This window comes from Lepidochelys kempii, chromosome 22 (genome assembly GCF_965140265.1).
Source record: "Lepidochelys kempii isolate rLepKem1 chromosome 22, rLepKem1.hap2, whole genome shotgun sequence".
In the NCBI taxonomy this organism is placed as follows: Eukaryota; Metazoa; Chordata; order Testudines; family Cheloniidae; genus Lepidochelys; species Lepidochelys kempii.
Window position 1 is genome coordinate 3,334,832 of NC_133277.1, and position 144,179 is coordinate 3,479,010.

Sequence of the window (144,179 nt, forward strand, 5' to 3'; positions counted from 1 at the left end):
AGGGATCGGGTCTGGGCTGTACCGCCCCCAGAGAAAGGAGCTGTTTGTCCCACGACCCCTGGGGTCCAAATAATTCACTGGTCCATAAAGAAAATATAGGGGCCAGATGGTTTTCTGTGAATTCCTCAGCAATTTCCCCCAATCCTAGAAGCAGCCGGGCGAATCGACAGGTCCCTTTCCAGGCGGCAGCCCCCCCCCCCCCACGCTGGAGCCCACAGCACGGTGCCCTGGCAACCGCCCTCTGCATTCGGCCAGACCCATCCAGCGGCCTGTTCACGTGGGGAAGTAGCCTGGGCTAGTCCCAGTGTTCAAACTCCCTTCCGGGGAGGCAGGTCTATTGGGCTAACGGCGGAATGGCGATTCCAGTACAGGAGGGGGCATAACCTGTAGCTGGTTAAAGCTCATTTCTGCTGGCATAAGTGAAGCAGTAAAATAGTCACAGCCCTGCCCCACATAGTCAAACCCGTCTAGGGCCCTAGCGCAGACGGACGACGCTGTGGTTTGCATGGGGGCAGTTTATTCTGCTTCCTGGGGTGGGGGGTGAGTCCGGCCTGCACTAGGGTTTGCAGCGGGGACTTGTCACTCAGGTCTGCAAGCCCTACGGTAGCCCAGCTGTAAATGGGAACGAGTCCGGGGCCAAGGAGGGTTGTTGGTACCGGGAAAAGCGCTCAGGCTGCAGCTGGGCGAGTTTCCACTCCGAGCTGCACTCGGGCCGCCAAGGCTGTTCTCCCACTAGGAGAGTCCAACCCCGCGTGACCTCAGTGCCGGGTTTACCATGGCGCCATGGCTCCGTGGAGCCGGGACGATGCGCGGAAGGGGCCCCGGCCTGCTCCGCTTGCCCTGCGCCCCGAGAGCCCGCTGGCTCCCCCCCCCCACCACTTCCTCCTCTCGGCCGGTGTGTGTGGTGGGGAGAACAGTGTGGGGGGCTTGGCTGGGCCCCTCCAGGGAACTGCGTCTGGAGGGACCCCGGCCGGGGCAGGTCCTGGCCCAGCTGAGGGGGCCTCTGGCCACAGGGAGTTGGGGGGTGTTGGACGAGGCGCCGGGGGGGGGGGGGCGCTATGTGGTGTGGCATGGGCCTGCCCCTGAGGGGAAGGGGCAAGCTGGCAGCATAGGGCCAGGCAGGCCACTGTGCGTCTGGCAACTGCCAGTTTGTAAGGAGTGTCCTCGCATGGGGCAGCGCGGGGCTTCCCCTGCCATGCCATGCCCCATTGCCCCTGGCCGGCCCCTCGCTCCAGGCCCACAAAAGGTTAATCCGGCCCTGCTTGACCTCCATTAATTCAGACATGCCACCCCCAGACCCTGCCACTGTGCGTGAGGCAGCCAGAGGCAGCGCGCCCCTCCCACAATGCACCCTCCTGATTCCCCGTCTTCTGCAGGAGCCACGCCAACCCAGCCCTTAGCGGGCAGGGGTGCGGCAGTTCCCAGGTTAATGAAAGCCAGGGGCAGGCAGGGGCTGGAGTGAGCTGACAAGAGGAGAGGGGGAGGCTGGTTGAAGAGTTGTTTGCTCAGCGCATTGTTTGAACAGGTGGGAGAGATGCAAACAGAAGTGCCGACTCCAGCCGATCAAATGTTCCTAATCCACTGGCCGCTGAACACAGGATTTCAGCAGCTACCTTGCCCTAGGAGACATTCCTGCCCTTGTCTCTGGAGCGCCCAAACCGCAGCGCTGTGGGAACCGACTGCCCCAGCAACACCCATCCGGGTCCTGTCTCATCTGCCTGGAATCCCAGGCCGCTGCAGCCCTTGTTAACAACACACAGGCCAGCCTGATAAAACACTGGGAGTATGGACCGGGAACAAAGAGCCCCCTTAGCAAACAAGACCCTTGCCAAAGCCTGGATCTCTATTGTCCGCCAGCTGGGAGATTGGATGGGGGAGGCAGAGTCCTCCCCCAGGAGCAAGGCCTCTGTTTGCCAGCCCTAAGGCTCAGCAGCGATACATTTCCCAGGGCTTTCAGCTGGGAGCCTTTCCTCATCCCCCTGCAGGGAGACGGGCGGCCTGCACAGAACCGGCCTCGGGGATACTTCCACAAAAGCGAGGGGAACCCCAGAGAGGTGGTAATGGTTTCCTGTTCGCTCCTTTCTAATGGACACATTCAGCCAAGCCCTGGGTAAGATGCACACGCTTAGTTTGGAGCCCGGACTGGTGACGCTGGGCTCCCCGGTTTGGCTGGAGGGTCCTGCAGTGGGGTCTGGGCGCTCTCTCAATGAAAATCTAACCCATTAAAAAAAGGACTGGTCTGGCTCCTAGGCTGAAGGCTGGATCTCCAACAGCGGGTGCAGCCGGGACACTTGGCAGCTCAGGGACGGTGCTTCCAATCCAGCCCAGAACCAAGCTGTAACCTCCCTTGCCCAGGCCCTGGAAGCTGCAGGAAGACGCTGGCCTGCCACGAGGCTGTGGGCTGCGGGGAGAGGGCTGCTCGTCCCTTGGCCTCGCTCCTGGAGGAACCACGCCATGGGGCCACACTGAAGCGTCAGACATCAAGGCTCCCGTGCATTGGCAGCTCACTGGCTTCTGCAGGGGAGCCTGCTTCTGAGGGGTGCTCTTTCCTGGTGTCCCACTCCAGGGCTCCACAAGAAGCCAGTGAGCTGCCGACATTCGTAGCGCTGGCCTTGGGGAGTCACCAGCCTGGCTGGGAGGAGACCAAACCTGATCGTGACTTTACGCCCTGGCAAATACTGGCAAACCCTCCTGGTGGGCAGAGCTGCCGTATGAGTGCCTGGGGCGTGCCAGTCACTAATGCCCAATGCTGGCAGCAGCCGCAGGCCGAGTGTCCAAATAAAGCAGAACTGCGAAGTGTGTAAAGACGCTGAGGGGCAAACAATGACAGTGGAACAGGTTGAAACGCCGGCCCAGTGCCCCTGGTTTCGGTGACAGCATTACCTGCAGTTTCACTCCGACTTGGTGTCTCCCTTTTGTTGACATTTATTCATGCCTGACCCCAAAGGACGAGTCACTCCCACGGGGCGGCCAGCAGTGGCGGTGGGACGATTGGGGTATGAACCTGGAGTAACTCTGCAGTGAAGACAGCCCCTGAAGGAAACCCATCCAATGGCACTTGAAATTTCCTGCATGAATACGTTTGGGTCCCACATTTGGCTGAGAGGTTTGGAGCTGAGTCCTTCAGAAAATCGGTCCCTTCAGCTCTCCGTCTCTCCCCAGGCCCCGCCTGAATCACACCGACAGTCTTCCTCGAACAAACTCGTAACCAGACATTAATTGGCTCAGCCTCTGGAGTAGCCATAGGGATTGGAAACTGGCTGAATGACATGAGCGGAGGAGAGATGACTCTGAAGTTCCCCACTAGTCTGGCATCAGGATCAGCCTCTTTCATACTTTCCTTCATGGTTTGGATGGGGGAGTAAACACTTGAATGAAGTTTGAAGCTACTAATTTGGGAGGGGCTGGCATGTGGAGGTCTGAGACAAGGGCAAAGAGCTGCACCGTGTATGGCAGGGCAGAGCTTCGTCAGTGGCGAGGCTGAAGAGACCCAGGGATTATCATGGGCCCACAGGGAAGCAGCAAGTTCATAACATCAGATGCCTTTGGAGAAAAAAAGGGGAATGCAATTTCAGACACCACATCAGCGAGCAGGGAGGCTGCAGCCCCTCTCTGTGCGACGCTGGTTGGACCACACGTGGGGTATTGCACAGTTCCCATCAACAGTCGGGAAGATACTGACACAGAGGAACTTGGTAGAAGGGGGGAAAAAGAACGTCTTAGCTGGGTTAATTCACAAGGAGAGCTCAGAAGCAGGAAATGGGGGCTCAGCAGTGTGAAATGGGCCTAGCTGGGCCAACTAATGACTAAGGAGGCATGTGATGATCCTACAAATACCTACAGGGTGTAAACCTGAAGGAGGAATGAATTGTGATGCATGAGGCAGGGGAGCATGGAGCTAGAATGCACTATAAATCCCGAGGCATGAGAAGTTCCTAAACTATCTTCAGAAATTCTGCAGCCCTGGCCCAGAATCATTTACCTCTGGCAAGCTGGTGGGAGGTGCCCCATTAGATTGCCATTATCGCCCTTTTTATTTTGTACATACATTCTAGAGCCAAATGTTCGAGGGAAAATATGAGCTGTGTACATTTAGTATCTTATATTAATGGAAATGGAACTAACTTGATGATCCATTCATGAGATTGTCTGGTCCAGTGCCTTTCCCACTTGATCTTAGCTCATCCCTTCCCCCCTGGAGATATGCTTAAGAATGATGTGATATAAACTGGATACTCTTTTATTCATAAGGAAAAGTTGATATTCTTGGGGACTGAACTCAGAGTCGTTACAATTTTGTGTTATTTGCCTCCCATTCCTTATTTGCAAGTGTCTGAATTAGGCTTTGCTTTGATTCTTGTAACTCTTCTATGATGCCTTAAAGGACATACATGTTCCCTCATCACAAATATCCTGGCTTGTCATAATGCCAACTCTAGCCACAGTTGACAGATTAGTTGTAAGGGTAGAGGATTGTTGGCAAGTAGCCAAGGAGTACATTCCTTGGGCTGCTTTAATATGCTTAAACATGACTTGAACATTTACAGCCAAGTGGGTTTGTGCCTGGCTTTGCGTCTTTATGACTGATAAAGATGGTTTGGAAGATTTATGTAAAAAGGTGGGGGAAGGGCTTTCTACTTGGTCTACAACAAAAATTCAGGGCTTGTGCACACTGGAAGACTAGGGTGGCTGGTGGACTAGTGAAATGATGATACGAAGGTACAAGAGAGTGAATTTTGAGTAACTGGGAGGGAAGGAATGTGAAGTCAAATGCTTAGAACTCTGCTTTTGTTAAAACCTATCGAACGTCAATACCTAAAGAACACTTGGGAAGAAGTTACAAATTCAGCATGTCCACCCCTTCAATGAAGACAGGCATACTAGCTCACAATACCCAGCGGCTGGCGCTAGGGTTGCCAGGTGTGCGGTTTTCAACTGGCATGCCAGGTCAAAAAGGGACCGTGGCGGCTCCGGTCAGCGCCGTTGACTGGGCCGTTAAAAGTCTGGTCAGCAGCACAGCTGGGCTAAGGCAGGCTCCCTGCTTGCCCTGACTCTGCATGGCTCCCAGAAGTGGCCGGCATGTCCCTGCAGCCCCTAGGCGCAGGTGGGATCAGGAAAGTTCCGTGCGCTGCCTCCACAGCTCCCATTGGCTGGGGACCACGGCCAATGGGAGCTGCGGTGGCGGTGCCTACGGGCACGGGCAGTGCGCACAGGTGCCTGGTCGCGCCTCCACCTAGGAACCGGACATGCTGGCCGCTTCCAGGAGCCAGGGAGTCTGCTTTAGCCCTGCTGCACTGCCGACTGGGAGCTGCCTGAGGTAAGCGTTGCCTGGCTGGAGTCTGAATCCTCACCCACACCCCAATCCTCTGCCCCAGGTCGGAACCCCCTCCTGCATCCAAACTCCCTCCTGGAGCCTGCACCCCAACCCCCTGTCTCAGCCCTGACCCCCCTCCCAGAGTTGCAGTTGCAGTTTTGGTGAATTTTGCATAAAAGATTAGGATTATTTACCCCGAACCCGCACCCCCTCCCACACCTCAACCCCCTGCCCCAGCCCTGAGCCCACTCCCTCACTCCAAACCCCTCAGCCCCAGCCCAGAGCCCCCTTCTGCTCCCCACCCCCCTTCCCCAGGGCTGAGCCCGCTCCTGCACTCCAAATCCCTCACTCCCAGCCCCATCCCAGAGCCTGCACCCCAAGCTGGAATCACCTCCTCCCACACCCCAACTACCCCCTTCCCAGGCCAGAGCCCCCCCCACACACACCCTGAACCCCTCATTTTTGGCCCCACCCAAGCCCTTACCCCCTCTTGCACCTCAGCCCCATGACCCAGCCCAGTGAAAGTGAGTGAGGGTGAGAGTGAGCAATGGAGGGAGGGGCATGGAGTGAGTGGGGACGGGGCTTCAGAGAAGGGGCAGGGCATGGAAGAGGGCAAGGGTGTTCAGTTTCATGCGATTAGAAAGTTGGCAACCCTAGCTGGGACTTCTGTACAAGGCTCCTCCAAGCAAAACTAGGTTCTTGTTATTTCTAGAGTTAAAAAACAAACCAACCCCAGATTAACCCATACTTGTAGGCCCTCTTTACCCATCGGACAGACCCAAACCCACACTCCGAGCCCCCTTTGCCAATCGCCTTTAAGGAGCTAATGCCACATTGAAGCTGTAGACCGAAGCTGAATATTCTTCAGTTTAGAGACCGTATTTTGTATGTTTATAAAGCACCAGCAGATCCTGAGTACTGGTAAATACTCCCCATCTTTTATGCAAAATTCACCCAAACTGCAACTGTGTAGGCCAGAAGCAGCACCGCAAAGACCATGACTGGGAATCCCGCTCTCTCCAAGCCTGGAGGAAGAGAGAGGCACTTTAAGATTCACCTTTGGTGTTAGTGTACTGAATAAAAAAAAGCAATGTCTAATATTTTAAAGTCTGGTTTTTAAAAGCTTCTGTGTTCACGGTTTCAGAGTAGCAGCCGTGTTAGTCTGTATTTGCAAAAAGAACAGGAGGACTCGTGGCACCTTAGAGACTAACCAATTTATTTGAGCATAAGCTTTCGTGAGCTACAGCTCACTCACTGTGTGTCTGAAGGGTAAGAAAACTGAGACATTAGTAACATTAACTTCAGTTTAAATAACCCTGTCCATGAATAAACGAAGGTCCCACTCCCACATTACTGACAAGAAAGGGTTGAAATATTCCCCACTGTGGAACACCACAACCATATATAGTCAAAGCTCTGAGGCTTCCTTATGCTGCATGAAAGAACATAAGAACGGCCAGACTGAGTCAGACCAAAGGTCCACGTAGTCCAGTATCCTGTCTTCTGACACTGGCCAATGCCAGGTGCCCCAGAGGGAATGAACAGAACAGGTGATCATCAAGTGATCCATCCCGTCACCCGTTCCCAGCTTCTGGCAAACAGGCTAGGGACACCATCCCTTCCCATCCTAGCTAATTGCCATTGATGGACCTATCCTCCATGAACTTATCTAGTTCTTTTTTGAATCCTGTTATAGTCTTGGCCTTCACAACATCCTCTGGCAAGGAGTTCCACAGGTTGACTGTGAGTTGTGTGAAGAAATACTTCCTTCTGTTTGTTTTAAACCTGCTGCCTATTCATTTCATTTGGTGACCCCTAGTTCTTGTGTTAGGAGAAAACACTTCCTTATGTACTTTCTCCACACCAGTCATGATTTTATAGAACTCGATCATACCCCCCTTAGTCGTCTCTTTTCCAAGCTGAAAAGTCCCAGTCTTATTAATCTATCCTCATATGGAAGCCGTTCCATACCCCTAATTATTGTTGCCCTTTTCTGAACCTTTCCCAATTCCAACTGAGATGAGGCGACCACATCTGCACGCAGTATTCAAGATGTGGGTGTGCCAGGGATTTATATAGAGGCAATAGGATATTTTCTGTCTTATTATCGATCCCTTTCTTAATGATTCCCAACATTCTGTACGCTTTTTTGATTGTCACTGCACACTGAGTGGATGGTTTCAGAGAACGATCCACAATGACTCCAAGATCTCTTTCTTGAGTGGTAACAGCCAATTTCGACCCCATCATTTTATATGTATAGTTGGGATTATGTTTTCCAATGTGCATTACTTTGCATTTATCAACACTGAATGTCATCTGCCATTTTGTTGCCCAGTCACCCAGTTTTGAGAGATCCCCTTGTAGCTCTTCACAGTCTGTTTGGGACTTAACCATCTTGACTAGTTTTGTATCATCTGCAAATTTTGCCACCTCACTGTTTACCCCTTTTTCCAGATCATTTATGTCTAAGCCATATCAGCGATCCACTCTCTTTTTAAAAAAGGCCATTGGCTTCTTCTAGTCCTTGCCTACGACTTAAAATATTGTTGGCAATTCACTGTTCTTTAGGGTAGGGTAAATTTGGTGAAGCACAATTAAATATGAAAGTAGTAAATAATTTGGCCTATATTAAGTAGTGATATAGCTAGTCTGACCTTTTCTCTAATATCAGTAGCTTTCGGCTAACGAGAATTCACACCACTTGTCGATTCAAGAGCAGACACAATCTAATAAGCATCACTCAAAGCAGCAGCATTCTCTTTAATATTAATCAAACCACCAAAAAAATTCTGCCAAAAACTACATCATTTAAAAATATGTACAATTTCAAAAGAATATTACAACTCTTTTTTTTTTTTTTTTTTTAGGAAAATATAGTATATTTTTCTATATGATACAAAAACCATGCATCTTTAAGTCATTGCTTTCAAAGACCACACAGGTGAAATACAGAAAAACATTTCCCTTGGGCAGTACGACAGCGGAATGACACTCTCAGATACCGGGAGGATCAGGGAGGGTTGGTTTGTTTGTTTTATATCATAGACCCATATTGAGACACACCATTACGTAACTAGAGCACGTACCAAGAGGAAAGGTTTGAAACACGATTTTTAAATGGATTGTTTCTGAGAGATCAAGATTTGGCTAGTAAAACCAGGAAGCTTCAGAGGGCCTCAGTGTTTAAAAAACAGGGTAAAAAAGGGAAATGCACATAGGTCTGATGTCAGTGAACCTTCTTAAAAACAAACAAACCCACCCCTAGGTTATGTAGTGCCCACAGAAGCAAAGAACTTAACACTGGCTAGAGTCAAGCATAACATAGGCAGTTAATATAAAAGTTTCCTCATCACAGCTCTGCCAATGCATCTCATCCCCCTGGTGCCAAAACCCTTGCCAATGAACCCAGGATTCTAGAGTTTGTCTACTTCCCACATCCCCCTAAGCCCCTGTGCCCTCTAGATTTCAAAGGAAAACAACATTAAAAGCACAAAACCAAGCCAGCTTTAAAGAACAAGGCGGGTTTTCAGAGGGGAAAGGCCTTCCAGCATTTCCTGGGGAGCTGATACTAGCTGAAGTCTAAGGATGAGACTGGACTGATGTGCATGAGCTGGGAATCACAGCATCTATGCAGGATTTGTGTAGAGTTTTATAATTATGCACCTATAGTTGGGAGAACACATGACCCCTAAAAAGAAAGGCAAACATATATATATTTTTATAAATAAAATACAATAAAAGAAAAACACTTAAAACAGTGTTAATCATTATAAATAAAGCAGTCCATGATGAGACTCTGCTAACATGGCAGATTACAACAATCTCTTCCTTGAGTAGAAACCCCACCCGCAAAATCTGACTCTTTCAAAGCAGTTTATGTCCCAAGGACTCATACGAACCTGCCTTGGTTTCCTGCTCCAAACTACCAAACTCTTACAGCAGAGTTTCCTGGATCTCTCTGTCAAAGCATTTAATATGCTAGTTCTCCTAACAGGCAACTTTCGTAACCTCACGAGATCGGCCATTGCACTCAATAGATCACACTACGACAGGAGTCTGCCTTCCTCGGACGCTAATTAGGTCTCACAAATATGCAGACTAATCCATTAGCACACGCTGTACACCTGGACATCAGGAATAGAGAACTCGTGTCCACATCTGGTGCGGCCCCCTCTCCCATCCACCGAGCAAAAGCAGCATCAACTAGTTTCCCACTGCAATAAACTCTTGCATAGTGACCTAGATCAAACCCAGGAAGTTCTCATTTAAGGGCTGAATTTACAAAATATATAATATACATCCTATATTATATATAACATTTTCACACACTGTATACACGCAGGCCGCATTTGACATTTGTTGCAATAGTTAGAAAAGTACAGAGTCAGTCTTTATGATACACACATCTTACTCAGTGTGGTACCACAGGACCTCCGAGTTACAAACACCTCAGGAAGGGAGGTTGTTCGAACTCTGAACAAAACATTCTGGTTGTTTTCAAAAGTTTACAACTGAACATTGACTTAATGCAGCTTTGAAGCTTTAGTAGGCGGAAGAAAAATGCTGCTTTCCCCTTACTGTCTTTCAGGAGAGTATGTTTAATGCAGTACGGTGCGGTATTAGCTTTTTGGGGTCCCTGCTGCTGCTGGATTACGTACTTCCGGTTCCAAATGAGGGGTGTGGTTGACCGGTCAGTTCGTAACTTGGGTGTTTGTAACTCTGAGATGCTACTGTACAGTGCACCTGTAGCCACCTCCTGGTTTCTCCTGCAAGGGGTTTGTGATTCAAATAGGGCAGCTTTACCTCTCTCCCGCCCCTCGGGGTGTTTCTCGCTCTAGCTAGGGAAACATTCATTCCATTAAAAGGAGACTGCACACACCTTGCCTGAGGGTGGCAGTAACAGCGAGTGATGTGCCTCATTCCTTGGCTTACAGGCTCTGATTTTTGGATAGGGTGTTTTACAAGGGAAAGTTTGTTTTATTTACTCTGATTAAATTTGGAAAAAAAGAGCAGTTAACATTGCAACACCTACGTCACACTCCAGCTGCTACGTCTCAGATACAGGCCGATTTCTTCGTACCCAGCCATTGTCTGAGCTGTGGTTTGTTGGACACCGTCTACGACGGCACCAGGCTCAATTTTCTAAAGCAACCCCTCCGTGCTCTTATTTAACAGGCGAAGAGAGCCTTATTACACGAATGATACATTTTCCCTTTTTCTCAAACCATGGAGTTAAAATACCATTCAGGCCCTGGGAGATCCATGGCAAAGGACTGAACTTTGCCTTTGTAAGCGCAGCAAGCAAGCCGGGCTAAAGTATCACAAAACGTTCGTTATACTTTAGTTTGAATCATTTGTGATAACGGTGCATCTTGGACGATGATATTTTAGGGATGTGAGCCTCACCACAGATCTGCCTCTGCTAACCAGGGGTACGTTTAGAGACGTGCAACTACCGGCACTGCTGAATATTAGCTTGTGGGGGGATTAGAAAAGTACCAAGCACTGGAGGTTCCACTGTAAATTGAACAGGTCCAATCTGAGGCAATTAAGCTGGAAATTAAGCTAGTGGAATTAGTGGCAAGTATGTACTAATGTGCTGTAGAAACTGAAGCAGTTGGACATTTCAGAGTGAGTTCACTTTGCCCTGCCGGCATTTACTCTTGGTATATCAATCCCACCTGCTCTGAAGGAAAGGTGCGCATGCATGAGCAGGTTTAAGATGTAAACTGAGAAAATTCAACCCGACTTACCTGCAGCGAAATTTAAAACATGCACAAGAATGAAAAACAATCAGCTAGTAAGAGACAGTTACATACTCACTGCCAATAACTCTTCTGAATGTAGCAGCCTTTTTTGGTTGAGAGCCTTTAACAATAACGAATATGTTCAGAGCAATCACTATGTGCTAACGAGCTTGGATAAACAATGCTCAGACTCTAGGCTGTTCACAAATTATTCATGTAGATTATTCCTTATGTATATTATATAGCTGATCCTACAAGTTATATGGAATACTTTCTGTTCCCTATTTAGATGACTAATACTTTTAAAAACAACAAATAGTGACCTTCCAGTAAGAATGTTCAGATAAATCATTCCTGCTAGAAGGCATGACAGTTTTGGGAATTATGAAATTCTCTGAACACTAGGGATTTTCCAATACTTGGAGATAACTCAAAATATGATAAGTAGTATCCAGCTGAATGCTGGGCTCAGGTTCCCAAATCAGATGTAGACCTATTCGACCAGCTGGATCATTCGTATAAACAGATTGGCTGGGGTCCATTATCAAATCTCTTTCCATTAAGAGAGCCTGAAACAGCAGCATTTGAGCATAGTCAGAGAAAATAGCTGTAAAAATATTGCAACAAATGCCAGTGACACGGCAGCTCTATAGGGTGGCTATAATCTGCTATGAACTTCAGAACCACTCGGGTCGGATCCACTCTAATAAGTCTGCATACTAAACATTTATGCTCCTCTGCAGAAGTGCTTCTCATGCTGGCAATATCCATGGAAAACACACTATATATTTCCCATCGTTGTTCTTTATATTATTACAAAACTTTATACATAACCAGGCTAATTCCACAGGGTGTGGAAAAAACAAAGGAATTTCTCAAGGCATAAATAATATAAAAAGGCAACCATTTTAAACAAGATACATTCATGACACTACTACAAAAAAATAAATAGTGACTCTCTCTGTTAGAATTAACACCCCTCTGTCAGTCCTTGTCAGTGACTCTGCTGTGCAGTTACTGGCTTTAAGTGGGAAAATGGCTGCTGCTTCTTCAGCTTTCCTGCATCTGGAGTGGCCGAAGGTCCCCGGAGCTGTTTAAAGTGACACCAGGAGAATTCCATCCTGATTTTTCATTACAGTCCTTTGAAACAGGCTGCAGAATAAGAGGACTCCAGCTCAAAATATGATCTGATGTTTCTGAATGTGCACAGATGTCACCTGCAAACCAAGAGCAGTTTATATTAGCATGAAATCTCTCCTCGCCCCTTCACTATTTCCGCATACTTGCCCCACCAGTCTCCAAATGCAGACTCGTGAACTGGGGAAACCTTTGCTTTCCACTAAAAGTGAAAATTAGTTTGGACGCTGTACAGTGTTAAACCCTAGCAGGAATTGCTAATTTCCTAGGGCATTTCTCATGATACATTTCCCTGTTCTCTAGGCCTTTTAATAATGTACTTCCAGTTATCACTAGATTTAGTGATCAGATTGTGGATAGCGGCTTTGCTTCCTTGGGAGATTATGGGGAAAGCCCTAGTTTCAAACGGCAAGCTGCCTCACTGATCTAATTAAAACATACAAATACATGATGACCCTAAGAACCTCTCAATGCCAAATGGTTCACAGTTGTGTAACAGGAACTCATAAGAGGCCTGACAAACTCATCACTCCTAGCACACCATTTTTATATTTATCCATAAATGAGGTTGTGAGGTTTCTAAGAAAAATATTATGTCATACTGATCCTCATAATCGTTACCTGATGTACGCATGGATATTTAAGGAGCTGTGTACATGTACTGAAAATATAGGTTTTAAAGTCTGTCACCAACCAAAGAGAAAAAAAAATTTCTTCCAGACAGGGAGTAAGATGTGTATCTCTCTGTCAAATGTAAATTAAGTAGTGTTAGGCAACACAATGAAAGATCCATTTGCATACAGGATCAACAGGAAAGAACAGAGGAAAAAAAACAAGTAATGGGGGCGGGGAGGGGAGAGATTCTGCTGTCTCTAAGGTCAGTGACCAATAGGGATGTAACTAGAAGGCAAGGAGACTCCCCTTTATCCTACACCTGAGGAAGTAAAGGGACAGCGTGTTTACATTCATGCAAATGGAATCTCAACCAGGCTTGGCCGAAACACTGCGAAAGACATCTGGGGTCAGACAAACGTTCTTAGACAGAAGGTTAGACTGCTAACCCGCTTTCTAGAGATTAAACTTATCAGTGGTGCGGGAACACTTTGAATAGTGGGGGTGCTGAAAGCCAGCCCCCTTACCTCTGTCCGCTCCTCCTCCCCTGCCCCCAGAGCCAGTAGGCCGGGACCTGGGGATCCAGCAGGCAGGCAGCAGAGCCCCAGCTAAAACCTTGGGGTGCTGCAGCATCCCTCCTCCCCCCTAGGTGCCGCACCTATGCGTGTTATGATTTTGTTTTATATATAACCCTTCTATTACCATTATCCTTACTCACTGTCTCTTACATCTTAATCTTTGATAATAAACTTATGATTGTTTTCACTATAAATATATCTCAGTGCTTTGATGTTACATATGAGCTGATCCTGACTTGAATCATACAAGCTGGTGCATATACCATTCCCATGGGGATAGCTAACCTGATAATTCTGTGAGCATTCAGTGTCTAAGGTACTGAACACTACAGGAGAATGCTTCAAAGGGACTTGGGGACTGGGGTGCACTTACTGTTAACCTGCACAAAAAAGGAAGGGCTGCCATAGCCCAGTGGAGATTGTTTCATAGAAGAAGAAAAGGCAAAATGATGGGGTGGGAAGGAACTGCCAGGACCCTTGATCCCTTGTCTTTACCCCCTCTGAACACCATGTTGATCCAACCTGTCTTTTCAGCTGGGAAGCTCAAAATCTCTCTCTCTTTGGGGCCAGCCAGGAGCTATAAAGGAATGTGTGATGCTTTCAGCTCTTGCCGCCCAAAAGAACAAGACAGTTTATTCCTAAATTCCAGTTTCCCCATTTGGTGCATCCCCTAGCTAACTCTGAATTAACTCCACTTCCTGCAGGTACCTGGGCTTTCCCTAGAGGTCTCATATACGTAATTACCCAGCCTGATTCTTCTTAGAATATGAGATCTGATAAGAGCAACGCCTAAGGTGGTACTGGCCAAGATTATTAAAAAAAATAGCATTCAAAATAAATCAGTCATCACATCATCTGGAGTAGGTGTACTGGGGGGGTTCCATTTAGAACACTCATTATTTAGGGCATGCATCTGGAAGGCATTTTAATATCTTCACTTCCATTGTCTTCAGGGGGAGCTGCAAGCTGATCAACACCTTGCAGAGTCTGGCTTTCCATTTCCGAGACTAATTGCTAGTTTCTGTGTAGTCAGATTAAGCACCCTACAGCTGTTGTACAATAAACACGCAGTTTGGAAGCCAAGATTTATTCTCCCCTAATTTTGGCATACCTTCTGGGTAATCTATGTTAATCTGGTTCATATTTTCCTGACAGCAAGAATGCTGAGTAGATGGCTGCTCCACTTTCTCCTTGCTGTCTTCCTCCATCTCGATGCTGCGTTCCGGGACCGTGGAGGCTAAACACATGGCTACCATCACATGATTCAGCGGTTTCATCTCTAAACTGTCCTGCTGATAAGGTGCTACTAGGGGCACAACAGGTAGCGTGCTGCTGCTAAAAGTGCCGTTGGTTTTGGTGAAACACCTGTGAATTTAAACCAAAATGAAGAATCACTCACGGAGTCCTGATCTCTCCAGATTCTTTGTTCTAGCAACTACAAGGGATTGAAGAAGTTTTTGAATACTTCATCAAGTAAATCTCAATTACTGAATACAGTAAATATAGTAGAGCTGGTGGATTAAATTACAATTATTCTGTCAGATAAATTCAGACTTTTTGGGGGAAAATATACTCACAATTAAATACTTGTTTGCCCAGCTCACCAGATGGCTGAAAAATGTTCAGAGAATTATTTATTTAGCATTTTTTCCATCTATTGTCAATTAAGTGACTTGCGAACACATTCCTTCATTTGGTCAGCTTTGTAATGCAGATTTTAAAAGCCCCGACACAGAGTTTAAGTTACGAATCCAACGAACCAATCGAGCAGCTCATGTTAAAAATAGGCTTTGCTAAGCTAGTTAATGTGAACAGAGGAACTACATACAACCCACTGCAGCACTCTAAGTGTAAAAACTTAGTATTTTTTGTATAAATTGAAAAGTTACTATATCAAAGACACTCATTCTGGACTCTGAAACTGAAGGCAAGGTGGGAAATCAATCTTGACAGCTGAGCTACTTAACCTTTAAACAGAAAGAAGTTTATAGCAAAAGCCCTTTATAGATATATGCCTAGCATTATCTCATTCTAAATAGTGAAAATGCCAAGTATGTTGCAGTTCCTGAAGTCCTGGGCTCAGCAGTGCTAGCAGCTTCATTTGTAACAGCCACGTTAAATGTGAAAGCCCAGGAGAGACCACTCCAGTATGACTCCATAGGTACCAGGAATTTTTACACAGCTCAAACTTTCATATTTAGAACAGTCAGATGAATTGGAATTCTCTGAAACAAGCTGTATGAGCTGTAAGAAGAGTGCAGCCTTTGTTCCCAAATCTAGCATGGAGAGTGACATACAGCAAATCTACCACATTGCAGAAAAATTACAACAATTATTTCACCAGAACCTCACTACCTGTCATTCACTTTCACCACACTCTGGCAGTCAACAGAAACTTACTAATTCTGCAGGATTCACTTATTAAGGACACAAACCCTGGATTGCGACACCACAACTCATCAACAAGCAGCAGGAGCAGGCTGATTACAAAGAAGAGCATATCTGTTTACACACAATTACCTTGGCCATAGCAACGTTTGGAAGTGCTCATGAGAGTCAGACAGGGTTCTCAAATATTACACAGATTATCCAGTGATATGCCAAATGGATACAGCTCAGAACAATTTCTACTGCCAAATCTAAATGCACAACCCTTCCTGCTATATGCACCATGCGCAGAACTATCCCATCTCATTTTAGTTCCTTGTATAGCACCAGTCACCATGCTGATCACACAGCGCCATTCTGAGCTGGCACCAGTCAATAAACACAGTTCCAACAGGATCTGAAACACGTTTATCAGATTTATAGCACAATGTATTTAACACGATAAAATATCCTTTTGCTGATGGAAAGAAATCAATCCGGAAAAAAGTTAAAGAGTACTTATTTCTAAACACGAGAGCATATTTATGCCACCAAAATAAACCACTCATACATATTTGAAAGACCTAGCACATATATGCAAGTGGAAGAGTGCGTTTCGCAATGCTGGACTACCAAATCACATCTGAGCTCAATAAGGAATTGCTGCGATGATAACGCTTTACAAACGAGTGTATGAAATACAATTTGGAGAACCACTAGGCTGTGCTGTGTGAAACCGCGCTCATTCAGTTGCTGTGTTACTTATTTGGTAGCGAAAAAGAAAAAAGAAAAAAAGCTTAGTTTGAGTGCTTCAGACCGAAATCATTTATTTCCACTTGTGTTAAATTAAAAATATAAATAAACTAAGGGCTTAGTGTATTCTGCCACACACAAATCTGAACGGTTTGTGTGAGAACTTACTACAGGTCACTGTGCTCAAAATAACAGAAGAGGCCCATTTTACCACCTGCAAAGCAGGAAAATTACTCAAGGTTTATTCAGGCCGCATTCTAACGAGTGAAGTATTCTTCATGTCCCTCTATGAGGACAAGCTTTTCTGGGTATGCAGAGTCACCATCGTGTAGTGCATTGTATAGGAGAGTGCCATTGGGAGAAGTCAGTATGTTATTTGAAGTCAGAACTGTCTTATTACCAAGTTTCTTTTGGCACTGGGAAATGCAAGATGTTCTCACCCTTTTTCCTTAAATGCCTGTGTCAGCCTGGACAGCTTGCCTGTGAGAACTGGCTACAGGTTTGTGTGTTATTTGGCATTCCATAAACTGCTGAACTTTCAGTATTCAGAGCCGATTGTGTGCATTAGGAAGTTCAATGCCTATTTTGAGACATCTGCATCTCGTTAACAGAACCCATGCTGTTCTAGTTTTTCAAGAGCATGCAATTCAGAAGAGTTAAATGGGTCGGTCACTCCAGCATTTGATTGTTAGACTGCAAGGGAAGATGGAAGACTATTACATAGCTATTTTGGGAGACACTGACAATGACAGCATATCTGCATTCAGAAGCCCCCCCACTGACAGGTAACTAATCCTTTAGCATGAAAGTTAACAGAATTCACCTTCTATTTAAAGGGAAGAAAATATATTCAAATTCATAGTTTCTATGTGAAGAGCTTCTATGCAAGGTAACTGCTAAAGTTGCTCCTATTTAGTTCCCCCAAAGTATTTCGATCAGGTCATTCTGATTAGCACAAAGATCATATTTAAGGGGATTCTATCTAAAACAATTCAGAGATTGAGACTGAGGTTCTAGGGGACTGTAATTCTGGTTTTAAACATGGTCACCTTATGTACAAAACCTCAGAACCATAAACTCGTAGGACTAGAAGGGACCTTGAGAGGGCATCTAGTCCTGTCCCCTGCACTCATGGCAGGACTAAGCATTATCTAGACCAGTGGTCCCCAACCTTTCTGTAGGAATAGCATACTGCCGTAGTGGGTGCCGGACACCCTGCCGCTGAAATGCCGCCGACGAGCGCGGCCGCCTTAGAACCGGATGCCGAAATGCCAAGCATCACCGCCAAAATGGCAACGCTTCTTGGTGGCATTTTGGCGGGTGGTTCTAAGGCGGCCATGCTCCTTGGCAGCATTTCGGCGGCAGGGCGTCTTGTGGGTGCACAAAAATGCCCCAGCGGGCACCATGGCATCCACGGGCACCGCATTGGGGACCACTGATCTAGACCATCCCTGACAGGTGTTTGTCTAACCTGCTCTTAAAAATCTCCAATGATGGAAATTCCACCACCTCCCTGGGCAATTTTTTATTCCAGTGCTTACTCGGGTCTCTCACATGAAACCAAAGCGACGACCAGACTTGCTGGAAAAAAACCAGAATCAAGATAATTAATCTTCCAGGGCCCAAAAACCAAGGAATGTAGCAGTCATGGGGAGATGAAATGGACAATTCGGAGCAGGTCAAAACATGGACTTTGGAGTAAGAATCTATCTGTCCTCGTAGGTATCCCTGGAAGTGGAATGAAGCAGCCCCATGGGATGAACTCCACTCCCAAACGTTCCTATGACAATAGCAACACGAAGTGCCAGGGCACGGCAACTTCCATTTTCTGTCCATCACCTCACATTAAAACAGTCTCCAAATACTTATGATTCCAAGAACAGAAATACCACAAAAGCCACTGCAGAACTCAAATGCAACACATCTGGTCTTCAAACAAATCCATTCATTAGTTGTCATTTCTTTCCACAGAGGTTTTGACTAGAATCCCTTTTTTTTAAAAATAAACAATTCCTTTAGTGAAACCCATTTTAAATGTTTGTTTTTGCATGTTTAGGGGCTCTTCTTTTGAAACACGTGTTCAACATCATTCCTGGTATAATGGCATTGGCTGGAGTGGAGTTTTAGTAAATTAATTTGGCTCATTAAATTTAAATCCAATGGTCCATACTAAAACTCTGATTAAAACTAGTTATTACACCTCCAACACAGAGCACATATGAATGATAGTATAAAATCTGTCCAGTGGAAAATGCATTTCAAATCAAATCTCAATGCTAAAAAGCCAAAACCAACCCATGACCTGATTTATAGACCTGACTTCTTAGTAACTTACATTACAAATTGGCTGAATACTGCTTTGCTGGTCCATTTAGAGTTTATGTGCTGCTAATGAATCTGACCACAAAATACAAATATTGCCCTGGTGTGGGACACAAAGAAGGGTTAGAGAGAAGCAGCCCTACCTGGGTTGAACCTGCAGACAAAATATCTTGCCTACATGTGCTTGCTGTATATAATAGAAATATAGAACATTAAAAAAAAAAGTGTGCCCATTTTAAAAGTACCGGAGAGCCTTTCACTGGGAAAACTGACACAAATTGCAGTCTCATTGGCCTTGTCCACACTAGAAAAATGAGTATTCATAGTTCAACTATCAGCAGTGGTTCGACTGCAGCAGTCGTAGCAGCAGTGTAAGCATTAGTGTAGACAGAAATGCAGGTGTTTTCACCACTGTACCATGAAAGCCTGCTTAGAGAGGGCCATTGCTGGAAATACTGGTACTGATACAGACGTACCACAAGCAACACACTTTGGCACTGATCAAAAAAACAAGCAGAAACTGAACAGCCATTTGGTTAAGTACACAGAAACCCACCAGATAGGAGTACTCGAAGGCACGTGCATCAGGTTCTTTAGTGAAGGAGAAATGCAAATGAACTATAATCCTTACTATAGCATGAAGAATTATGCTTATCTACAGGTGAACAGTGCAGAACAGAGGTCAAATCTGATCCAAGACACAAATTTCAAATCTATTAGTGTGGCTAAGAACCAGTGATGAGCTGCCAAAATCTTAACAACCGGTTCCCTATAAAAAGTTCTGATTTAAGGGGTGTGCCCCAGTATGTATTTTTGGTACTAACAGGGTTAACATACGTCTGTATTTTCCCGGACAGCGATTTAAGAACCAAAAAGCCTGACCTGTCCGGGAAAACACAGATGTGTGGTAACCCTGCCGAAAGTTTTTTTTTAAAAAGATGAGCCTGAGCTAGAAATGAGCTCCGTTTCACATGTGTCCTGATTTTATTAGGGACAGTCCCGATTTGGGAGTCTTTTTCTTATATAGGCTCCTATTACCTCCCACCCCATCCTGATTTTTCACACTTGCTGTCTGGTCACCCTAGGGTGTGCACATGTGTGGGTCCCAGCTGCTCCCTGCCCCCCTCATTGAAGCAGGTGTGCAGGGTTACTGCCCTGGGAACTGCAGGGCACCAGTAAACGTGGGGCCAGCTGCAGACAGGAGTCTGGGGCAGGGCTAGCTGGAGGCAGGGGTTGCAGGGCTGGCTGCGGGCAGGGCAGGGCGTGTGGAGCTGGCTGGAGACAGGAGGGTGTGGGGCTGGCTGGAGGTAGGTGCTGGCTACAGGCAGGGCAGGGCGGTGCAGGGCTGGCTGGAGACAGGGCAGGCTGCGGGCAGGGCAGGCGGTGCGGCAGAGGCTGGCTGCGGGCGGGAGTGGCTGGAGACGGGCTGGCTGTGGGCAGGGCAGGGGGTGCATGTGGCAGGGGTTGGCTGGAGGCAGGGCAGGGGGTGCGGCAGGGGGTGCAGGGGTGGCTGGAGGCAGGGCAGGGGGTGCGGGGGTGGCTGGAGACAGGGGCTGGCTGCGGGCAGGGTGGTGGGTGCTCATGGGGAGAGCAACAGGACGCAGCCCAGGCCCAGCAGAGCGGCCGGGGACCCCCCAGGCAGCAGCGGGAGCCCCAGGGCCAGGGGAGCAGCAGCAGCACCAGGGCTCGTGCCCAGGGCGAGGCAGCAGCCCATGTGGCTCCCGCAGCACAGCGCCCCCGGCGGCCGGAGGAGGAATTACATCACTCCCCGGCCAGAGCCCATCAAAGGCTCAGCGCCCCCTGCAGGGAAGCGGGTTAACAACCGGTTCTAAAACTGCTTCAAAATGTAACAACCGGTTGGTGCGAACCGGCTCCAGCTCACCACTGCTAAGAACCATTCCATATTAGCTGCCTGCCATTAAATATGCTAAATTAATTGTTTTCAACCTGTGGTTCATGGACCTGTGGGGGTCCACAGACTGTTTAAGATTTCCAAAGGGGTCCATACCTCCATTTGAAATTTTTTAGGGGCCTGCAAATCAAAAAAGGTTGAAAACCACTGTGCTAAATAATGAAAAAACATTCATTTATATTTGGTCTGAATTTAAATGCAGAATTTAAACTCATAAGATCTAGAGATGTAAATATCACTTAAAAATACAATTGCAATAGTTTAAATGGGTATCAGTTAACCGTTTAATATTTTACATCCCTAGTTGGTACCCCATCAGAACTCCCTCCTGTGCACTGTCATGGCGACGGGAGGTGGGGTGGGGGGAAGGGAAGGGAGAGACTATCATGTGATCCAGGAGGGTTATGGCAGCAGGGAGAACCTGTCATGGTGACACCAGTCTCCCCATCACGTGACCCAGTCTCCCTTGGTATATCAGGGGACTTTGACTAATTCCGCTCATGTGCCCCTTACTGCTGGCCCTGAGTGGGGAGCAGGATGCTGATAGGGAAGAGGTGGATTTGTTAATGCCCATGGTGTGCTTGGATGTGTAGGTAGGGGCAATCTGTTTTAAACGTTAACTGCAATATATTAATGGTAAGACTAATACTTAGCGGTTAACCGTTTAATATTTACATCCCTACTAAGATTATCAGTAATATCAGCCAAAGTTGGTGGATAAATTCCGGGATCAGCAGCATTGAAGCGATTCACGCAATGAGGCCAGGTACAGCCCAATAGCAATGCAACAGGTAGATTAAGCATTCAAGGTTGAGGTCATCCTTAACCCACATTAATTCCTTTTAAACAAAGTTTTTATAGAGGAAATTTTCTGTGTTTTTCATACAGCTAGTGCTGGAGTGTTTTGGCGGTGCAAGGAAGGCAGCAGGGATGCACCCAACATCCCCTATGGCATGTGGGGATGGAGGGAGCAGGGATGTTTGGAGAAGGAGAGGCAGCAGGAGCTATCAGTCCTGCCTAAAAGTCCAGAAGGACAATGCCTGTATTGATGGGGCAAGGCAGGTCCCATGAAGTGTCACAACTGCTCAGCCAGGCCAGTCACTGCTTCTCAGCATGGAGAACTGGAAGAGCTTTGTCAAACCGAAGAGCTTCAAACAGATGCTAGAGAGCCATAAGCTCCAGTCTCTGGAACTTCTCACCCCAAGAAACCTCCGCCTCTACTCCCTGATTGAATCATGGAATATTAGGGTTGGAAGAGGCTTCAGGAGGTCATCTAGTCCAACCCTCTGCTCAAAGCAGGACCAACCCCAACTAAATCATCCCAGCCAGGGCTTTGTCAAGCCGGGCCTTAAAAAGCTCTAAGCATGGGAGATTCCACCACCTCCCTAGGTAACCCATTCTGGTGCTTCACCACCCTCCTAGTGAAACAGTGTTTCCTAATATCCAACCTACACCTCCCCCACCACAACTTGAGACCATTGCTCCTTGTTCTGTCATCTGCTACCACTGAGAACAGTCTAGAGCCATCCTCTTTGGAACCCCCCTTCAGGTAGTTGAAGGCTGCTATCAAATCCTCCCTCACTCTTCTCTTCTGCAAACTAAATAACCCCAGTTCCCTCAGCCTCTCCTTGTAAGACATGTGCCCCAGCCCCCGAATCATTTTTGTTGCCCTCCGCTGGACTCTCTCCAATTTGTCCACATCCATTCTGTAGTGGGGGGACCAAAACTGGACACAATACTCCAGGTGTGGCCTCACCAGTGCCGAACAGAGGGGAATAATCACGTCCCTTGATTTGCTGGCAATGCTCCTACTAATGCAGCCAATATGCCGTTGGCTGGCTGCCAACTAGACATCGAGCCATTGATCACTACCCCTTGAGCCCGACAATCTAGCCAGCTTTCTCTCTACCATATAGTCCATTCATCCAATCCATACTTCTTTAACTTGCTGGCAAGGATAGTGTGGGAGACTGTATAAAAAGCTTTGCTAAAGGCAAGATATATCACATCCACTGCTTTCCCTGTATCCACAGAGCCAGTTCTCTCATCATAGAAGGCAATCAGGTTGGTCAGGCATGACTTGCCCTTGGTGAATCCATGTTGACCGCTGCCGATCACCTTCTCCTCCTCCAAGTGCTTCAAAATGGATTCCTTGAGGACCTGCTACATGATTTTGCTGGGGACAAGGTTGATGGCAAAAGATCTTTAATCAATTTCTAACCACACAGTCTAAAGGGCAGTTCTCTTTCCTGAGGACAGCTTTTGGCTTTGTGACAGATATGGCAATTTCCTGCAATATCCTTGAAAAAACCTAACTGGATTAAATTTAGGTATCTGTGGAGTCCATAGTATGAAATGAAAACAATACATAGCTGCTATTAGCAAATATCCCCAATAGCCAGAGATGGGACACTAGATGGGGAGGGCTCCGAGTTATTACAGAAAATTCTTTCCCAGGTGTCTGGTGGGGGGGAGGGGAAGGATGGGGTCTTGCCCACATGCTCTGGGTCTAACTGCTCATTTGGGGTTGGAAGGACTTTTCCCCCAGGTAACACTGGCAAAGACCCTGAGGGCTTTGGCTTCCTCTGCAGCATGGGACACAGGTCACTTGCTGGTTTGAGCTAGAGTAAATGGTGGATTCTTCGTAACTTGAAGACTTTAAACCAAGATTTGAGGATGTCAGTATCTCAGCCAGAAGTGATGGGTCTATTACAGGAGTGGGTGGGGGAGGTTCTGTGGCCTGCAGTGCGCAGGACGTTGACTAGATGATCATGGTGGTCCCTTCTGGCCTTAAAGTCTATGCAGTATTGTGGGCCAGAATTTTATGTAACATCTCTCAGGGGGGAAAAGGATGTGAACCCAGGAAGTGTTATGGCAATCATGCTGTTTGTAAGCTTTTGCATTTAAAGCAAAGCACAGACTCTGTCCTGTTTAGGCAGTCTAGCTTGCTGTGGATATCACAATGTTGGCAGAGATCTGTGCAGGCTGGAAAAAACTTCAGTCAGGATGGACAGAGACATAGGTCTCTACCCAAGAGAGGTGACTGTTGAGGAGCTGGGAGGCTAGAGGCGGTGCCTTTCAGGGAACATGGAGAAGGAATACAAGTGGAGATGCCTTGATCTGTGATGGGCTTCAATCCCATTGGAACAAGAACCAAGAGATGACCACCTTTACTAGGGGGTAGCCTCACTTTTCACACGGCAAGCACAGCTCTCAATTGAATTACAACTGAACCAGGCTCTCGGTCTTGGAGAGGGAAGACAGAATCCCATCAAAATACACCTTAGCTTAGCAGTAAGTGCACTGAGCTGGGAACTGAGAAAACCTGAATTTAAATCTCATCTCTTCCACTCCCTGTTGCTTATACACTTCTGCACTTCACAGCCCTTAATACTGAGGAGGCTAGTATTAGCCACGCCATTTTACAAATCAAGGAACAGAAGTTGCACAAAATCACTTGTAGCAGAGCTAGGAACAGAACTGAGATCTCTGATATGGCAGACCCCATCTCAGCCACCCTGCTGCTCAGAAACAACCTGCCCAATCTGATGTACTTGACTATGTGGTCTGTAACTACTAGATAATTTCTTCCATGCCAGAGCCAGGAATACAATTACTAACATCTAATAATTAGAAATGAGGCAATCCCAATTCCTAGCATTTTACTGCTGTCTAGCAAATTGTTGAGTCACCTGCTGGTCAAATGCAGTTCACTTTCCTCTCGAGCAGAAGGTCCACACATGGTTACTCATGTATCTCCCTTACTGAGTGAGGGAGGCAACGTAATGACAGAGGATGTGGAAAAAACTAATGTACTCAGTGCTTTTTTTGCCTCTGTCTTCATGAACAAGGTCAGCTCCCAGACTACTGCCCTGGGCCGCACAGCATGGGGAGGAGGTGACCAGCCCTCTGTGAAGCAAGAAGTGGTTCGGGACTATTTAGAAAAGCTGGACGTGCACAGGTCCATGGGGCCAGATGAGTTGCATCCGAGAGTGCTAAAGGAGTTGGCGGATGTGATTGCAGAGCCATTGGCCATTATCTTTGAAAACTCATGGCGATCAGGGGAAGTCCCAGACGACTGAAAAAAGGCTAATGTAGTGCTCATCTTTAAAAAAGGGAAGAAGGAGGATCCTGGGAACTACAGGCCAGTCAGCCTCACCTCAGTCCCTGGAAAAATCATGGAGCAGGTCCTCAAGGAATCAATTCTGAAGCACTTAGAGGAGAGGAAAGTGACCAGGAACAGTCAGCATGGATTCACCAAGGGCAAGTCGTGCCTGACTAATCTAATTGCCTTTTATGACGAGATAACTGGCTCTGTGGATGGGGGGAAAGCGGTGGACGTGTTGTTCCTTGACTTTAGCAAAGCTTTTGACACAGTCTCCCACAGTATTTTTGCCAGCAAGTTAAAGAAGTATGGGCTGGATAAATGGACTATAAGGTGGATAGAAAGTTGGCTAGATTGTCGGGCTCAACGGGTAGTGATCAATGGCTCCATGTCTAGTTGGCAGCCGGTATCAAGTGGAGTGCCCCAAGGGTCGGTCCTGGGGCCGGTTTTGTTCAATATCTTCATAAATGATCTGGAGGATGGTGTGGATTGCACCCTCAGCAAGTTTGCAGACGACACTAAACTGGGAGGAGAGGTAAATACACTGGAGGGTAGGGATAGGATACAGACGGACCTAGACAAATTAGAGGATTGGGCCAAAAGAAATCTGATGAGGTTCAACAAGGACAAGTGTAGAGTCCTGCACTTACGACGGAAGAATCCCATGCACTGCTACAGACTAGGGACCGAATGGCTAGGCAGCAGTTCTGCAGAAAAGGAGCTAGGGGTTACAGTGGACAAGAAGCTGGATATGAGTCAACAGTGTGCCCTTGTTGCCAAGAAAGCCAATGGCATTTTGCGATATATATGTAGGGGCATTGCCAGCAGATCGATGTGATCATTCCCCTCTATTCAACATTGGTGAGGCCTCATCTGGAGTACTGTGTCCAGTTTTGGGCCCCACACTACAAGAAGGATGTGGAAAAATTGGAAAGAGTCCAGCGGAGGGCAACAAAAATGATTAGGGGACTGGAACACATGACTTACGAGGAGAGGCTGAGGGAACTGGGATTGTTTAGTCTGCGGAAGAGAAGAATGAGGGGGGATTTGATAGCTGCTTTCAACTATCTGAAAGGGGGTTCCAAAGAGGATGGCTCTAGACTGTTCTCAGTGGTAGCAGATGACAGAACAAGGAGTAATGGTCTCAAGTTGCAGTGGGGGAGATTTAGGTTGGATATTAGGAAAAACTTTTTCACTAGGAGGGTGGTGAAACACTGGAATGCGTTACCTAGGGAGGTGGTGCAATCTCCTTCCTTAGAAGTTTTTAAGGTCAGGCTTGACAAAGCCCTGGCTGGGATGATTTAATTGGGGATTGGTCCTGCTTTGAGCAGGGGGTTGGACTACATGACCTCCTGAGGTCCCTTCCAACCCTGATATTCTATGATCTCACAGAGTCACGTATCAGCTAGAGATCTGAAGGCCTAGGGTTCAAATGTTGCTGATAACATGTGAGGTGACCCTTTGGTTACACGACAGAATTCCTAATTTTCTAGTTTTCTTTTTTAAAAATGTGAAAAGAATTCTCACAGTATGAGACAATGTGCTCAAAAGCAAGAAAAAAAAGAATTATTCAATTAAAGTGCCTTGCACAAAAATATGTTCCTCACTATGGCCATCTGTCACATGTCAATGGCTTGTGTCACACCCAGGCAGACTTGAAAGGTAAGAAATTTGATAGCTTTAGGGTATCTCTGCACTGCAGTTGGGAGGTGCAATTCTCAGCTCAGGGAGACGTACATGACTAGATCCCTGCAGCCAGCATGCTAAAAATAGTAGGGTTGCAGTGGTGTGGGCTAATACATACCTAGGATCTTGAATGGGGCTGTATTCAGGTGGCTAGCCTGAGCTGCTGCCTGTCCACCACAGCCACACTTGTGTTTGGAGCACTGTAGCTCGGGCAGAGCTAGCATGTGTATGTCTACCCTAGCTGGGAATTACACCTCAAAGCTGCAGTGCAGATATAGCCTTAGTGAGATGGTAGCATCCTCCTTGAGGAGGATTTATGGCTTCAGTCCAGTTAACAATGGCCAACAGTGGCCATCTTTACGAGGGGAAGGTAGATGGTAATGAGTTTTAAGAATATGGAGAGTTTGAATGACAACAAATCAGGCATTTCCTAGCAGAACGGGTTCAAAAAAGTGAGATACTGAATTCTAAGGTTCCATTTTTAAATTAATTTTAGCAAACTAAATCAAGATTTAGTCAAAAATCCTGAAAACAAATAATCTTTACTCACCAGTGCAAGGTTAGTTTGGAGAAGACACATTCTTCAGAGAAAAAAGGCCAAAATCCCTACTTTAAGTGAAAAACACAACCTAACCTTAATACAGGAGGTATACTGGACCTTGAATTCTATAAACGAATCTCCTTTCTCCAGCTGTGACATGCCCAGAGCATGAGGCTGGCCAAACCTCTACCACGTGCCACAAGAGCCTCAAATTCTGCATTCCATAAAGACGGAATGCTGTGACCCCCAACACACTTGCTCTGGTTTTACAAATGGTCTCAGGGGATTTCAGAAGATGGCAGAAAATCATCATAGAATCATAGAATATCAGGGTTGGAAGAGACCTCAGGAGGTCATCTAGTCCAACCCCCTGCTCAAAGCAGGACCAACCCCAATTAAATCATCCCAGCCAGGGCTTTGTCAAGCCTGACCTTAAAAACTTCTAAGGAAGGAGATTGCACCACCTCCCTAGGTAACGCATTCCAGTGTTTCACCACCCTCCTAGTAAAAAAGTTTTTCCTAATATCCAACCTAAACCTCCCCCACGGCAACTTGAGACCATTACTCCTTGTTCTGTCATCTGCTACCACTGAGAGCAGTCTAGAGCCATCCTCTCTGGAACCCCCTTTCAGGTAGTTGAAAGCAGCTATCAAATCCCCCCTCATTCTTCTCTTCCGCAGACTAAACAATCCCAGTTCCCTCAGCCTCTCCTCATAAGTCATGTGTTCCAGTCCCCTAATCATTTTTGTTGCCCTCCGCTGGACTCTTTCCAATTTTTCCACATCCTTCTTGTAGTGTGGGGCCCAAAACTGGACACAGTACTCCAGATGAGGCCTCACCAATGTCGAATAGAGGGGAACGATCACGTCCCTCGATCTGCTGGCATAATAAATTCATAATACAGAACAGACAGTAAGAACGTGAATGGTAGCTGACAAACTAACCTTTTTATGCTCAATTTAGAATTGTCTATCGCATGAAACTGAAGGAAAGAAACATACAACTGAGACCAAAGGTCAACCCTCTCCATTAACCCCAAACCCAATAAAACCCAGCAAGGGTTAGTTAATGATTTGAGCAACAGCAATTACAGGGCTCTAATACTGGCTTTATTCAATCCTATCTAGGTTCGTATACTTTGTTCATCAGCTGATCACCTTTGAGACTCATCTGTCAAACACATTCACACTGACTTCCACTGTGTCCTTGGCTAAATCACAACCACAGTTGGCTGAAATTGGAAAGTTTGGGGGTTTTGATTGTTTTCATCCAAATTCAGAACAAAAACAAATTTACTAAAATTTTCTGACAAACCAGAGATGCCCAAAAGGTTCATTTCAGAAACACTGAAATGCTGTGCTCTTGAAAGGAAATGTGAAACTGACATCCTGGCAGCTGTGAAACTGACAAGAACATGAATTTCAATAAGTTGTTCCATTGCAGGGAGCCTGCCAGCCACAGAGACATGGCTTCATGAGTAAAATTGACAACCTTCCAGCAGGCTGAGCCCAGCAGCGCTGCCTCCTCACCAACCCCCCAGCTCTGGGAGCCAGAAAGGCACTGTGAGTCCCCCAGAGCTAAGGTTGCCCTGGGACTTTGTCTCTCTGTGCACAAGCAATAGATTGAGGCAGTGTGCTTGCTGATCTGCTTTTCCACACCCTGGAGCTAAAGGAAGCCGAGGAGGCAGAGCGTCAGGGCACACTGCTGTTTCAATGGAAGTTTAGCTAAATATGTAGCAGGTACAGTGAAACATTTCACTCACCAAAGCGACATTTTCTGATGAAACTAAGTTTTGTTGGAAAATTTTCACCAGCTATAGTCACCACCTCTCAGCTTCTGCTTCCAATATGTAAAACGGGATCATCAGCATTTACACTCATAACAGTGCTGCAGAGATTGTGGTTTGTAAAGCTCACTGAAGGTGATACCAAGAAGTAGAGGTGTAACTCTAACTTACCTGTTATTGTTCCGACAGTTCCGGCAATTGATGCACTCCGAGGGGTCGGTCTGAGGCACTGCTGTGTACATTCCACCACCCTGGAGGAAGAAGGGGAAAGAAACAACCCAAAATGAATGGCAACACAGGCATACAAGATGTAGTCTATGATAAATGGGCACAATGTACGTTAACCCCCAGGACTTCTCATTTAATTTTGAATCTTAATCACCTTATCAATCTTCAGATCTGTGTTTTGTAATGTGGCATGGGAATACTGAGCTTCTATTATACAAAGTCTAGCTGAGTTTTCTGCCAGCATTTGTGTCAGAGAAAAGTAAATAACTGTACCTTAGACAAGTATGTAGTAATTTCCCTGGCTTATTTTCAGTCTAATATGTCCAGGTTTAATTTAATAAACACACTGTAAATATGTTTATTTTTAACGCTGATGACAGACATGAAAGCAAATTCCTATTCATTAGAGGACTGTGCCCCGTTTGGGGTGACAGGGTGTTAAATATTCAGGGCTGATGTCACAACATAAACCCATCCCACTTTCCTGTAATTACTCTGATTAGATCAGTTTACTTCACTAAACAGACTTTTGAAACATTTTATATTTTTACAGATGGGGTAATTCCTTCGCCAGCAATGACTCTGGGGTGCGAGGGATTTTGTGTTGTTGGTTTTGGCTGAACAGGCCCATTGCAAACAAGTAAAATGGCCAGATTAACACATACCTCATTGTTAAATACTAGGCGGACACTGATGTGAGTCATTTGAAAATGGTACTGTGCTGTTGTGTTACAATTCTGCATTTTCTTAAGGGGCGCGAGTTTGGGAAAACTAATTCAACCTCTGAGTTTGAGTTAAGTTGCATAATTGCTTCTTTTCCAGTATTTCTTATTTTCGTATGTCTCTGCACCGGGTCTGGTCCTACATTTTGCAGACCTGTGGGACCACTCACACCATGTCTCTCCCCCAGGCCTCTTTTCTTCATTTTCCCCAAACACTGGAGCATTAAGAGGGATGCCAGTAAGAATGGGGATATAAAGTTCCTTTGCTCTGTATTGTGATTATGTAAGTCTCACTTGTTCTGTGCAGGAGTGGTCAGATGCGGACATCCTTGTCTCAACAACCTTCCACACCATTCCAAATGGGGAGATGAAAAGAAAGGCAGGTATTTACAAGGGACAGTCCTCTAGAAACACTACGTCCTGTGGCGCTCTCATGGGCCTACTCCACCCAGAACAGCGCAGGGATCTGAAGATCAGCCCCACATACGTGCACCTGGAACACAGGGTCCTATGTGGTTGTACACCATGTACATAAGCTTAGGGCAAGCCTTGCTCTGTGATTTCTACCTGGAAGAAGGGACCCCAAAATATTAGCCACAGAGTTCATAAGAAAGCCTGTCTGTATAGTATCTACAGTCCATGCAGCATCCAGATATCTGGAGAACCACATCTGTGTGCTTGTCTAAACCAAAATACCAAAGCTTTTGAGGATCCCCATTGCTAATGTTGGTTAGATAGCTTTACAACATAAGAAATCTTTTGGCCATGGTTGTTCTTTTAGGTAAAGGAAAAACTGCACCTTTGGTACTTAAATTGTGGCGCAAAAAGGAGACCATGTGATGAGATGAATAGTCCACGTTCCAACCTGGAGTTATCTGAAGTGGCAACTACTGTGTAAGTGGCAATTTGCTGTTGAATAAAATGAAGTACTTGTGTTCAATTACTAAAGCAAACAATCGTTCCATTTTTTCCCCTTTGGAAACAGCATTCATTACATAGACTTTTTGAACTTTTCCTGGGCAACGTTCACAGTTTTGAGTAGAACCAGTGATAAAAGTGGAGTAAGTCTGAAAGTAACCCACCTGTTTCCACAGACAATAATGAAATCATTATTCTCTCTTGGAAATGGAACACGTTTCAGAAAATTAAATATTTTTCCACAGCACACAAAGGCTGGATCACAGGTTAAGACCAGCTTTTGTTACTTCAAGAAATTAGTCTCAAAAGTTAAAAATAAGGGACTCAGTAAGGCAGACTTATTTATTATGTTGTTGTATTTCAAGACCGGAGGGAATTTTTCTTTTATGAGACCCCAGCTATGTGCATGCTGTGGTAAACTTAATAGCACAGCTTACAAATCACAGATCTGAAACAGGTGTGTGTGTGTTTGTGGGGAACAGTCAATTTGTGAAGCTGAAAACTCAGGAACCATCATTAAATCTGATAGAAAGACTGAGAAATACCATATATACAGTACAGTATCTCAATCCAGCATTGCACGAGTCTTAAAACTCTCAGACTAAAAACAAGGGTAAGAGGAGACTCCCCAGACTAAATACAGTTATTGGTGCCTCTAATCCTAATCTCCACAGGAAAGCCCTGAAGATGAAAGTATGAGAAACACCACGCCCAGCTACTTCCACTGGAACAAAGATGGGGTAACTGGTAGTTGTTAGCTCCAGCACAAAGACTTTAGTATTTCCACAACTGACTTGACTTGCTGGAGCTTCCTTTCACACCGTGAATAAAATTCCAAAGTCAAGATCAGGACCCTTACATCATATGTGAGTCAAAGCACTCTTACATTCACTAAATGATGGGGATGTTCATAATCCATGTGTGTCCTGGATAGAGAGTTGGTGTGCCCTGGGTAAAGGCCAGTCCCTCCAGTCAAGCCACCATTCATGATCCCATTAACTCCATTGGGAACCTTGTGATGGAGGTGTGGACAGCCATTACTGAGACTACCATTGCTGATGAAGTTTCCATGTATGCTGCCATTGACGCGGCTTGTGCCTGGTAAAGTAGCGTATTCGACCATTTGCCCATTGATATCTGCACCTTGGTAGAGGTAACCAGGAGGGTCATACTCTGCAAAGAGAGACCCACAGGGAAAAAATTAGAACACTTTGTTAGCATAATTTTGCTAAGGATTCAATGTATGATTAAAGAGTATTTTATTTTTCATCATACTTCTAAAACCAAAGTCAGATGAGTGTTTCAGAGATACAGAAGTGACTCATCTAACCCTTTTCAGGGTTTTTATAGTAGCCACAAATTGTAACATCTAAGTGCTTAATATGCAAATGTTTTCCATCTCTACAATAGCTATGTCCACACACTAATCCTCTTGGTCTGGAAAGAATTTAGCAGAAGATGTTGCTCTGTAAAAATAGGATTTTAAAACAGGATCATTTGCATGATCAACTCTATGGCAGAGACAATTTAACTTATTTTGGTCCTGCTCAGTTTCAAAGGAAGTTTTGCATAATTTGGGTTTGCTGGTGGGGAGTATGGATCATATTTAAAGCACCACAGACGGTACAGATAAAGCTAATTAAAGTACCAGAAACAGAGGGAGCTATTTAAAATGTCACATAAGATTCAGCTTGCTCAGAGTATTTGCTGGGAATAGAAGCGGATAGCTTTTGTATGGTGCTATAAACTAGTATTCCATAGTACTTCACAGTGCGTTTCTAGTCAGAAACTGGCAGGTTTCTGCTTATTAACAGCTGCTCCACAGCCTGTCGCCAGTACTACAATGAGCCTCAAAAAAAGTGCCACAAGATCTTTCCCTTTATCTGGAAAAATTAGAGCGAAGCAAAAAGAATGTTGGCTTTATACGGCAACCTAGAAAACCACTTACGCACATGCTTAAGTCTAAGCATGGGAGTACTGCCACTGAAGACAAAGGGACTATTAATATGCTTCAAGTTAGGCACATGTCTAAACATGTTGCCAGATCAGGGCCTCAATAACTTATCCAAAGAATGGCATCTTCAACAGTGCAGCAGAACACTGCAGCAATCTATACATGGCTCAATCCTCTAATGGGACTCAATGCAGAGAAACAGACACATTACTACTTTCACAAATTCCTTCATCACGCCATGTTCCTTTAGTAACACGTAAGTGAAGAGTTTCTATGACTAACCAAATACCAGTTTGACCATAACAGAGACTATGCATTTGGAGCATTCAATATAAAGCTCCATATTTATTGTCTAACTTTCATTACCATCATATTTTTTCATATTAAACTTGGACTGGGAGGAGAGGAAACCAAGAATAACTTACTCTGCATGGCGTTTTGCTGGCGATTCTTCCACAGACACATGGCAATGAAAACTATCAGAATAAGGACCATCACTCCAAGGACACAGCCCACAATCAGATATAGCATGTCACTGCTCCGAACAGGGCCATTTGATGGGCCAGCATTGCCTCCACCCCCACGATCAGGAGAATTAGGTGGTGTACTCAGGTCCTTCACTGGATATTCCGATGCTCCAGGTGTGCGTTTCACTGGTTGAAATACAGGAGACACACATGGTCTTGTGAACCCAACTTGGAATGAGAAGTCTGCAGAAATGTTATTCTACATGTGTTTATTTATCTGTTATTCAACTGTACAGTTATGAAGTGGAAATATCTACCATTGAATTTAGTATCCCAATGATTTGTAGACAGAAATTTTCAGCTCAAGATTTTTACATTAGCTGATGAGGTCAACTAACACTGGATGATAACTGTTTGTCTTAGAACATGCCTATTATCTACCTACTCATAACCCATGTATCTAAGCCAGGTTATACTTCAACAAGCAATTGAATGTAAGCATTGCTCGAGACGGCACTAGTTTCCAACCAGAAAGAATACAAATCTTTCCACTTCTGAGGTCAGGAAAAACCACAATATGCATTTCTGTCAACTAACCATTGCCAGACGCCTTACTTCTATCTGATGTGAACCCTGCTAACCTTTACTGTTTTCAAAACTGCATTCTTCAGGAAATGAACAACCAGGTAGAAATCTTACAAAATTCAAGATGACGTCAATATGACACCTGCACTACAGTGAAAGGCACCATTTCAACAATTATATATTTGCTGGCTGCGAAGTAAATACATACTGAATTGTAGCCACTCTGTGCTCCCCAAAACAATGTAAAGAATTATTGGTAATTAATTTTGCAGGACTAAATTTTTCCATCAGTGAATGTTACAACCAAGATTTTAAATGGGGGTTTGTACTGAACATTTTAAATATTGTATTTATAGCATTAGAATTTGTTTTGCTAAAGGTTAGCTCATGCTTAGGGAATCTAATAGAGAACAGTAAGACCAAGTTAGCTTTTGAGTGTTAACTACCTCTTTGAACCGAAATGACCAAAACAAGCCCCATTCAGTGTCTAGAGTCTCGTCAACATTCACCAAAAAGAAGGGGCCCAAAAGGCTGCTTGTGTGGGTGACCCCTTCCAGAGCCAAGTCAAGAAGGATCAAGGCTAGAGCATGGGGGCAGAGGCAATGCTTGCTCTCATTTGGGGTTATTGCTTACAGCCCCAGATTGCCTTGATTTGGTCCTAAAAGAGGTCATAAGAACACAAGAATGGCCATACTGGGTCAGACCAAAGGTCCATCTAGCCCAGTATCCCGTCTTCCCACAGTGGCCAATGCCAGGTGCCCCAGAGGGAACGAACAGAACAGATAATCATCAAGTGATCCATCCTGTCGCCCATTCCCAGCTTCTGGCAAACAGAGGCTAGGGATACTTCAGAGCATGGTTCTGCAATCACTTAAAGGAAATGTCAATATGAATATTTGACAGCAGGTTGTCCCCCCAGTGTAGTCTTAAAATCTTGAGGAATTACAGAGCTGTTGATGACTAAGACAGACTCTGGGTAGGATATATTCCACCAGATGTAGGTGGTCTGAGAGATTGCAGCTCCCAGCCCTGCCCTGTAAGGTAATAGGTATTGCACGGTAAGTTTGACGTGCATGCTTGTAGACTCTTTTCAGAAGTAGTGCATTTGAAGCTGTATTTTACTTTTAGTGTCAGCATATTCCCTCTGCAACATAACTTGATTTTAAAGATTAATTTGCTTAAGAAACCAAAGTGACTGTGATCGTTAATTTCTTTTGCAAATAATTACTCTGACATTTTCAGAGAACAGTATTCCTATCTTCTTGCCAGAGGCAGGTAGAATTGATGTGAGTGGCAGCCAACTTATTCATCATGAATTAAGAATTTGAACAAGTCCTGAAGAGACAGTGTAGGCAGAAGTACGTTATCTCCAGTAACCAACTAAGCTACAGCAAGATGGTGTCCGGCTAAGGAAAGACCACCAACGTCGGATGAACTGGGACTGTCAATACATCCAAAAGGTCTACACATCTTTGCAAACTATCTTTCCTGGAGACAAACACGTTGGTCTCTCCAGTCAGAAAACCTCAGCAATAGTAAATAAAAACAATCCTCCAAACATAATTATAGCAGATGGCATCAATTTTTAAAAATAATTAAATGAGAGGGTCAGCGAGTAATTTTCTTCTCAGGCTTTACATTTGACATTAGCTCTCAGACAAGCAAAAGTGTCCTCACTCACCTTTTGTCTCGCACATCATGACGTTGCTGTACTCACTTTCACCTCCCTCATTATAGCACTGCATTTTAATATCGTAAGAGGTTTCTGGCTGCAGGTGGCTTATCAAGTGCCACTGCTTTGTACCTAGAAAGAAAAATGAAACGAGATTTGTTTTGTTTGATATGAGACAGATGTGAGAGTGTGCGTGGGAGAGAAAATGTCTGAGTCATGGAAGAAAATATAGCGTCATGCCCTTTTCACTACGCAAAAGTACAATGCTGGGGTGTCACAGGCTTGCTTAGTGAGCACAGAAAGCATTATCTTTAAAAGTTATATCTTGTACTTTTAAACAGAGCAGGTGGAAAATCTTCAGGCAACGTTTTTCTGTTGGAAATGTCAGAATCCTTTGGTTTTGTTCTGCTTCTGAATGAAATAAATCTAAAAATCATGGCATTTCCTATGAAATGGAAATTCTGGTTGACACACAAGTCTAATTTTAAAGACAAACTAATCTTGATTTCTTTCACTTGGAATTACTCTTTCCATCCTGAAAGACTCTTAAGCACTTTGCAAGCTACCTACATATACACAGGAATCTCTTCATCCATCATTCACATGCATGCCTTTAGGGTGGAATGTGCCAGCTGTTTAACAACGTACAATGTTCAGGGCAAGTAGTGAGGCAGACTACTGTATCAAACTGAAACAGGAGAAATTTAGGTAGACAGAATGTAATTATTCTCACATTAGAATTTGGCCAGAGTGCTGTGATAATACCCTGACTCTTTCAAGAGTACCATGGGATCTTCAGTGACCACAAATGCAAGGTCCCAGTTAAAATTCAAGTCACCCAATATTTTCACAGGAAGGAGTCATCTAAAGTCGATGTTATGACCTCTCCTATCTCAGTTAGTAGAAGCCACAAATAATTTAATTTATACCTCGTGAAACATACTAGGGAACACTCTCAGATAACAGGCCTGTCTTTCTCACTCTCCCAGTCTCTGGGGGCATGGACTCCAATCCAAGCAAGCTTTCCTAATAGAATGATTTTGTTAACTCTGGCTGCTAGCCAACCTTTCATTTAGACACCCTCCTGAAGTACAGAGCACTTCAGTATAAATCACTCTCCGTTTTTATTTTCACGGACTTGTGACAAATTTTAATAAACAGGGACCCTTTTTTGAGAGTTTAATTAACTGTTTGAGCACTTCTAATCCCTCTTGGAAAATACCACCTTGAACTGTTTCCACTGTTTCTAAGAAACTGTCATACCACCTACTGATTTAAGTATTAATTAAAAAAATAAAGCCCACTTGGCTGGAAGGGCTGTGCCATCAAGATTCCATTCTAACTCAACAGAATTAAAGCTGCAGTCCAATTCCCACTGTGTGGCACTAAAAATACCCTGTAAAGGAGGGTGGTTTTCACTCTACTACATGAGGAAGGCTCTTTTAAACTGCTTTCTTTCAGTGCTCTAAGTGGTGAGCTACTATGAAACACAACTTTCACTTCACACACACTAAAATGAATAGATGCCCCAAATAATAACTTGTATTTAAATATTGGTTGATGCTGGAGTTGGCTTATTCCTAAAGCACATTTTTCCAAAGCTTTTTACTTCTGTCTCCTCTCTCCCTCCACCCCCAAACATTCCTTTCAGTAATTACTGTACCAGGTTTTAGGTTTCTGCTTCAAACCATTAGAGGAACTGGAATCTGTACAGACACTTTAACTGTGCTCTCCCTGCACCATTAGGAAGCGAAAACATTTAAACAAGACATCAGACTACATTTAGGGTTAACATTCAATCTCCAAGATCGAAGCAACGGGGAAAAATTCAGCCCATATAAGCAGGAAAGGGCAGGTTTAATTTTGCTTTTGCTGAAAGATACAAATATTGGAGAGCCATATGATGCAAACACACAAACATTTTTATAAAATTGCTTGTGGCGACTTTTATAGAGGAAAAACCTTCTGTAAGCTTTGGACTCTGTCTCAGAAGACAAGACTTAGCAGGAAATGTTCATGAAAGCTTAAGGCAACTCGTTAACTAACACAACCATCACAACAGCTTTTCCACACTAGTAAAAGAGTCTTTGCAAGATAAAATCTGCTGTCAAAACACTGATTTAAGAGTAACAGAGGGAAGACTGTGATTAGGCCAATGTAGCCATTTGTACGGGTTAACCAAAAGGCCTGGCACCTAAGTTAAGGATCACATGTTTCTCTATACTTCAATGTAAAAAAGAATCCAGTCACATTTGAATTGAAAATAGCTTTCACTATTTTACAGAAACGTGGTAAGAAAGCTTTAATGTTTCAAGTTGCCACCATGTGAATTTCAGTTGCAGGCTCTGGGACAGCTGAGCAGCTGCTAGTGGTTTCAGACTGCCACAAACATTTCAGTATGCATAAACTTGAAAATCAGGAATAAGCAAATTTCACAGCACAGTGGAGGCACACTTAAACAACTGCCCTGTGCGCAACGTTCATAAACACACAAGTTCTGTGTCACAGAAGGCTAAAATATGTTTACAGACAAAGATACTGACTGCATAAGCTTTGAAGCGACCCTCTGAGCACAAAAACTAGATATTTAACAGTCCTACTGTCTGAAAAAGCGTACATCACACCTTACAGTATTGTGCAGGCTATAGTCAAAGAAGGAAGAATTTGCAAAACAAGGGCCCGATCCTGCCTCAACTGAAGTCAATTGCAAAAAAACCCATTACCTTCAATGGGGCAAGATGAGGCCGCTACATTTATTTAGGCCAGATGATTGAGAGGGTGTTAAAAAATGTAAAATGTGACTACTTCTTCCATGAAAATGATGATCTAAAAGTTCCCAGCAAAACAACCCACTGGCTTACAATATCTGTTATCAATGTGTTCAAAAAGCAAAGCGGGAATTACGCTAAACTGTCAAATTAGCTAACATTTACTGAATGTGGCAATATCTTGGGCTCAGAGAAGCTCCCCTATAAACAAAGAGTAAAAAATTAAGCACCTACTAACAAGTAACTGGAGAGGGCTTCCCAATTTGCAACAGCAAATGGTTGTTACTTACTGTAGCTGGAGGTTCTTTGAGATGCATGGTCCCGATCTGTATTCCACACATGGGTGTGCAGGGGTGCCATGCACCGGAGTCCAGAATTTCTTCGAAGCAGTGTCCGTTGATCCAAACATGCGCAGTAACTCTCCTCGTGCTCCTGACCAAGCACGTAAAAGGCACTGCGGGACGACACCTCTCCAGTTCCTCCTCTCGCTGCACTCCAACTGGACCCAGAGCAGAGGGGGTGGGGGGCAGGCAGTGGAACACAGATAGGGACCACATATCTCAAAGAACCCCCAGTTACAGTGCGCAAGCTCCATTTCTTCTTTGAGTGACGGTCCCGACGTGTATTCCACACATGGGTGACTGTCAAGCAGTGTCGACTGGAGGAAGGTGCAAGGAAACTGGTAGCAGAGATGTCTGTAGTGCTGCCGTTCCTACGGCGGCATCTGCCATTGCTGCTTGAGTTAGAGCATAGTGTGATGCGAAAGTAGGGCTGGAACTCCAAGCTACCACTCTGCAGATGTGCTGCAGCGGACTGCCCAATAAGGATGCTGTGCAGGCAGGTTGTGCTCTATGGAGCGAGCTGTGATATGCCCAGGAGACGGAAGCTTTGCTATTTTGTAGCAGTCTAAGATGCTTCCCGAAACCCATTTAGAAATCCTTTGTGAGGATATGGCTTGTCCCCATGACCTTTCTGCCAAGACAAAAGAGAGTCTCAGATTTTCTAACAGGTTTGGTTTTCAGCACGTGGAATGCCAGGGTGCGCCTGATGTCAATGGAGTGAAATCTCTCCTCCTTGGAAGAAGCGTAGGATTTCGGGCAGGAAACATAAGTATCGTTTGACTGATGTGCAACTCGGATACAACCTTGGGGAGGAATTTGGGATGTAACCAAAGGGAAACCTTCTCCATGTGCAATACTGTATAAGGAGGGTCTGCCATCACGGCTCCCAGCTTACTAAACCTTCTTGTCAAAGTAATGGCTATGAAGATGGCTTCATGGACAGATAAGTCATGGCACATGTCACCAGAGGTTAGAAGGGTGGGCCTGTGAATGTTGAAAGGATACGGTTAAGGTATCATTGAGGCGTAGGTTTAATGTCTGGTGAGAAGGTCCTGATCAAGACCTCCATAAATCAAACTGTGGTCAGGTGTGTGAAGATAGACCATCCTTGCACCAGTGGGAGGAAGGCATTAACTGCTGGTAGGTGTACTCGCAGTGAACTGAGGGCTTTAAGAAGAGAAGACAGTCTAGGATAACTGAAATGCCTACAGTATCAAGTGAATGCTGGTGGTGATGTGCCCAGGCCAAAAATCGCTGCCATTTAGCCAGGTATCCGAGCCTAGTAGAATCCTTCCTGCTTTGGGTCAGGATTTCCTGAACAGGGAAGTCTTGGATAGTATTTTGGCCCTCCCTTGGGAATCCCAAAGAACGGAGCCACGAGTCCTTTCGCATGACCAGTCCTGTGGCCAAAGATCTGGATGCTATACCTGTGGCATTTACCGCACCCTGGGAAGCCACCTTTCCTACCAACCTCCCCTTGCCCAGAGAAGACTGGGACTGGGCTTGGTGTTCCATAGGGACTTTATCTTTAAATTCTGTGAGCCAGGTATAGGTGTTAAAATCATATTTGGCTAACAAAGCTTGGTAATTAGCTATACAAAATTGGAGGCCTGCAGAGGAGAAAACCTTCCTACCCAGGAGGTCCAATCTCTTTGACCCTTTATCTGCCGAAATAGATTTTTTGTTAGCGTGGCTGAACTCTCTCTGTAGCTGTCTGTACCACCAATGAATTAGGCGCAGGATGGGAAAACATGAAATCACCACCCTTTGGCTGGCACAGAACATCTTTTGGCTCTTTTTGGCATAGGGGCACAAATTACTGGTGTGTGCTAGACTGCTCTGGCCAGTTCTAATATGGCTTCATTGATTGGAAGGGCCATCCTGGTTGGTTCCTGTGGTTGCAAAAATGTCCAGGAGCCAACGTTAAGGATTCCTGGACCTCGTCTAGCAGGATTTGGAGATCATTAGTGATCCTTTGCCACAACTCCTGATGTTGCTGATAGTCATCTGGCAGAGAGCGCAATGAAGGGGTGCTGGCCTCCTCCAGGGATAATGAGGAGGCCCCCCCATCGGAAGCATTTTTGGTTCTTCCTCCTCATACATTGAGGGGACCGGCTGATGGGAGGCAGAGAAGCGGAATGACTCCTGAGAGGTGTCTAGGGCACCTGCCACAGCGGTCCCTAAATGCATTGGCACCTATGGGAATCAATATCGGGGTCCCTTGGAGGGGGAGGGGTCATAACTGGAGGGATAATAATGCCTCAGCTGCGTCAGGTCTCCCGTACCCTCACAGAGATACTGGTGCAGCTATATCCTCTGACTCCTTCGATTTCAAGCATGGTTCTGTTGGTCTCTGATGGTACCATCAATACCGATGTGCTCCTGCCCGATGGATGGAGATGGGACCTCTCCTGAGACAATGGTAACGGCTCCTCCACCGGGATAAGGATATCTGTCAGGAGGGCAGGGCCCGAAAGGAGTGGAGATTGTGGTCAGGGGAGGAAGATATCCTCCAGTGTTAAAAGTCTCCGTACGGCCCAGAGTCCGAGGAGTTCCAGTACAAGACACCTGAAGGACCCATTTAATCTGATGCAGCCAGATGGTCTTTGGATAGACAAGGCGGTAGCAACGACGAATCTGGGACTTGAACTCACAGACGGGACTGGAGAGTGATTATCTTTCCACCCCCGCTACTGCTGTCACTGCCAGATCACTCTTTTTCTGCACCTTACTCTCCAACCTGTGGGTTGAGCTGGTTCCGTGGGTTCCATATGCAACACTTCTCCTGACCTTGACCAGTTCGGGGAGGAAACACATTTTTTCTGGACAGTCTGCTGCAGGGATCTATCCTTATGCCCATGCGAGTGTCTCTTACTCTCACGGGGAGCCCTGTGTGACGAGTCCTTGGGCTTCGATGTTAAGGGCTCTGCTCCGAGGGTCATGTTTGGAGGGCCTTTGCTGGTTGGTGGAGGCCAATGTATAGTGGGGGCTCCTGGGCCCAGGTCGGAGTGGAGCCTCATAACTTCTTCCAGCAAGAACATTTTCAGTCAGAGCTTATGGGGCTCTCTAGGTCTGGGTAGGAAGGATTTACAGATACTGCACTTCGCAGAAACATGCATCATCCAGGCAGTGCAGGCCAGTGATACTCATCGCTGATGGAGAAGGAGCGAGGGCAGAAGATGCCGTTCTTGAATCCATGGACCCTGCACCTAGTCCCGTAACCAGGGCGGGGTGGCAGGGGAGTATTCTATTCTATACGAAACACTAAATAGAATTTCTAAGCTAAGAGATAAACTATTTATAACTAAATTTTTACAGGTTCTGCAACAGCAAAGGAGGACACGATTCTGACTCGGGCCATGCAGTGGTAAGGAGGAACTGGAGAGGCATTCACCTGCATTGCCAATTATACCCTCGGTCGGGAGCACAAAGAGAGTTACTGGGCACATGCAGGCCAACGGGCACTGCTTTGAAGGAATTCCAGACTTGGGTGCAAGGTGTGCATACGCACCCACATGTGAAATACACATCGGGACCATCATTCGAAGAAGAACTGCGGGTTTATTTATCTTAGAAAACTTGCACCAGTGAAACTAAATCTAAAATCCATTTAATTACACGAGTGAAAACCCCTAACTGTTAGATGCATGTAAACTGGTTTAAAATCTCATTTTTGCCAGTTTATTTTATTTTAGTAAATTAGTGGATTAAGATAAACTGGTTTAAACGCATCTGCATTTAGGGCTTGCAATGATGCAGCCGGAACAATTTAAAAGTGGAATTTAAATTTATTAAGTTTGAACTATGGATGGAAGAAACAAGTTCATGCGGGAGCAGAATTTGGAGCTAAAAAGTTAAGATCTCTACTGCTGGTGAATATATTATTTAGAAAAAAGAAAAGGAGGACTTGTGGCACCTTAGAGACTAACCAATTTATTTGAGCATAAGCTTTCGTGAGCTACAGCTCACTTCACTGGATCCAATGAAGTGAGCTGTAGCTCACGAAAGCTCATGCTCAAATAAATTTGTTAGTCTCTAAGGTGCCACAAGTCCTCCTTTTCTTTTTGCGAATACAGACTAACACGGCTGCTACTCTGAAACCTGATATTATTTAGACTGAATTCGTTTCAGTAAAGTAGTTCAGATTTGTGTAAACACAGCCATTACGGTTACATAATGGTCTTCCCCAACAAATATCTGGCATACTGCCTCTGATAATGCATACGCCACATCATACCTTCCACAATCTCTCTCTTGTAATCACTATCATTGTCACTGTCAGTTGGCCGGTAATAGATATAAAATCCTTGGATGGGGGTATTATTGTTGCTTGAAGTAATATACTGGAAAAGAGAATACAAATAATACATTAAAGGATAAATCCATTTAAAATTAAAATATTTGATTACGTTTCAAGTCATGACAGAAATAAATTTACTTCATTCAGGAAGAGACCAGAAGTATTTTCAAGAAAGAGTGGTCTTAAATAAGATAGAAGTAGAAGAAACCACTGTAGTTCAGATGATGTAACAGTTTCCATTCTAATCCCGTGCGGTCAGTCACCAGTTGCTGTCTGAAACTTCCATTTTGGCTGAGAATTTTTGAATGGTGGTCTCTGCACAAAGGCGAAGTTCTTAGTGTTTTTGACCTAGCGGTTCACAAGGAGAATGAAAAATACACACCCTTCCCATTGAAGAAAGAAGAGAAAAAAAAAACTTGCAATCTTTTTCTGAACGGCCAAATCCTTGGCATGCTGGACGTGCTGGGGGGTAGGAGCTGATTGGCGGGGACCACCGGTAGGCGGGAGGCACTGGGTGATCAGTGGGGGCTGCCAGTGGTGCTGAGCACCCTCTTTTTTTTTCCCCCCTGTGAGTGCTCCAGCCCAAGAGCACCCATGGAGTTGGCACCTATGCTTAAGAAAATTATATTTGATTTGACAAAGCAATAAGCCTTTCAAAATCAAACTGAGTGGCACAGATTTTTTTAATCAGGTTTCATGGTGAGAACTGAAGGATCTACTTTGCATGTATATGGAGCTAAATTAACGGCACTGTGAAAAATCTAGTCAAACATACTGCGGTGAATGCAGACATGGGACTGGGGAAAGCCCCGCTGAAGGGCTGAGGACGGACTCCTGCAGTTCTGAAGAGCCCAGAAGGGGTCCACAGCAGGGAGCTCTGGACACCTTCCTAGTCCCATTTTGAAAAAGGGATATTACTCTCATTTGAAGATTTTATTTTAAGTCAAAGATATACTGGACCATTATGACCAAAAAAAGAAAAAAGAAAAACAATTACAAGAATTATATAATTTCAGACATAGTATGTAGTCATGCAGCTGAAGGCTGCTGTAAGGCACAGGGGGCAGAGTTAAGGTTGTCTATGCAACTTTAACTTGGGTTAAATTGACTGGCTTGGGCTACGCTTAAAACTGGTATCAGCATAGCTACGTCAATCAGAGGTGTGAAAAAACCCACGTCCAACCAGCATGGCTATGGTGACAAAAACCCCAGTGCAGATGCAGCTATGGCAATAAAAGAGTGCTTCTGTCGACATAGCTAATGTTGTTCCTATACCAGCAGAAAAACTCCTTCTATCGTGTAGGCTGCCTCTACACTAGGAAGCTATGCCGGCACTGATCCTGTAGTGCAGATGCAGTTGGTATTTCCTAACCTTTGAGTTCAAACTTACTCTTATGTAGTCCTAAGACATTTTAGACTAAGTTTCTTCAGTTTATTACTGATATTTTCCTCTTTCAAGGTTGAATTGTTCAGGCAAATTGCAGAACTGGGAATTCTGTGGTGTTTAGAAATTACCCTCATGGTGCACCACGATTGCATACATAAGTGTGCAAAAGCAAAAAACTAATGATACAGTGGATTTCAATAAGGACTTCAAAGTATTTGCTTATGAAAGACAGAGTTACAGGGGAAAGGAGGGGAATGTTTCTGCAATATGGAATTTTTATTGGATACACTTCCTCTTCAGATGCAGCCTATTGAAAATTCTCAACAGAGAATATGATTTTGAGGCTTGGTTAAGACTTTTTAGCGTGTGAATAATACAACAGTGGATTCTTTTCAAGGACTCATGTAAACTAAAACAGGATTTATTATCAAATAACACTTTTGAGCTGTTCGGAGGAGTTAAAGTTGCTGTTATTCAACATCCACTACAAGACAGTACCAGAAGTACAGCAACAATTCAGGTTTCTAGATTTTAAATATTACAATACAGGAAAAGAATTAGTAGATTGATATGGTTCATGGGATATCAACCATGAATCTCTTAAGAATACCACTCACTACTGAGGAAAACAACTACATTGCTAACTTGAGTGTGTTGTTCTTGATCCTTCACTTTTAAAAGATTTCTAACTGCCAAATCAGTAAGAATTAGTCTATAGAAGGGGAAGAGAGCAGAAAAGTGTACTCACAGTCCATTTTAACATGATCTGAGTGTCGCTGACTGCCTCAGTGTAGGCAATGTGAGGTCCTGTGATCGGACGGTTGGAAAAACGGTTGGTAAAGCCAGCAACTTGATATGGTCGAGATGGTGAGCTTCGTGGACTATCCCCGTAATTGTTAACAGCAATCACACGGAATTTGTATGTTGCTCCTTTCAAAGGCAAAAGATAAAATTAGGGATTAAGATAAAAATACCCAAGCACTAGAAAAAGGGCTCAAATAATTAAAAAAAAATCTGAGATAAGACACTGTCATAGTGGAATTAGTTCTAAATTGATTTCTTGAGATTCAAAAAGAAAATCACTTGCAATGAAAGATGTCTCTCTAGTGGTTTTAGATGCTTAACTGTGACAGAACCTGCTCATACAATGGTGAAAAGCTAGTCAAATAATTGGGCTGGAAAGAAATTTTCATCCATGGGAAAGGCAAGGAAATGCTATTTTTCCCCTCCTAGAGCAAGGATGTCCAATTAAGATTATGAGATTGTATCCCACAAGACCAGCTGCATGCATTTCTAGAAATCATGGACAATGGTCCTCCTTTGTCTATTTCTGAAGTTCCCCTGAACTTCTGTCTCAGAGTAATTGGTTGATGTTAGTATATTTGTTCTCTTGTTTCCCAGCCCAATAATACTAACCAATGAAAAACAAATGGAATGGCTGCAGAGAAGCACATAACAATTGTAACCTAGATTTGGTATTTACCAGAAATGACAATTAAGTAGGGAGAGGTTGAAAGAAAACGTGCACAAAACTAACAAACATCAATAAAAATTGAACTTGGGAGGGCAGGGGGGACTGTTTCATTCTTAGACAGCTAAAAGCCAACTTCAATGAAAGAAACAAATTCCTAACCCGAGACAAACTACAGATAAAATGGGCCTTTTTAATCATGTTTAGTATTCTTAATGAATCTGTAATTATTTTATCTTCTGAAGTGCATGACCAGAAATAAATACTTCTCCTCACAAGAAAGTGGTCATCTAAAAGAAAAAGGATTTAGAACTAAAACTCCTAAGGGCAGTGAAAGAGTTTTAATACCTGGCTCTAAGTTGCGAACTTCCACTGACAGTTTAGAAGGAGAGATGCTATCGGCTGCAATTAGCCAGTCGCTGTTTCGGCTCATGCGCTTGTACTCTACTTTAAAGGCAGTGATGGGGGAGCCGCCATTTGCACGTGGGATCCATGTGACATAGACAGAGGTCTCTGAAGCTGTTGAGATAGCAGGGCGATCTGGAGCCTCTGGAACTGAAATGGGAAATTGAGGAAGATGAACATAGGAGTTAGATGAGAAACATGGAACTCCGTTCTCTACAGAGCACACCTATGATTAGTTTAATCAATTAAGTTAGACCAAATGTTTCAAACATGGAGATTCTTAAATCCTCCTCCCACAGGCACTCCAGTATATAAAATGAGAGGTACTTTTAGAAGTTTTCCTTTTATCCTTCAGAGTTGGGAAGAGCCCTAGTACTAAAAAGTCTTAAACTGTGTATGAAAACTTAGTTGTGGATGTGAACATTGCGCTGCATCAGACCAATGCAACTAAATTATGGGAGCGCAAAAGTGTTCTTAAACAACAAGCAACACACTACGAGAAAACAGTGGAGCTACATACTTTATTCAACAGAACTGAAAGAGACATGCTAATACACTAAACTCTATCTCTTCCTTGGCACTACACAAAGGGAGCACGTACAAAAGCAGCAGGTTGGTTTGGTGAGAATAAAAAATTTGAACTGAAATTCCCAGAACCATGAAAAAAATGGATCCGTAAATACTACTAAGCACTGAATCGCTTAAGCATAATTTAGAAGAAACAAGAGCAAACCAAGCATGTAACAAATGATATCAATACTTACTGAACTCACTTGACGTTACAGACAGCAGTGGGAACAGAGGAAATGGAAAGAGGTGGTGTTAGCAATCTGGTTATAAGAAGTCTCATCAGTCAGAATGGTTAAGTCTTCACTGCACTGGTTTATACACATTGTTAAACCACAAATGCCATAGAGGGAGGAAGGTATTTAATAAGGAACAGAAAGGCAATAGGTTATCTGGCACTAATTGGATTTTAAATTCTTAAACTCATTTTCAGTCTATTTGGGTAACATTTTCAAAAGCGCTGACGGGAATTAGGAGGCTAAATCCCATTTACAAAATTGACATATGCACTTAGGAGCTTTAGTCACTTTTGAAAATTGGACATGGGTGCCTTTGAAAATTTTACCTTTTTTGCTCATGTTATTTACCCTGACTTTGACAGTGATCTCTGCAATCAAGACTTCGTGTACTTCAGGAAGACTGACACATATTTAGCCGTAAGATATTTAAAGGGACATTTTCAACTTAAAAATCACACCTGTTTGAAAATGAATTACTTATTGTTACAATATCCAATTTGACTATCAGTGATAAACTACGGAAAAAAGACACTGACTTTATGCATCTGATAGCACTTTGCATATTGTCACCTTCAGTTTCCTCTCCTGTTCTTGCGGGTCTTTCACAAAGTCAGAGAGGAGAGAAACCACAAACATAAGAAAAAGTCCTTGTAAATTATCAAAATTGGCAGTGAGATTAGGGGTCAAGTGTGGCAAACTACTTAACTCATTATTAGAAACTGACTACATTTCAAAGTAAGTGTCCCTTTAAATATCAGATTCACTGGATGAGAAATCTATTTGATGACAACTACACTCTAATGCAAGATAGGCACTGCATTTTGAGGATTCATAAATAATTATTGCAAGTCACAACAAATGACGGGATGAATCAAAGTGGTTACTTAATACACTGCCTCACTGACTGGGATGAACTAACCTTTTAATTAACACTCTTAAAAGCATGAACAATCTGATCATTTTCTCTAAAAATGCATGCAAGCATAGAAAATCTACTAGTTTGAAGTCACTTATATCTGAGCCTTGCTAACAGATCATTCACAAGAGAAAGAGACCTGCAACAGAAAGACAGACCTAAGGAATAAACAGGGAATAAAAATGGACACAAGACATAGAAATACAAATAATTATAAGCACTTGAGAAATTAGCTTAAATGCATCTCATCTCATACGCAAATCGGAGACAATCCATTCACCTACCTCCACTGTGTCGAGACAGGTCTGGAAGGATCACCCCAAAGTTATTTGTCCCTTCTTGAATGATAGGATGTTTAGGAATGCCAAGTGGGGGAAATGGGGCCTGAGTATTTTTTGAGGATGATGTTCTTTCTAAAAAAAGTTTGAGATATGATAAATAAACTCAGTGACTGAGAAGACATTGCCGGAAAAAGATCTGTTCACTGCATCCTTACAGTACATCCCCTCCCGCTGCTTTTACACAAGATAGCAGCTTTAACTGTGGTGCAATTGGCACTAAACCTGGCTCCAATTCCCAGCCAGGCTTGCTGTGCACTAGGGAGTTCCCCAGGGGCTGAAGGAGAAGAGAATTCTCCATGTCAATCCGCAGAATCACTGCACAAAAGTCTCAGGCTGGAGTAACCTCCATAATAACTGCACATCTATACAGCATGATATGCACTAGTCCCACCCTAGATTTCTGCTGTGAGTTTAACACCTGTTACATTCCCCCAAATCATGCCCCTCAGTACACTGAAACCACCAACACTGGTAAAGGAATCATGATGAAAGCACCCTAGCAACAATGTGGCAATAGGTCTAATGAAGCCCCCAAACTGGCAATTAAAAACGCATACCAGTTTTCATAGCATATGGCTGCCTCCTCCTGGAAATAAATCACTAGCATGTCTAATGATTTTTAATACAGCTGGTTCCTGTATTAGATGACCAATTGTTGAATTCTTTGCATTAATAACATTTTAAGCAGAGTGGCTAATATATGGTAATTAAACCGTTTAATGATCTAGTCGCTCAGTTTAAACCTGAATTCAAAAAAATCACTTAAGTTGGAAATGAGAACTGGGTTAGCGCTCTCAATACAGTGTGCACTACAAAACTAACATAACAATGTGCACCGGAAGTTTCTGCACAGGAAAGGCCAAGACCCTTTTACACAGGTCAAGACTGAAGAAGCTTTATTCATTTGTGCGAGGACACTCAGAATGGAAGGACCAGTCAAGCTTGAACTTCTTTTTAAGTGTAACGTGGAAAAGGCTGACCAGGACCTGGCTGCCTTCTGACTTTAGCTTGGCTACTTTCAGTAAGGGCCTCTATGCACTACCACTTACGCTGGTAGAAGTTATGTTGCTCAGGGGTGTGAATAAGCCACCCCCCGAACAACGTAAATTACTCCTACCTAAACACCTGTATGGACAGTGTTGTGTCCGCAGGAGAGCGTCTCAGGCTGACATTGCCACCTCTGTGAGCGACAGTAGCTATGGGAGAGCTCTCTCCCAGCAGCACAGAGTGTCTTCACCAGATGCGCTACAGTCCATACATAGCGCAGGTACCTCTCAGCGTACTACTATGGCAATGCACCATCAGAATCTGACTTACAGCTATGCTGGATCCCATTTACCAACAGCCTTAGTTGTGAAAGGCGCTTCCTTTGATACTACACTAAACAACTGTTTCCACAAATAGCTGTAGAGACAAGCCACGGTCAACTTAAATTACAGGAATGTTTTGGCGATAACTTTGCATATAGGAAACACTGCACCTACCTTTGCTGGTGCGAAACGTAAGCATGGCAGGCTGGCCTTCACCAGCAGCACTCCTTGCTACCATCAGAACCTCATAGAGGCTGGAGGGCTCCAGTTCTGTGAGATGAAGCTCATTTTCACTTCCAGGAACACGGACCGTATGCCAGCTTCCCATGACATTGATGCCATCGTCCAGCTGTACAAGAGGGAAATCACAAGATGCTAAGAGGGAAATCACAAGATGCTAAGAGCAAGACAAACCATGACTTCAACTTTACATGTGGGAAAATATCAATACTTCTCCAGCTGAGCTGGTCTTCCGGACATTTTATTGTATAAAAATGCCAAAATGTCTAATTATGTTCAATTAGTTTTACTCAGGGCCAGTGACAGCCCTGGAAATCCAAGTCTTTTATCCACACAGCAGGTAAAGCACAAGTGGCAGCTCTGTGAGCTTCTACACAATGTTCCTGCAATAGATCTGAACCCTGACCTACAGGATCCCCCATATCAAGGTTTGAGAGACTTCTGTCTCCATATTAAGTTGGCCCCTGGCCACTCAGCTGAGACAGCTAACAATGCTAATTGGTACATATTACAATGGATATTTACTGCGAGTGCTTATGTCTGAGGAACTAGAATGAGGACAAACGATTTCAAGCAGAATACCTAGCTGCCATTAGATGGTGGTGTGCATGTCTGGATTAAAGCAGAACCCAAGAGGAGAAAGGGGACAGTCAATTACCCTAACCTATCCCAGCCTTCCATGAATTTAAGCTTCTTTACATGTTTATTAGTTAAAATGAGTAACACAAAAAAGAGAGCGTGTGTGTGTGTTTTATCTGCTTGGTTACCTCCAGAGACTGGAAAACATCAGCAGGAAGATTGGAGATTTGTTTTTATTAGAGTACATATTTCCCTTTTTACAATTTTTCATTGTTGTTGTTGTTTTTCTGTTTTGCAGTGAATTCACCAGTTCCATTAGGCAAAGGAAAGATTTCTCTTAATATCTGACCTTTGAGAAAAGCATTACCCCAAATCCCAAAGGAAAAGGCAGAGACTCTACCAAAAATAAAGTACTAAACAACATAAGACTTTAATAAAAACATGGAAGGCAGCTCCAAATGCTATGGATTACTAAAGTTTATACTGATGGCCTTGATTCAAATTCTTTCTTCAAAAAAGAGACATTTCTTTCTAATGCTTTATAAAAAGAAATCTTGGAAGAGGAGGAAATCAATTAAATAATTTTTATGATAGAAGAGATAGATGCTTTTAAAACCACGATAAACTGTCTACTAAAATTACATAAACAAACAAGCATTTAATACTGAAAATATAATTGCTAGTGATGGACTAATTTGAAGGTCCAGATAAGCACCAAAAGTTTTGAATACTTATCTGAACCAAGTATCTTTGGTTCATAAATTAAACAGGCTCTGTCATTAGATTTCCTGGATTTGGCTGGTCAAAATATCTTGCGGTATTTCTGCTTCAGGTTGGGATAAGACCAGGATGAACAAGGCTTTCAACTTATAAAAATATGAACTGAGTAACTTAGTCCTTCAGAGAAAAAGTCTGATTTAAGATTTAGTCTTATGTGATGCCTGGTTCTAATTCTAATCAAAGACGTTCACGGCTTGCAAAAGTTCTATTCAAACTACACAGTGCGAGTGAGATCAGAACCAGACATACTGACTGTAAACGCATTGTTTTGATTACTAATGTTGTATGAATAATGCTCACCAGAGTCCAATTCCACACATACAATAATGGTACTACAATGGAAATAAAAACTTGAGTTCTGTTGAACCAGGCCCAGTTAAACCCAGAAAAAACAGCAACTAATTTCAATCATCCCTAAACAGACTGCCTGTGCGTCCACAGCAAAACTGGGCTGATACCATAGCTCTTGTTAACACCCACGTTGCTGTAACAAAGATAGGTTCCTTGAGAAGCCTAAGACTATCTGTTGTGGAGTTATTCCTATCTCCTGCAAAGAAGCAGTACCTTGCGATATTTCACGAAGTAAGCATTGATGGGCAAGCCGCCATCCTTTCCAGAGCGCCACACTAGGTTATACATATCTGGCTTGAGTGTCTGTGGAGGGCTGAGGATGATTGGGGCTTCGGGCGGCAAAGCACCATTGAGTGTCTTTTCTGTAGCAACTGCATCAAGATGCAACTTCGTTGGAGACAAATTTGAGAACCCCACTTCTGTATCGTAATCTCCATCTCCTTCATCGCTTTGGGCAACCTCTGTAGGAGTGACTTCTTCAATTTTTGTACTAGACTCAAAAGGAACTGCAGAAGAAAAATTCTGGTTATATCTACAAGACAAAGCCTATTTGCTTCATGCGCTAGAAACAATTAATGAACTACTGTCCTTCTCTCCTAGAGTCTACTGATCTTCTATGCAGTAACAAGAGCACGGCAACATCTCATTGGAACGCATGCATTGTAAAGGTGTAGTACCTGGCAGATCGGCAGCAGAGGGTGTGTTATAATTGATGTATCAGGTACATTAGGTAGCAGCAATGTACTTACATTGAAAAGTAAAGAACTACATTTCTACCAGCATAAACAGAGTAATTTGAAGTGACTCAAAGGCATTAAACCATGTCTGTACAATTACAATTTACTGTATGTACAAAATTACATTAAGGGCATTTTCTTAGCTCACTTTGTGAAGTTTTAGCTGTGAGTAATTTCTGCTAATATTGAACACTATATAGCTGAAACCCAGCCAACTCATTTGAAAATATATTGCTAAGAATGAGGTAAGCTTAGAGTCAGATCTAAAGTGCTATTGGTGATATTAACATCTATTTCTGAAAGCCCTCTATGTGCCTCCTCCTTCCATCCCGCAGCTTTAACTGCAATGAGGTCAGTAGTACTGGAAAGCATAACAGACAAAAATACACTTAGGGAATCCTGGAATTGATACACAGCTTGTCAACATTCCAGGCAGCAATGGGCTGGCAGGTTGGACATCTGAGGTTTAGCATCAAGACAAGCATCAAACTTCAATATTTAAAGTGAGAACTCTGAGGGAAATGACGCAGCTCCTGAGGTTGCACACTGAAATGTTAGACTGCCAGATGTTCTTAGTCCTGCCCATTCTTTCATAGATCTGTGTAGGTTTCCGTTATATGTTGGGGTCCAGAAAGTGGAGGGGAATAAGGGGAACTTAGTTTACAAAATAAACAGACATTCCTTGGTAATGTAAAGCGTAAGCTGTGTTGGCCTGGCCACCTCAGATTCCGTCAAACCTCCATTAAAATACCAACAACAAGTGTGGCTGCTATTTTTGGCCACTTCTTGGAAGCTGGAGGGGAAGGGAAAGGTGGTTGGTTTTTTTTTGTTTTTTTTTTTCAAACAGAAGCCCATGTTCTCAGCAAGCATTGGTTTATTTAGGAATGCTGCAGGGTTTGGGGATGGGAGTCATAAGCAATACAAAGAGGAAGTCTTCAAGGCCAAACATCAGCTTGTTCAAGGCAACAGAAGAAATGCCTGATAATGTTCTCACCCTTAAAGTGTATCTAGTACACTAAATTAACCCATGAGAAAGTGATACATGCTGCATATTAGCATTAAAACCCAACATTCTGTCTGAAGAGTTGGAACGCGTACTTTCCTGTGATGGCCTAGTAAGGATTTCTGGATGTACACAATATGACTCGGTGACTGCTGGAGCAGGGAACTGGACTGCAGTATGCAGGGAATGAGCTGTGGTTTTGGTTGGTGTGGGTAGACCTACTGGCATTATTGCTTTTACTAGCCCTGAAGGCTAGTAAACTATTGGCAAACAATTTGTATTTAACTTATAGACAGACACCACAGGACAGTAATGTTTATTAAGGCTGTTCAGATTTATGTACCTACACCAGAGGATTTGTCAAGGTTTCTGTATCCTTTATTTCAGTATGTAATGTGGGGTACTTCCGCTACCTCCCTATTCAGATTAACTATTCCCCCTCAGCTTCATAGTCACTGCACCCTTTGAAAAAATTCCTTAGCAATCCCACAAAATAGGCTAGTGTTTAATGGAAGTTAGCAGGGAGATTTGTGGTCAGTGTTCTACAACATACCCAATGACAGCCTCCTACAACCAGCACTGCAAGACGGGAGTTACTACTCAAGACGGGTAACCTTTTCCAAAGCATCTAAATGACTTAAGACACTAAGTGCCACGGAGTTAGATTCCTAAATCACTCAGGTGCTTCCGAAAACTTTACCTGACATATTCACTTGAACCTACTGTAGACTGAACTGACTGCAGAGCTACATCGGTTTGATACTTCTGCTATTAGAACCGGTTTATTGAAGTCGTATGGGATATAAATATCTTTTGGCATTTAAGTTAATAGTCCTTTGAATCCTGATGGCTCTCAGATAGCCAGCTTCCAAACCCATTTAAAGATTTACAGATCAACCCCAGTGCCTTTACTGTCATTTGAATGCCAATCAGAAGCCAGTGCAACAAATTGGAAACTGATAAAAGCAAATATGACATTTAACTTGTAGAACTCACGGCCACCAGGTTGAGACATGGCACCAGGATTTTTATTCCAATTCAGGTTGAGTTCTGGGAATTGTGTTTGATTTTGGTTTTATGAGGTCCATTAATGAAGTTAATGTGAGTTTTTTAATATTAAAAGTACACAGATCATTTTCTCAGCAATTTTTTTTTTTATTATTAAAGAAAATCTTTTTGCCCCATTTAGAGGTATATATTTATTTCAAGGGGGGAACAAATTTACTTAAGTCTAAATGGAAAAATTTAGAAAAAAAAATCTCAGTTTATATTATATATTTGATAGCATTTTGAGTGTAGTCAATTTTTATATAGTACCCTATACAGTCAGTTTCTCCCTTGCTAAACAGAACCTTCTAAACATCAAGATGGAAGTAGAAAAATATCTTTAAAAAAAGAATTTTAATGCATTTCAGAACATATTTACCAGTGTTGTATCAGAAGCCAGAATATTTAAAAATTAGACAATTAAAAAAATAAAATTAATGTTTTTTTGTGTGAATTGTGCATTCAATATATTTTCTATCTTTATTTTTTGGGGAAAAAAATTAGGTATAGAGTTTAACTTGCTTTCTGGCTCAGCACATTTTAATGAGGTCTCCTGTTTTCCCTAGGACGTATTTTGACGATTATACAGCAAGACTAAGTGTAAATTTTTCAAAACCACCTACAGGATTTAGGCTCTTCAGTCCCATGTTAAAAGGCACTTAGAAGGCTAAATCCCACTGATTTTTAATAAAACTTCGGCTCCTAAATGCAAGTCTCTTTTGAAAATGAGCATAAGCCTAAATCATTTGGGTGCTTTTTAAAATTTTGCCCTTGTTCTTGTTAGGGTAACTTTTTAAAAATTATTTTTAATATTTCTGGGATCGTGGACAGAACATAAAATAATAAAAATAAAGACGATTTCTTTTTATAACGTGCCTTCAGCTTAAGAACAATCTGTTTCTAGTAGCAACCTCAGAGAATAGTGAACAGTCCGTATTTTCTTTGCAAGATCAAGCCTTTTATATTGTCTATTTATGTTTACATTTCTCATCTACCCACGGTGGTGGTGGTGATGATGGCGGCGGTGTACGCGCGCGTTACGGAGAACAGTTGAGGATTCCCCTGCTTTACTTCACTCTTCAAAGACTGGTTTTGCTGTGCACCAATTCCTCAGTAACTTTGGAAGCACCGCTGAACCATAGTTTTTACGGCTGAAAGCCGGGCTGCAACCACACAATGCTTTAGCAGGTGATTCTAAACACGCTTTTTATTCTTTTCTTTTCTTTTTTTTTTTTTAAAGCCTGTAGAGATTTTAACCTGAATTTAGTGCTTGTCAAAAGTTCCTTATTGGATCAGACTGGAGAACTAAATTCTCTAACTCCAAAATGGGGCTTCCCCACATGGCCATCTCCCTTCCCAAAGATGTGCCAGGTGAGACCCTGGTACAAGCTTTAGCCCCAGGTGAGATGGCCAAAAACTACAAGGTGAATATCTGCTCACTAGGAACCTGGCCAACTCATTTCAATGCATCATGAAATAGCCACTTAATTTCTAATTCAGATTTTGCTAAACTGACCCTCTTGACACTAAATAGATGTTTCACCACATAAGGCGCATGCCAGATTACTTAAAATGTTAAAAAGGCTCACAGCAACGCTGATTCTAGCTTACCAACTGTAAGAAATGCTTCTGACAGTGCTGAGCCGTGTTCATTTGTTGCTTCGCAAGAGTATTTCCCAGCATGCTCTGGAGTAACTGCCTGAATGTATAGGGAGCTTGATCCAGCTCGAGACATGGTTAAGTAGATGGGCTCTAAAATGGCGTTGCCTCTCCTTGTTTGTGGAGATTTTCGTGGTTTTGAATGTAGGACCTGAGAAGGGTGGCTGGTAATAAGTCCACGGCTGCTGTACCAACGGATTACAGGAATAGGCAGTCCAGTGGCATTGCACGACAATGTAACATCTCCACCATCTACCACATTGGCACTGGCTGGTGAAGAAACTATAACTGGCTTGGAACCTTTGCCTATTAAAAAAAACCACAATTCATACATAAAATTAATTCACTGTACTATGGAATCTATTGTCTAATGCACAGATGAGCTGTTAATATGGTACAAAAATGAACACATTCAAATATTTTTCATTTATACCGTTCTCTAGTTTTCTGGTTGTTAGTAATTCCCAAATTCACTACCTTACTGAACAAGTTTCAGAGGAACAGCCGTGTTAGTCTGTATTCGCAAAAAGAAAAGGAGGACTTGTGGCACCTTAGAGACTAACCAATTTATTGTTACTGAACAAGGGACTGAAAACCATTAACACTACTGAAACTTTTGTTTGGAGCAGGCAGATGCAATATTAAACTTCAATCTGCACTTGGGGTGCACAAGAACAAAAATCTCAAACTTTAAGTCTGGAATTCGTCAGTTACAAAGACAAATTCCAATAGAACCTGAAACCAGTTCAACTCATCTGAGTCAATCATGAGACTCAGAAGAGGTTTCGTTACAGTTGGATTTAACCCTGAAATTTAGGTTTAAAAGTTTAAGAATCAATACAACTGAGTCACCAAATACCTCCAGCTCTCCAAACACTCCTCCTATCAAAACACGGCTAAAATGTCATAAAAGCCAACACTGTCTAGGAGAGAAACATGCAAAACTATATTTGAGGCAAGATATTTTTTGCCTTCTTTTAAATTCTGGATCCTTGAAATAAAGCAGCTGGGTTATATCTCCCACTCCCCCATGAAATACTTCAACAAGCGATGGAAAAATCATACAATTTGCTGCTTACCGTGGTCAGAAATGGACTTAGTCGATACATAAACCAAATCTTTTGGCAAGAAAACTAAAATGTGTCAGAAAAAGCAAAGGTTTTAGTTTAAGTTCTTGGATAGTTAAAAATGTTCCTATACCTGTCTGGACTTGAAGTCTCCCAGTGGATTGCATAAAACCAATCCCATTGTTTGCCACACACTGATACAACCCAGAATCCTCCTTGGTGATGCCACTGATTCTCAACCTGTTTCCTGTGACCAGATGTCGTGGAGAGAGATGGATGGAAGCTGTATTATGGAACCAGGTAAGATTAGGAGCAGGGTTTCCATGAATGTCACATGAGAAATGTATAGTTGCACCCACAGCCACTGTTTGATCCTGCAGTCCTTTAGAAATTGAGGCAGATTCTATAAAGCAAATAAATAGAATGTGAAACCCTGCAGGCTGCTCTTTCAGGAATCATGTAGAAACTAATTACTAGACCACACGTTTAACAACAATATGAAATTGTACAAACTTATCACACATATGGAGGCTGAGCTTAGTCATGTCTTAAGCTCAGTGAAAGATGAATACTTGCTTCTAAGGCATTTGCTCAACACTCATTATAATGGCTTTTTCCTTCAGTGCAGAAAAGTCACGCTTACTCTACAAAAGTAAAAGATTCCTTTATTGGAAAACTTTTTTTGACAAAACTATTTCCTGTTTCAGCATCTCTACTTTATGAAACAAACTTTTTTTTAACCATTCAGACTCTTTGGCCAGAATACACACATATCTGAGCCCTACCATATTTACCCCGATCAGTGGTAAAGCCCCCATTGACATAAATGGGAGCAGACAGGCAATCACTGTGGTTTTGAAAATCCCACACAGAACTAGCATGGAGAAACAAAAATTAATATTTTTATTTACAAATTAATGTCTCTGACAAACAGCCAGAGGACTTGCAGCCAGAGGTACACTGTTCATTAACCACACGCAAGTAAGCCCAGACTCTAGCTTTTTGCTAGAATTCTATTTCACTCTCAAGAGGTACAGGAAAGTTGCTAATCTCCAGGAGATGAGCGTTGGGATCATCCTCAGCTACTTTCTATTTTAGGTAACAGTAAGAATGTTGGGGGTGAAAAAGATGAAAGGGTGATTCCTTCAATGTGATTTAAGGATGCTGCAAGACTGATTCTACCTTAAAGTTATGCAGTGCCCAGAAAGAATTGCTACAAAAGAAAAGTGGAATAGCAATGAAATAGAGAGGTACAGCAGTAGCCAGCTACATACTGATGGGGGGAAAAATACCTTTTTAGTATGCTCACCCCTTGCAGCAAACTTTTTGTTTAGTTACTACCATGAATGGGGAAAGGAGAAGCATCCTACTTTGGCACATGATTCATCCAGTACTAGGAGGCGTGCATGGCCTTTTTGCAGACAAACAAGGCTACTAGTTTTGTCCTGAGGAGTTTACAAACCAAAATAGATGAACACAATAAAGGAGGACAAAGGATTTGGAGAGAGGATAATGAGTCATAACAGATGCAAGCAGGGAGAGATCATGATATACTTATTAAGTACATATCTTAATTCTTTGATGATGTAAAATTAATTTTAAAATGCATCAGCCCTTGTCTGGGTTAAAAGAGCATGAGGAAACTTAGGGTCAAGAGCTACTATACACCAAAAACAGAAATGGTCTTCAACAAATAAAAAACAATTCAGTTCCTTCCCCTATTTCTTACCAAGTATAGTTACTGTGTAATTTATATATTTCACTACTCCAGACTCATTTGCCACCACACAGGAGTAGTTTCCAGCATCCAATGTATCAAGTCTGTCTGTCACAAGATGGGAGTGCAGTAGTCTCCACCTGCTTCCAGTCAGTGCATCCTGACCATCCTTAAACCAGTGGACATGAGATGCAGGCAGCCCGCTAACAACACACTCTAGAGTTAGGGGACTGTGCTGAGGTACCGCCAAAGCCTGAGAAACGGTGGGGTGAAGAATGCGAAAACCTTCTGCAGAAGTGCCTGGAAGTAGAGTAAAGGGATATGCAAAAGATAAAACTCCTTAACAATCCAATTTTTAAATTGGATTATTAAATACTTTTTCCTCTAGCGGCTCCCTCTCATTTCTATCAAAGCCCTGAGGTTCTGTGTGTAACCAAATTTACTCACTCACATGGCGGACAAATTTTCACTATGGCTGAGCACAGCGTAATGGACTCTTGCATTGGCACCCCCTCAAAATCAGCTGGAGTGGTGGTTATTGGACACGGGGCATTCCCCTTCCAGCAGCTAAGTGCAGAGTCTTTTTGGCATTTGAGCCTACATCTCCCACACAGCGGTGCACACCCACCATGCCACTACTATCAACTCTGCATTACTCTTGCAGGAGTTCATTACCCCTCCATCAATGTTCCCTTCACTGCCATTTATGCCAATAAGAGAACAAACCGTAAGTAGAAATAAATTACTCCTTTTGCAAAAAGAGCAGGAAGTGAGCATTTCACCACAGATCACATACTTGATAACTCATGTTAAAAGGGAGCATGAAATTGATAATATAGGTGACTATTTCTATAAAATGGAGCTATCACATACCGTACTAATGAAATACATTAAAACACACACGCAAAACAGGAACGACTTTGCAGACCCAGATATTTTTAGACTACTTGATATTCATGCTAGGAATCTTTTCAGGTTGATTTTTTCATAAAGTCACAAAATCAAAGTCAGTTACAGCAGATGAAAAGTATTCTGCAGACATTTGCTAGCTAGATCACATATTGTATAGGACCAGAGTTTCACCCATCAGAATAGTGAGACATTAAAATCTAGCAGAGTTTATTAAAAATACTAATTTAAGGTGGATCAATTTAGTTCAAAGCTTTTATCCTTTCAAGCCACCCTCCTAGATATATTAAATACTCACGGCTGACTACGAGCTTATGTCCAGTGGGTTCTAATTTGAGATCATGAGTGACTGGGTTGTATGCTGCACATTTATAGGAGCCTTTATCCTCTAAAGAGACATTCAAAATCTGCAGATTTCCAGATGGAAGAATTAGGTAGTTATCTGAGGAAGGGAAAAAGGCTTGTTTAAAATTAGTTTCAGATAAACAGTTTTAAAAATTTCTTTAGTCAATTTATCTAGCACCCTGTTCTATTAAGTGAACTAATAACTCTGCCAACAAAAATTCATTCCTGTAATGGATGTCTTTACTAAGATAGATGTATCTAAAATGAATTGCATAATAAGTTTTCGACTTTTTAGGATATCACTCAGTTCTGATTTCAACCAGTATTTTTGCAGCAGGTCATTTATATTAGTTACTAGTGTAATAAAATCTCTCACCTGTTGATTGTTCCAACCATTTTCCCCGTACTCGAAAGCGAACTTGTGCTTTAGGGTTACTTTCTGGTACCTTACAGCCAATGAAAGCCGCACTTCCTTCTTCTGCTGTAACTATGTGTTTCACCGAAGTATCAAAATCATCAAGATCTGGAAGATAGTTTACAAAGGTAAGGGAAATTGTAGATTTTGGAGGAGGTGGGGTTAAACAGTAATTCCTGACTGCAAATACAGCAGGTTTTGATCCAAATGAATGCTGTTTTTGACAGCCTCTCTGAACTCCTCTGTAAAGAAGTGACATTTCATGTAGGGCTGTCAAACGATTACAAAAAATTAATCACAATAAATCGCATGATTAAAAAAAATTAATCACGATTTAAATAAATGGTATTCCATTATTCTTTAATATTATTGGATGTTTTCTACATTTTCAAATATATTGACTTTAAATTACCACACAGAATACAAAGTGTACAGTGCTCATTCTATTATTTTTTATTGCAAATATTTGCACAGTAAAAAACAAAAGAGTATTTTTCAATTCACCTCATACAAATAATGTAGTGCAGGGGTTCTCAAACTGTGGGTCGGGACCCGATTTTAATGGGGTCCCCAAGGCTGGTGTTGGCCCTGGGCCCCAGCAAGTCTGAAGCCCACGCCCAAGCCTCACTGTCCCGGGCTAAGGTTACATGCCCCCCTCCCAAGGCAGAAGCCCTTGGGCTTCAGCTTTGGCCCCCCCGCCCAGGGTGACAGGACTCAGGCGGGCTCAGTCTTTGGTCCCCCACTCCTGGGGTAATGTAGTAATTTTTGTTGTCAGAAGGGGTCACGGTGTAATGAAGTTTGAGAACCACTGATGTAGCGCAATCTTTTTATCATGAAAGTTGAACTTACAAATGTAGAAAGAAAAGGAGTACTTGTGGCACCTTAGAGACTAACCAATTTATTTGAGCATGAGCTTTCGTGAGCTACAGCTCACTTCATCAGATGTTTACCGTGGAAACTGCAGCAGACTTTATATACACACAGAAATCATGAAACAATACCTCCTCCCACCCCACTGATTACCAGCAGGACAGTGGGGTGGGAGGAGGTATTGTTTCATGATTTCTGTGTGTATATAAAGTCTGCTGCAGTTTCCACGGTAAACATCTGATGAAGTGAGCTGTAGCTCACGAAAGCTCATGCTCAAATAAATTGGTTAGTCTCTAAGGTGCCACAAGTACTCCTTTTCTTTTTGCGAATACAGACTAACACGGCTGTTCCTCTGTTACAAATGTAGAATTCGCAAAAAGAACAGGAGGACTTGTGGCACCTGAGAGACTAACCAATTTATTTGAGCATAAGCTTTCACGATGTAGCTCAAGAAAGCTTATGCTCAAATAAATTGGTTAGTCTCTCAGGTGCCACAAGTCCTCCTGTTCTTTTTGCGAATACAGACGAACACGGCTGTTACTCTGAAATGTAGAATTATGTACAAAAAAACCTGCATTCAAAAATAAAACAGTGTAAAACTTTAGAGCCTACAAGTCCACTCAGTCCTACTTTTTGTTCAGTCAATAGCTCAGACAAGTTCGTTTACATTTGCAGGCGATAATGCTGCCCGCGTCTTATTTACAATGTCACCTGAAAGCGACAACAGACATTCTCATGGCATTGTTGTAGCCAGCGTCACAAGATATTTATGTGCCAGATGTACTAAAGATTCATCTGTCCCTTCATGCTTCAAGCACCATTCCAGAGGACATGCATCCATATTGATGACGGTTTCTGCTCGATAACGATCCAAACCAGTGCGGACCTACGCACATTCATTTTCATCATCTGAGTCAGATGCCACCAGCTGCAGCTTGATTTTCTTTTTTGGTGGTTGGATGCTATAGTTTCCGCATCGGAGTGTTGCTCTTTTAAGACTTCTGAAAGCATGCTCCACACCTCGTCCCTCTCAGATTTTGGAAGGCACTTCAGATTCTTAAACCTTGGGTCAAGTGCTATAGCTATCTTTAGAAATCTCACATTTGTATATTCTTTGCATTTTGTCAAATCTGCAGTGAACGTGTTCTTAAAACGAACAACATGTACTGGGTCATCATCCGAGACTGCTATAACATGAAATATATGGCAGAACACACGTAAAATACAGAGCAGGAGACCTACAATTCTCCCCCAAGGAGTTCAATCACAATTTAATTGACACACTTTTTTTTTTAAACGAGAGTCATCAGCATGGAAGTATGTCCTCTGGAATGGTGGCCGAAGCATGAAGGGGCATACAAATGTTTAGCATATCTGGCACGTAAATACCCTGCAATACCAGCTACAAAAGTGCCGTGCAAACACCTTTTCTCATTTTCAAGTAAAAATGTGAATAAGAAGTGGGCAGCATTATGTCCCGTAAATGTAAACAGACTTATTTGTCTTAGCGATTGGCTGAACAAGAAGTAGGACTGAGTAGACTTGTAGGTTCCAAAGTTTTACATTGTTTTGGTTTTTGAGCACAGTTATGCAACAAAACAAAAAAAACCTGACATTTGTGAATTGCACTTTCACAATAAAGAGATTGAATTCAGTACTTATATGAGGAGAATTGAAAAATACTATTTTTTTCTTTATCATTTTTACAGCGCAAATATTTGTAATCAATAATAATATAAAGCGAGCACTGTACATTTTGTATTCTGTGTCGTAATTGAAATCAATATATTTGAAAATGTAGAAAAACCATCAAAAATAGTTAATAAATTGCAGTTGGTTTTCTATTGTTTAACAGTGCAATTAATCGCAATTAACTCACATGATTAACTCAAAAAAAATAATCGCGTTAGTTAACTGTGATTAACCGACAGTGCTAACTTCATGTAGTTCTCAATACCAGAGCTAGGATATAGATATCTGAACTTCTGCTGCATGAAAAGACAGAGTTTTCACTTGAAGGATGGAAAAAACTGAAAATGTAGCCCTCTTTTAAGTTCCACAGAACTACTTCATGAAAAATAAGGGAACAGAGAGGCTCTCAACCCCGGAACTAAGTGTGTCAATAACCAGTTTTGAACTTAATGCAGGAGGCAATTTATAGTATATGGACAACAGGTATGTTGTAAACTCTATGCATACAAAAAGGAGTTAATTACTCTGGGAGAAACATAACTTGACAGTGAATACATCAGTGAGGAATGCAGCATCTGCCATTCACTGCCTGTACAATAGGAGTCAAATATAAAACCTCAACCTACAAGTTCCAGCATCTCCCAACTTTGTTTTTAATGCTGCTAAAAACCCAGAAACAGGTTGTCTTAGGCCTGGTCTACACCTAAAGAGTAAGTCAAACTAGCTATTGCTTATGGGGTGTGAAAAATTCACAATCCTAAGAGGCTTAATTAAGACTACTTAAGTCCCTGTGTAGGCACCGCTAGGTTGACAGAACAATTCTTCTATTGAGCTCACTACCACCTCTCGAGCGTGTGGATTTACTACGGCAATGGGAAAACCCCTTCTATTGCTGTAGCAAGTGTCTACACCACAGTGGCAGCTGTAGAGCTTGTAATGCGGCCATTCCCTACGTCCCTCATGTAGTGCAGTACAGTATGCAAGTTGCTCTTTTCCTGCTAGCTTCCATGTTCAAAGCTTACAGCCTGTAAAGTTTGTCTATGCTGATTACCCTACAGGTCTCTTGAGGGGGTTCTGCTATGGGTCAGCACTTTACCAAAACACTTAGTCTTCTCAGTTACGAGAAACTCTCCTCTCACAGGGATTCTGGACATGCTCCATAGATGGGGCATCCTTAAGAAGAGGTTACTCATATCTTGGCTGACAAAGGCCCAATTCAGACATAACTCTGATGCAGGACAGCCAAATCATACTCAGAGGAAACTGTCTTCAACGGTACATAATCTTTTTCTTATGAACTTGGCCCATGACCCCTCTACTTCATGTTTCTTTTTTAATTTTCAAGCAATTTACAGAACAACCACCAAGGCACAGATGGATTAGATGACAGAAAGTAAGAGAAAAGAAGAAAAACAACCAAGAAAAAAGGAATTTAAAACACAGAGAGATGATTTTGACCAAACTAAATTGATAAAAAATGGAAAGGACTTTTTTTGGGGGCGGGGGGGGGGGGGGAAATCATGAATTCGTCTTCTTTCTTCCCCTCCCTCCTAGTTTTCCAATCAGTTCTAATGTCCAAGTACTTAAGAAAAAAAATCCCATTTAATACAGCAAAAGGATTTCAAAGAACTGACAAACCACATTTGGGAACTTCATTTGTATTTACTGCTGGCAGTTGCTGTGTTTAAGGCAAATATTGCTGTGAATTGTTCAAAATAGAGAGAGATTGCAAAGGGCTTTTTGTTAGCGCTTGATAAAACACGTCTCAATGCAGAAAATTCGAAAGCAAGAAGTGCAGCCAGGAGCGTACGGTTTTGTAATGACATGGCAGATCAACAAGAGAGTTTACACTAGAAAATTCTTTTGCCTGGAGGAGAAGCTTGTGGGATCCTTGTATTATAAAAGCTGTAACTAGAAACAGAAACATTTCTAGGTCTCAGTGTGGCTACATATAGTAGGAACCACTATTAGTACGAGTTAGAGTATCTGTTTATTCCTTATCCGGTAAACAGCTTACAGAAAGAAGATTCGCAAGATATTAACTCTCTGCTTTACTGAGAGTGACAGAAAAAAAAAAGGCAAAAGGATTTTTGCTTCTAGAAATTAAGACTATAGTTGCAGAAAGCAATCTATGAGCATGTTTCCCTTTTCCTCTAAGCACACAGTCAGATTTTGTATGTGTTTTCAAATACTTTCGGAAATGGAACACTTATTTCCCATTAACACTGTGGTTTTAAAATTCATCCTCAGAACTTCGGAAGGTTTACCTTTAATAAAAATCAAAGAGAGTTTGGGAGGAAGGCAATGGTCAGCATGTGAACAAAAGCCCTTCTATGGTTCCAGGGACATATGGGGCATTAGTTGCATTAGGAAGGGTACGGGGGCTTTTTTGAGAGTAGCAAAAAGAGGGAGCCAGAGAGTCACCGATGTCCCTGCCAAGAGTGTGACTGTTTTCAGGAAATCGCTCAGGGCATGTGGATTTTGGGTATTTTTCTCCAACATTCTGGCTATCAATCTAGCTCTGATCTGGCTAGCAGCTGTAGTTCTGTTTAATGCTAACTACTGTGAAGCTGTCATTTTTGTTCTTAAAATGTTACAAACAGTACCCTCCCTCATTGTTGTGTGAGGCACTTCGTAAGTTATTAGCCTAAGCGATATCATTTTGGCACCTCTGTTACCTTCTTTCGCCTTTTCTCTCTTCAACACTACTGCATCTGGGGGCACTAACTTGTGGCATGGGGAGTTTGCTAGAGTTCCCTCCTTTGCGTTTGCTAACTGGAAGCTTTACTGAGAAAGGAGACAGGAAGAGCACACTCTTTCTGGAAAGATGGTATCCTTTGCTGTTTCCCATTAGAAAAGCCTGCAAAGTAAGGTGTGATCTCTTAGCCAGAAAGTAAGGCCTTAGATAACTCTATCCCTCTCTGTCTGACCTAGCCATAGCATTATTCCCAACACTCTCAATGCCTTGCTAACAAAGCCATCTTTAATTTCAACCTCTTCAGAATGCTGCTGCTAAAGTCATCTTCTTTGCACATCACTCTGACCATATCAACCCCACCTTGAAGTCCCTCAGCTAATTCCTTCTTCACCTCTGGAGCAAATACAAACTTTGTCTTTGCTTAGAAGGCCATTCATAAAACTTAGCCCCAGGCTCGGTGGCTGATTAGTAACCTAGCACATTGACCTCCACCGTTCCCAGCCTTTACCACCCACATCAGTCAACTTCTCCTTTAAACACCGGGATGCTTCCTCCCACGATGCTCCTCACACATGGGAAAAGCTCTTTGGATAAAACCTGAACAGCCATGAACCTTATCTTCCTTCAGATCCCACTTAAGACTCACCTCTGCCATGATGTCTACAGAACCCCGCCTGCTGATCATGGTTATATGCAACTATTCCTCGTCCCCTTCTTTCCTTTGCCTCCCTGCCTCATCCCCTCCCAATTAAAAACCTCCACAAACTACACTGCACATAAACCAACAAAGTAGTGTCAATTCTTCACTATATTTTTTGCTTCTAAGTTGTATCCTCTACTCGTGTGTGTGTGTTTAACCTGTAAGATCTTCAACGGCAGGCACTGTCTATCCGTACAGCGCCCAGGGGGCCAATCCCTTTGGGACGACCATAATATAAATATTTACTATTTACTACTAGCCCACCCATTAATTGCCTCCCACAAGCATGTCTGTCCCTTTTTCATACCATGTAAAGGGTCATAGGCCATTGGGATATGCTGCCTTCTATGCATGGAATGGTCTTCAAACTACTACACTCTCCTCATTTCAATCTAATTTTTGTAATGTTTTTCACCACAGCAAAAAGTATCATTCCCTCCTGAAAACTCAGGGATACCTTAAACAAGAGTCATTCATAGTCACCGCCTACCCTATTTTTTATATAAATAAAAACCCCACTGGATCACCAAACTGTGCTCATACCCCACCTGAGAAATTGCATGATTTTATCGCTAACCCCTTTCTCGCCCCACGCGGTTTGCTATCCTCACTTATTACAATTTGAACTAGTAGCTGAAAGCTTGTGCTGGTGTACAGGTGTAATTCGTAAAGTCGTGTTTGTAAAAAAAAACCTGAAACTGGCTGCCACCTTACAAATTAGATGGTAACAGATCATGTATCCCAGTGACGACTGAGGCTGGTGATATTCTAAACAAAAAGAACTCTCAAAATTCTCGGCTTCAGAGTGACATTTAAAGTTATTGTGTATGCTGATTGTGGTGTTGTGTAGGTGACTGTGTTGATTTGTGCAGGTAGCGAATAAGGGCTGAGTGCTGCCATGAGGGGTTGTGTGTGTTTGGGGTTATTGTGTATGCCATGCAGTCTCCCACATACAACCAATGAAACTGTTGCATGCAAATTGGCTGTAGAGTGAGGGTGGTAATGAATATAGTGGTCTAGGATTTGTCACCTGGCATAGATACATGCCTTACTGTAGCTGTACACCGCACAGATGTAATTTGTAAAGTGAAAATGGCTGAGAACTTAAAATTGGACAGCAACAGATGACAAAACCCAGCGATGCTTCAATCTTGTGATATTTTGAACAAAAAGAGCCTTCAACCCATCTCAGACATTTTAGGTTTTAGAGTGACACAAAGAGCGACTTTCCTGTAATCTTATTACATCATCAATTTTAAATTATACACAAGGTCTTTGGGGCAGAGGCTATCTTTCTGCATCTCTAAAGCACTAATGGGTGCTATATTAAATACATATAAAGTGATTTTAACAAGCACTGTTTTCCAATAAAGTTCTAGAGTGTTTTTCTTTGAAAACTCAAAATATTTTCAAAAAAGTTGCAATATACATTTTCTGAAAGTCAAAATGTGTCAGGTTTCTTTCATCTCTACCATGGAGGAAACAACATTTCATACAACTAGTTGATGGCCACTATGTTTGGTCATGGAGTTAGGAATAAAAGTAGAAAACAACTTACGGCCTATGGATACTATAGCAGGCCTGCTCACAATTGCACCAGCACTGTAATTGGCAATGCACTGATAGTGACCCGAATTTGAGGGGCTGAGAGAGAAGATTGTCAAAGATCCTGGCTGCACCTCCACTTGCTCCTCCCTGCTGTCCAACCTCTGTCCGTTAAACAACCAAGAAATGCGAGCTGTGGAGGGATCAGCAGAGCAATGAAGGTTTACAGGCCCACCAGGCTTCTGGATAGTAGATACGGGCTCAGAAATAAAATGAGGAATCAAATCTAAAAGGAAAGAAAAAAAGACATTAAATGGCTGAACAATACTTAGCAGTACGACATTTGAATGCTCGCTGAAATCTTTCTGTCTAGATCAGTTATACTTTGACTTGTACGGAAGAATAGACCAGATTTATTTATTAGTGTGCAAACATAAAAAGTATTTCCCTACAACTGTTCTCCAAAAACATATCTTGGCAAATGATTACCCCTAGAGTTTCGGGCCATTGTACACAGATGTGGCAAAAATTCTCTTACATCAAAGTCCTGCGTGATAGGTCCCAGCAGAGGGTGGACAGTTTCTTTCACAGCAGGAGTATGAGTATTGGCAAAATAATAAAGGGCAGGACAATGCAACATTAAACTATTTCCCAGAACCTCCAAATTCTTTGAGGAGATGGTGCGTCAGTGGTAATCTGTCAAAACGGAAATCTTTGGCGAACAGGCAATTATCTCTTTTTAAAAGATATTCATCTTGACAGATTTCCACTACTAGAGACTAACATGTCACTGGGAGGTCATTATAACAAAAGCAGATAGCCTGGAACAGGCAACAATAAACTAATTGAACCCATCTTAATATTAATGAAGGGATAAGATACATCCAAAATTATACCAGTGAGAAGAGAGTCTTCTCCAAAATAAGATTACCATGGACAGGAGAGTCTGGGTGTCCAGAAAGATTTTGTTACAATGACAGAATAAATCTAAACTTGGTGTCCTGATAAGACCACTCTCACCTTGTAAGCACATGTCCAGAAGACCACATGGCTCCTTTGCAAATCTTCTGACGGGATACAGAATGGTAATTTGAAGATGTAGCTAATTTGCCCTGTATAAAATGTACTATGACATGACTTTCAAAGTTCTAGACCTACTATGCTGTCAAAGTAGCCTCAATCAGCCTGCTATTTAGGCATATTTATCTACGAGACTGTGGAACTTATTAAATTAGGATGAAATAAAACGTTAAAGTCTATCTAAGTTATATGTAGTGTAGCTGTGTCAGTCCCAAGATATTAGAGAGACATGGTGGGTGAGGTAACATCTTTTATTGGACTAACTTCTGCTGGTGAGAGAGACACACTTTTAAGCCAAAGAAAGCTCTTCAAGTCACCTTGTCTTTCTAAAGTTTACTTAAGATTTTCACGTGCTCCAAACAATTGGACTACACCAGGTAGAGCCTGATGAAGATGGAACTGCATCATCACATTTGTAAGGCTGTGAGGAGCCAAAACAGCACTGTGAAGCTGTCTGTATCAGCTCACCATTCACATTTCAAAAAATACCTTCACCACCATAAGGGATAAAAACTTTATTTGGTAAATTAAAACTTGAGTTCTGCTCAACTTGGGTTATGCAAGTCCTTCACCAGGGCAAATTTCATGCTCATCAGACATCAGGGTTTTTCCAGCCCTACCCACTGAAACACTGCAGAAAGCAGTTGGAAACAATTTCCGCAGTTGTGCACATTCCTGCTAATAACAGAAACTGGTGCACAGAGGCAGCAAACAAAAGGCAATCCGGGCGACTTCTGTTATGTTAGAAACAGAAAGGGGCGGGGGAGAAAATCCGTGTTTGTCAAATGGAAAAAAATGGTAGTGGAAAAGCCGTTTCTAGTTTGTGAATATGTTGTAAACACAAATATTTTTTTTTAAAAAATAGATAGTGTGTGTTTCACAGCGATCTATGAAGTTTCCTGTGAATGGTTCTGCTCAATTAATATTTTCTTCTAAAATCAGTCCACTCTTCCACTAGTTACACTGATCAGTTTCAGATGCGGGATTGTTTAACGATTTTTAACTGAGCCATAAAAAACATGCACAAACAGAAAAAACCCTGGAAATTAAAGTGTGGTTCTACTCAGAAAAATCAACTCCATAAAAATGGAATCCTGGGGTTTCATAAAGATGCCAGATCTATTTTTTTCAGCTTTGATACTTTTTTGATGCTAGTGCTACAAACGTGAACTGGGATCTCAGAGAAAAGCAGTGGTCTTTCTAGTTTGTACATCAGCATCAGTAAAACTAGTGGCACTAGTTACATCTTTGTCACTCCACGGTCTTCAAATTCTGCCCTCGGCTATAATTGCGAAACCACATTGTTTTCAGTGTGGACGCACAGGGTATACTGTGGGCAAAAAGTGACCCTGAACATGGAATTTACTTAATGAGTTTTAGGATGATTGAAGAACAAGATTCATCTCACTCTCCTGCATTGCCTGGGGAGGGCTAACACTAGTAAAAGCTTTTGGCTAAATTAAGACAAGCTCACAGCACTCATGGAGGAGCTCTGCTATTAAAACCAGGCTATTTTTACATAAGACCTTTTCAGATTAGAGCCAGGCTTTAAGGCTTTAATTTGTTCTTCTACCTATGTCTTTTTGCATACTTTAAACCATCCCTAAAACAGCACTTTCCATGAGCAGGAGGTAAGACCCGAACTGTACACACAGTGCCATGACAGTTTAGTTCGAATTCTTTACATTTTTCAAAGAAAATAAGTAAACATGATACTTAATGTGAAATATTCACTCAGTCCTCCATTTTCAGAAGTGACTAGTGATTTAGGTGCTCAACTTAAACCTTACAAACAACACTTGATTTTCAGTGAGCGCTCAATACTTTCTGAAACTCAGACACCTTTAAGATGTCCCTAACTGGGTGCCCCAAAATTGAAGCACCTGTAATCCTTAGTCATTTTGAAAATATAGGCTTCCAATACCCAAGCAAGTTACCTAGGTCAAGATGAAGCCTTACCTGAACTTGCAGCGGAGAAGAGAACTGTAGCAGTGATGAAAAGCAGTGCCTGTAAGGGTCTGGGATCCGGATGCATAGCGCCAGATTACAGAAATTGAAAGAGTTCCAGACTAAGACAAGGTACTGAAAAAACTATAAACAAGAAAAAAAAAGTCTAGAGTAAATTTCAGATACTCTTTCCTTCTTTGCATACCATTGGCAGAAATGCAGTCTGACATTTGATTCAAGGAAATTCAAACCTTTAAAAACTAGAGATTTTCCATATCTAAATGTGACACTTCCCTCTTGGCCAACACACCAGAGACTGAATCATAGACCCTCAGAGCTAAGAACATGAGTGGCTACATCTTGGGTTAATTCGCCAGTGGTCTGTGGGTTATATAAGCACATGACAATACTCCAGATGAAGTAGAGACAAATCAGAAGTTTGTAGATGTTTTAAAAATTGTATCTGCCAAAGATTGAGAAATTATAGATCCAGAGGAAAAAATCATGGTTCTTGTACTGATTTATCAATCAGCCAGCATTGTTATTTTATCACAGATATGTGAGAGCACTTATGAATTCTGACATACTAGAATACTAGATACAGATACAAAATATGTATTATGCATAGAAATCCAATCTGGATTTGACTTTAATGGGATTCTTCTCAGACATAAAAGGTCTCCCTGGATGGAGCAACTTGCAGATTATGGGCCTGTGTTTATCGAGCACCAGCCATTATTTACCCACTACTTACCTCAATTTTACATTCACTGATCTAAACCTCAAAGTGCTCAGATTCTGGAATTTCAGATTTTTTGAATTTATCAAGTGCACATAAGAAGAGTCCTAATTTACCAAATATTTTGTGTCCCTTTGTGCTCTGTAAAACTCCATTCTAAATAAATGGGGGTGGGGGAGGATTAATATTTCAGACCTTACTGGCACTGAAAGGATTTTAAAAAATAATAATGGTTAGCTCTTATATAGCGTTTTTCAGAGTACATCTCAAAGAGCTTTGAGTGGAATTTGATTAAAAATCAGAATTGACCATCTTAAACTTTTCCTTCCAACCCAGAATGTCAAAACCAAAGCTCATTATTGAAGCCTTCACCTTGGAAAGAAGAGGCACTCTCAAAGCAACCAATATCCTTCACAAAGCAGAAACCGTCTGAGGAAACCCCTCGTTCCAAAATAAATTAAAGATTTAACTTCTATGTCTCCCTATATATTTTAGGCTAGAGTTTAGGCCAGAGGTCCCCAAAGTGTGGGGCCCGGCATGGAGGACCATTCAGGTGCCCGGCAGGGCCCAGTCCATCCCCCATGGGGACAGGGAGGGAGCGTCACCCAGCCTCTACCCACCCCCAGTTCTGCTCTGCTCCCACCCTAGCAGCATCCCCGGCTTCTGTCCCTAGCCTAGGCCACTGGCAAGCCCAGAAGTGGAGCCGCGCCTGGTTGCAATCCTGGCTGCCTGTGGCCCCAGCCCCAGCCTTGCCCCCCTGTCCATGTCCTCTTCCTTCCCCTGCACCTCCCCCAAGCTGCAGTCCCGCTCCTGGCCTCGGGGGCGGCGGGTGGGAGCAGGAGGGGCACAGACAGGGGTAATGGGGGGCATGACCCTCAAAAGTTTGGGGACCACTGGTTTAGGCTATTTCTAATATAAAACTTTCCTTAAGAAGGAAGTACACTGGACCCTCACTAGAACACAGGATCTGGGATCCACGCATGGTACCAGTGTAATGTGACATGTACCGTTTACCGTGAGTCTTGACAATTTAGTTAAAATACTTTACATTTTCCAACTTAAGCTTGCTAATCCGGTTACTAGGCAACGATCTTCAGAGCGTATACCCCAAAATACTGAAATCTAGCCAGAAAAATATTGTTTGTAAAAAATCTGATCAACAATCGCCAGGAATGTGACCCAAAGTTGGCTATGTTTGACATAGTAGTTATTATTATGTAACTCAGCCATTGTTCATAACAGAGAAATAAACTTAGCCGACCTACTGAAATACACAAGTGGTTTTCATTCTTTTGTTATTGCTTCACTGGAACATCATGCAGAGTATGTATCTGCTGACTTTTATAAAAGTCAAATAGCAATTTAAATATTTAATTGTCAAAAATTACCAATATCTATCTCAAATTATTTTCTTCATCACACATGTGGTCTTCTTCTACCCTCTCATCCCTCAAATCATAGATTATTGGACATTATTTACACAGGCTTATAAGATACGTCTTTTGTATTTCTCCAGATAGATAATTATGCATTCAGTTACACTATGTAGATTAAAAAAACCTCAGCACCTCTTTTCCAAGAATTTTAACACACACACACACAGAGTGCAATTTAATTCTACAGAAGGACTTTAAATACTGTCACTAAATATTGAAGAAGCTCACAATGGAACCATAACCAGAAAAGTCGTACAGAAAGCCAAATGATTTATCCACAAAATAGTCCACACCAGATCTCAATTTTGCATTTCATAATATCAACCACACCATGAAACAATCAACCTATCCTGCTGTCAGCTGTTACATACACCGAACTCTCAGATCGTACATTTCTGACACCTGTGTCCCACCCATTAATGGAGACAAGTTCATGTTCCTTTTCAAAACCCCTAATATCTGCATATGGTATTTACACAAATTCAAAAAAGGAGAAAAAATCTGTAAACATTCATCTAAATGCCTCCCCTGATATTTAAATACACTGCTTCACAGTTACCGCATTTATTAACCTAGGCTATACAAGGAAGTATCTGTTGATAACATTCACTGCATTCTTTAAGTGCTTCATGTCAGCAATTTCCATGAAAGCATACATCTGATGTACAGGTTGGATCATGGGCTCTGCTGGTCTAATGTACACTGCTCAGAAAAGGATGAGCGCCAAAATGTGGTACAGGATACAAATGTTTCAATTTGAAAAATGGAAAGCAGCACTGTAACTTTCACATTCTCAAAGCTTGAAGCTCAAAGTAGCATGATAAAAATGCAAAAAAGTATTAGATCTTAACAGGAGTACAAGAACACTTCATGTTTCCTAGAGGCTACTTACTTATTGCTGTTTTTTCATGCATATTACATTTAAATTTAAAAAATGGTTCAAGGGGATCCTACTGAATTAAGTTAGGAAATGCACCAAATTAAGGTTTGATCGGCCTGCGAGACTGTTCAGTAGTTCTAGGTGCCTCACTCTTAAAGAGTCCAACAATTGCTAATTCCTTTAGCGAGCACTCAAGGATATTTTTGGTAACACAGATGGCAGAAAAAACTAGCTGTGTAGAAAGTGCTTGGTTTATTTGAATATTCACTTGGTTCAAGGGCAGGATAGCTACCCCACTAGCAAGCACACAGGACAAAGTAAACATTCAGAGAACTTGTTAACATGAACCACTTTTCCGAAAAGGGTGGGGGGTGGTGTTTCTTTTTGCCAAATCTTTCCTCAACTATTTATTTATAAAAAGCAATGAAACGTAAATTCTAGGTCAACTTTAACCCCAGTGCACGAGGCTACTGGGTTACACTGCAGCTGTCTTTAACCAAGGCAAAGCTCATTATCTTCAACTAAACCTTATCATATGAAATCTCTCCTTTATCCATTCTCTGATTTCCTTCTGTTTATCTTTTTTACATGTTCCTTATTGCCAGTGTCAACAGCTATTCTGCTCTTTTGATCTTTTAGTAGGCTTGAATGACAGTGCAACCAATTACAGTGTATTATGTATACAGAAAAAACTCCACAAGAATTCATGCATGTGCCTAAGTATCCTGCGACGGAAAAATACCACAAGTGTGATATAAAAAACTTTAACGAATCTGAAGTAATCAGCTGTAAAAGCAATATTAGTGTTTAGGCGCTTGTTTCAAATTCAATTTTAAGACAAGACACTGATGTTGCAAAAATTGGTATCTAAATATTGGCATCTGCTCAGCCCTTTTGTCATTTTTATACTTTGTTATCAAGGAGCACCTAAGTAAGTGGAACATTTAAGCTGAACAATGTCCGGAGAATAAAGGCTGCAGTACCATATATTAAAGCTTTCCTTTTACTGTACTTATGTCTCATAAATATCAACAAAGAAAAATGATTTTATAATGTATTAGGTTAATTACTTTCCAGCTGATGACCTATCAATGGCCTACATCAGTGGTTCTCAACCAGGAGTCCGGGGCCTCCTGGGGGCCTGCAAGCAGGTTTCAGGGGGGCCGCCAAGCAGGGCCAAGACTTGCTGGAACCCAGGGTAGAAAGCCAAAGCCCCACCTCATGGGGCTGAAGCCCAGGGCCCTGAGCCTTGCCACCTGGGGCTGAAAGTGGAGCCTGAGCAGCTTAGTTTTGCGGGGCCCCCTGTGGTATGCGGCCCCACATATTTGCCCTGCTTGCTACCCTTTATCGCCAGCCCTGGCTCTTATATGCAGAAAACTAGTTGTTCTGGCACAGATGGGCCATGGAGTTTTTATAGCCTGTGGGGGGAACAGGGGAGCTCAGAAAGAAAAAGGTGGAGAACCCCTGGCCTACATGAAATGGTCAGGGCAGCAGCACATGTATTTGCCCTCAGTGGCCATGCAAGGGCACCCACTTTCAGACTTCCCACTCCCCCATCCGTCACCTCTCTTAGCCCTGGTCTACACTATGAGTTTAGGTCGAATTTAGCAGCGTTAGATCGATTTAACCCTGCACGCGTCCACACAACAGTTTCACCTCCATTGTGCAGTTATCCTCCATCAGCTCTGCCGTTAGGGACTTCTTGGATCACACTTTGTCTGGAAATCCACTGCCCTTGACCATTCTGACATGGGTGACCCTAAGGGAGTACGTGACTCCAGGTACCATCCCTCTCAGGTACCCTGAGACACGCAAGCCTCACCTTGTAGTGGTGTAGATGACGTGCTAATAAGCTTACCAGGGCTCACCCCAATCCTAACAGGGGCTGTGGCAGAAGCAGTCCTTCAAATCCCCACCCAAGGGGATTAAACTCACCACAGCTTCAGCCCTGAACAAGTACCCAGGCTTATGAGGCCTCAGAAAAAGCCCAGTCCTTCCAACCCTGCTCTAAAGACTGGGGCCCTCTGTGGACCAGGGGTCCTGTCTGCCCGCTGGATCAGGAAGAAGACCCTGAGCTAGTTTAAAACCAGGCTATTTACCCAAATGTCCTTTCTTTGTATGTGGGCTCCTGGAGATTCCAGTAATCAGACCTTTCCAGGGGTCTGATAACGGAGGAAGTACTACTTCAGAAGATACAAACAATGCCACAACAACATGTACACAACTGCATTTTTAATGTGATGCACCCCAAAAGGTATGAACCGTAATTATAAGGTATAACTTAATTCAGTAAAGTTTATCTTCACTCCATAAAGTCTGCTCAGGATATTTGCAGTGGTATTGTAGCCTGTGTTGGACCCAAATGGTCACAAACGAACTCACCCAGAAAAAGTGATAAAATACAAAAATACTATATCACCCATGAGCAAACACTTTTCACAAAGTGATCATGCCACATCTGACCTCTCAGTCCTCGTCCTCAAAGGACACCTGCACAACAGCTTCCAAAGATGAGCCCAGAGCTTAAACTCATAACTTTGCTCGACAGTAAAAACCATGGTCTTAATAAAAACACTGGATTTATGGCTGACTACAACAATTTGTAACCCACTAACACCCCCCCCCCCCGTATGTCTTATGACAGGCTACTGCACCTTGAATGGTCCCTTAGAATGTGTGTTAACTGCTTATGCGAAACAATCTCTTCCACTCTGTATTTAGCTGTAACACTCTGAGTACATTTTCCAGACCTGAAGATGGACTCTGTATAGCTCAAGAGCTTGTCTTTCACCAACAGAAGTTGGTCCTATAAAATATATTACCTCCCCCAAATTTGTCTCTCTAATTAGTGGATATTGTCAGTCTGTCACAGACAGACCACCAACTAAGTTCCTGGCAGACAGGTGTCCAATTTACAACTGGCAGATTTGCTGAAAGTCTCAGAAGAGATGGTCAAGGATTTAATGAGCAGAGAGAATGAACTTCCTTTTCACCCTTAGTGGTGCTCCCTCCAGGACAGGGGTGAGGTGTACTAGAAAGAGGTGATATGGGGGAGGCCTAGACTTCCACAGTCTATGAAACACCTCTTCTCTGGATGGAAGAGTTTGTTTTCCAGTGTTTTCAGTCCAGCATCTGACCTTCCCAGCTCTAAAGTGGCTGTACTACTGGTACATCAATGAAGGAAAATGGAGAATTTCTTGGTAATGAGTAGCGTCAGAAAGAACTTTGTTAATTCTGTTCAGTGTTGAAACACTGGTATTGTTCTGAATAACAGGAGTTTACTGAACTGTGCTTAAAGTTTTGCAGCTGAGTAAGATACAGTATAAAGCTTTGAGATATACTAATGAGAAGCACTCTGATATTTAATCGAATTCATAATACTGAACAAAGAGATCATTCCAGTTACACAGCCTCACTTGTCATGAGTTGAAGGTATGAACATCCTGAGGAGCTCTCTCACCGTTCTAAAGAGACACCGTGCCAAGGAGAATTCCAGGAGGTTCAATGCCAATCATATCAGAGTTTTGGAAGCATTATCTACGTGGTGCCATCTGCTGGCAAAGGAATGGAATGCCTGAGACTGGTATAGTGCAATGCAGAGACTGCCCAGGCTCAAGAAGTGGGATCGAGACTAGAATCGGAACAAATGCAGATCCGAATACAAGGGTGAAAAGCCCAAGTAGCTTATTTGGCCTGACCTAACAGCTGCTGTACCACTTCTCATGGTCCAATACTGCTATTCATGGTACCAAAGGAACACCCACTAAATGAAGCACCATTGATATTAGCTGCATAAAAACAGGTTAGTGCTGGCAGCTGCTCTAATCCACCTACCTTGCTACAAACGTCACGCTTACAAGTATTTTACTGTTGCACCTGAATTTAAAGAGTATCCAACAAGAAAACCAGAAGTGAACTTAGGGTACGTCTTCACTACTCGCCGGATCAGCGGGTAGTGATCGATCTATCAGGGATCGATTTATCCCGTCTCATTTAGACGTGATAAATCAATCCCCAAATCAACACCTGTGCTCCACCTCAGCAGGAGGAGTAAGCGGAGTCGACGGGGGAGCTGCTGCGGTCGACTCGCCGCTGTGAGGACGGCCAGGTAAGTCAAACTAAGATACTTCGGCTTCAGCTACATGAATAGTGTAGCTGAAGTTGAGTATCTTAGTTCAAAACCCTTCCCTCCCCCCGAGCACAGCCCAGGCCTAAGACAGTGAATATTCCTCTTCAATGCAAAGAAGTATCTTATAATAGGATCTGAATGGGCTTGAGGCTAATGTGGAATTTCTTCCAGGTTTTATTGCCTTTTCAGCCAAGAAGAGAAAAAAGTCACTTTTGCGGCACAAATGACACGCCAAGTAATTTTGGGCAAATTTTTGTTGTAAATTCTGCTGACCGGCCTGCTGTCTTTCTGTCTTGCTCCTTTACATGAATTATTTCAGATAGTAATTTAACTTTGAAATTGAAGCCAAAGCTGTTTTCTAGTCTTGGCCAGTGAGCAAAGTTTAACCCAGCAATGGTGACGAATTCTCAGCACTGGTGTGCAGCCTCAGAAGACAGGATTTAGGCTCTTTTAAGTGCATATAAGTAGTTATGAGGTATTTCATGAGTCCCATGGGAATCTTTCAAGCTTTCCAAGGGTAACAAACATTCCTTCAGATAGGATTAAACATCTTTCCCCCCCATTAGGTAGTTAAGGCCTTATTATCCTACTTCTAAACAGAATAACAGTGTACCTGATGGTAACAGCCTGCTGTTCTAAAACATCCTTTTTTTTAATCCTCTCCTCCCTGTCCTTGTTGGCCTCATCCACTCTTACGTCTTGTCTTTCAGACTGTAAAGCTCTTTGGGGCAGGGACTGTCATTTGTACTGTAACTAGCACAAAGTCCCAAACCATTGAGGATTTAAATTAATATAAACATTAAATAATAGACAGCTTCCGCTGCTTAGCCATTGTATACACAAGTACTTCCCCATTTAAGTGCTGCTTTGTACCTACCCTTCCAGCTGTGCTGAGAGAGCAGGAAAAAGGAAAGTATATTCACTATGAAGAAGTTCCTATTTTCTTTTCCAAAGTTATCAAGGGTCCATCTTGCCCAGTATATTCTCTTCTGACAGTGGCCAGTGCCAGATGCTTCAGAGGGAGTGAATAGAATAGGGCAGTTTATCAAGCGATCCATCCCCTGTCATCCAGCCCCATCTTCTCATGGTCAGACATTTAGGGACACCCACAGTATAGGGTTACATCACTTCACTTCCCCTCTGAGAGTTAAGAAGTTAAAGCTCTCCTGATTACTCATCCCATCTCTAAAAATTGACAAATAGCCTTTTCTGTAAAGATAACGGTGCCCTGTGTTGTCCTATGGCCAAAGGAAAGCCTCGATCTTTGGGGACATTACTCAGCTGTGCTAAAGGGAGAAAAAATGACAGCAGAAACTATTTTCTCTATGAATACATTGGCTTTGAGATTCCAGGGATTTCACATCTTTGCCAACAAAGGCATTTCACATTCTGAAAAATGTTTAGTTCAGTATGTTACCATATCATAAATATTTTATATGCTCTGACACCGAAGCATGTCAAGTACTGTGTTTTTCCTAGACCACACATAAGTTTCAGTATTTTTTTAAAGACTTTTTAATTTTAATTTGTTCTCTACAGTCTTCACTGTAGCAATGCAGTAAACTGAAGATTTCAAAGAGAAACTGAATTTAAGATCTTAAAATAAAGCAAATAAAATCTCCAGAATTAACTAACATACCATGGTAAAAGGGAACACTAGCTAAGTTGGATCATTAAAGTTCACACCACGACACCTTTAAAAAAAAAAAAAAAAAGGTACCGAAGCCTATAGTTTTCCAAAAGAAAGTAATCAGACATTCCTTTAACTTTTGACTCCTCAGTCATCACCAAAGCCTTTGATCATTGACTGTCTTCATGCGGTCCTCCTGGGATCTGGCAAAAATGCGCATAGCAGCGGGCAGACATACTTTGCTAGTTTTTGTTTGTTTCTTGGGAGGGAGCACTGAAAAGCCCAGTAGCAACTGGCATACTGCCCATCAGTTTTAACTACTGGGCCCTGGTGTTTATTCTTGGTTCTTTTGGTAGTTATGAAATCTCTTGAAGCAGTCATGTGCAATTGACACTGATGCAGTCTCACACATACCACATAACTCATACCTTCACTACGGAAGCATACAGTATACGTCTGTAAAAACAGCACTGCTGTGCATTAAGAACACAGTTGATAGGTATAGCGCCGATAGAAAGGTCTGAGATTGTTTAAAGGGAAATGTAATCTTATTTAAGCAACATATTTATGAATGCTTAATCGTTCAAAAATTCACACCAACTTCTAACAAGACAACGTAGCACCTACAGTGTTCATAACCCTCCCCCCCTTCGTCCTTCAGGGTCTCAATCGAGTCAGCCATGCATGCAAACTGATCCTGTCGCCAGCAAAAGCATTTCCTTTCACTGTGGTCAGCCAAAAGCAGAGGAAGAAAATGGAAGTGACTTGGAGTTATGGCACCAAAAAGGCCAGACGAGCAAGGAAATAATCAACTCCACATGAGCCACTTCTAGCCCATCACAATGAAAAGGGCCCACGACTAACCCCAGGAAAGGTCATCAGGACCATGGGGGTCACAAGCAGAAAAAGGCAATAGTGTGGCTGCCAGCTGCAATAAGAATCAATGTGTTCCTAATTACACTCAGAAGAGGGGCTTGAGCTCAAAGGAGAAGTTTTGCTGTAGTCACAACTTGCATAAAAAATTAAAGGGCTCCTGTTCTACTCCCTTCAAAACAGGCACCACAACTACCATTTCTGTGTGAGGTTAGATTACAAGAAACCAGACGGAGTAGGTGAGAAATCATGCATCTACATACATGTGGAGCGAGGGCTTTGTGTATGTGTTTTAAAGAAATATAAACATTTGTATTAGAATTATGCAGTTCTGAAAAACAGGATTTTGAGATTACGCATAATAAAACCACGTCAAGGGTCTGGGTTTTTATTTTGTCCGTGTGTGTGTATTTTTGTTTGTTTTGGAAGTCAAACTCAGCCCAACAGTCTTGCAGATCCAACATTTGTTCTAGTTAGATTTTCAAGGGTGGCTTTATGAAAGATCACATGTAACCCTCCCAACCAAGAATGAAAGCAGTAAACAGACCTGAGAATCAACTGAAAATAGTTTTTTCAGTAATCTTGCCTGGTAGACAACCTCACTATAACACAGATAAGTGAAAAATTATTTCAATTTATAAGTCATTTCATTCTGAAAGAATGTGTTCATATCTGAAACTAATATATATATTCCAACACTTTTCTAAACAAAACAAAAAAAGGGGGGGGGGGAATAAAAGCAGCAAGCAGTTAAGGCATTAAATCCCTAAGACATCCCAAGTTCTCCTTCTTGACCTTAACTAATTCTCTTCCCCCCAACTATTCCCTTATCCAAAAAAAATACTGAGCCATAACTCAAACCAGGTTTTTTTTATTAGGTTTGTGTTTTCATTATTAATATAGGGATGATCTGACTTTCATAAACATCGTATGTAGGTCTGCACATGGTTTTGTATCGGTGTGTATAAGTGAGGGATAACGTCAGTTTGCAAATGGTGGCAGCCAGATACATTTTTCTGGAAAGTTTAGGAAGATTCTTGTGAACGGGCAACATGTTGCTAGTGATTGTTCTAAATTTGGTAGCAATTTTTGTGTAGAACAAAACTCTCCGGTGTTTGTATTGGTTCATTTATATAGACAGATATAGATATATACAAATTGGTTACAATCGTATATTTGCCCGGGACAAAAGAGTAGATATAATGACTGCACATGGTAGATGAAGTTGAGAAAGCCAAATAAGTTATATATGTGAGATGAACGACTCTTGACAGTTACATTTGGAGACCTATCTGTTAGCCAGCTTTTAATCCACTTGATGTGTGCCATGTTAAGTTTATCTCTCTTTAGTTTTCTAATCAAAATGTCATGCGGGTACCAAGTCAAATGCCTTACAGAAGTTTAAGTATATTACATCAACACTATTATCTTTCAGAGTAGCAGCTGCGTTCGTCTGTATCTGCAAAAAGAACAGGAGTACTTGTGGCACCTTAGAGACCAACAAATTTATTAGAGCATAAGCTTTCGTGGGCTACAGCCCACTTCACTGGATGCATATTACAACCTTTCATATCTAGTACCTTTATCAACCAAATTTAATCTCATTTAAAAAAAAATATCAGGTTAGTTTGACACCTGTTTTCCAAAAACATATTTTATTTGCATTAATTATATTACCCTCCTTTAATTCTTTATTGAGCAATCCCACAGGAACTGCTCCATTATCTTGCCTGAAATTGATGTCAGAGTGACAGGTCTATAATTACCCAGGTCACCCTGTGACGTTATCTGATTAGAGTATGACTATGCAAAATCATTGTTGCTACCACTGTTCTATAATTGCAACAAATCTTATACAAAGTGTGATGCATGGCCAAAAGGGGTTAAGCATCCTGCAGGATAAATGACCAGAGTCAACCATTAGAGACATGTTAGAAAAGTATATAATGGTAATTAGGATCATTCAATGGTAGATAGGCTAGAACTTCAAAATGCAAACCTATAGTGTGTACTCATATCTTGTTAAATGTTAGCTATACAAACAGACAGTTCCTGTCTGTCACTATAGCTGTTGATTCAAAGGTCAAAAGGGAATATTAACAGATAGATGAATCTTGGGTGAAATAATGTCATTGTCTATGTATCTCTTTAAAGTTTGTGATAGACTGCCTAATGGGTAAATTGCCCTATGTTAATTTGTGCAGCTAATTACCAGCAATGCTTAGGAAACAGACCTACTTCAAAGTCACCCTGATTGCCTATTGTTCCCCTAAGGACTCCGACCTGTCAAAGAAGGCCTGGTACTGTTTAAAAGACCCGTGGGTCCTGATCCTTTTTATCTCAGATCTGCTTGATGCTTCATGCAGGGGAAGCTTAAGCCAAAAGGCGGAGATCTCCAGTCCCAATCTGGAATCACCCCAAATATAAACATTGGACTATAACCTATAAACTAATTCTGAAAGAACTCTTTGCAACTACAAAGCTCACCATCTCTGCTATGAATCTGAATCTCGATAATTATACTCATGTCTGTATGTATACTGATCTTTTAACCAATTCTTTCTTTTCTTTTTAAATAAATTTTTAGTTTAGTTAATAAGGATTGGCTGTAAGCATGTATTTGGGTAAGATCTGGAATATTCATTAACCTGGGAGGTAATATGTCCAATCCTTTGGGACTGTTATAACTTTTTTATATGATGAATAAGATTTTCAGTAATCCTCATCATATTTAACTTGAGTATCTGGGTGGAGGCCGAAGGCTGGGTTGCTTTAAGGAACTGTGTTGTTGGTTTCTGGTTAACCAGTAAGGTATTATAGAAGCTGTTTTATGCTGGTTTGATAAATCTAAGTATTACAATATCTACCAGTTTTGCAGATTGTCTGCCCCATTCTTTGCAGTTCACCCTAATTGAGTGACCTCAGTTGGCTCCCCTGGAGCCCCGGTTTACCCCACACACCCCATTTACTCTTTTTAAATATTGTCACATCATCAGCTTTCTTCCAGTCTTCTGGAGCTTCCCCAATGTTCAACTCATACTGAAAAGCAATATTATTGGTCCAGCAACCTCCTCCGCCAGCTCTTTTAAAACTCTTAGATGCAAGTTATCTGGACCGGCTGATTTAAAAATATCTGCTGTTTAACATCCTCTAGAGAGGTTAGTGGAATGGAAAGAGTGTTATATATTACTACATCATGTTTTTCCCCCCCAAACAGAAATATTTATTGAACACTTCTGTCTTTTTTGTATCATTGATAATTCTACCATTTCCATCTAGTAATCAGTATATCAATTCTAAGGACTGCGTTTCGGACTTTAAACTGCGAACATTAAGTTAGAATGTTTACTGACGGCAGCTTCAAAAAAATCAATGGCATAAATGCCAATTCAGTTCTCTCTCACCTCTTCTAGTGAATTCACATACATGCTATGGGCTGATGTTTATACTCTATTTCAGATTAAATAATAAAGCGTCTGCAATAAACTGAGAACAATTTTTATTTCCTCAAGAATACTTCAGGTCACGATTTTTGGCTTCTTCCCTACATCTCTTCTCCCTCCCCTATAATCTTTACCTTCTTCCCTTAAATATCCCCTCCTTACAAAACCTCCCTCCCACCCTAAAAAACCCACAAAAAGTTGTGGAACAGGACATTTGCAAACCAGCACATAGTTCGCAATATTTGCATGTTACTTTCCCCTGCCCTTTGGGGCAGGACTACCTCCCACTATGCTTGTACAGTCACTAGCAAAATGGTCCCCTGATCTCTGTTGTGGCCTCTAGGCCGTAATGTAATACAAAAAGTAATGTTCTTCTTTGGGCACACCTTCAAATAGATCATCTTGTGCTTGTCATATTTGTCAATAAAGCCCATCATATTTGTTACTAAAGCTGTAACCCTAACTAAACAACTCCTAGACTCAGATTCCAAAACCAGAAGAGACCATAGTGATCATCTAGTCTAACTTCCTGTGTAACACAGACCAGAGAATTCCCCTAAATAACTCCTTTTGAACTACAGCATATCTTTTGAAAAAAACAACAACTCCCATTTAGTCCTGCTCTGAGAAATGATAATGTTGAATCTCTGAGACTCTGATAATTTTTGTGGGAACTAATGAGAAACCAAATTAATGCATTTCCTAGAAAGTGAAGCTGTAATGAAGAAAGCTTCTATTAAAATTTAAAAGTTCCCTCACAGTTTTGTTATTAATCTAGCTGTCCAGTGAAAGTCCTCTCTATTGAAGATTAAGGTGTAGATGTTAAAAAAAAAAAAAAGTTTCATTTCCATATGAAAGATTTGAAAAATCCAAATGACAAAGATTTTTACATTTCTTTGTTTACAAAAGTCATTACTGAACATCTGGAAGCATAAGGATAGTCTACTCAACGGGATGAAATGCAACAGGCCACAAGGCACACCTCCTTTCTCTTTCCCATCCCCTCTCATCCCCAAGCATACTGCCTTCTGACAGGTGGTGCTGTTTGTGGACCAGTGCTTGGGTCCAAAGACTTGTCTACTTCTGGCTGAACTATGCATCCCCCTCCCACCAATGCTGCCACCAACAACAAATATATCAATTTATGTTGCCCTGTCACACTCATCAAAATCAACTATAGGCCAATACCCCACCACAATAAGTTAATAATGGACAATACTCCCACCAAAATCAGCTTATACTAACTCATACACAGAGGACTCTGCTGGGATGGCAGGAGAGTGTCTAAAACCAGAACCCTCTTCCGGGGGCCCCTGTATCCCCCAAACACAGCTACTCTAACAAGAGGAAGTGGAAGAGGCTACCACAGCAGTGGGGGGGTGGTACTTGAGCTTGATTCTGCAGGGAATGGCATTTGCCCAGAGAACATTTGATTAAAGCTAACGTTTCTTTAGTAAAACCACAGATGGCAGCAAGTTGTTCCTTCATTCAATTTCCATTTGACAAGAGGATGCAGGATTTAATTTTTGCAATTATAAGCAGAGGATAACTTTTACAATGGTGCTAAGGAGGTGGAAAGGGATGAATACTCAAACTAACAATTTAGAAACAGAAATAGCACTTGACATTTAGAATACACAACTGTCACATCATGTATTGATTGCACCCTGGAATATGAGACTCTCTGCTACTCTAAGATTAGTAAAGAGAAAATAAATATCCTCCACCACACTTTCTTATGCTTTTACCAGTGGATAAACTCCCACCCCACCTAAATTTGTATTTGTTATGTTACAAAAAACTTTGTGGATTATCTTCACCTCTCATGAAAAGGATGCAGCCTTTTTTATCCAATTCAGACTATGCCACACTGACTCACCGCTTGTCACGTTAGACTCGGATTACTTAAACTCTACATGGGGCTAGACATGAAACCACTAGAAACTGAAGTTGGCACAAAATGTGACTGTGAAGTTGCATACTGTCAGCATTGGCTACCAGTTGGCTTGATTAGAACTTAAGGTGGTGTTTTTGACCAAAGAAGAGCTACGTAACATGAGAAACCCCATACCATTGCTGACCATGGCAGCACTTAAACTTGGTTTAAGCCGGAGAGAGCTTCCAAAGGGCTGCTCAACTTCAGAATTCGCTCCTCAACTTACTCCAATAGAGCCTGAATCTCTTGGCCTTCAGAGCACACTGCAAGAGTCATCTGTTTAGTCGGTTTATTGTATTAATGTTTATGGACAGAATTTGTTATGAGGCAAAAACTGACTGGGCAATTTTCTTATACCGTACAATGTTGTATGAGCATTTAATCAATGTCAAGAAATCTAGAGTTACAAAGAGGTGCTCTTTTGTCTGATGAAATTAATGATGTTTTGGGGCCTGGTTCCCTGAGACCGTATCTTTCCCCAGGACACTCATTTCCAATTGCTTATCAGACATCCCTTAAATTTCACATTTAGGCATGAAGCTTCTCACGCTGAGTGTCAGCTCATAGGTGAGTTCGGTTATAAAGTCTGAATCAAAGCCATTCATCTGTTTGAGTTATACCGTTGGAGGGCAGCAGGATTTTTTCAGCTGTTAAAGTTATTCAGATGTTTATTTTGCACTCTGATAACTCAAAAACATCTTTGTTTCAACTTCAAATTTGGCACACATATGGTCTTGATTGAAAAATGCATGCTTGGCCTTGTCTGAAGAAACTGGTTCTGAAACAGAGTTATGAACATTTAACAGTCTGTGCATGTGCAGGATATTGCTTTCCTTCTTCCTGATGTGAACACACACCAACATGGGCTCATAGTTCAGTCAAACTTAATGACGTTACAATGGGGCAAGGTCTGAGCTTACACCTAGAGAGGCCTTTCTATCACTCAGTAAACGCCACAGAGCAGAACAACACCGAAATGTAACACATTAAGGAGACCACAGATTTTTGTATTTCAGATGCATCTGTGCAGTATTACATGTTGGGTAATCAAAGACGCAACTGCCATTCACTCACATAACAGGCAGAATTAAGTTGTGAGACCCACGCTGCTGGAATTTCCTCTGGACTCTTACTAACATATTAATCTTACCACTCTGAAGAATTCTACATTATCCAAAGTTAGATAAGTTATCTCTGAGCCTGTAACTGAAAGAATATATTCCTCTACTGACCCATGCATATGCCCTCCTGCCTAGAAGCATTCACACTAGATTTCTACATTCAAGTAGCTACTCTAGAATATCAGCATTATATATGGAAAGTATAAAATCCAAGAAATTACAAGAGCACCACAGGATTTTTCATAAGTAACATGCAATATGCACAACTTAGGCTAGTTTTGATTGCAACTGTGACACCAAGTCCCCTTGTGCCCTGCTAAAGCAGCATATGTGGTTCACAGCATCATGAACTGATCTCAGATTTCCCAACTTTCCAGCCTCAAGAGAAAGTTGGGGATTAACCACTAGTGTTAACGTACAGTATTTCTGGGTCGCAAGTATTTCTTAAATCCCTGAACTAAGCCTATTTATTTAAATGTGGTTTATAAAACAGAAATGTGCAAAAAAAATGACTTATTCAGACCACAATGGTTCTGATGAAGCCATCAGACTAAGCAGACTACAGACTAATGGCTCCATCAGAATAATTGTAGAGTGAGTAAATTCAAAGTTCTAGCTCTTTGCTTTCCCTTCTTCAGACTCTTGCATAATGTTGATCTCACGTGCCTGTCCGTTAATATAACCTTAAGGGTTCTCCATTCTTGCTTTTGTACCTATAATGCTGGCCCTAGGCTTGGGGCAGACTTCTTGCCTGCCGCCCCTTCTCTTAATCACTCCTTCAAATATTATTTCTAGGAATGCTTTCGTTTCCACATCAGCAATCTCCTCCCCTTCCCATTCTTGGGCTACTGACCAGACCCTTACATTGGCACCTCTTTGGAGCTGGAGTCATATCCATCTGCAAAGCATCGTACATTTATGAGGACGTATTTAATAATACATAGTCTCCCAAGCGCCCCAAACTATTGCAATTTTGAGGTGAACTTAGTTTAATTTCATGCTAGTAACACACAAAGTTCTCAATTGACACAAGAAGATCCAGACAAGAGCAATAATACTTATTTTCACAGCTCAGCTAGATACTCCAAAGTAGCTAACACACACAAACTTAACTATGCAGACTAAATACACACACTGTATGGTAAACTTTTCAAACCTACCTGTAAGTATAGTGTTTTCAATGCAACGTACCTATTTAACACACCAAGATGGTTCACACTTGTTTATAACTTGGCAGATCACTTACCTGGACTAACGAAGTAAGGAAAAAGATTTGAATGATCGGTTTGCTGTAAGTATCAGGAAAAATGTTAAGAATAGATCCTCAGCCAATGGAACTATGCTAACTTATATTAGCTGAGGATCTGGCTCCACCAGTTTCACTTTCTGCACTTGGAAGCCATCTTCCTCAAGTTTGAATTTAATGAAAAAAATACACCCCTCTGTGGCTGAACCCGCTACAAAAGAGCTATTAAAGAAAGAAATTCAGTTAATTCGCAAAGACTTCAGAAAGTAATCCCACACTTCCACTGGCATCCTCCAACAACTCCTGCAGTTCTGTAAAATGTAGGCAAAAGGTGTTTTAAACCAGTTTATCATCAAGTCTGATTCATTCTGTTGCAACTTGTAGTGATCCATTCTACCTGTGATCCCTTAAAGGGAAGTACAACTAGTCTATTAAATCTATACCTGCAGCCAGAATTTACAGCAACCCAATCTATTGCTGTCTTACATCGTGGGCAATTAGGAACATGTAAACTCATGGCTGCAGGGTATGGGAGGCTCCCTTGAACCAGAGAGCAAAGCTTGTGTGCTGTAGTCTATATAGGATTTCAGTTTACACACAATAGCAGTGGATTCCACAAGCTGACTAAATGCTATATCAAAAAAGGAACATCTGATCAGTTTTGACGACTCCCTTCATAATTCTGAACACGTCAATCAACTCTCCTTAGCGGGCTAAACAATCTTCCTTTTTTTAATTTCTTGGCACATGCACTGGGTCTTGGTGTGTCTTTAACATTTTCAACCTAATTCTAGATGAGGCAACCAAAACTGAACACCGTGTTCCAGATGGAGCCATACCTTTGTACAAAAGCATATGTTCTCTTTGTAATGCATTAACTAGAAAATTATTAAAGATGAACACTTAGAAAACTAAGATTAAATCCCAAAGGCAGTTAAGATAGCACGTAGTTAGAGATTTTGCTGGGCTCTTTCTGGTCCTAGAAAACTTAATAGCACTGGTCACCAAAAGTGCCATCTTCCATTGTCTGCCCTCTCAGACAATCACCTGGTCACAGCAGTCCACACGCTGGTCTCCTTGCTCATCTATTGTAATTTGTAAGGCCAATATATTGTCCTTCTGCAAATCCATCCTCAAGACCTACTTCTGCTGTCATATTGGCAAGAAGTCAGCTAACCAATGATGGCCAGGAGGAGTGGCAGTTGGGAACAGCAGATTTTACTGACTTTTATAACGTTCCAATGATTACCATCAAGCTGTACAACAGGTAACTGTGATTTTGTTCTCGTTACTCTCATTCTTCCCATTCCCTCCTGTGCCTGGTTTCAAAATCAGATTCTAAGCATTTTGGTGAAGGGACTATTTCCTTGTACAACACCTAATTCAATGGGCCCCAATCCTGACTGTGACAGAAATATTAAACTCACTCTACTAGGGCCTAGATAAGAGTCATAAGAAAAATAAAGGTAATTCATAACAGCCACCCAGCCAAGAGTGCAGAACTGATCCGTAAAGCCCTCAATAGAATAGATGCACTATCTCTCAGACTAAATTTCCTTGCATGACTCACATGAGCCATGAAACTTGTCACGACCTACAAAACAAGTTCAAACACAACCACAACATGACCAAGCTACCTGATTGAAAAGTGTACCTCTTTTATCCATACAGACATGGACAATGTTTAACAGAGTCCAGGTATAGAACTAGAGAGAACCAAAACAAGAACAGCAGGCCCATGGGGCTGAAAGACCCTTTCCCAAAGCAGACTGGGATAAATCTCATCTGCACCATCTTCAGGTTGCACTACACACTTACTTATTTGCCACTGCGTTGCCCGAAGTACCAGAGCAGAAGAAAATTTAGTAACATACTAAAGGCAGAATGAAATCAAGAGCAAGATATATTAACTGTCCCTCCACACACTTCTCACTGTTTCTATGATTTATGCACAGGTCTTCTCCTACAATGCTATGTGCTTTAGAAATGCTTACACAAACCATTGAAATGTGTTAAAAGAGTCCTCAGTTGAAGGTTACATTTTGTTGCAAGAGAGCTCTTTAAATATTGTCAGAACATGATCACACAATAGGGTAAAGGGTCCAAAGACCCTTCACATCATTTAAGCTCCACTTAATCATTTAATACAGGGCTCAAATGGCACAGAGGGCCTTACACAGGCCCTCTACTGGGGGTGAATTCCATCCTACATGCATATCAATCAGCTACTGTGAATAACAAGATTAAGTAGCATCACTATTCTGGTCTGTGTTTAAACTTGCCAATCAAAGACAGTGAATGTTCACTTTTGTTAGTGTTTATTTTCACTTTTAAAGAAAGCTTACAGACAAGGCTCAGTCAGTCACACAGAGGTGCCTGACCTGATATTAGTGTTGTCCACCCTAATTGAACACTTCCCCAAACCCAGATAAGCAATATTTGCTTTCTGCAATGTGAAAAGGAGTACTTGTGGCACCTTAGAGACTAACAAATTTATTTGAGCATAAGCTTTCGGATCCGACGAAGTGAGCTGTAGCTCACGAAAGCTTATGCTCAAATAAATTTGTTAGTCTCTAAGGTGCCACAAGTACTCCTTTTCTTTTTGCAAATACAGACTATCACGGCTGCTACTCTGAAACCTGTCCTTCTGCAATGTATACATCTCTAGAGTAAAAATGAACTCTAGAGTAAAAATACCTCTGTCTGGGAGAAGAACTCTGCCTGTTATAGTTTTCTGCAACCCATCTTGTTGAGTAGTAGGGGCCCTAAATTGTACATTTACACATTAGTTCCCTATCTCAGACTTTTTAAGCAAAGTATAAACCTGAAAACTTTCAAAAAGCTGAACTTATTTCACTTATTAGAGTTGTTTCCATAGCAATTTTAGGATTTTGTACTATTGTGTATGCTTTTAATATAAACAATGACAAATTACTTTTAGTTTGGAATTTCAAATGCAGATACATTGTTTATGTTTATTAAGTAAACTTATTTCACACTATTTCCTTCTGACACACCCAGCTTAAACTGTAATGATAAATGTACAAGATAGGATACAAGGTAACTTCAAAGAACAGAAAATAAATCCAAAACCTGTTCGCTTTTTTTAAAATTACAAATCAGATGTCCTGAATTTAGAAAGTTAATATCAAAACCTTCCAGTACTTGCAAAATTCATTGATTCAGCTCCTTCAATCCAAGTTTGTCTTTATAACAGTGATACTCAGACTGTGGCTTGGGAGCCAAAAGTGGCTCTTTAATGTGTCTCCTGCGGCTCTTTGAAGCAAGATATTAAAACAGTGTGATTTAATTATTAACCAATCTAAGTTAACCACCAATCAGGATGCTTTTACTATATTATTAACCAATTGCAGAATACTTGGTCAATTATTTTGTTTTGAGATGAGAGAGAGAGAATGAATTCACACTACTGTGGCTCTTTTGGGTAATGCTGGTCCCTAATTTGCTCCTGAACCACTGAGGTCTGAATATCACTGGTTTATAATGCTAAAGAAGTTCAAAGACACTTAACTCTGGGCACTAGACACAGCCGAGTCAAGTAAACGCTACCATCAGATGGTCCCAAAAATCCTCTCTTATTAATTTTGAATGTATAGCAAATAGAAAGTGCAACACAATGTTAGCCTCAGATTGCATCACTTTGTAAATCCAAATTTAGAAAGATTTAATTAAGCATAAAACTGCAATATATTAATAGTGAGTTTTAGAGTTTCACTCCATTCATTACCAGGCTCCTTATACATCATTACAAAGATTTAAAGTATACATTCCTATTTTATTCTGCAACACAGATTACTAGCAAGAACAGAAAACATCTTTTGTTCCAAGAAAGTTTTGGTGATTGTTGTTTCTCTCTCTCTTAGCTTGCATTTTATTAGAGGCAACTCAGACCTAATCAAGCTGTGATACACTATCATTTTAGAACTTTTTGGCAGCAAATATCTAAAGTGCTATAACGATATTTTGAAGAGGTTATTGAGAAACAGGTTCCCTGAAGCTACAGCAATAGCAAAATAATCATATAGCAGTAATAGCCTCTAACAAACCTTATGAGAAGTTGGGCTTATATTTTACATTGTAAACATACAGCAATATTATCCTATGCAAAATGAAAGAGTATCGGAAGCCTCTGAGATGTGCATCTTCAGGAGAGGAAAAAAAGCAATTTATCTTAGTTTGGCTACAATGGTGTGATTAGGTAATTAAACTTAATCTGCAGTGCTGTGTACCATTTAAAAAAAAAAGTTCCATAAACACACAATTGAGGGATTACACACATTTGACAGGACCAAAATACCGTACACAGGGTTGTTGTAGCCATGCTGGTTCCAGAACATTAAAGAGACAAGGTGAGCGAGGTAATATCTTTGGACTAACTTCTGTTGGTGAGAGAGATAAGCTTCTGATCTTACACAGAGTTCTTTGTCAGGCCTGAAGAAAGCTCAAAAGCTTCTCTCTCTCACCAACAGACGATGGTCCAATCAAAGATATTACCTCACCTACTTTGTCCCTATAGGACCAAAATATGACCTTCTCACCCAGAAATGAGCACTGTGTGTTTAAAAGGTCTCATATTTGTCACTTGAGGGAAAGAGGGTAATATCCTCCAAAACAAAACTTGTAATTAACACTTAACATTTTAGCTGCTCACCTAAGTGGCTCAGTTAAAAACGCAGATTCTTATGAGCCTGGAGAAATTCAAACTGACAAAACTCCCTGCTCTTCAAGGGGGATTGAGAAGTCAGTACTCTTGTATGTGTTCTTGCCAGCTAGCATATCACAACAAAGTTGGGGTATTTCTACACAGCAATTAGACACGCATGGCTGGCTCATGCCAGCTGACTTGGGTTCCCGCTAAGGGGCTGTTTAACTGTGGTGCAGACTTTCATGATTGGGGACCCTCTCACCTCACTGGGTCCTAGAGCCCGGCTCCAGCCCAAGCATCTATGCCGCAATTAAACAGCCCCTTTGCCCAAGCCTCTTGGCATGGGCCACCTATGGGTTTTTAGCTGAAGTGTAGACATGCTTAGTGTGTTGAGTCGACTGGGCACACAGCTGAGGGCCTAGGATTGTAAAATGCTGCAGTCCTTGTTTGGAGAATCAAGAGTCCCCATCCTTGTTGCACTGAGGGATGTCACAAAAAACCACGCCGCTTTAAGAGTGCCCCAAACAGTTAACTTCAGTATATGACAGTAAAATTAGCTATATTAATTCCATTGTTAGAACTCAGAGTAGCAGCCGTGTTAGTCTGTATTCGCAAAAAGAAAAGGAGGACTTGTGGCACCTTAGAGACTAACCAATTTATTTGAGCATAAGCTTTCGTGAGCTACAGCTTGAAACTGAATATATCCTACTCTGCATCGTATTGATGAAGAACACTACATGTGCTGTGATGACAAACAAACAGTCACTGTGTGGAAGGGATCTAAGTATCAGGGGGCTGGATGGACAGATCCGGCCTACTTGGTATCCAAATCGCTATTCTAGTCCATCCGCAATCCAGTGAGTAAAAACCATTTTCCTAATCTAATAGGTCCTACTGACCACCCCACCTTTAAAAATCTCCCACTGTCTTGTCTCCTTCTTTTCAGCACAAAGTTTATTCTTCTCAAGCTCACTTTCAAGGCTCTACACAAAACTTTTCCTGCCAATATGTAGTACCAGGTCTCTTGTTGCATTGCCTCCCCATTGCAGCAATATCAGCCTGGATGCAACTGATTTTACTGCAGTAAAACCTACAGGCCCTATATCCATTATGCTAAACATTGTACCGACATAACCAAAAGATGGTTATGCCCCGAAGAGGGCTTGCAACCTAAATGTAAGATCTGAAATAGGTGGATACCAGAGACCGGGGAGGAGAAGCAGAAGGCAACAATATTACAACTGGAACGATAAATAGCAGTGACACACAGCACACCAGCTGCACAACCATTTGTAAAGATTTGTATAAGTGTCATGGCAAAGATGACTAAGAAGGAATCCGAAGGAGAACAATGAGCTACCTTTGTAGATTTGTGTGGGGACGTGCTTCTATGTAAAAGGGAAGGCACAGAAGAAACCATGAAGGTGTCTCCTGGAAAATCTGATACATGATAAATAAAACCTTGTATTGTTGAATTCCAACATTAATGGAAATCTGACCATACCACTTCTCCCACAACTTGCTACATCTGGAATGCCCTTCCAGTTCCAGTCCACCTAGAGCAGTGGTTCTCAAAGCCGGTCTGCCGCTTGTTCAGGGAAAGCCCCTGACGGGCCGGACTGGTTTGTTTACCTGCCGCATCCACAGATTCAGCGGATAGCGGCTCCAGGCCAACGGGGGCTGCAGGAAGCGACGCGGGCCAAGGGACATGCTGGCTGCCCTTCCCGCAGCCCCACTGGCCTGGAGCGGCGAACTGTGGCCAGTGGGAGCCGCGATCGGTCGAACCTGCGGACACGGCAGGTAAACAAACCGGTCCGGCCCGTCAGGAGCTTTCCCTGAACAAGCAGCAGACCGGCTTTGAGAACCACTGACCAAGACAGTTCCCTCTCTTCATTCCAACCCCTCCTTCTGTGATGCCCATAAGAGTTAATTTCTAAATTACTTTTAATTGAAACATCAAGATGTGCATAAACCATAAATGAACAGTCACATGATCTTATTGCTATCTCTCATCCACACTCAGTCTAACTACACCCCTTGAACCATGTCTAAAATAAGACCTTAAGCTCTTCTGTGCAGGGATCACTTTCCTATTTCTACTTTAAAATGCCCAATACACTTGTAGATGCTATAAAAATAAATTAGCATATATGCAAAGAAAAAAAACAGACATTTCTAGCAGAATAGATAACTTCAAGATCAGATGCAAACACATATAAGATCTGAAATCTAAGATTGTTTCAAGAAAGTGCCTTATTCCATTACAGCATCATTCTATAGTCACAGCAAAACTTTGGTAATAATGTGGCTTGCTCATGTCAACATCATCTCTGGTGTGGCAGCAGATAATATTCCAGTCAAGTAGCGATTCTGTTCAATTACAGCATCATATGGATAATGCCACTGTTTTCTTTCCCTGGCAGCTCTGTGATCTTTATGTGGGGACATGCTAATAAGAGAGCCAGTAGGAGGGCATTACCAGAAACAATAAATTGCATATTCTTAAAGCATATTAAAAATTCACTTGTTTAGCTACAACTTACCACAAAGATATAAAAGCAGAGTATTTATATATATTGCTCAGTGATATTAATAAAAATACTATATTTCTAAGTTTCTATACCATGCCCATTCACCTTCAGTAAGTGACTTCCTTTTAAAAAGTGCACAGATTGAGATCTAACGATTAGTTACAATGCATTTTACTAACTTAATTTAATAAACAAAACAATTATATAAACAAGCTATTCTGGACCACTTGAATGTGTCTTTTCCTGGCAATGCTAGAAGATCAGAGAATGAGAACTCTGAGTTTCTTGGTCATCAGGGAGCAATGAAAATAACTGGGTCTTCCCTCTATTTTTTGGATGGCCCACGATAACGTCAGTAATGGTGGAAAATGTGTAGTAACAGCTGTTCAGGGCATCGTTGGGAGAGAACATCTCCTACCTTTGCCCCGATGTTCCTTTGTAAGGGGGGGGGGGGAGGGTAACGTTCTACCATGAGTTGCACTCATCATTCTGTTACTTAAGAGGTGTACATGCCACTTCACTGGTCTAAAACATGGCAGCCAGTCTGCCTAGATATTGGTTTTGCACTAAAATTATTGTTCTGCTCTTATAAGAAAAAAAAAAGTCTCCCCGGTTATGTCTAGACTAGGAAGAGAGATTGAGTTTAAAAATGAGATGATGACCTCTCTCACCCTTATCTATGCCAGGGGTGCTGGATTCTTCAGAGAATGAGCTTATTTCCATTTTAAAATGTGAGCCAGAGTGTAACATTTAGGACTATATATTACCCTCCATCTACAGTGACACCCTACTGATGTCAACAGGAGTCTTGCACAAAGATTAAGCACAGAATGGTATTTATTATCTGTGTACTAGGTTGTGCATTCAGCACTGTTTAATAGAAAAGTTGCTCATCCTAAGGGCCACTACTATTTTTGCTCCCTGTTTCTCTTCCTTCTTCATACTCCCGTCTCTCTGTACCTCTCCCTTTTCTGTCTTGGTGTCCCCTCCTTTCTCTGCATTTCCTTTCATCCAAACCATTCCCAGAGGGCCAAAAAAGCCTAACAAAATCAAGAAATTAGGACAGACATCGAAATCTGCGCACATTTGATTAATTTTTAGTGGTGTTTCTTCCTCCTCCTCTGTGATAGCACTGAGTTCTCAGGTACAACGCCCCTCTGAACTCCACTTCCTTTTACCTTTATTCCTGCCAAATGTTTGTTGCGTGAGGGAACTTTCTAGCAGTTCACTGGGTACTTTGGAGAGGACATCATCTTGACTTCTCTTGATTAATAAACTATGTTGCTATAGAAAATTTAGTGTTCCAGTCATGTGTTTCTGATTTGTGAAGGCTGGGATTCAGATTAGGAGGTTGGCAAGAAATGGATGTGTTTGGATTCCTCTTTACCTAAAGGCTTAAAGCTTACTACCAGTACTTCTAATGTTTTTGTGAACACCATTACTGCTGTTGAAAGACAGAGAAGATCAGAACCAGTATTGGCTGTGTCACGTGCCATAGGAGAAGTTGAACAGGCATGATGAGTTTGTGCAGCCAGGCACTGTTGTAACCACAGTAGATTGTAGGGTCTCCCTGTTGAACCCAAACCTTTTCAAAATTGAAGAAACTTCTGGTTACCCTCTGGACCTATCTGGAACCAAAGTAGCATAGCATATAGACATGAGTCCTGTTCCTCCTCTCTTACAGCTTCTCTGACTCTATACAGATGAAATATTGCAAACTTTTCCCACTGCCAGTCCTAGCACTGAGTATCAGAGAACTGAGTTTCTGGAGTATTTTTTTTTAAATACTTATGTATATTCATTTCTCAGTCTCTTATACCCACTTGCCTTTGGTAAACAGTTCATTGAAAGAAGTGGATTAGCTTGCCCTTTGAAGAGATCTCCAGCAAGTTGAATGTCTGAGGGTCCTAATGTAGAACTCCAATCTGTTTTCACCCCCTGACTTGGCCTCTTCCATCAACTCTTAATAAACAAGAGAAGGTAAAAAAACATTACTACCACTTCTCTTAATTCCAATAGCTTTAGATTTGAAAAATCCAGGCTCACTCATGTCAGAAGAGTGAGAATGGAAGACTTAGGAATCAAAAGGAGGAGAATGAAGTTTCTTCTTAAGTTTCTTTGGCAGGATGTCATGACTCACTGCACCTTGTTGACTGGTGGTTTAGTATCCCAAGAGATATCTGTCCTCTGAGGGAGCGGGGTCTGCTGGTCAGGGACTTCAGGAAGGATCTTTCTTTTCAGTGTAAGGGATACCCTAAGCTTGGGCTGCCTGTACCTCATTGTCCCTCTTTTGTTTTACTGGGTGAAGTCGTGCAAGGAGAGCTGCTGGTAACATCCTTTCAGCCCAGATATGCATATGGTGGAACAGACTGCTATCTGGATTAAAGACTAAGTGCATAAATTTGTGACATAAGATGACTAAACCCATCCACCAACTTCTGGATGGCTCCCAGTTACTCTGTGCAGCACATTACAATTACAGGAATGGGTCCTTAATTTGGGACTTACTCCTTCTTAAACTGGGACTGAGGAGGCTGGAGGCCCTGTCTGAGACTTGTCTGCAAGATCTCCTATCGAAAGAGCCAGCAAAGGCTCTAGTTGTCTGGGCTAATTCAGGAGGATGTAAATGGCCTTTGATGAATAACTCCTGCAGCTGCCAAGCCATTTGGGGAGCTTTGGCTAGGGCTACATTCAGCCTGCCTACAGGCAGCTGGATGCCATGTTTTCACTTTTCAAGAGAGACAGACTGCTGCTCACCTGTCCTTTGTTGACTGATTGACCAGGGTGAGGGTGCACACTTGAACAGATGTTTTATTCTCCACTATGGAACCCAGCTATTAGTAATGGGACAGGCATAGTTCCCCCTCTGCTGGTTATAGCATAGGAACATGTTTTCCTCCTGGGCTTCTTGGGCATTAGGTCCATAACAACAAAATGGGGTATAACCATGCATGATGGGAAGCCCACTGCAGAAAACCTGCCTTGTCTCAAATAGGATTTTTTTTTGGAGAGCATCCTCCAATAATTTAGACAGATCAATTGAAAGGCCTTTTTCAATTTTTATTTTTAAATTAAGTCCTGTGCTCTTCAGAACCAGTTTCTGTAGCTCCTTGATGACTTGGAGGCAGACAGAACTGATGGGCTCTTCAGTGGGAAATGCTGAGCTTGCATCTGGGACCAACAAATGTGTCTTGCAGCAGTGTAGGCCAGAAAACCACGGTCAGAACCAGTGAACTTGCCTGAAAGAATATACACATTTATGTATGTGTGATTGATATATATATATATATATCAATCAATCATATCCAGAAACTCATCATTTAGAAATGTCAGTGCCTGTTTTGATTCGTTGCTCTCCATACTGGCCATTTAAAGTAGCTTTCCAGTAAAAAGAATGGAACATTGGAGAGTATAAAAGCAGCAAGTGCTGATATGACTGTGAATATATCTACAGACTAACAACTACTGGTTCTCTTTAGAGGATCTAAAAATATAATTGAGCAATGAGAGAAGAGATTTTAACAATTCATTTTCAATTAGTTTAACCAGGGTCACATGACTTTTCTTGAACTCACAGACTTTACTTGCATCAGCTGTTACCTTAGGAGAGGACAGTTCTATTCACGGATTACACTAATTCTCTACACTTCCCAGTTAGCTTTTTTCCGTACTTTTAGATGCTACCATTAAAAAACGGACTGCTAGAACCATATTACAGGTCAGAAAAGATTCAAAAGAAAATTCAGAAACTCTCAAGTGGCTGTTCCAGTCATTTCATGGGTCTTAGTAGAACAAATGATCATATTAGACAAGGGAGTTCTAGTCTAATAGTTAGAGGTATCTAGACAGAGCAGGGTTTAAGAGCCAGACTTGGTGAGTTCTACTCCAAGTCCTGCTACTCTTGCTGCATTAATGCAGATGAATCACAATCTTTTTGCCCTGCCTTTTTCCTTGTCTGTGAAATGGGGATCATCATGTGTAGGGGTGTTTTGAGGCTCAACAGCTAAAATCTTTGGACGATGACATTACTTGAACTTGTATGGCAATTATGTCTTGTTGTAAAACAAACCTTGAGATAATGGCAAACAGTTTAGGCCCAAGATGAGACCTTTACAATCATTTTCATTCCAGAAAATCCAGTGGTGTTTTGTTTGTTTTTTAATAACCAGACCTAGACAAAAATGTATAAAGAAATATAAACCAGCAGCTACTGTTTCTATAGCATCCTCCATCATACTTCATTCAGCACTGTGCAGAGCTTGACAGCTGGCCAGCAGAGGGAGTACACAGCAGCTATTACACTGTTCCCAGAACTGCATGATAAGCATCAAAACTGCTGGTACGCAAACAAAATAGTAAACAAAATCGAGGCATCTTAGCTTCTACAAGAAACATAAAAGGAGAAATGGCAAAAAAGCCAATGTCTGCAAAATGAGATCAAAAATATGAGAAAGCAAGTTTTATTTTCCTGCTTTCCAGGGGGAACTCCAAACAAAAGTAAGAACTGCAAACTATTAGTTACTTTTCAGCATCTGTAAGATGTTAAAAAACTGAGTTCTGCTGTCGTCCCCCCCGCCAACACGGGAAATTCCAGCATCAGCATTTCAATACCTGGTTCAGCAACAATGCACAACATGTATTTTGCCTCTAGTGCCGGCACATTTAATAGTAAATAAGTGGTTAAATATGTGCTTATAAAAATTCAGATCATATGGTAATCCAAATATCTAAAACGGTATTTATCTTAGCTAGACCTACAGTTTCTTATTTTCTGAGACTGTTCCCCTTTTGAAAACCCATTTCAATTTTACTCTACCATTTCTTATTTTTATTCCTCTGCTGTTTAAGCCAATGAGCCTTATCTTGGTATTGCCACTTCCAACTCCAGCTTTAAATTACTAAACAAACAATTTTAAACATTAATGACACAAACTTCTGTTAGTTATGTCACTTCACAATTTTAAGGGGGGGGGTTACTGAAATGCTATCTCCTTTTTCATTTCCTCTCCCATGTGGAAAAGCAGACTTCTAGTGATGTGAAAGTTTGTAGGTGTGTTCTTGTCTTGAACCTGTCCAGGTGGTAACTACAGCTAATTCTTATAACTAAAAGCCCACTAAAACTGGATTTTAAGTCATTAGATTACCGAAGAGTACATATGCAGTCAAATTGTAGCACAATTTTAGCTTGGTACAACAAAAACACCCTTTTCACAGTTATGACATGTAATATTAAGTTTAGCAACCTGAAATAAATTCATGCCATGAAATGTTTAAATAATGATATTCAAGATCTGAACATCTTTAGAATACTACAGCAATGTTAAGAAAAGGATTGTTGTCATCAGCAACTAAGTTGTCTAATACAAAAGCACACCCTCTTCCTAAAGACTTTTCTCTTTTTTTAATAGACAACATGGCACCACTTTGTTGTTCAGTTTACTTCACACAAAATGACTCTGTCAAACTGTCAGCTAAGCTCTCCAAAGTGCAACTTTATTTTAAGAGGTATAGATGTCACAGAATGACCTATTTTGTTCAAGATCATGAAATGAAAACATCTGTGAATAAACCACCAAATGTGGGGAAAAAAAGTGCATCTAGCTACCAGGTAATCCTAATTACAGATGGCTTTAAAGCAAATAAAATCTTTACATATAATAGTGAGTTTTGCAGTCTTTAACCTGTATACATATCAGAATTGTGCGTTTACAAAATTAGACACCTAGTCAAAATTCTAACCAAACTGACACCTTAAGACTAACATACTGAATGCAACATCTGATGAAGTGAGCTGTAGCTCACGAAAGCTCATGCTCAAATAAATGGGTTAGTCTCTAAGGTGCCCCAAGTCCTCCTTTTCTTGTACAACTAGTTTCTAGGAACTTCATTATGTAAAATGAAAAGGAGGACTTGGGGCACCTTAGAGACTAACCCATTTATTTGAGCATAAGCTTTCATATAAGATGCATAAGATGCATCCGACGAAGTGAGCTGTAGCTCACGAAAGCTTATGCTCAAATAAATGGGTTAGTCTCTCAAGGGCCACAAGTTCTCCTGTTCTTTTTGCGGATACAGACTAACACAGCAGCTCCTCTGAAACCTGCCAGTATATAAAATGTAATGAAGTAGCTATATGATTGCTGGCACAGAACAATTCAAGTAGGTAACTGAAATACAAGGCGTCCTACATGTGGTCAGATTTAACAACTTCCCAATCCTTTCAAGTTAAGACAATGTAACAGAATATGGAAAAAAAAAGTATTTGTTTTAATTTATGTCAATAAATTTTTTTGTTAAGTTAAAACAACTCTTTACAAATTTCTTTAGTGATAATGTAAATGTACTTAGTGAGATAATTACAGGAAGCACTGTAAGTCTGCACTTAAATTCGGATTTCTACTCTTAATCAAAATGACAAAAAAATAAACTCTCAAATATACTACAGCATTGTGTATTAGCTCAAGGCTGGCTGAAAGTTCTTCCATTAAGTCATTAGCCATATAACCTCACTCACAAGAAAACTAAAACAACCAATTAACCAACTTTAATTTCAAATTCAAGACCAGTTACTAAGATTTTATTTTAATAAAAATACACATAATTGCATCAAGAAAATCTGAAAAATAATACAAGTTATTTGAAATCTCAAGTCGTTTTAAAATGTTCAGAAGAGGGTTCTTTAAGAATTATACTTTTTTCCTCCAGACTAACTTCAGAGAAAGTAACATATTAGGCAAAAATAATACTGAGGTATCGATTTTAAAGTTTTAAGACAATAAAGAGGGTATTAAAAGTGAGTTCAGGTTCTTCTAGCATTATAATTTTATATCTACAATGACCTGGGACAAAAAATATCTATATCTATATAATTATTTTAATTGTTTTCTTTTAACTTGTCATCACAGAAGTCAATCATACAGATTTACTTTCTTTGGAAAACTGCAATAAAACCCCAAATCATTAACAATTAGCATCAAGGCAAAACAGCTGACATACTGTAAACTGTTTGGAGAAACTCACCAGGCTTGCAAGTGTGTTTTTATATTTGTTTTCCTCCAATTTGTGTCTACAGTTTGAGAACTAAAGAGTCAGACGGATTCAATAAATTGTGTGGACGAGTTCATCTCAGTGCCCAATACACACCATAGTTCCACTTTAAATATAAGAAGTCTTGGCTAATAGTATGCCTTTGGGTTGGGCTTTTCTCTTACAAGATAAGCTGTTAAGTCATGCCTTGATTTTAGATCTGCCAACATATGAATTCTTCTAATGCCGCCTCCTCCGCCCACCATCAACACTGCCATACTACTCGCTCTCTCCCCCCACTACCACCAAAAAAAAAGGCACTGCAGGGCAGAAATTCCTCAGGTGCTCACTAATGGAATTCCCAGGGTCTCTGAGCCGCTTCGAGGATCAAGAGATCTCATAGCCCCTGCTGGGGTAAGGAGCAACGAGTCTGTTCCATTTAATCAAATACAGAATGAATTTTCAGCCCTATTCACTAGGCTGTCTCCAGGGCTCCAAAAAGGCACCAGGGAGCTAGAATCACACTAATGTGGCTCTTTCAGGCAAATATAATTAGTTTGATTTTAAAAAGCCACATTAATAATATCACCTCAGTACTATTATTCAGATCACGCCAGTGATACTGTAGGAAATGAAAAAAGAATCATGGAAAAGTGGTTTATTTTCCTGTAAGTTAAGATTTTGAAAGTAACATTCCATATGGCAGGATTCCTTACTATTAACAAAAAACAAGGTTATCTCCTTTACTGAGTCCACTTTAATACAAGTTAGCATTTATATTCAAACAGGTACCAACTCATCTCCTTATTTTAGAATAAATGCCACAAAAAGGGCCATTAAATATTATAATTTTATGAGTCTTTTACATTCTCCAGGCATTACATTACCACAATTACAAAATAACTTTCTCCTTTAATTGTAATTTTGTTTACATCCCAAAGTACAATGTCTGTTACAAGACAGAAAGATACGAAAAAAATCCCTGCCTCAAAGAGATTCCAATAAAGAGACGGATGATAGGATGCACTGGGGGAATTTAGAGAAAATAAAAAATATATATCCCACTTTATTCCTATTATATCAATATAGTAAATAATTTTGGGGTTTTCCCCTCAAAGTTCTGTTTAAAAACAAACAAATGGAATCCACAAATATATATTCATATTTCAGTTTATATATACAGTTTGAGGGAAAACATTTCTAGTGAATAAGATTTTTTTGCTCCATTTACACTTTAAGTTAAATAAAGAGCCCAGATTACCTAACTTAATATGAGTGAAGAAAGTCATGAAAATGTTTTGTCAAACTGCAAACAAACCATGTCTGATGAGACAATAGAAGAACAATTAAATTAGGTTTACCTTTCACTTTTAGCGACAAGAGCCCCCACTCCAGTACACAAATCTCATTTAACTCTGCCTTGCTGACCTGCATAAAGCAGTCCATCTAAACAACATCAATTTAATTAGCTCACTTCAAAGTCAAGCCACCTGCAACAGCAGGCAAGGACTGATGCAAACCTACACAGGCTGGATCAATGAGGTCCAACTCTATGATCCTTTGTACTTTTTGATCTTGAAGCTTGAGATGTGCTCAAGCATTTCATACCAAAGATAAAGAGTTTGAACAACCCAAGAAGAGTTTTATTAGACAAAAATGAGTTGCACATGAATCGTCACCTCTCATAAATAATGATCTTGGGAATCTACGCTTTGCTCATGAAATTATATCTTCCTCTCAAGACTATCAATTAACCAAGATTCTGAATGCAGTTACACAACATTAAAAACAACGAAGTACATTTCGGATGCCAAATAGTCAAAACACTGGCTGAATTCAACTTCAAGGAAGTGCAAAGGTTTTCCCATTTGACAGTGTTTCTCTGATTTTCCAAGCTGCTCATTTGTGCACTGTACAATTTCCACACGTGCTTAACAGATAGTGGCAGTCTGTGCTGCTCCTCGACAGTAAGAATGACTAACCGCTACTCAGCTAGAAAACAAACAGCTAATTTAAAATTTCCAAACAAATTCTGATCTTTCATCCTATCCCAAATGAAGATAACTTCCCAACATCAGCTGCTATAAATAGTCTTAAGAAAAAACAAGAAGCAACTTGCAATTTAATGTTGCAATTTAAAAGGAGCTGTGTTGAATGTTAATTTGACAATCTGAAGTTGACAGCTGTCTCTCTCCATCACATTTACCAACCACATGCCAGGCACTGCCTTTAGTTCTGCTGAGTATACCTTTTTGTCTACGAGGTATCTGAGTATTATTATTGTACTTAGCAGCAGAAAGACTGAAGGCCAGGTAGTCTGCTGCCCTTGGTTTTGCTCAGGGAACGTTTGCAGCATTAAGCTATCAACATCAAATTTTAAAGAGGCAATGTCAGAGTTGCTTCCAGAGTAGCCCTCTCCTCTCATACCTAATCCAGGCAACTCAGGAAGGCAATCACTCCTATGTCTCCTCCTAGGCTTCAACTGGAGGATGTGAGGTGGTGTTTATCAAAAACAAGCCCACAATAGTCCCAAGGTGGAGCAGCTGGTATCTGGTGATCTCTTGTCTCCAGAAATGACCCTTCCTCGCAAGCCCCCACCTGCCTACATTGCCAGGAAATGCTATGGTACATATGGGGTGGGAAGTCACACCAAGGCCTTTAAGCATCACAGGAAGGTAAATAGCCCAATATAACACCCTTCAATGCTAACACCAGCCAGGGACAGCTTAGCACCTTTCCTGGAACCTACAGAGGGGGGATCAAACTGGCTGGCCCTACCTACTTCATCACAGCCCTATGCACGGTCCCTGAAGGCAACTTCCCTGGAGTCCTGGCTGGGGACCTGGCTCCACAGCACCCAGGGATTGCCCCCTACTGCCACTCGCTCACTCATGAGTTGGGAGTATTGGAGAAGGCAAGAGCTTAGCTCTGCCATCCACTCTCCAACCCTGATCCACCACCCAGCACCCCCCAACCCCGATCCTTCCACCTGGCACCCAGCACCCCAGATCCCCTGAATTAGCACCCAGCACCCCCTGCCTAGCAGCCAGCATCCCCGACCTCGCTCCTGCCACCTGGCACCCAGCACCCCCCGCCTAGCACCCAGCACTCCCCAATCCGACTGCCTGGCACCCAGAACTCCAGATCCCCTGAACCAGAACCCAACACTTCCCGCCTAGCAGCCGGCATCCCTGACCCCGCTGCCTGACACCCAGCACCCCCCATTAGCACCCCCAACAGGCACCCATCACCCCCGATTGCCCCGCCTGGCACCCAGCACCCCCCACCTACTAGCCAGCACCCCCGATTCCCCCCACCGCCTGGCACTCAGCACCTAGTACCCAGCACCCCCGAGTCCGCTCCCCCCGCCTGGCACCCAGCACCCCCGATTCCTTCCCCCCCCGCCTGGCACCCCGCACCCCCCACCTAGTACCCAACACCCCCGATTCCTCCCCCCCCCGCCTGGCACCCAGCACCCCCGAGTCCGCTCCCCCGCCTGGCACCCAGCACCCCCGAGTCCGCTCCCCCCGCCTGGCACCCCGCACCCCCGAGTCCGCTCCCCCCGCCTGGCACCCCGCACACCCGAGTCCGCTCCCCCCGCCTGGCACCTGGCACCCAGCACCCCCGATTCCCCCCCCCGCCTGGCACCCAGCACCCCCGAGTCCGCTCCCCCCGCCTGGCACCTGGCACCCAGCACCCCCGATTCCCCCCCCCCGCCTGGCACCCAGCACCCCCGATTCCCCCCCCCCGCCTGGCACCCAGCACCCCCGAGTCCGCTCCCCCCGCCTGGCACCCAGCACCCCCGATTCCCCCCCTCCGCCTGGCACCCAGCACCCCCGAGTCCGCTCCCCCCGCCTGGCACCCAGCACCCCCGAGTCCGCTCCCCCCGCCTGGCACCCAGCACCCCCGAGTCCGCTCCCCCCGCCTGGCACCCAGCACCCCCGAGTCCGCTCCCCCCGCCTGGCACCCAGCACCCCCGAGTCCGCTCCCCCCGCCTGGCACCCAGCACCCCCGAGTCCGCTCCCCCCGCCTGGCACCCAGCACCCCCGATTCCCCCCCTCCGCCTGGCACCCAGCACCCCCGATTCCCCCCCCCGCCTGGCACCCAGCACCCCCGAGTCCGCTCCCCCCGCCTGGCACCCCGCACCCCCGAGTCCGCTCCCCCCGCCTGGCACCCAGCACCCCCGAGTCCGCTCCCCCCGCCTGGCACCCAGCACCCCCGAGTCCGCTCCCCCCGCCTGGCACCCAGCACCCCCGCCCCGCCAGGTAACCTGCCGCGCCCCGCCCCGCGCTCCCCCCGGCCAGGCCAGCCGGCGCCCGCAGCCCCGCCCGGTACCTCTCAGCAGCCGGGCTGGCCGTGCCCCGAGAGCCCCCGCCCCCGCTCGGCAGCCGCCCCCAGCACATTCCAGAGCGCGCGGGCGATCCGGACCGGACCCTCCATCCACCGCCGCCCGCCCCGGCCGCCGCCTCGCGCACACTGGCCGCACTCGGCGGCGGGGCCCCGGGCGGCCCCTCCTCCGGGCGCGCGCGGACCCCGCCCAGCGCCGGAGGGCGCGCGCAGGCCACGCCCCCTCCCTCCACTCCGCCCGTTCTCAGCCAACTGCCGCTCGCCCCCGCCCGCTCCGCTCGGAACGTACCAACATTGCGGATGGGGGGGGAGGGGGGTGGAAGCCGGTGGCCCGACCCGCGCGCGCCTCCCCTCACTCCCCGCCCTGGGGCCGGGCCGGAGGCGCGGGAGGGCCCGCCCGGCAGGACGCGGGGCTGCCGGCCCTGTGGCGGGACGGCGGTGCGGCCCCACGGCCGGCCCCGAGAGCGCTGCCCCCAGCCCGGCCGCCCCGTGGGGCTCCCGTCCCCCGCCGCCCGCGGGCTGCCGCGGCACTATCGCCCCGCACCGCCCGGGCTACCCAGAGCGGCGCCGCCCCCCCCCCGCACAGCGCCCCCCCGCAGCCTACCTGGTACAGCCCCCCCGCACAGGGCCCCCCCGCAGCCTACCTGGTACAGCCCCCCCCGCACAGCGCCCCCCCCGCAGCCTACCTGGTACAGCCCCCCCGCACAGGGTTCCCCCCCGCAGCCTGCCTGGTACAGCCCCCCCGCACAGGGCCCCCCCGCAGCCTACCTGGTACAGCCCCCCCGCACAGCGCCCCCCCGCAGCCTGCCTGGTACAGCCCCCCCGCACAGCGCCCCCCCGCAGCCTGCCTGGTACAGCCCCCCCGCACAGGGCCCCCCCGCAGCCTACCTGGTACAGCCCCCCCGCACAAGGCCCCCCCGCAGCCTACCTGGTACAGCCCCCCCGCACAGGGCCCCCCCGCAGCCTACCTGGTACAGCCCCCCCGCACAGCGCCCCCCCGCAGCCTGCCTGGTACAGCCCCCCCGCACAAGGCCCCCCCGCAGCCTACCTGGTACAGCCCCCCCGCACAGGGCCCCCCCGCAGCCTACCTGGTACAGCCCCCCCGCACAGGGTTCCCCCCCGCAGCCTACCTGGTACAGCCCCCCCGCAGCCTACCTGGTACAGCCCCCCCGCACAGGGTTCCCCCCCGCAGCCTACCTGGTACAGCCCCCCCGCACAGGGTTCCCCCCCGCAGCCTGCCTGGTACAGCCCCCCCGCACAGCGCCCCCCCGCAGCCTACCTGGTACAGCCCCCCCGCACAGGGCCCCCCCGCAGCCTGCCTGGTATAGCCCCCCCTCCTGCCCCCCTGCAGCCTACCTGGTACAACCCCCCCACCCCCCGCACAGGGTTCCCCCCTGCCCCCCCACAGCCTGCCTGGTACAGCCCCCCCGCCCCCGGCCCCCTCCTGCCCTCCCGCAGCCTGCCTAGTACAGCCCCCCCGCACAGCCCCCCCCCGCAGCCTGCCTGGCACAGCCCCCCTGCACAGGGCCCCTCCCGCAGCCTGCCTGGCACAGCCCCCCCCGCACAGGGCCCCTCCCGCAGCCTGCCTGGCACAGCCCCCCCTGCACAGGGTCCCTCCCTCAGCCTGCCTGGCACAGCCCCCCCCGCACAGGGTCCCTCCCGCAGCCTGCCTGGTACAGCCCCTGCCCTCCTAGAGCCCTGCTTGGCACAACCCCCCAGCACAGGGCCCCCCTCCACACACAAAGACAGGGCCTCTGGGCTCTCCACAGGGCACCCTTTTTCTCTCCCAAAGATGCTGGAGGTTCGGCAGCATCTCCTGGCTTGAGTGGTTTACAGTTTTGTTCAACGGTTTTCAGCAACCCCACGATAGAAATTGTTCCAATGCCACTGCCGAAGCCCTGCCTGACATAGTCCCCGTGCCCCACTACCTCACATGACTCTCCGCTGGGGATGCCCCTCTGCTGGGATGGGCCTGTGACCAGGAGGTGTTTGGAGGCTCTGCCCCCAGAGCTCAGCTTGCAGGCCCATCTCCCCCTCCACAGTGCTCCCCTGGCTGGGTGGTAATAACCTTGTCTCACAGGACACCCTGGCCACACCGCAGAGTAGTCTGGATGGAGGCAACATCAAGGCCCACAGAAGGGTGGAGCCAGTCAAGGCACTGACCCTGGGAGGGGAGGAGGGAGCTTTATGGCTCCCAGAGTGTTTCGCAGGGTTGCGGGGGCTTCCACCTTGGCATCTGGAGTAGCTGATCCAACCCCACCATGAGCAGACTAGGCCAACTGCAATGGCGCATTGCATATGCAATCACCCAAGAGTCCAGCAACTGCTTCTGCTGCTTCTCATATTCCTCTGCTTCTGTGGGTCTCAATCCATCCCCCCAAATTCCCCTCCCGCCTTGCTGGCCCCCCGCCTCCATGTAGCAATGTGGCAAAAATAGGGTGGTCACAACCCTCTTACACCTGTTCACAACCCCCATGCTGAGAAGCTGGGTTCTGCTTTATACATGCCTGTTGGCCATTTTATGAAAATTTACCAGATAGCATTTTAAAAAACCCAAAGTTGGAAAGACAGTACTAAACAACAAAAATGGGTTGGGTTGAACTTGGATTGTGTCCAGATTTAACCACAAAAGATCACACTAAATATTTGTGAAGTTCTGCTCATATGCGATGAAATTCAATATCGACAACCTGTTAAATTGCAGAGCATTAGACATAATCTTTGGAATTACATGTTGAATGATTGCATTACAACACTTAACTATCTCCTGCTTTGTCCCAAAACTCTTATTATTCTTCATAGCCCTGACAATCATGCAGCAAAAACATCAAGGTAATGAAATTAAATGTCATTTGCCTCATATAATAATTTTTGGTTTTCAAAAAGGAACCAGAGGAAGTTGCAGCATTGTTTACTTATGGAAACATATGCAAGTGGATTTCATAGATTTCTATAGCCTTTTATATGGTGAACAGGCTAGGCTTTACTGATTCAATTGACTAAACCTATTATATACAGATCATCTAACTCTATTGCTGAGTTTGTAATGCTGGATTAATTTACCAGTAGAACAGATTAAAAGAAAACTATTTTACACATTTCATTTGCATGATGGAAAATGATATGGCCTCATGGGAAGAGGCGACCAGTCCTGTGATTAGTAAGAAGATGGCTTTTGTGCTCTGGCAAAACAGCACAAATATAAGTGGCAAACGAAAAGGAAGATACTTCAGGGAAAGAAAGGCAAAAATGTCTTATAAAGGTTGTCAACTTTAAAGGTGCAGATTCTAAAGTCTTTTTTTTTATTAAGGCAGGTTAATCAAGTATGACTGGAAGAAGTAAACTTGTAATAGAAACACGTTAATAATACAATTGTAGTTAATATAGGTACCACCAACTATGTGGTATGTCGTTTGTGGCTTGGTTTCAAGTGTGAAGTTCCCAGAGGCCATGGTGATGGAGTACATGATAAATTCCAAAGTATAAACTATACTCTTGTAAATGAAGGGGAGTTATATAACTAGACTTCCTGCCCCCAGGGAGTCCCAAAGCCTTGAATACAGTGAGCCTCATTTAGATCTCACACTGGTGTAAATCAGGAGTAATTCCACTGATGTCAATTGGGTTGCATCTCACTGGTGTGAGATCAGAATGAAGGCTATGCTTTTGGGATACTTTTTTTCATCTAAACAAGAAAGTTTGACTTTAATAAAGCAGCATATACAGCAGAATCTTGCTAGTCTAATCACCACCCAACTCAAACTGTCATTTGAAGCTGCAAATGTCTTCTTAGATGCATATATTTACATATATAAAGATCACTTCCCCAGGTATCCAAACCTCTGGAGGTTTCGTGTTCCCTGAGACCTTCAAGTAACTGAGGTTCCACAGTACTAGACAGTTTGGCAATCTGATGTTATTGTAACGGGCTACCACCTTTATTATTTGTATTAAATTCGCACCAAGAGACTCTGACCAAGATCAAGGCTTTGTACAGGACACTGAACAAACACAGGATAAGAGTCAGTCCCTACCTATAAAAGTTTTCAGTCTAAACAGACAAGACAAAGAGTGGGAGTGAAATCAGAGACACACAGAGCTCAAATGACTTGCCCAAGGTTATACAGCAGGTCCACGACACTGCTGGAATAGAACCCAGGTCAGAATCCTAGTCCACTGCCTAAGCTACTGTCTCTGGGCCACAGGAGCTAAGTGGATTGTAGGGGAGCACACTCAGTCTACAAGTTTCTTTATGGATTATTTCAGGTGTCTCCTTTGACACACCAGCATTGCAGAAATTGTCTGGTAATCAGGATGGAAGAGGTTTCCTTGCGAATAGACTTCACTGAGGATTTCCAGTGAAAATGGAAACCCATCCCACCGAAGTTTTACCCAGTCACCTTTTCAACAGAAGAGTTGTTTATATTCAGATTACTCTCATAGTTCATCAGATATTATAGCACCACAGTGCACTTCAGGTAAGGCCTGCCCTCAACGAAAAGAGAGGGGGTCATGGGATCATTAATGATTTACAGTGCCATTCATTCCAAATCACCAGTTTGACTCCAGTGCAGTGGACCCCATAGAGCTAGCTTTAGCATTTAGTTTATGTAGCAGTAACCCAAAGAACCTATAGGGCTATATCTTCTGCGACATTGACTTCAGCAGTTAGCATTAGGCTTGAGGCCTATGACTTTGGCACAGATAAATGACCTAATGGTCATTTTGGGGAACTGGGAATAGAGTGCTTTAGGGCAGTTTGTCCATGATGACACCAGCCAGCCACAGGAACATGAGCTAACACCAGCTTTTGGATATTTTAGAATAGGAACATCTGCAGATGTCTCACCATAAGAGTGCCATGGCAACTAATTGATAAATTGAGATCATTAATATACTAACCTATAGGAGAAGGGCACCACAGCATTAGTAGGGTGAGAAAATACAAATAAGGAAGAGGGGAGAAACCCCTACTGAATAGGCATTAGGCATAGTGGCATCAGCGTAACATACAAAAGTTGTATCCCAGCTGGTGTGCAGGAGGAGAGAGCGATGTAGCCCTTGTGAGGTGCCAGGATAATGGCTAGTGGCAATAATGAGGAAGGTGATAGTGATGAGGAAGACAACATTTCAGGTTGTTCTGCAAGGGATGGTGTGCACATATGGATGTGAATATGGACATTCTGTATTATCTCTATCCACCTTGATGGGTTAGCGTGTTTGTGACTTTGCCCACATATTTATAAACTATTACAACTGCAGAAGGATTCCTGAAGTGTGAGTATTGCAATTGTGCACAACCGGGTTTCCCACTGAACAGTAACTTTAATAATTCTGGGCCTGATCTTGGGACAAGAACCTGTCAACCCTCCAAGTCATAACTGAGAATTCTTAAGTAATCAATATAATTAATTCACAATCTGTAGATTGGGCTACAGCAGGTTTTGGTGCCTTACGTGAAACAAGTTGCTAATCTCAGTCCAGCTCCCAATAGCAGATGGCCAGATCATAAACGCATCACCACAGTTGCCACCCTTGTTAGAGTCAGCAGAGGAACCAAGGATTGAATAGGTCCTGGAGGTTGCGGTCTTCTCTTCTTGCTGGAGGTGATCCCTCCAGGTCAGGGTGAAATGGCTGAGGATAGCATGGGATTCTTCCTCTAGTCCCATGGGTAAACAGAAGACTTGAGTCTCCAGGGCTGTCCAGAATGATGTCCTTTCACCATGATTTACAAAGACCCACAAGCAAAAGTCTACGGGTTTTTAAAATTCTCCCATCGACCTAGCTACTGCCTCTCCAGGAAGCAGGTTACCTGTGCCGACAGGAGAACCCCTCCCACTGGCATTGGTAGCCTCTTCACTGAAGCACTGCAGCAGGGCAGCTGTACCATTGAAGCGTTTGCAGTGAAGCCCAACCCTAAATGAAACAAGCAAAACTTTGAGATCTTGGGTTGTAACCCATAAAATACAAATGGAAATAACATAAGGAGTTGGGGGCTTGTCTCTATTTAAAAAGCTACAACAGCAGAGCTGGCCACTGTAGCGCTTCAAGGTAGAGACACTGCCTACACCAAAGAGAGGAATTCTCCCAGCTGCATCGGTGATCCACCTCCCTGGGAGGTGGTAGCGTTTTTCTACCGACCTACCGCTGTCTACACAGGGACTTAGGTCATCTCTGCCGCTGAAGGGTGTGGATTTTTCACACCCCGGACCAATGTAGTTAAACTGATCTAATTTTCTAGTGTGGACCAGACTTAACCTACCATCCACCCATTTTTTAAAGAAACACCTCTATTCAGATACAGATCAGTGCGGCAGCTGGAACTTAGCACCTGTCGGCGATCAATGGGCAGACAACCTTTGTACTGACAGCAGGTCCAGTTCTTAGCCAAGCTGTGCATGCCTAGACTTGGGGAAATAAATGCCTGCATTCTACATCACTCCAATAATGTGTTGCATGCTAACCAATTGATCCAAGAATGTAGGATGCCGACTCAGACTTCAGTCCACAAGGGTAACAATCAAAGGATGATCTCTCCTGACAAGCTGTTTGTTTTCTTGGCTTGAGTCATTATGAAATGTTAACTGTATTTTTACCCATTTCTTTAAGGAAGCATAAAGATGATGGTTAGCGCCTGTTTACATGCTACTGACCGCAAAGGAAGATTCTTAAGCACTTTATGGACAATTCTCCAGTTCAGCAGTCTCTATAAATATGCAAAAAGAACAGGAGGACTTGCGGCACCTTAGAGACTAACATAGCTCACAAAAGCTGATAGTCAAATAAATTGGTTAGTCTCTAAGGTGCCACGAGTCCTCCTGTTCTTTTTGCAGATACAGACTAACACAGCTGCTCCTCTGAAACCTATAAATATGCAGCCACTGCAGTAGTGGGAGGATAAAAAAAGTCTAGCATGTTTCTGAACAAAATAAAAAGGAGCGAGAGCATACCAGCACCACACCAAACCAGGACTGTAGCATCTCTGAGATGGCAGTCCTTTGTGTTGCTATTCAACAGAAAACCACTTTTCATAATAAATTGGTATCAATGTCATCTTCACTTTCAGGGGTTCTCGACCTTCTTTTCCTTCCATGGCTCTATATTCCATTCAAACACTTGCAACCTGTTTGCTTCAGATGTTGCCCAGAATTTTTTGTGTTCAGATGCGTTGACGGAGGTGTCACAGGAATCAGTGCAATTGTCTATTATTGTATTTTAGTAGCACATGGGAGCATGAAGTGCTAGGTGCTGGACAAACACAGCACAAAAAGTCCCTGTCTCGTGCTTGATGAGGTGGATCCTGTTCCAAGCAAGCAAATCTATTCTAATTTATAATAAGAGGCAGAGAATTGGGAGCAGGGTTACGTCTATCCTTGTCAACTACTAGCAACTTCCATGGTTGAAAATCAGATTTATTTGGGAAAACTTTAAAGCATCACTAAGGAAAAAACCCAAGACATAACATATCAGTAATAAAAACATTACCAGGCTATCTGACAGAATGGGCCACAGGCAGCTCAGAATTTGGCCTAATATATCAGTTAGAGACAGGATGATTCATTCTGTTATAAAACCACAGTAGAAAGTTCAATGGTCATCAAGAAGAAGTCTCTCCTAGAGACGAGGTTGAATTCCCAGCTGACTGAGGGCCTAGGGCCCAGATCCTCAACGATATTTCGACACCTAACTTCTGATGCCTATATACCTTTGAGGATCTGGGCCTAGGGCCTGTGGAGAAGTCAATGCGAGGTTTTCAGAGCTAGAACCTTGTTTTTGAAAATTCCTTTTGTTTTCTTTTTTGCTGTTATGTTTTTCTGATAAAAATCTAGATGTTTTCTGGGTGTTATCTGCTTATTGCTACTAGCCAACTCTGTGACACAGCTAAAAAGAAACCCTCTTGCTAAGTGGCTGGAAACAGCTCTGGTGAATTGTAAAACATCATGTTAATTTTCAGATCCCCAAAGCAGCCATTATTTAAAAAAACAACATATGGCATATTTCCCAGGTTAGAACAGAGCTGGGAGGGGTGTAAAATAAACATTGTATCCAAAATCTCTGCAACCAAAACAGCTACAAAAGTACTCCTGGAAATAACAAACTGGAAAGCTAATCATAAGAAATCAAATAGATGAGGCTAGCATGTTCTTCCTGTCTGGCTTTAGCTTTTTTTCCCGTCCCCAGGTTTGGTATTTTTTTTGTTGTTTTTTTTTTTGTTTATTTTTTGCTCTGGCCTGTAGAGAGTAGCAAAGCCAGGAGAATGATCCTAATCCACTCCCCTACCAGGATGGACTCTATATCCCAGCATGGTGTTTCTCTGTCTCTCCTTCTGTTCCCTAAAGGAAAGATAGTCCTGCTGACAGCAGCAGCTAAAACCCAGGCTGGGGCCCTAAAGACAGGCCACAATGCAATTTTCTATGGTCTCAGATTAAACTTTCCTTATCCCGGTACCTGTCTGGCTAGCACCGTGGTGAGGGTATACAAGCAGCAAAGGCTATTCATTCACCTCCATTCTCATTCTGCTACCTGCATTCCTGGATGTGTCCCCCTCTCCCGCCCAGTATTAATTTCAATTGGATTTCTCAGAAGCTTAACTCAGAGCTAATTAGCACCCTATCTGGCCTATCCTTTCTACAGTACCTTCACAAAAGATTTACAATGTGATTAAAGTTAGGTGCCTGAGGACAGCCATGCTCAATGCGTTCCTCGGCATTCTTGAGGAATTAAGCCAGAAGGGGGAGAAAAAACACTTTGGGGTTTTTTTTGGTTTTTAATCCTAAAAAAAAGAAAAGAAGAAAAACAAGAACAAAATGAAAGCCGTTTTAACTCACTTCTAAAGTTAAATCACTTAACCCCATCTTATTGTTATGAGAAAGGAAGCAGGATTAATAGAGTTTCCCTCCAAGATCCAGGTCTTGAAAGATCTGTTTCTTTTTTGCTCTGTTTTTATTTAGGGTGAAACGCTCAGTTCTGTCAATACAGCTCCGCTCTGCCAAGATAGCAGCCCCCAGGGTGTGGATTCTCAGCCTTTCCACACTCAATATGAAGAGAGTAAACTTGATAGAAGGGGCTGCCTCCTCACTGCTCTTTATTGCCATTTCTTTTCTGCTTTTCTACATTTCATAGAGCACTAAACAAAACAGATTTTTATTTGGGGAGTTTAAAAAATAAAAAAAATGCAGGCTTTCTCTTAGCATTCGGAAACGTTTAATATGGGGCTCTCTTGCCAGCTTATGCATCCTTTTCTTCTAGTTGCATCTTTCAGCTGAAGATTTTAATAAGCACTTCACAGTCAATAATTAATTATGCTGCACAGCACCCTTGTGCAGCAGATAAATGTTATTATGGAAGGGTAAACTGAGGCACCCGGGGTGACAGAGTCAGAGGCTGAGTAAAGAGTAGAATCCAGGAGTCCTGAACCTGCTACTTTAATTACAAGACCACATGTCATTGCCAGTGATGAAAAGATTCCCATTGCCTTCCATGCCAGTTGGACTGGGATGTTAATGAACATCTTTAAAGAAAACAGAGTGCTTAGTATTATCATATGTTTTCTGCCTGTTGTAGAAAACGAAACCACATGAGTGGAGTTCAGGCTGTTATTTAGAAGGTATATACCTGAGAACATGGCACAGTTTGCAGTGTTTCCTGAAATTTACAAACAAGAAGGATTTGTGTAAGCAGCTCCGTCATGTAGGGCCTGATTCTGATCAGTGTAAATCAGTGGTAAGAAGTCCACTGAAGTCAATGGTGTTCCACCTGTGTGCAGGTCCAGTCCCACTCCCACTGTAGGCATCAGAAGTGGAGCGTGATGTGTGACTGTGCCATAAACCTAGGGTAAGCAAGATCAGACTCAGCTCCTAGTTAGGGTAAATAGACACTGAGAATAGCTACGATTTCCATGCTAACTCATAAGCCTTCACTGAGACACCTGGGATAGGAATTGGCTTTATGAAAACTACTAAATGTGGGGTTTGGGGACATCAGGGTAGCCAATATGTCATGGTCTGTATTGCACCCACGGACACTGGTTACAGAGACAGGAAGGCTGACACTAATGGTCTCACCTCCTAGCAGGTGGAGGACAGAAGTGCTGTTTTTAGTGACAGCCAATGGAAATTTTCATTTTCTCAAGTGCTAGAACAGCTGCTTCCAGATGCAAGGGTTCAAGTGTCAGATGAACAGATTCCTTGTAACATAGCCAAACCCCTAATGTGGTAAATTTTATTATGATTTTTAGGGTCCATTATATAGTGATGCCTATCTCAGGGAATGGCTTTGAGGGAGAGAGACAGAAATTGAAGTAGCTGATGTAATGAAAAAAAAAGTTCTTTAATATATATGCGTTTTGTTGTCCGTGACTCCTTATAAAAGGAACACCTCTGTTTCCAGGAGCCCCATGGTCTACTTGCTCTCTTCATAAGGACAATAGGTACCATATAAAGAGAACATATTGCTATGGCAGGCAACATCAAGTGGTGCTGTTACACATAGTCTTCCAACTTCTTTTTCACAAAGTATGAGCAAATGTTCAGTTTTGGAAGACGTGCTCTATTGTTAGTTTCTGTACAGAAGCACTGGTTCTTGGAGGGGGAGCTGTGTGAGTAGCAGGAGAGTTTGCTCTCTGCCTTGGACTGACTGGAGTCAGTTTTTGAGGCAGAGTAGCTCTCCGGGAGCTGGGCACTGGTACTGGGCAGAAATTCGTGGAAGAAGGGATTGTCCTATGTGCTGTTCAACCACCTCTGTTCCAGGGCTGGTGTATCCATGTCAATAAAACAAGTTACAAGTAGACTATATCGAGATTCCATGTCACTGATTTCTCCTCCACTGGGAAGCTGACCAGCCAGGCCCTGGACATCTGCTACCATCTGGTAGAAGGGCAGATTGCAAGAACAGGAAATTGGTGTTAGCGGTGGGGGCTGCAATACTGTGCATGCTTTGGGTTCAAATGAACACATTAAAACTAGACTGGACAAAGTACTGGAGAATCTCCCTTAGGGAAGAATCATGTGCTGGTCCCCAAGGGATAGGCTAAATAGACTTTTCCAACTGTAAAATCTATTATTCATTCGGCAGTGAGCCACCCTACTTAGGACAATGTTTTACAATTTATAAATATTAGCATGGGACCACAATTTACAGGAAAATAAAAAAAAAATCCACCACACATCTGATGAAACAGATGATTGTTGCACAATGATCAAATATATTTTCTAATGGTTAAAGCAATTCTCCTGGAATAAACTGATGTCAAAAATTAGTCACCACCAGCTGCTAACAGCTTACTACACGTCACCCGGCAAATGATTTCTAAATATCTACTAATAAATATCACCCTTCTCAGCATCCTATGATTGCAGCGGCTGTAGGCTGCTGACATGACAACATCAGTAAGGGCCCTGTCCTTATCTCTTAGAGATATGCAGCAGCAACTCGGAATTTGCCATGACCCTTGAGAGGTTCATCCCCAGCATGCTCTTGTCTAGCTGGTCTGAGGAGTGTGCAGCCACGCCTTGGTGCTTCAGCAGGGCTTCAAGCCATTCACCACATTCTGAGGTAAATAAGTCCAGTCATTGAAGGGTGCTTCTGGGTTTAAATCAGGACAAATGCAACCAGAGTAGATGCTTTCACTGAAAAAGCCCTGGATCCACTGGCATCACAGGAATCCCGAACGCATTCCAGGAGCTACACAGAAGAATCTCAAAGGGTGGTGGAGGTGAGGAGCAGAGGGGTAGGTCAGCAGAACAGAATTATCCAAGCTCAGATTTGACCAAGGCTAACTTGCAAACTATGCCATCAGATCTTCAACACAGGCTCTCTGTTTCATAAAAAGAACAGGAGGACTTGTGGCACCTTAGAGACTAACCAATTTATTTGAGCATGAGCTTTCATTGGCTAAAACCCGCTTCATCGGATGCATGCAGTGGAAAATACAGTAGGAAGATATATATATATATATATATACACAGAGAACATGAAACAATGGGTGTTATCATACACACTATAACGAGAGTGATCAGTTAAGGTGAGCTCTAGCATCTCCAGCTCCCCAGTGAGCCCTTAACACCCTGCTGGGGCATTGATTCAAAGCAGATTAATAGCACCTACTGAAATACCAATAAAAAGAACAGGAGGACTTGTGGCACCTTAGAGACTAACCAATTTATTTGAGCATAAGCTTTCGTGAGCTACAGATGAAGTGAGCTGTAGCTTACGAAAGCTTATGCTCAAATAAATGTGTTAGTCTCTAAGGTGCCACAAGTCCTCCTTTTCTTTTTGCGGATACAGACTAACACGGCTGCTACTCTGAAACCTGAAATACCAATGTATCTTCCTGTACCACCTTGTGCTTTCCTAGGGAGAATCTCCCATGCCAGGTGTTGACTCAAGCCAGTTGCTCATATACTATGGTTGGAGTACATTACAAATACCTAGATAGATTAGTTTAAGTAGATCAAGCCCAATCCCACCTAGCTAACAAGAGCATGGCTTGAGGTGATATGGCTGCATGGGATAAAGAGACCAAGTGTATTCTGAGTCCCAGATGTTCTGCTACTGATGAGAAACCCAGAGAAGTAATAAAGTCTACATGGCTGTTGCCTTGACATATCTCCCGTACCAAAATTTGATTTCCATCTTTGGTTTTAGTCAATCCAAAGAACATTGTTTTCATTTTGAAACACAACCAAGGGAAAGTTTTCTCAACTGCTAACAAAACCTCATGTAGGAATTCAAAAAAATCTCCAGAACATTATGACAGGCTTTATTTTACTGGAACAGTACAAGTTATAGAATACATCGGAAAAATCAAACAAGGTAAAAGTATGTACAGAATAAGTCACTGGGTTTGTTTGATGTCTTTAGGCACTTCCAACCGCGGTAGTCCTGTGACAGATGAAAATGATTTGCTAACCAAACCTGGTGATATTTTTCTTTGGTCTGCTCCCCGTGCCAATTACAGACTGTGGATTGGCACAGTGAATACAAAACTGGCAGGACTTATGGAGATGGCATCTTGTACCTGCTGTCACCCAAGACATTTATTCTGCAGCAGGTGAAGATGATATTGTTAGGTGTCCATGATTTCTCATAGGTCTGGGCTCTGGATTTTTTGTTGGTTGATTTAATTTTCTCTTTCAAGATTGATTATCGAACTAAACAAAAAGGTCCAAACATCCAGGATGTTGATTTTTCATATTCACCATTGGGGCTTTCAAAAACCTACCTGGTAATTTACCATTAGAGAGACATTTCATAAAGAGGAGCAGGAAAGGTGAAAAGAAATGTCCAGAGGGTAGAAGAAGCTTATCCATCATCCATAAAACAATAAGAGTCTCTCTCTGGCTGCCAGCTAGAGAAATAAAGGGCCTATTGCAAGGTACTGCAGAATCATGTTACTTTCCCTTCCTGAGGCTATAAAAGCTCTTCCAATATAAAAGTATCACCCACATCTTGCTATTATTGTGTTTTAAGAAAGGGATTGTTTAATGGGCTAACACAATGAGCATTTTTGTTTCTTGCAGCTAAGCTGCGATGGTTACAAATGGTTTATGAAAAAGGATGGGGCTGTCAGAAGTGCCTCACTAACTTAGGAGCACTTTCAGTAGATCTGGTGCTCCTAAACCACTTGCATGCTTTAGAAAACCCCACTACCAGACTTGGTTGCCTTAAAGTTAGGTGCCTAAATATATGGGTTTCAGAATAACAGCCGTGTTAGTCTGTATTCGCAAAAAGAAAAGGAGTACTTGTGGCACCTTAAAGACTAACCAATTTATCTGAGCATAAGCTTTCATGAGCTACAGCTCACTTCATTGGATGCATACTGTGGAAAGTACAGAAGATCTTTTTATACACACAAACCATGAAAAAATGGGTGTTTACCACTACAAAAGGTTTTCTTTCCCCCCACACCCCACTCTCCTGCTGGTAATAACTACTTTTATTAAGGTGCCTAAAATATGGATTTAGGTGCCTCAAAAGTTGAAAATTCTTTCCTTTGGACAAAGGTAGTCAAAATACAGCCAACTGCAGCCCACATCATTGCACGACCTTCATCTTCAATACTGAGCTTTGGCTCTTTAAGATTATACATCACATCACATAATGCTCCATCGTTATCTGACCAGCTTAGACCTGTAGTCTCCAGCCTCTGCAGGTGTTGTCTCCATTTGAAAAGATGTGGCTGCTGAAATCTCCTCCACTTTGTGCAAATCAGGCAACAACAGGATCAATCAAAGTGTTTATTTTCAGCAGAGTTGGGACCAGGCCACACCATTTAGATCCACGGCCAAATGGCATCACAGTCTGGGGGTATTTGCATCGGGGACCTGGTTCAGGCCCATTTGCATGAGTTCCATGAAGTACCCTGTGGATTCCCCTTTGACTCTCCAAAGAAATCCAGCCTGCAAATGGTTTATGGCTCTAGGAATGACACTGCCTGTTCTGAGGAGTTAAAAATGAGCTCTGCCTGCAGCAGCCTGTGCGTTCATCCTTAACGTCCTCAGCCCTTTTTTTAGCAGCTCAAATTCCAAGGATAACTCTACAGGGAGGATGATGGTTAACTTGAATAGCCTAGAATCTCAAGGCATAATATTTACAATCAATAATCTTGGCACAGCAATTGCCCCTGGCGGTTGAGTGCCGTCCCATTTCATTTGCCTTCTATGTTGAAAAACAAAACAAAGCTATGTGGCAAGTCAACATCTATATGTACTATCTGCACAAGGATAGCGGTGCCCTTCAAAAGCACAAGCAGATTGGGTTACTGACTCCAGCCGGGCTCTGATTATACATGTTTGAAAAATGATAGGAGGTAAACAGGGACTTTAAGACATCAAGTTTCTTCAAGGTGGGAGCTGCTGTCAGCAGAGTTAAAAGAAAAGAAGAGAGATGGATGAATTAGCTTAAAGAACCTCTGAGCCAGCAAATCAAGAGGAGCTTCTACTCAACCATGACACTGAACTGGGAGGAGAGGTAGATACACTGGATAGATACAGAGGGACCTAGACAAATTAGAGGATTGGGCCAAAAGAAATCTGATGAGGTTCAACAAAGACAAGTGCAGAGTCCTGCACTTAGGACGGAAGAATCCCATGCACCGCTACAGACTAGGGACCGAATGGCTAAGCAGCACTTCTGCAGAAAAGGACCTAAGGGTTCTCCTAGGGGAGAAGCTGGATATGAGTCAACAGTGTGCCCTTGTTGCCAAGAAGGCCAATGGCATTTTGGGATGTATAAGTAGGGGCATTGCCAGCAGATCGAGGGACGTGATCCTTCCCCTCTATTCGACATTGGTGAGGCCTCATCTGGAGTACTGTGTCCAGTTTTGGGCCCCACACTACAAGAAGGATGTGGAAAAATTGGAAAACATCCGGCAGAGGGCAACAAAAATGATTAGGGGACTGGAACACATGACTTACGAGGAGGGGCTGAGGGAACTGGGATTGTTTAATCTGTGGAAGAGAAGAATAAGGGGGGATTTAATAGCTGCTTTCAACTACCTGAAAGGGGGTTCCAAAGAGGATGGATCTAGACTGTTCTCAGTGGTAGCAGATGACAGAACGAGGAGTAATGGTCTCAAGTTGCCATGGGAGAGGTTTAGGTTGGATATAAGGAAAACCTTTTTCACTAGGAGGGTGGTGAAACACTGGAATGCGTTACCTAGGGAGGTGGTGGAATCTCCTTCCTTAGATATTTTTAAGGTCCGGCTTGACAAAGCCCTGGCTGGGATGATTTAATTGGTGTTGGTCCTGCTTTGAGCAGGGGGTGGGACTATATGACCTCCTGAGGTCCCTTCCAACCCTGATATTCTAGGATTCTATGATTCATGTACTTGTGTCGTGGATTCACAGGCTTGGTGCTACACCCCCAACTTCGGAACAGTCTCTTGTAGGAACCCCTTTGCTGCACCAGACCCCCAAGGGATCTCACTCTTCCTTTGGGGTGGGTCACGCAGCATCACCGCCTCATGAGTCTGAACCTCTAGGGCTTCAGCACTCCTGCTTCACACTGTGAGCTCTGCTCAGCGAGTCCGGCAAGGCTCCTGGCAGAGACTTATCCGCTCTTCAGGGACAAATGCACTGCACCCAGTATTTGCACTGACAATCAAGCGGTGTTTTCAAAATAGTCGGGTTTGTTAGTCAAATGGAACATGGCATAGGAAGTGCTTAGGTTAGCAGAAAGAAACGAAGATTAAAGCGTAGTCCATTCTGGTCAGCCTAGAGCAATTCACCAGTAAAGATGTGGTGAGCTCCGTTTTCAGACTCTTTGTCTCGCCCTCTGACTTCCTTTCTTAGTCAGTTCCAGGTGAGAGATCCCCCAGCCTCTTCCAGAAGCCAACCCTTATTCCCCCACCTCATACCCCCACCTTTGTTCTCAAGCTGGGATTTGTGCTCAGTTTTCCTGCTCAGAGGTGGGGAAATCCTTCTCCATATGGGTCATTGCTTGCTAGATGTCAATGTCCTGGTGAGTGCACTTTCCATTCTTAGATCTTCCACTGAGATGGGTCGGCCATGGCCAATCATTATTAATGATCCATTCAGTCCACTTGGACAGCTAGGTGACGCACATACACACCTGGGTCTCTTAGCTGGTCCCAAGAGCAAATGCAGTCCTTCCCCCCCGCCCATGGGTAGCCAAGCAAACTACAGGGGAAACTGAGGCATACGTAGCCATCATAAAAATTACAAAAAATTCCCACTTTGTCACCACTTGTCAGCCATGGAGCTCTGCACAGTATTACACATACCACAGATTCACATGTTTACCAAGTGCCTGGTGCCGTGCGTTTCCCAGCAGCCATAGGGGCTCCCGTTCTAAAGCAAACACGGCTCTCCAGTCAAGATAAGACTGCTGGCATTTTGAGCTTCCCAGTACAACTCCGTGACTTCATACAGTATGAGAGAGAGAGTGGGGGGGGGGGAGAAGCCTCCTCCAGCTTTGTCTGATTTTCAACTCATGTTTCTTTTATTATTCAGCAAAGTTCACCGAACTAGAATTCTTTCGGGTCTAGACACCGATAAGAGGGAAAGAGGGTAAACAACGTTTCCATGGAAACCGGAAGTGGCAGGAATCCCAAGAAAATGGCTGCCGTGTTGTGAATGGAGACAACCCCATCCATGTGTGTTTACTCTGCGCGTGGCTATATAAATAGCTACTGCTGGTTTAAATTTTTTCCTGTGAAAGGATTCCATGGGCCAAGAATAAAATAAACACAGCCATGGCTTCAGGCCTCATGGTTTTATTTTCTCCTTTAGACAGTGCTTGGGTTCTCTTGCCTTCTGGGACTACTCCAGATTCCTACTGCCCGTTATTCTATTCAGCGTTTGGATTATTAGAAAGCATTTTCAACTCTTATAAAAAACAGATGCATTTGGTCATGCTTGACTCGCTTAAGGATTTTAAAAAGCATCCATCTAATAAATGCTAACCACCCAATGGGAATAATGATTCTCCATGGGGGAAAAAATAACAGCAAAACAAAGGGCTAGTCTACTGAAATAACTCGTGGTTAAACAGATCTGCTGTAGAGATTTTTTCAGGGACCTTCTCTGGCCTGTACTGTGCAACAGGTCAGACGAGATGATCACAGTGGTCCCATCTGGCCTTGGAATCGATGAATCTATGATTGTGAAACACGGATGTGGCCAACCCTTCGGCCTGAGTCTTCAGCTTTTCGGGTGAGTAGTTCTTATTCACGGGAGTGATCCCATAGACTGCAATGGGATTGCAGGGTTCATTGAGGGGTTGCAGGAATAGGTTCTGTGCCCTAATAGGTCTTTTTTTTCATGTGTGGGTGGAAGACGCTTGTGATGAGCATGGTTAGAGAACCATGTGTAGACGCCTTCCCTCGCACACAATGCCCTTTCCTTTCCACATGGGCAAAAATAGACTATGATTTGGCCACAGGCATCTTTAAAGATAGTGATTTTTGTAGTTTGGAGAGGGCCATAGGCCTGGTCTACATGTAAAAGTTGTACCAGGATAACTGTTTTGGTTAGGGACGTGATATTTTACCGATACAGTATCGTTATCCTGGGACAAGCCCTAGTAAAACTAGACTTATAATGGTACAAAGCTGCCTTCCAGCAATATAGCTTATTCCCCTTCCTCGACAGGAACGGCTGCACCAGGATAAAGCACCTTTATCTTGATGTAACTGTGTCTGCACTAAGGGGGCTGTACTGCTTTCACTAGATCGGCATAGCTAAAGCCAGACAGCTTTCTAATACAGACAAGGCGATAGACAGCAGAGCCCAAATTAATGTGTCTCAGGCTGAGTTCTGCCGGGAAAATGGGCCAAAGTTGAAATATTTGCCACCTTTTGGTGCACACTAGTACCCTCAAAGATTCTGTATCGCCATGGAAAATACCAAACCACGATTCCCTGGAACAGATGCTGTCACTGGGTTGGATGATGGGGACATGGCTCCATCCAAAGTTTTTTTTGTTTTTTTTTTTGACTGTTACATACCATCCTGCTTCTCATTTGGAGGCAATTTACAAACCAACATGCACATGACACACAGGGCATGCTTCACCCACCACTGCAATGCTCTCACCTCTGCAAGGAAACACAGCAACACTACGTACAGTTTGGGGGAGAAAGTGAAGAAGAATCCCATTTCCAGTTGACAATGCAGTGGGAATTTAAGAACAGACAATGCAGTGCCTGAGTGAGAATTTGGCCAGGACATCTGGGTTAACAGCTCTCTTGCCAAAAGGGCCCATGATCTGTAATGATGACAAGTAGTCAGGACTTCAGTTTTACATCTCATTTGACAGCACCTAACACAGAACAGCAGCCCCATAGACCCATGAGATCAGCAGTGACTCAGAGGAAAAAGAGACACAAGTTGACCAGTACTGAATTGCCAGTTACATTTCCTGAGGTGTGTCCTTTAAAGCTCTCCCACCAAACGGTATCTTGTCCTGACCCTGCTTAGCTGACAGCTAGGATCCCAGGTGGTCTGTGGCTTCAGGCTACACTATGTGACGGAATCACAATTCCGTTCTCAGCAATGCAAGTAAGTGTTTTAATGTTTTCTGTCCCGATGATTAAAATTCATGTCCATGGCCTAATCATCTCCTTCCTTGATGACTGCAACCTCCTCCTTTCTGACCTCCCTGGTTCCTACACTGCTCCGCTCCAGCCCATCCAAAATACAAATGCTTAAATTATGTTCCTCACCAGTCAATCAGACTATATCTCTCCCCACTTTGCACCCCATCTACTGGCTCCCCCTTGCCCACTATAGTGAGTTGGAACTTCTTGTCTTCACTTGAGGGCCCTGCATGCCTATACCCTGGCCTACATCTCAGATCTTTTTTTATCATCCTGTCCTGTACTCCATGTAAAGGAAGGCAGCTAGTGTAATAAAGATTGAACTCCCTTCATTCTACCAACATTGGCCTCACTATCTCATCCATTTCCTTCTCCCACCCCACTCTTCAAACCTTCATCCATTCTGCCTCCAATGCAGCTTGTCCTCTCTTCTCTGCATCCATCTACGGTCGATTGTAAGCACTTTGGGGCTGGGACTCGATCTATGTCTTGTGCATGAGAGAGCATATTATACAGCTATACCTAAAAACAATAGCAATAATAATGTCTACAAAACAGCAAAATGCAACAGCTATGCACCTACTGACTACTGCTTATCCAAGTGAGCATGTCCATGGTTTATCTATGTGCCAGTCGTAGCTCCCTCTGGTGACAGGGTCAATGCACACAGTCAAACCTCCAGTCTGTATTGTCCCTGGTGTGATCAGTTTCCTGTGTTGTCACTGTTAGAGAGGAGGTTTAGGCAGAGGTGTACTTCATGCTATTCAATCATTCCATCTGCCATATTTCTACTGATGCCCCAGACTGTGAAATCTTTTGATGAAAACATTTTGGTAAGACCTATGCAAATACCAGTTCGGTTACATATGGGGCAGGAAGTAACCATATGAAAGGATGCATCTGGCAGGTGGCCTCTCACTTGCATCCCACAAGGGTGTGATTGTCAGCCCAATCGTATCCAGGCCTCTCCATTCACCTGCACTGTTGTGTGTGTACATTAGCAGTGGCTGGTAGCCCAGACTGTTGGCTAGCCATTCGCTGGCTGTTTGCTGTGAAAGAAACAAGCTGATGGTCTCAGTGCCCTTCCCAGCAGGCAGGTTTTAAATCACAAAACCATCAGCGCAACAAAGCCTCGAGGCCACCTGTGTTGACCATCTCTCAGGGATGCCAGCGAGTGAACAATCCACAGAGACTAGGCTCCCATCTAAAGCTAGAGGGGGTCCCACAGGGCAGAGCTGAGGCAACAAGGTGGGGCAGAAGGGGAGCTGTTCTGAGGACAGAGGATTCCAGGGCTCTTAACCTAATGTCTTTCACCAGCTATAACATTCACTCTAATAATGTTATTTCTAAAGAGCCCGGATGATTTGCTTGCTCCTGTATTATTTTTGAACATTGGGGGTAAAATCCTGGTCCCACTAAACTCAATAGGAGTTTTGCCATAGATCTCACTCGGGACATTGACTTCTAGGGTTTCCAATACACCGGTTTCTTAGGCCACTTCAATGCCTACTCCTATTGGCACAGAATGTGACATAGCGTGAGGTGTGATAGCTTCTCTGATAAAGGAGGTTAATTTCACAGCTTCCAAGGTAAATGATTTATGACTTCCAGCCATCCATGGGGCATCATGTTCTCATCATTAGGGATATCAACCTTAGTATTCAAATGACTGTCCCAGCACAATAGCTAGGTCTGGGATCTCCACGGTTAAAATGCAGGATGCTAGGAAACCAGCAGGAATGGGCAAGGAAATCTGATAGATAAGAACATAGGTTAATTTTATCTGATGACAGTACCAGCGTGGCAGATGGAAAAATGAGGCTGGTTGTACTGTCCTCAGCTTGTGGGGACATTGATTTCATTTGTGATAATAAGACCCTGGAAAATAGGGTGACAATATTCTAATACAACATCACCCAGTGGCAGCAGAAAAAGAAATGGTCATTTGGAATCCCATTGACAGCACGGTGAAGGCTGTGGAACATCGACTAGAAGGCTAGTCCAGAGTTTGGGATCTCATCTCATATGTGTTTCTAAGCACTATTATATTCTCCCATCTTTTCTACTATTCTGTCTGCATCCACTGGGCCAGAGCTGATGGAGGATTTTGATAAGATTCTTTAGAAAGGATGTCTGCATGCCATCTGGTGAGCCTTATCACCCTCTTGAGATGTTGCCTGGAGAGGGAATGGCTGAAGACACTTCATGTGTGATTCCCACACTTCTCCCTCTGATATACACAGTAAATGAACTGCTTCCTAAAACACATGCACCCATCACACAGCTCCCAGAACACACCCACACTCCACTGCTCCCTAACACACACTAAATCAGGGCTCTCAATCCATTCTCTCACCCACATGCCCATCACAGTACGTTTAGGATGGCCCTAAATCAGCTCTGAACTTCATGGCTTGGGCTCATCCATAAGTTATGAATGCGAGCAGCGCCCACTCATTTGGCCCCATTGTCCCATATCAAAGTTCTGAGAGGCAAAGATTTCAATAAGTGAGCAGAGAATCACTTTCTCCCCCTGGTTTATAACACCAGTAAATGCATTCTGGATTAATGCCCCCCACTCTCCAAGCCTATTAGAGAGGCTCAGCTGTTGCCTAAAGCCCTTACTTCACCTAAGTGGGCATTATTTGCATGATAATGCCCTCTTTGGGGGGAATTACTGCTTAATTAAAGAACAGCAGTCACTTTAATTAGCATGCCTCCATGCTCCCTAGTACTTTGCATGGATTCAAATGAGTTGCTCATTAGGCACTGGCATTAATACAAGCTACGCCCTTTAGCTGGAATCTAACTAAATTAACATAAGGAAAAGTACTTCATGCATCAGAGGGAATGACAGACAGCTTGTCTCTGTGTGTCTCAGCAAAGGCAATTTCCATGGGAGATAGTTCACTGCCAGAGGGGCACTTGTTTTCTCATGAAGAGAACGCGGGGCTTTGAAGCAGCATGCACATGCCAAAGTGCAGTGGCTGAATTTGGGTTAGCACATGGGTCAGCCCGTCTGAAGATGAAGCCAAATTCTCCTCTCAGCTACTGCAGCATGGTCAGTAGGGTCTCACCAGCATGGATGATGGGGGGATTTGGCCACGTGTCCTGACACTAAACATAGACAGTAAACAGGCCAGATTTTAATCCCAGTTATGCCCAAAGTGCTTGCTGCAGCTACGATTAGAATCTGACGTGCAAGGTGAGAACCAGCATTCCCGCTTGACTTCACCTGCCATGGCAGTGCTATAACTCAGGGCAAACCAAAGAGCAACATTTGAGCCGCTAGCAGGAGATAAGGATGTGACAGATGAAGTCCATTCTCCATTCTTTGCAAACATATGGAGACCTGTTGACTCATATCCAGCTTCTCGTCCACTGTAACCCCTAGGTCCTTTTCTGCGGAACTGCTGCCGAGCCATTCGGTCCCTAGTCTGTAGCGGTGCATGGGATTCTTCTGTCCTAAGTGCAGGACTCTGCACTTGTCCTTGTTGAACCTCATCAGATTTCTTTTGGCCCAATCCTCTAATTTGGCTAGGGCCCTCTGGATCCTAGCCCTACCCTCCAGCATATCTACCTCTCCTCCCAGTTTAGTGTCATCTGCAAACTTGCTGAGGGTGCAATCCACACCATCCTCCAGATCATTTATGAAGATATTGAACAAAACCGGCCCCAGGACCGACCCTTGGGGCACTCCACTTGATACCGGCTGCCAACTAGACATGGAGCCATTGATCCCGACAATCTAGCCAGCTTTCTATCCACCTTATAGTCCATTCACCCAACCCATACTTCTTTAACTTGCTGGCAAGAATATTGTGGGAGACCGTGTCAATAGCTTTGCTAAAGTCAAGGAACAACACGTCCACCGCTTTCCCCTCATCCACAGAGCCAGTTAAGAAGGCATTTTGTGGTGTATAAGTAGGGGCATTGCCAGCAGATCGAGGGACGTGATCGTTCCCCTCTATTTGACATTGGTGAGGCCTCATCTGGAGTATTGTGTCCAGTTTTGATCCCCACACTACAAGAAGGATGTGGAAAAATTGGAAAGAGTCCAGCAGAGGGCAACAAAAATGATTAGGGGACTGGAACACATGACTTATGAGGAGAGGCTGAGGGAACTGGGGATGTTTAGTCTACGGAAGAGAAGAATGAGGGGGGATTTGATAGCTGCTTTCAACTACCTGAAAGGGGGTTCCAAAGAGAATGGCTCTAGACTGTTCTCAGTGGTAGCTGATGACAGAACAAGGAGTAATGGTCTCAAGTTGCAGTGAGGGAGGTTTAGGTTGGATATTAGGAAAAACTTTTTCACTAGGAGGGTGGTGAAACACTGGAATGCGTTACCTAGGGAGGTGGTAGAATCTCCTTTCTTAGAAGTTTTTAAGGTCAGGCTTGACAAAGCTCTGGCTGGGATGATTTAGTTGGTGTTGGTCCTGCTTTGAGCAGGGGGTTGGACTAGATGACCTCCTGAGGTCCCTTCCAACCCTGATATTCTATGATTCTATGATTCTGTTCAAACTTTAGCAATGGACAAGGCCCTGCCCTGTGTTTCAATGAAAGCCTTTCCTTTTGTTTGCATATAGCTGCTGCTAGCTTGTTCCTCCGTCACTTTAAAAGGGCAGAACAACTAAGGCTGCAGCGTACTGTTCACCTAAGAGCCCTTCAAAAGGTCATAAGCTTTACTATTCCCACCTTGCACGCTTGACTGGAGGTCCACTGAGAACCAGCAAAAAGGGAGCCAGGAAGTAAAACTTAATAAGTGACATTTCAAAATAAAATACTCAATGTTATTTACAAAGCAGGAATTATTCACCCATCCCTGAAATGCAGCCATCTCTGAGGTCTGCAGCCTCATCACACTGCACTAGCTGAGGGTGCGAAGTGAAGAATAACTGATTCCAGGGGAAGCACAGGGGGAGTTTAGTTGGGCAGGATGTAATGGAGCCCAGAATCTTGTAAAACTTCTATGGGATACGTCAAGCCCACAGGAACTCTGCTTATCCCAAAGCAGAGCTGCATCTTCTAGCAGCGCTGATACAGATTACAGAGCAGCACCACCATGATTTTCTGTGGAGCTCTCTCTGCCAACTACTAATCAGCCTTGCCTCTGTTTAGCTGAGTGAATTCATAGCTCAAGGTGGCACGGCTGCCTGGCCAGAACTCCCTAGTGGGGTGGGAGCTTAGATTGCTGCTCCACTCCGAGGATCTGTGCTATACCTGAGATCCACAGAAATACTGAGCATTAGATCCAGCTGTCCAGTGGGAACCGGCTGCCTTTCCGAGGCTCAGTTCAATGTAATCCATGCACCCATCCACGAAAATAAGTAACGGATGAATTGTGACTGGCGGGCCATGTTCCCTCTAATTTTTGACAGACCGTGGGTGCAAAAAATTTCTTCTGTGCAAATTGTTGTGCTTCTGTGCAAATTTTTGGGCGTGCGGCGTTTCGCCATGTGCATGGCACACACGCACACAGCTTAGAGGGAACAGGGCTGGCAGGGTGACCTCATGGCAAAACATCTAATCAGAGCTTCTCTTTGCTGCAGAGTTGGGCTGAAGTCAAGAGGCAAAGCTCCATCTCACCCCATCACACCTGAGACCCATCCAATGCCCTGCTGGGACATGTCCCTTAACTATGTCCTGCCTGACGTCACCCAGCCAATCACAATTCAGAGATTGTGTGTTGCGAGAAAGCAATGTGAAGGTAGGCTCCCACCTGGGGGGAAGCTGATGGACTGAGCATGGAGCAATTTATAAAGAGAGTTCAGAAACATCCTTGAAAGGCCCTTTAAATATCCCCTTTTCTTTGCTTGTCCTGCCTGGCTCTCTCACTGCCAGCCCGAACAGCAAAGTGCTCATGTTTTATCAGCGAGGTGACACCAGGAACAATGCCGGCGTCAGATGCCAGCCAGCAGGAAGAGGGAAAGCACACTCCGCAGCTCTGGGAGTGCAGGGGCAGCTCAGGCCAGCGGGAGCTGGCCTGGCACCAGGGGCTTTTGGAACGCCTCAAGTGCTCCGCTTTTGTCTCCCTCCAGCTGTGCTCCACCGCACAAGGCAGCCCCTTTGAAACGAGGATCTCAGAGCTTTGACTCTGCTGGTTAGCAGCAGCTTCCGCATGGAGGGCCAGCTGGTGAATAGGGCAGTAGCGTGCGGGATTACAGAGACCTGGAAAGGGGGGACAAGCAGCTAGGGGCAGCTTAGTGCAACGAGCACCAGTGGGAAATACCTAGATGGCCTAGAATGATAGGTCTGAATTGCAGCAGGGTCATTCAGCCTTTCCTTGGTCTGAGGCAGGTGGCTAAGTCCCATGCAATTACCAGGTGGGATCATTCAGAGGGGACCTTAGGAACCAAGGTCTTGTCTGCTGTGTAGGGAGAAGAGAGGATAGTCTTGTGTGCACAACACAGGGCTAGGGGTGAGGAGATCTAGGTTGCTGAGAGATATTTGACGGCGCTAACTCTAGTCAGAAAGGGGATCAAAGAGAGAAGGCACCTGGACACTCTCATCTTCCCCAAACAGAAATTCATCTGCTCTGGCCCCTGGAGAGCACAGGCCAGAGAATCCCACCCAGTGCATCAGCCCATAACTTCTGGTTGAGCTAGAGCCAAACTCTCTGAAACAGTCGTGATATAAAAGCTTCAGGTGATGCCGAATTTACCCCCTCCCTAGGCAAGTTGTTCCAATGGTTAATTACCTTCACGGCTAAAAAATTGTGCCTTATTTCTAGCCTCAATTTGTCTGACTTCAGCTTCCGGCTGCTGCCTTTTGTTAAGCCTAACTGCTGAGTGTGGGATGCCAGACTCTGATCTCTGTTACACCAGTGGGAATCCAAGTAACTCCCATGACTTCAGAAGGGTTACTCTGAGTTTGCACTGCTGTACCAGAGAGCAGAATCTGGCCCTTTCCTTTGCTGAGGAGTGCACACACCGAGTACCACCCAGTTACTTGCAGAAACCCCAAACAGTAACCTGCCGTTGATGTGACAAGGGCTTGATTTACCTCTCGCCTACACTGATGTTACACTGGTGTAACTGTAGGGACCTGAATGGAAATCCTGTTCATTTACACCAGTTTAAGCGAGAGCAGGACCTTTGTTTGCACTCTTGTAGCTCACCTGATTTTGTGACCTATTTTTAGCATGGGGGTTATTTTTGGTAAGTCATGAAAAATGGAAGCTTGTGTAAATTCTGGCAGATTTAGTTAATTAAAGATGCTGTAAACCATCTGGGGGTGGGGATGAGGAGGGGTGGGAGGAGGGAAGAAAGTGAGACTTTGCCATATTTGTTTAAATAATGTTCACTCCGAGGAATGCGTCTCACCCCCTCCAACAAGCCAAGGCGGTAGTAACAAATCAGAAGTAAATCTAATTACTGGAAGGGAGCAGGGCCATGAAAGTGGATGAAGTCATAGGGTTTCAAAGGCACAAAATGACACCCAAACAACAGGGCTGCTTCTAATCCTTTTTACAAAGATGCAAATGGCTAAATTGGACTCCAGAGTAAGACTGGTCGCTTTGTTTGGTGGTGATTTAATAAACAGCCTCATTGAGACAGGAAGACTATGATCCACAAACCCCCACATTTTGTTGCCAAGTTGCTGGTAGCTTTGGGCAACCGGCTCCTGTCAGATTGAGCCTCACTTGCTCAGATGCTGGCGCAACATGGCAAAGGGATGGGACTTTTTGCTGTTTATATCAGGAGGTTTGATTCTATAGTAAAACAGTGCTGCAGAATGACACACCCAGACTCCGTTCCAGGCATGCAGTTAGAAGAAATGGACACAAGTCTCCAGGTCTGGAAGCCCAAATACCACTATATAGAGAGACAAGCTGTTAACACCCATCAGATAGACACATCCTCTACTCGAACTGAGATCCACTGCTGTCCAAATCCAGCCCTGGTGGAAGAGGTTGCAACTCTGCGAGCCCAAATTCTGCACTGAGTTGTACCCAGCGCTATTGAAGTTAGGGGAGTTCCACAATGCAGAATTTGCCCCACTGATTTCAGCAGAGCTGGGCCCACTTGCAGAGGGCTGAATAACACTGAAAGGGCAAAGTTCCTCTGTTAAGGTAACTTTGACGAGAGAGGTATCCCAGCTAAGGAGCAGGGTGCTCTCCTGAGAATTCTGTCCTTTAAACCGCTTCACATCTTGCCAGGTGAGCTACATGCCTCTGCTCAGAGCTGCAGATTTCCATTGTGCGTTCCACGCAAACAATTCACCTGGACGTCAGCTGGATTCTGCCCAGGGGATGAATGGAGAGCCTAGTTCTGATGTGGTGTCAATCAGAAGGGATTGCAGTGGACTCACAAACGGTGTGAGAGCAAAATCAGGCCTTCAGAGTACACAACAGCAATATGGACTGTGGGTCAGAGGGGAGAATTTTGTCCCAACTAGCAGCAGAGTGACACAAAGTTAATAGGACACATCAGTTCTGGGGAGCAAGCACCTGGAGTGTGTCACTTGGATTAGAAACTATCTGAGCTCGTGATTGCCTAGAAGGGAAAGAGGCAGAGTGAACCTGTACACTAATCACCATTCACCTCAGATGTAACATTTGGCCAGGAACTCCAGAGCGCGGGGAGAACGTCACGGCTGGCAGCCAGATGGGCTATTTTCTCTGTATCAACCTTTCGTACAATCTGGACATTGCGCGATTCTGTTTCTCTCATCCATGAAGCACTTTGCCCTTCAGTTCCGTGAGCAGAAGGCTCCCAGCTGAGACCCCAAATCAGAGCCAGGTGCATGCCTGAAAGTAGCGCTGCTCTCTGGGGGAAGGTGTTGAGAAAGGCCGCAGGCCAACAAGAAGATTTACGGGCTGCTAGCCCTGATCCACGCAGCAGCCATAAATCAGGCAGGCAAGGGGATGGCAGGAGCACTCTCAATTAGCTCCTTCCCCTAATGGAACACAGAGGTCTCTCCCACACTGTGATCAGTGCAGGGTAGGGCCAGGAATGACAGAGTGAGAGCAAAGAGCTGTTTAGACAATCCACTGGAGATTAGTCCAGCTACAGGCCAAGGATGGAAGAAACAGACTAGATAATAATCAGTGATCAATGAATAAACAGTAGGCTTGTGGTGTCTTTCACCCACGGATCTCAAATCTATTTCACAAATGGTAACAAAGCCTCACCCCGCCCGCCCAGCATGACAGATGAGCTTTATTGTCCCAGTTTCACCGATGGGGAAGCTGAGGCAGGCGGAGGTGATGTGCTCTGCTAAGGATGATCCAAGTCAACAGCAGAGCTCGGAAAAGAACCCAGGTGTCCTGATTTCCACCCTGGGATTTGTGGGTAAAATTTTCAAAAGCATTCAAGCAATTTAGGAGCCTGAATCCCATGGGCTTTCCTAGGGACTCAGGCTCCGAGGGCATTTAGCACTTTTAGAAAGGTTGCCCTGCTGGCCAAGACACCAGCCCTGCCCCGGGACAAGGTCAGAGTCAATAGGGCTGGAATTCTATGGTTCTAGCCCCAATACTTTTTGCTGCATAAAGTCATGCTTTAAAGGATGGTAAACTTCAAATTGTGTATACCTCGGCCCCTCCTGGACTAGGGCTGGAACTGGCCATGGGAAGACACCACTCTTGGGACACATACTCCACACACACATTACCAATAACCACAGGGCTCTATTATTATCCTGAGTTTATTTATTTCCTTTGCAGTGGTGCTCAGAGGCCACAATTGGAATCATGGCCCCACTGTCTGGGCCCAACACAGACGGAGAATAAGAGATAGCCCCTGCCCCAAACAGTCTAATTTATGGTAGTGAAATGGGGTGGATTGCTCCTTAGATCCCCTCTGGACTCTGTTGTGGCATTGGTTTTTCTTCCCCTAGGATCCAGCCAGATCACTATGTGATCCAATACAGAGTATCCCTGAACAGAGAGCAGAAGCTGAAATGGCATGAAGCAGCCAGCCAGGAGAGAGCTGCTTCTATGCAGATTTACCCTTTGCCTTAGGAATGAAAGCAGAAAATCACAGCAGACTGCACTTTCTTAACACTTTCATTTTCCAAAGGATAAATTGCCTGTCCTCTTCATTAGGGACTTGAGTGGGAGAGAGCTGGAGAATGGAAGTCTTTTCAGCCAAGCTGGTTTTCATTTCAGATGGAGACTCTAATTTAGTCTGACCTGCGCCCATCTACTTTCCATTACTGCTCAGACCCTTCCAGCTGCCTTTCATGTTTCAAAGGGAAAAGTAACCTCACCTCCCAAACACAATACACACACACACACACACACACACACACGATTGTTTTGGCTTTTTTGCTGCCAAGCCCAACTAGAGCAGATTATTACCAGCCAGAGAAGACTCCATTGTTTAGAGGACACAAGGTGTCACTCTTCCGGATGTCTCTTCCTCTTTCTTCCTCTCTTTTTATTGCTTCCAATATCGTCTCTCTGGCTTGGCTGGAATTTGCCCATGGGCAACTGTTGACCTCACACTCCCTTGCCTTTTCTTTTCTCGGACCATGTGGATGTTTTGCGTTCAAATTTTCATACAGTGACAATTTCGCTCTTGATTCCTCCATAGGGGCCTGTCCTGCTCCCTACCAAGGCCTCGATTTTCATTAAAGGTAGAGAAGGGAACCTGAGTTGTTCAGGACACTGGAAACTGGGTGAGTTCAGAGGCTTCTATACCCATTTTTACACTCCTCAGTTCTTGGATTTGTTGGATTTTACAGGTTTCAGAGTAACAGCCGTGTTAGTCTGTATTCGCAAAAAGAAAAGGAGTACTTGTGGCACCTTAGAGACTAACCAATTTATTAGAGCATAAGCTTTCGTGAGCTACAGCTCACTTCATCAGATGCATGTGCATCTGATGAAGTGAGCTACTGCATCTGATGAAGTGAGCTGTAGCTCACGAAAGCTTATGCTCTAATAAATTGGTTAGTCTCTAAGGTGCCACAAGTACTCCTTTTCTTTTTGGATTTTACAGTTGCTTTCTCCAGAGGGCTCTGGGGACGAACTTGCATCCAGGCCTTGATCTATGTCTTTATCTTTATATTCACAGTTTTGCAGGTGCAAGACATTTCTGATGCAGTTAGTGTAATTCAGACACCTAAGTGCAATCATAAAAACTGAGATTTCCATGTGATGTTTTGTGAGCAAGCACTTTCCACAACCTACACTGCAAATGGTGGTGACCATACAGAGTAGAGACCAAACTTCTCCTTCCTGGAGTTTGGTTTATTAACTAAGAAATCATCAGTAGGATCACAAAGTTCAGCTCAAACCTTCTCCCCAGGCTGAACTGTTCCTAGAGTTCCTCCTTCAGGCCTGCTGAGCTCACACCCTAGATCTTCTGTCTCTAAAAAGCCATTCCCTTACTACCTCCTATGCAGGGCTGGATTAAGTTTGATGGGGGCCCCTCTTTGCTTATTCAATTCCTTCCCTTTACTGTTTTACTACCACCTATGTCCAATAGTATTTTTTAATTATCTTGATTATTTCAGTTCTGGTTTTTAAATGTGATATACCAGTCATAAAGCCGAATGAAAGATAAAACAAACTCTCAGCACATAACAGAGTAATACACATAGTGATGCTATGGCTTTAATTACTGCATTACCTACAGCAGTGGAATTCAATTATATTTGCTGGTGTCCGGATAAGGCAATGCCCAAATTTCAGTGGCTCAAAGGGCACTCTCTAGAGCCAAAAGGCTCTTCAGGTGTTTGCTCTCTAGTGAGCCTGCTACCAGCCAGTGATCACAGCCTTCCAAGGCTGAAGTGCTGGATTGTATTTAATAATTTCAAAATACAAGATTAGGTGTGCCAGTAGACACTATTCCAACCAAATCTTGCAAACGAATAATTATACAAATACACTGTAATGCTATTAAAACAGCATGTTAATATCACTTCTATTAAAATGATGAACTTAAAATGAGAGGTTAATCTCACAGAGGTTAATAGACATCTCATTTCCCTTTCTTGGTGCCTGTAATTCTGACATTCGCTCGCACCGTCTTTTCCCCCCGGAAAAGTACTGTGCAACATGCAATCATATTAACTAATGAAAGCACGTCCCTTCCTGATCGCTTTATAGAATCACAGAACATCGGGGTTGGAAGAGACCGCAGGAGGCTCTAGTCCCAGCCCCTGCTCCAAGCAGGACCCATCCCCAACTAAATCATCCCAGCCAGGGCTTTGTCAAGCCTGACCTTAAAAACCTCTAAGGATGGAGAAAGGAAAGGAGGACTTGTGGTACCTTTGAGACTAACAAATTTATCTGAGCATAAGCTTTCATGAGCTACAGCCCACTTCATCGGATTTTTTGCGAATACAGCCTAACACGGCTGCTACTCTGAAACCTGTCATTATCTAAGGAAGGAGATTCCACCACCTCCCTAGGGAACCCATTCCAGGGCTTCCCCACCCTCCTAGTGAAAAAGTTTTTCCTAATATCCAACCTAAACCTCCCTCACTGCAACTTGAGACCATTACTCCTCGTTCTGTCATCTGCCACCGCTGAGAACAGCCCAACTCCATCCTCTTTGGAACCCCACTTCAGGTAGTTGAAGGCTGCTATCAAATCCCCCCTCATTCTTCTCTTCTGCAGACTAAATAACCCCTGTTCCCTCAGCCTCTCCTTATAAATCATGTGCCCCAGCCCCCTAATCATTTTCATCACCCTCCGCTGGACTCTCTCCAATTTGTCCACATCCCTTCTCTAGCGGGGGGACCAAAACTGGACACAATACTCCAGACGTGGTCTCACCAGTCTTGAATAGAGGGGAATAATCACTTCCCTCGACCTGCTTGCAACGCTTCTACTAATACAGCCCAATATGCCATTGGCCTTCTTGGCAACGAGGGCGCCCTGCTGACTCAGATCCAGCTTCTCGTCTGTAGTGCATGAATGTCTCTATGTGCCTAATTAAAAGAGTGCCACTGTAAGCCAAAATGTACCAACGCAGTCTAGCTCCAACGTGTTTAAATGTAAATGAAAAGTTTCAATACATGGCACAACAGAAAAGTGAGGGGAAATAAACTGAAGTGCATCTGCCCAGCCGCCTTCAATTCAGCCTCCCAAACCCCATGAGTTCTGACCTCTAGCCCCGCATCTGCCCAGCCTCCACCCCACTCAGTTCTGCCCTCTAGACCCTCATCTGCCCAGCCCCCAACAATTCAGCTCCCCAGCCCCCATCAATTCTGACTTGTAGCCCCCCCCATCTGCCCAGTCCCCTCAATTCAGCTCCCTAGCCCCCATTAGGGGGCTGCTGCAGAATGCCCTTCCCCTTAAGGCAGGGCTGTGGGGGGCAGGTCCAGGGGTTCTTCACCCCCCTGCCCCTTCCCAAGTGAGTGTTACGTGGAGGGAGGTGGGGAACGAAGGAGCTAGCCGTGCTCACAGGAGAAGAGGGGGGAAGGAGGAGTGGAGCCCCTCTGAGCTGCAGGGCTCTTTCTGCTCCCCCTTCATCCCTCCCCTCCTTGGAGCAGGGGTGGCATCCTCCCCTCCCGTGAGCATATCATATAATCAGCATCCTTAACACATAGTCACAAAGCACCTCCCTGAGCAGCAGGAAGGATGGACCAGTGGTTTGAGTACTAACCTTGGCTTTAGGAGATGGGGGTTCAAATCTCTACTCTACCACTGATTTTCTGGGTGCTCTTGAGCCAGTTTCTTAGCCTCTTTCTGTCTCAGATCCCCATCTGTAAAATGGGAATAATTGCACTGCCCTCCTCATGAGGGTGCTGTGATGTGATGGGGGCTCTAGACAGATAGTGGCAAAGGCAAAAGGTTTCAAGGGGAGATTCAAACTAAGTTCCTCACCAGAAGAAAGATTTGCAGGTAGATAGCCTGGGGAAGGAGGTTGATTGGAGACCACAGGTTCAGGATGAACATATGGAGGGTGGAGGTGGATTCAGGTCACAGAGGTGTTTTTATGAGGCACCTCCCATGCTCTGGGGGACTATGTAAAGAACTATAAAGAATAACAATGCAGGTAGGGTGGGGAAGTAAGGCCAGAGGTCCTGATGGCTCCCATTCTGAGCCAGTTCTTAGCGACTCACGTGGTTGACACTGGACTCTTGCCCAAGATGTTGCAGGCTGAGGGCGAGTGTGAGGAATCTATTATATCCGCATGGCTCTCCAGGCAGCAGCAAGCACAAGAACTTAATAGCGCTGTTCTGGGCAGGCAGGATTCTGTTCCAGGAAGCCACGGCTCATTTGCTCTCTGCACTGCACAGTGCCATTGAAATGGCGTGAGATTAAGTGCGAGAAGGCCCGTAACCCTATTGTCTGCAGCAATAACCAATATGGGCTCGGAAAGGGAAAACTTTCGCCTGCTTTTCTGTCACGGGTCAGAGGAGGCTACAGGTCTGTTGACAAAACTAGATCATGGGAAGATCCAAGGACCAGGAGTCCATGAGGAACATGTGAGCGACCAGTGATCCTGGACCTCTCTGAACTTAGATGCCCTGGCTCCTTCCACTTTCCAATCTTGCTTCATTGCTCCTCAAGTTGGCAGGCAGCTTGCACGGCCAGACAGCACATTGTAGCACCGTCCAACTACCCTTGCCTCTAGAAATCTCTCTTATCTCTCCAGCTTCTTCCTTCACTTGAGGTCTCACTTCCAAGTGCTAACAAAACATTCTGCAACTCTGTGTGGCCTCTCCCTGCCTGTTTCAAGGCTTCTCCTTCTACGCCCATTATTTCATGGTGCTTGCAGCTGCCGAGCTTCTTTCCTTTATTATTATCAATGATTATTTGTATTATTATAGCACCTTGGAGCCCCAGCCACAGACTAGGACCTCATGGTGCTAGGTGCTGTACAAACACAGAACAAAAAGACAGGCCCTGCCCCCAAAACTTGATTCTTCACTGCTTGACACCTGTGCAAGAGGAAGGTAAAATGCTAATGCTCTGACCAGGTAACATTTTACCCTCACTTTGCATATGGTGATTAGCGACCCAAGACATGAGGCAATGGGAAATCGGGCCCCACGTCTTCTCAGCCTTCTCTTACTGTTACCCCATCTTGATTATCTGACAAGGAGAGAGGAATGACCCATAAAAGCATCTGAACACAAAGCGTTGACTAAAGACACTTCTCCTTCCTTCCCCCGGCCTTGTATGAGTCCAGCCTTAGAGGATCCCAGAAAGGAAACATCACAGTTGGAGAAGATCCTAGCCCAGCCACCCCCAGTCAGCTGGGGTGCTCCTACTTCCCGAGACATTGCCCAGTCCCTTCTTCATTGTCTCAAGGGATGGGGCTTCAGCCACAGACTGGTCAACGAGTGCAGAAATCTTAGAGTTAGGAAGGCTCCTGTCAATCAGTCTAAATTATCTTGTTCTTCCTTGCCCCTCCTTAGCTGTCATTTAGTCAAGCTGGGCATATAGTTCTTTTAATACCCATGTTTCTGATTTACAGTGGTCTGCCTCTTTCAGACTGGGGTCATTTAATTGGGAGCCGCCTCCCATTTCTCCACAATCCCTTCCCTCCGTGTTCAGACTCTGTGAATCTGGTACGTTCAGGACATCACAGAGGTGACAGTTCAAATGTCCAGATTCAATATTAATGGCATTGTGATCAGGGGACTTAGACTCAACTATTTTCTGCCTTGTCTTCACTGTGTTGATCACTGTGTATGAAAAGTCCTAGCCATGACCTGGTATTGGAATCAGCCAGTTCCATTGCCACGGTAATACATGCTACAGAGGGTCACGTACTGAGTTAGGAAGAATGGAATCACCAAACACACAGTCTGTCAGGTTTTCAGGATCTCACCATGCACGTCTTTTTTAACCCTTACTGCTCCCTGCTCTTTAAGGTGCCCCCACCTGGAGACTGACTTTGGTCATTTGGCCTGTGATAACAAATACTCTGAGCGGTTTGTGGAACTAACACTTGTACCTGGCCAGGTGCGTCCTGGTGCCTGTCGAGGACAGTGCATCTGGGTGAGTGGGTAGGATGTTGATAGGAGATATTTGTATGATTAGCCCCCATTGACGGATGGGAAAATAAGGCACTGAAGTTCTTTTGAAGATATGTGTGAAGAGCCTGCATCTCTGGTTCAGAGAGGGGAAAATAGAGGTAAAGGGAAGCTCAGCTCCGGACTGGAGGTTGGTAGGACAATCATTTGTCTGGTGCGTGGGCAGGGCGTCTGCGTTTTCTTTGTTGAATTCATCAGCAAGGCGGTGATATTTGAGCGGTGTCTTGACAGTGGCAGACAGGATTGTGGCACGCAGGCTCAAGTGCTGTGAACTCATTTCCTTAGGGCAGGGATTTCCTGGATTGTGACACGAGCTGCACAGAGTACCAGTCCTCTTGCTGTCTTCTAGGAGGCCGGCTTGCTGGCGATACTGGAGCAGAAACATATTGTCACTTTCCACCAGCGGATGTGGGGGTCATGTGCAGCGAGTCAGGGCAGACCTGATAACCACAGAATGGGGGAACAAAATTAACCCAAACTGGTGGGTTTCCTGATGTCCCCGGAGAGAAACAACTGTCAGAGGAATGGTCTGGTGGGTTACCAGGCCTAAGGACAGGAGCAAACCACTAATAGTTTCCACTAGATCCAGAGAGTTCTCGCACAGGATAGTAAAGTCCCAGTTCATGAAAGTTGTCCGAGGCCCCCAAGTCAACTAGAGCTTCCAGGTGGATCTTGGAATTCATCGAAAACCAGACCTGCAGTGGCGGTTGGATGGGTGGCGGATGCTGGATTACTGTTGCTGCCGTCCTGACAATGGCACGTGGGAGCTGGGAATTCTGAAAATTTCCAACACAGGTTTCTTTATCAAGGCATCTTTATCTGGCATCTTCTTGACGCAAAGACCGTCCCACTCTTTGCCAGACATAACACTGTGAAGTGTCTGTGATTTTATGCATCCGGTAGGCCTGGGCAGACCTGGTCAAATTGCTTGGGTTCTGGGTCCTAGAGTGAACTGCATGCTTGAAGAGTCCAAGGCTGGTTTTGAGTGCTGAACCATGTCGCTTGGTTGGGCAGTTGTCAATCTGAATACACAAATCAGTTAGATCGTCCAGACCAGAGGCAGGTTTGACCCACTCCAGCTCATCTTCAGTGTCTTCATTGTCCTAGCTGGAATGCTGATGCTGTGCTCTCTTGTTCCATTCAGTGTCTGCGGACAGGCGGTGGAATTCAGTTGCGTCTCTGGCCATGTGGAGATGACCCTACTGTAGCACTGGTGGTGTGACCCCAGAAGTTCAGGTGTAGTGAGGGTCAGCAAACATCACAGATGTTACTCAGATAAACTCCTCCAACTGGCCTAGGAGGGGGCTGGACTGTTCCAAGAGGGAAGATGCCCAAGCCAAGCCTTCCCCGCTCAATAAACGAATGATAAGCCCAACCCTGGCCTGGTCAGTAGACGCAAGAGGGGATGTAATGAGAACAGGAGCCAGCACTGGTCAGGAAACCTCGGAATTGGCTGTCATCACTGTTAAATTTTTCTGGCAGCGGGAACTTCAGTTCCAAGGGGACCGGAACAGGACAACACCACCTGCATCTACAAGTTCCGTACACCCCTGCTAACTCTGCCAGAGAGGGCCTGGTCTGGGTGGGATCCATGTGAGAGAGATGGACTCTAGCCTGGTTGTTTTGGGGTCTAGATAAGGGGTCTTTTATGATCATCATTTCCAATAGCTTAAAAAATAAAATTACTTTGCAAAATAACATGGAAAAGCAAGTACTGGACTGTTCAGTCTAGCACCAAAAGAACACTGCCCTACTCAGACAGTATCATACCCGCCTATGTTACCGTCTGTGGGATGGTGAACCTTACTGGAAGGCAAGGGTGGCAGATCTTCCTCCCTGGGGTGAGTCTTGGCACGCAATTGTCTCTAAAGATCAGATTTGGTTTCACAGAGTTGTTTGAATGAATTGCATCTAATTCAGACCTTTGGCTCCAGCCAAGAGTAAATGTCTCTGGAGAATCCTACACTTGAATTCAAAATTGGGCTAGTTTTCAGTCACCACCTTTCCTGCCGGAAGTGGTAGAACAGTAAAGTTGTATCTTAGTGATTTGTGATCACTGGTATGAAACTCTTCCAGTTCTCAGACCTCACAATGAATCTCTTGGTCTTGTCACCCTTGGAGGATTTTCTTTTGATTTAGGTTTTTTTTCCACTACATATACGCTGGAAAAATATCCTAGGGGACTATCTTACACAGTATCCCAGGAGACAGACTAGATGTGATCTTACACATAGAGGTGGTCAAAAAATGAGATTGTATTAATGGAAAATTGTGATGAAAAATGAAAAAAAATCATCTATTTTTCCACAGAAAAATTCAAATTTTCAGCAGAAATTAGAATA

The 144,179-nt window shown here is 43.7% G+C and overlaps 1 protein-coding gene across 6 annotated transcripts; it reads right to left on the minus strand.

The window, feature by feature from the left end:
• Window positions 1-8,075: 8,075 nt before the first annotated feature.
• Window positions 8,076-106,960, minus strand: CDON (cell adhesion associated, oncogene regulated). 6 transcript variants are annotated; one of them, XM_073320629.1, is made up of 21 exons: window positions 106,827-106,960; window positions 71,087-71,216; window positions 70,848-70,979; window positions 67,822-68,094; window positions 60,265-60,411; window positions 59,842-59,985; window positions 58,647-58,934; window positions 57,051-57,320; window positions 55,803-56,156; window positions 51,618-51,910; window positions 49,629-49,803; window positions 48,088-48,216; window positions 46,025-46,231; window positions 44,954-45,135; window positions 42,756-42,861; window positions 35,419-35,541; window positions 33,111-33,338; window positions 31,618-31,904; window positions 29,035-29,114; window positions 14,503-14,756; window positions 8,076-12,281 (listed from the first exon to the last, which is right to left on the minus strand). In XM_073320629.1, exons 3-21 carry the CDS (start codon window positions 70,921-70,923, stop codon window positions 12,115-12,117), a joined length of 3,783 nt encoding a protein of 1,260 aa, XP_073176730.1. In that variant the 5' UTR covers window positions 70,924-70,979; window positions 71,087-71,216; window positions 106,827-106,960; the 3' UTR covers window positions 8,076-12,114. The 6 variants fall into 6 exon arrangements, with proteins under 6 accessions (XP_073176730.1, XP_073176728.1, XP_073176732.1 ...); XM_073320633.1 differs by lacking the exon at window positions 71,087-71,216 and adding an exon at window positions 13,914-13,968 and having other exon boundaries at window positions 12,246-12,281; XM_073320627.1 differs by lacking the exon at window positions 71,087-71,216.
• Window positions 106,961-144,179: the final 37,219 nt, after the last annotated feature.

What these genes read in the sequence shown, in the direction of transcription:
- CDON (XM_073320627.1), bottom strand. Translation starts at nt 70,923, where the DNA reads ATGCATCCGGATCCCAGACCCTTACAGGCACTGCTTTTCATCACTGCT. An exon ending in CTTCTCCGCTGCAAGTTCAG is followed by an intron (nt 68,095 to 70,847) that starts GTAAGGCTTCAT and finishes CTTTCCTTTTAG; the next exon opens with ATTTGATTCCTCATTTTATT. An exon ending in AGTTCGCAACTTAGAGCCAG is followed by an intron (nt 45,136 to 46,024) that starts GTATTAAAACTC and finishes TGCCTTTGAAAG; the next exon opens with GAGCAACATACAAATTCCGT.